The 128,711-nt window shown below is 33.7% G+C and overlaps 2 protein-coding genes, 1 non-coding gene and 1 pseudogene across 3 annotated transcripts; 3 read left to right on the forward strand and 1 right to left on the reverse strand.

Moving 5' to 3' along the window:
- The first annotated feature begins 15,157 nt into the window (after nt 1–15,157).
- On the forward strand, nt 15,158–15,276 carry LOC129230773 (U6 spliceosomal RNA; annotated as a pseudogene).
- Nucleotides 15,277–15,687: 411 nt separating this feature from the next.
- LOC129230786 (U1 spliceosomal RNA) lies at nt 15,688–15,849 on the forward strand. The gene has a single exon (XR_008581188.1). It is a non-coding gene; the product is annotated as a U1 spliceosomal RNA (small nuclear RNA).
- Nucleotides 15,850–27,217: 11,368 nt separating this feature from the next.
- LOC129229785 (protein lethal(2)essential for life-like) lies at nt 27,218–28,149 on the reverse strand. Its single transcript, XM_054864159.1, has one exon. It carries the CDS (start codon nt 28,147–28,149, stop codon nt 27,523–27,525), a length of 627 nt encoding a protein of 208 aa, XP_054720134.1. The 3' UTR covers nt 27,218–27,522.
- A 28,699-nt stretch (nt 28,150–56,848) lies between these two features.
- LOC129229764 (cyclin-dependent kinase 10-like) lies at nt 56,849–115,190 on the forward strand. Its single transcript, XM_054864136.1, has 15 exons — nt 56,849–57,157; nt 57,240–57,312; nt 67,159–67,233; nt 78,569–78,671; nt 82,574–82,652; nt 86,756–86,823; nt 86,923–86,975; nt 89,268–89,333; nt 90,170–90,209; nt 95,884–95,943; nt 99,276–99,399; nt 102,312–102,364; nt 104,523–104,612; nt 109,492–109,544; nt 114,415–115,190. The coding sequence occupies exons 1-15, from the start codon at nt 57,062–57,064 to the stop codon at nt 114,480–114,482; spliced, it is 1,101 nt and encodes a 366-aa protein (XP_054720111.1). The 5' UTR covers nt 56,849–57,061; the 3' UTR covers nt 114,483–115,190.
- The last annotated feature ends 13,521 nt before the right edge of the window (nt 115,191–128,711 follow it).

Raw genomic sequence — 128,711 nt, forward strand, 5'->3', positions numbered from 1 at the left:
TTTCATTTTAGTGTTTATTTTGTAAAGGTTAGAAAGTAAATGTAATCTTAAAATATTATTTAGAAATATTCGGGAATCTGTATTACACATTAAGATAACCTAACTATGAGCAACCAAGATGTACGTTTCAAACATTTTTATTTGTTTATTTATTTATTTATTTTCAGAATAATTATTCAGTTCAGTATATAGAAACCAATGGTAAACTTCAGTTTAAAAATACAAGTAGATTAACAAACATAGCGTTGGGTCGTCGACTCATTTATAAAATTGTATCGTCAATAAAAAACACAGCAAAGTGGAAAAAATACACGGGGCGCTGAAATGAAAGACAAATTAAAATATTACAAAACAAAGTCACATTGGTAGATATAAAATGTTAGATTTTGAAACAAACTTCTGAATACATATTCAGCACCATTTCAGCTTTTTCTAGGCTGACGGGTAAAAATCGAAATAGCACAGACGCCTATTTTTCGACCAAAGAAGTGTATTGTGTCGTGATAACTAGTAACAGGAGAACAGGACATTAGTCCATCTATTGTAGCATTGGGAAATGCCGCTGAGTAGACGGCGATGACTGCGGTAGCGCTAGAAACGTCGGGACTTCAGAATCTTTCTCTGGAACTAGGTGATCGAGGGAAAATTAGGGAAGTCTTGGATCAGTTTGTTGTGTGCTGTTGATTTTGAACCTTTTGTCGTGCTATGAAAGCTTTCCGCAATAAAATGAAATTTGTTATTGGTGCTGGAGTTCTGATGAGATACGTGGCATTGATTTTGATGTTTTTCCTGCTCTTTTGCTGGCTGCATCAAAGGCATCAGGCATTGGAAAAGTAGAAGACTTGAGTTATTATTCTATAAGAGCTATTTTGCTTATTCTGCACTCTGAACTGCCCTCCAAAAAAAGAAGACTAGTTGAAGTTTTGAACTTCATTCGTATGTGAATGAGCAATATTGTGACAAGTAAGGGAAAAACTGAAAGCATTTGATCTTACTTTGAGCTTAAGAAAAAACATTGAAATGCAGCAGAAAAGGTATGATTATTTTAATGTAATATTTTGAAAGCATTAATTTTAAGATTCTCTTTTTTTTATATATCTTCCGTTAAATACTGAAAAATGAAGTTGTAAGTAGGGTGCTGAGATGAAAAATTGGGTATAAATCTGACTATTACACATTCGCAGGGTATTTCAAAATACCAATACACTCTATTGTGATTCTGGTTATTTTTTTTAAAAAAGATAAATACCTCATTATTTATGCATCAGTAATATGCTTAAAATATTTTCTCAATTAAGAGACAGAAATACTGAAGTGTTTTCACCTGCCATAGGATTAACAGTTCACTTAAATTTACGCAGAAAAAGCTTAAAAACATTAAAATATGAAATTTCTGTTTTTTTTTTCAATTGTTTAAATAAATAAGACTTTAAAGTAAGAAAAAACAACGTCGAAAGAGCACAAATGATTTCACTCTGTATTGACATCAGACAGAACTAGACCATTTAGACGCTCTTGACTATCTGCACTACTCCTCTCAACAAAGTTTGAAGTTGTCCCTACAGCTGCTGCCATAGATACTGGGAGAGTGACTTCTGTCAAGAGCAGAACGTTAATATTTCAAATTCATATCGAAAATCGTAATTTTAGGCAATTTTTTGTAATGTCGAAAAAGGTTTTGGGTGCCTCTGGATTTTTTTTTTTTTTTTTTTTTTTTCAAAATTGAAGTCAGTTTTAGACTATCTTTCTGATATTAGGGGTGTCGAGAACTTCTATAGGAAATAGTTCGAAATTGAAGTTTAGTTTTAGACTACCTTTGAATACATAAAGTGAGAGGGGGTGTTTCGGGATTTATCTCGGAAAGATTTTGAAATTGAAATCTTTAAAGCGCATGTTCAGGTCCAGGCTATCTTTGATAGTAACTTTTGGGAAAGCGGAAATTTCGGAATTTTTAAAAATTGAAATCTTAAAAATGCGTTTGAGACTAATTTTTGATCGAGGGATGTCTCCACAGAATCTTTGGTATAGAAATTTCCAAAGCGCAGTTTTAGGTTAAGTGCAAAGACCTAAGAGAAGGGGGAAATTGTTCGAAATTGAAGGCCTTATTACACTTTTAAGCTATGTTTCGTGACGTTAAAGAAAGAGAAAGGGTTCCATGGTTCCTCCCTTCCTGTCGGCCAGTGGTACACCCAGAAGGGGGGGGGGAGGGGAATGATAAGTTAAATGTTTTAAAAAACTATTCTTAATTATTGAAGAGAAGAAAAGACCACAACTTGTGATAACAAAGTGATCTTTATATAAAAAAATGTTAGGAAGAAAATCTTAACTGCTTTTAAAAAGAAATCTTTGAATTAAAAATGTTTAATAGTTACTGCTCATTGTTCAGCTAAGTCTCCCACCACCCACACGCTACTTCTTTCCTTTTTTCATCTTTTTTTCCGTTTCTTCTGTAAATAAGGTCTTTAAAATACTACTCCTCCAAAGTCCCCCACACCACATACAAACACCGAAAGCCTTATGGAGCACCTGTTATTTAGTCTCCATCTCTCCAGTTTCACAAAATTTCTAGGAAAACGCTCCCCAATGCAAACCAATATCGAAAATTGCTTAAGCTACACTTACAAACAACTTTAGTGAAATAACCCCTGAATATAAAATATTGCTTTAGTTTTTAGGATCATAATTTTGAAAAAATTTCCAGGGAAGAGCTCCACAATCTTTTTCACGTAAAATTTTCAAAGTTTGTCAGCAATTACGTTTTTGAAACTTAATTTTAAAAATTTGGAGGGGGAGGAGGAGTTGCTTTAAATCTGTTAAAAAATCGATAGGGGACAGTCCCTGAGCTCCATCCCTCTCCCTAACGTCACCAAAATGGATTGCAATCGTGTATTTTCGGCTTCAATTTCTAGATTTTTCCGCTCAGACCCCTGTATCTTTTTTTCCACTTAACATCAGCAAAGAAAGTCCAAAATTTTGTTATAGCTACAAGTTTAAAAAAAATTCCCGGGGAGAACCCCTGGACCCCCCCCCTCTCCGCCCTTCCTTATCAGTTCTTTTTTTTCAAATGAGCCCCCCCCCCTCCCCCTAAAACTTTTTTCTAGTTCTGCCACTGCTGTTGGTAAAAAGTTTGGAGTCAGTCGGCAAAATCAGTTTCAACACCCCCCCCCCCCAAACGAATGCACCTGGCGACGGCCCTGCCCCGCTGTAAAAATTTTGACGGTTCATACAACTTTCACCCTACACTTTACACTGTAAAAACAATTTAGAAACGTTCGTGGAAAATAATAGGCAGCTGATGAGCCGAATTTCTGCCAGTAACATATCTTGTAAGTAAAAGTCAGAAACTTTTCTAAAATTTTCTTTGAAACTTTCTGAAGAATTGGGAAATCTCTCCTGTTAATGCCCGTCACGTTCCGGAAACCATAAAAAAAAAAAAATTTGATAGGTTTAATGTACACTTCTAGAGCTTTCCTGATTTACCAAAAAAAAAAGCTACAGAAGCAGTAAATCATCCATGGCCAAAACTAAGAGAGAACTTCAAGTAAGTATCGATGATACCCCTTAAGATTCAGCTATCGAGTGTCTATTTCTCTTCCATTAGCCGCGTTCACAATACACCTTTTCTACCTCGTAAACAACCACTCCGGCTCCGAAAAAAAAACCGGTTGAAAAATTCCCTGTTTACATGTGCAAAGAGGTTTCCCATTGTACCAGAGAAAGCGGTTTTTACCCAGCATCCTTAGCGACTATACCCAGCAATTAGACGAACTTGTTTCGCGTAATGCATTCTGGGTAAAAGTCCACTTTTACTCCAAAAGGAAGCAGGAGGAGAAAAATTCCACATATAACCCGTAAATAACCGAAATGCGGTGAAAAGCAGGTTTTTTTCAGGGGTCGAAAGTGCCCATGGAAACGCGCCTATAGCTTAGTCAATTTGGATTCCAAGCTATTCGCCTTTCGAGTTCGACATTTCCCGTCACGTGATCGATGTTGTCAAAAAAATCTCGCGAAGTAATACTCTAATCTGTTGACACCAGGGAGGCTAAAAGCCTCATCTCCTTTGGCAGCGGGGTGAAAAAGTGACCGGATTATTCCATCGCCACTGGTGGCGCTAGTGTTCCATCTCTCGCAGTTCGCTCGACTAATTTAAAGGGAAAGCAGAATTTCGCTTGCTTAGTTCTTTTACTCCAATTAATTTATTCTGCTACTTCGATCAACTTTCTCCCGCCCCTCCCCGCCCCCCCCCCCCCCGCCATAAATTTTGCGTGATATAAGCTCATTTAAAATTAAATATTTCACTGCACCAATATTTAGTTTAGTTTTTGTTTACTTCTGCTGAAAAAGGCTTTTTTTTTTCTTTTTTCTGTTGGATTTATCTATAAAAACGATTACAAAAAAAAAAATTAATACTCTGTATCGTAATTTACGGGTTTTGCTGGGAGAAAATGTTTTCAAAAGTCAGCTAAAATCATTTTTAGTTTCATGGCAAATGAGCAGAACAGCCATATCAAAAACAATATACAAAATAGAACACAAATTGCACAACACATATCAAGAATGAATGCTCGCTAAAGTCGTAGCAGATCAAGTCAAGTTTTAAAAAGATTGCTTCATAAACACAAATTAGACACATCGAATGCAAAATATGCCAAAAACCTAGGGCGGTGTATTCTATGCTTCTCTGAACAGCTTCATGGCAAAAGTAGTTTAATATTTCCAAATATACAGATGATAGTTTTTAAAACACACTTGTTTACAATGTTTCGCTGTGAGCGAAAAGATATGAACAGTGCGAGAGATGGAACTGTAGCGGCCTCTGGCGGAAGTGGAATTTTGTTGCCAAAGCTCTTAGCATCACTGACGCCCACCTGCGGCGGGCGCGCAACCGAATGAAGCAGCGAGCTTGAGGGAGCTGCTTTGCGTGGAGCGGTCTAGGGAATATTTTTGCACTTCAGTTGAGGCCGTAAGATTATCTTCGTATTAGTGTGTGTGATGCAAAATTTCCCTTCAATGATCAACAATGAATTTGTATGATTTTTTCCCACTCAGAATCAACATAAAATAAATGTATGAATGCATCAAATACTTAACAACGTATTATTATTATTAATATTTTAACTTGCGGGGGATGCTGCCGTTACGCAGCTTGTATGGACCAACCGTCTCTGTAATTGCTATTCAACTCTTTTGAAATAACAGATTTGTCGAGAATCTTATGAGCGAATACTCCCTTCCCTAGAAATTCTCTCAGACTTACTATGATATTGGAAGTTTAGTAGTATGCCCTATTTCCTTCAAAATAATATACTCTAGCTAGTTCTTAATAAGTAAACACATTGCTTTAATTGTCTTCGAATTTGATGTGAGCCGAAAAGGTTCGGCAGCGTTTTCTGTTGCTAAAGTCTAGTACCACACAAAAATTTTCAGCGGAATGTAAAAATAAAACCCGACTTCGCAAGCTCATAAGCCATAAAAACGGAATTATATATCATCGTTTGCTTGTAATTCCATTTTTAAAATCAGCAGTTTATTTTAACTATCGAAATTCTTTTCGAAAAAATGCATTTTTTTTTTTTTGGTTTTGTTTTGTTTCCTATTTACGTAAGATTGAACTGGCTTTTATTTGTGCTTCTCTTTACGGCTTTCATGACTGGTTTTTGGGCTTGTTTCCACAGCTGATTGAGCAGTGTTCAGCAGTGGCATCTGACAACAGGTCCGACCAGAGGCCATGACAGCCTAATCGGAAACTAGGGGCCCGGGCCTTGAAGGGGCCCGACGACGCAAAAAAAAGAAAGGAAGAAATAAAAAACGGAGAGGGGGCAATTCCAAATGAGAGAAAACGTAAAGATTAAGTAAAATTTACTCTTGGTTTTTTTTCTGTGGTGGCACTTCAAATAGAGTTAATTGTTTTTCTAATAAGCAGGTTTGATTCCCCCCCCCCCCTTTTTTTTTCTTCTTTTCCCATTTTATTTTCTTCATTTCCCATTTTCTTTACTTTTTCCCTATTTTTTATTCTTCTCCCCTTTTCTTTTCTTTTTTTTTCTTTCTTTGGGAAGGGAGGGGCCCGCCTTGGCTCTCAGCGGCTCTGTCTGACAACATAGCCTATTGTACACTTCTGAATCAGCGTTCTGCAGTTTTTACTACCAGCGTTTTTTAAAGATAGTAACGTATAAAAAGTAGTTCAGGCCTACGTTTGCTGATTATTTGCTTTTACAATAACAACATCAAAAAATATCCTAAGCCCATCCAAGTTGGCGATGATATTATCCCTTACTCCAATACTGTCAAATACCTCGGAGTCCACCTCGACAAAAGCCTCACATTCAAACCTCACATTGATAACGTTATAAAAAAAGCTAACACTAAGATTGGCTATCTCTACGGTTTACTTAACAAAACAAATTCCCTTAGCACAAAAAACCGTCTCTTACTGTATACTACCATCCTCAGACCAGCCCTTGTCTACAGTATACCCGCATGGGGGTATGCTGCCAAATTAACATTGCAAAAATCCAAACAATTCAAAATAAGATTCTTAGGAAAATATTTAAAGCCCCTTGGTACGTTTCCAACGCTACCCTACACAATGACTCTGGAGTCAATCACATTACTGACTTCATCATTGACACCTCTACTCACTTCTTCACTAATCTTGAAAATCACACCAACCCCCTTATTCATGAACAGGTATTATATACCTTTAACTCTGGCGGGAAAAATCTCCCGTCTGACTCAATGTTTATTCATTATGCTCTCTATTAGTCTCCTATACCAGGGCTAGCAACCCTAGTATAGATAGTGACATTGTTCACTTGCTCCCCCTCGTGGGGGTTGCTGCAAACTGCCAGGTATGGTCTGGCAGTTTGCTTTTCTCCAACTCATGACTTCGTTCATGTAAATTTGTATATACTTCATACTTATTCTCAATGTCATGTTATTATTTATCCTAGTATTTCCTATTTATCCGGATTTTCATTATTCTACTATTACACTGTCTCATCTCATGTTGTAAATATGTAAATATGTATATAGTGTGGCCCTGAAACGATTCCTTTTTTTTTTTTCTTTCTTATTTTTCCTCCTCCCCCCCTCCCCTCATGACCTAACTAATGTCAACTCCATCACATCTTATCCTTCATACAGAGTAAAAGAGCTTCGCTCTGACTCAATATATTTATGATCTGTATCTGTATCTGTATCTGTTTGCTGATTACTGTTGAAAATATAATCAAAGTGCGAAAGGCCTTTCCTTTTTATTGAAAGGGCCAAAATGATTTTTTATTAGTAATAAAGCAGTCGTTTTCCGCTAGCGTCTAGGGGCAGGACCAATTCTAAATGTTAACTAGAAGTTCCGTCTATAACTAAACAAGCGTACTTTCTCGTATACTCATGCTACTTTTTTATACCTGATCAATATTCTAAAAAATAGCTAAAATCTCAAATTGTTTCAAACATAATTTTTTAATATTTTAGGCTGCTTTCTAGGAATAAAATATGACTCACTAGTTTCTTTTTCCCCTGATAAAAACAACAAAATGACAACTTAAAAGAAATAATTTTCATTGTTAAAAAAAAAAAAAAATCGTCTGCGCATATCTTTGTGTAGAAACATAAATGACTTCGAGTCTTCGAGTTTATCCGCCGAAAATTGAATACCTAAATTAAAACTTTAGGGTGAAAATAAAAACAAGTCATATTTACAATAATTATTTCACAGTTAAAACCATGGCTGCGGAGTCGGAGTCAATCTCATTTTAAGATAAAGAAGTTGGAGTCGAATATCCAAGAATCGGAGTCAGTCAATTTTCTTCTGGATACGTCAAAAATAAATAAATAAATAAACGAACAAATAATAAGCCATTTAAAAAAAATTCTTTAACCGTTTTCAAAATGAAAAAAATAATAACTAAAATTAATAAGCTTATTAAAATAAATAAATCATATCAAAAAAAAAATCGTTTCTTATTCCCCTGTTGCAAAAAATGACTTTTTAAATGAATCAATACACTTACCAAAATAAATAAAAACAATAAAATGTCAACGTAAAGAAATAATTTTCATTGTCAAAAAAAAAAAAAAAATCTTCTTCGCATATTTTTGTGTAGAAACATAAATGACTTCGAGTTTATCCGCTGAAAACTGAATACCTAAATTTAAACTTTAGAGTGAAAATAAAAACAAGTCATATTAACAATAATTATTTCACAGTTAAAACCATGGATGCAGAGTCAGAGACAATCTCAATTTGGGATAAAGGAGTCGGAGTCGAATATCCAAGAATCGGAGTCAGTCATTTTTCTTCCGTGTGTAAATTTTTGCCAAAGCTACGAAGTCCGAGACGAAAATGGGGAGTCTGAGTCGGAGTCAAGTGCCCCTAAATTCTCGGAGTCGGAGTCTGGAGTTGGTAGTCAAGAGCTATTTCCAACAAAATTTGTTTGAAGTAATTCCGCCTTCAAGTACGGAATCTACATTGACTTTCAGTACCCCGTAGGCGCTAATGTTAGGGGATTTGAACTGTTCAAAATTGAATGGAAAATTGTTCAAATCAAAAAGATATTTTATATACACGTTTTTCATCAAAAGCTTTTTCCTACAAAGTTTGTTTGAAGCAAATTTACCTCACAGTTCGAAATTGCCTTGAATTTCCCCGTAGGCACTAATTTTTTGAACTGTTCAAAATTGAACAAAAAAATAGTTCAAATCAAAAAGTGAAATACCGGACTGAGGTGTCCTAAACGAATTCTTTCGAACAAAAAAAAAATTTGTTCGAATCGGACTATTCGCTCAAAAGTTTTAGGAGGGGGACAGACAGATCGACGACAGACATTTTCCCCCATCTCAATACCCTACTTCCCAGTTTTTAATTTTTCGATATTTATTTAATTCGCAACTCCAACGAACTATAGGGGGCACTGAAGTCACTGTCTAATGGCGGAATTGAAAACTAAAACAAACGCACATGGTAACGAAGAAAATGCTAAAAGTGTTGTGATTTTTGTTCGTACGTATGATTGTTTCGCATTATTCTTTTTAAATTAATTTTCAAAGTCTTGTTGATATTCTGACCCACGTAGAAAGAAATGAGAATTCAAGAAGCATTACTAAACGTCAAACATTAATGCAAAGTACGTAGTTCGTAGTTCTAAGCAGCTATTTCCACGATGTTGAATTCGATATTTATCAATTCTTGATAAAACTAAATAATAATTGTGGTCTGACAAGAATAACAATTAATGCTAGAAAATTCAATATGACATTACAAATTGTTATCGAAAGAAGATGATACTTTTTTGCCTTGCTTGGCTAGCGCTTATTGTTTTCCATTTGTAGCTGAGTTATTTCTCTCGAATTCCTGAATCGGTTAATTTAAAAATTTTCTGTTTCGATTTTTCTAATATCTGAGTTACGATTTAATTGTGTCATGTTATGCAAATCATCAACAAAATTCTCACGGATATATGGTGGTAGTTTTCTTTTCAGTTGATTGACAATTATTTCTTCTTACTTATCGAATTCTGTAATCTTACTACCATTTTATTCCACTCATGATAAAAATTGAAAATGGTTTAACTAAAAACGCGAAATCTCGCCAAGGCTACTTTGCTCGCACAATGCCAAAATTATAACCCTAAACAAATTTGGCGATACCTTTCAGCTGAGAATAAAAGGAATAAAGTAAATTCTTTCTCGGTTATTCATTTTGTTCTACGATAATATATTCAAGAAAATATTTTGCATACTGTCCATTCCAACTAAATGCTGCTGTAAAATATGGTAAGTTTAATTAATTTAAGATTAAAAAAACTCCCATATTCTTACAAATTCATACAAAACAATAAAAAATTTTACCTTGTAGAACGTTATCCAAGTTTGTTAATCCAGAATTTTCGCTTTCACCTATTTTTAAGGAAATAATGAAAACTAACATTATTTTGAGGAGCTCGAGAATACTACTAAGGGACGAATTAATTTCTGTAGCTGAAAGCAAACTAAGACACATCGATTGCGTTAATAAATACTCAGAACAAACTGCCTGTGTTTACGTCAACAGACACACATGGAACGCAACGTGGCAAAGTTTTAGTTGCATTCGCAGTTTTATAAATCACCGCAAGGTAGCGTATTCGAGCGCTGGAGTTCCGAATTACTTTTTTTTGAGCAATCACGATTTCTAATCGTTTTCATTTGACCGTTCTTGATGTCTGGTTCCATTTTCGGATTGGACCATAGGCCTCTGTAGCACCGTCGTCCACCGGCCCATGCAGGAGCTGCTCCTCTGTTCCTGGGCCTCCACTAGCAGCCACTGTCCACCAGAATCCTCTCCTCCTGGGCGGTGGCGTCCATGTCCTACATACACACATACACACACGCACAACTTTAAACACGTACACACACGGAACCGCCCAGGAGAAGGAGCAGGCTTGGGGAGAGGGCTTTTTCTAGAAATAGACCCCAATGAGTAGGGTTCTCTTGCAACTCGTGATTGCGAAAAACATAATTTGAATTCAAAATGTCAGAATTTATATTATAGGGGAGACAGGGGTACTTGATCCCTAGAAATACATTATCCCATAGCAAAAATTGTTTATTTTTCACTTTTTTTTTTTTTTTTGTTTTTTGTAATATTTTCAAGGTGCATTAAGCCTTCTTTCATGCTTTTTTTCTTCTTTCTCTGACTGTTACTGGGAAGGTAGGCTAAAAACTTTGCCGTTTCTTGACTTCACTAGATAGGGAAAAATCTACGGAGTTCACTTTCTACTGTAGGGAGAAAGGGAATATTTGTGTCTGCCGCTGCACAGGAAAAGAAAGAATCGCTTATGGCAATGTGCGTGTGCCATAAGCGTTTTCGTTTCTCTGTGTCATCAGTGGTCGTTAGGATTCAGTACTTCAGACGAAGAACGAACAAGCACAGGAGAAAATGCTACAAATTGATTTCATTGATGAACTTTCAAAAATGCGTCGTGATTTTATTCCGACTTGTTTCCGACTTGTCCGACTTGTCAAGTGAAATACGATTATGATAATGAAAATACGTTCATTTTAAAGAAAATTTACATCAACAGCTTTTAAAAAACGTGAGATTTTCCTTTCACGAAGAAACTTCCCCTCTCGTTATATCGCACTTCTTTTGCATCTAATAGCTTGGCCTGACTGGCAATCAACGCACAGCCAAAACTACTAAGGCTAAAAAACTGAAATTTGGAACATTGGTTTATTTTATAACATAAGCACGTGCTAAGAAAGGATTTTTGAAAATTTCAATTTTAAGGGGGTGAAAAGGGACGGGGAACGTTAGGCACTTATATGCGGAATTCTCAGGAACGGGCTCGAGTTCAGAGTCGAACCAGGTATTTCAAAATTCGAAATTTGACGAGGGTCACAAATATCCCAGCCTCAACCAAGTAGGACGCTAATCAACGGGGACATTAATTAAAAACTCAATTTTTCGTCCACTTGAACATACGTATACGTCAAGAAATGGTGCAATTTGTTCGTTTTTTATACCGTTGGAAAGCCCATAAAAAATAATCATTTCAAAAATATCCGCAAGGATTAAAGCCGCGGACATCGAAAAATGACTACAAAAAAAATTATAAGCGTTTGAAGTAAAAATTTATTTCAAAACTAGCCGCCTGCGGCGACCAGCTGGTCGGCCTTTTTACGCCAAGGTTGCCGCCTTCGGCGGCTGCTTAAATAAATTTCGTGGCGGTATCAATCAATCTATATCTATACTATTATTAATTTGAATAGAATAATTTCTAGACCTTACCGTTTTCCCGGTAAGCGCGCCACACACACACACAATTATCTTATTTCATCATAGCCGCCTGCGACGACCAGCTGGTTCGCCTTCTTACGCCATTCTATGCAGGCAACCATCTACGGCGGCTGTTTGGCTAACTTGTCATTTACCTTTTTACTTCAAGTTTGCCGCCTTCGGCGGCTGTTTAAATAAATTTGAAAGCAGTATTAATCAATCCATCTCTATCTTTTTTTGTGTCATTCACATTTTTAAGCCAAGATAGCCGCCTTCGGCGGCTATCTACCCTTATGATCTATCTCTTAATTTTCTTATCCATATCTATTTATTTTAACCTTCCCCCCCATTTCCTAATAAAAACAAAGATCACTCAAAAAATCGCTTTTTTTTATTCAAGTAGAGCAAAAAAAAAAAATTATCCCCAAAATTTCCCGTTGTGTGCAAAAAGTAGCGTATGACAAAGAAAAAAAATCTCGCTGTTTTTCTTGAAATAAATGCGCACAACTATGAAATGTAGTCTAATATAGATACAGCAAAACGTCCAGTTTGGGGGGGGGATGGAAAAAGAAATAAATGCAATCCCTAAATAAAACAAAAAAAAGGAAAGAAAAAAAGCAAGCACTACCGGAAAAACACGTGGTCATCACTTCATAAAATGTAGGAGTAAACTATATAGGTTAAAAAAAAGATTAACATTTGTTTGCGATTAAGATTCCATCCTAAATATCGAATCGAAATCCAAATAGTGACGTCAGAGACATAAAAGATTGAAGAACGCTTTTTTTCGACCGATGCGTGGAAAGACGTGATGTGTTCAGCATTAAAAAAATTGTAAAAAAAAAACTATTGCGTATTTTTAAGAACTTTTATCTTTTGAAGAGGGCGAAATGTTCTTACTATTACCAACTTAAATTTTAGAAATGAGGCTTTGATACTTCTCGCAGGATGATATTAGAAAAAAATAAAACCCAGGAAAAAATGCAAATTGAAGGTTTTTTCGAAAATTCATAAAAAATACAAAAACTGCTCTATCTTTAAAATGTTTTTGTTCATCATATTTAAAATTAAATTTCCGACACTATAGTACAAAAAATATTCGTCTGGTGCGATTGGTTCGGGATGTCCTTTGGAATATTTTTCAGGGAAGGGGAGGGGAGGTACAAAAGGCATACTCTTCATGCAAATTTTGTCGGAAAATAACAAAAAGCATTTCCACTTTTATGTGAAAGCATTGTTTTTTCAAAGTCGTGGGGGGTGGGGGCTATTGATCCCCCGTTGAAGTTCCTCTATTTCTTACTGTCCTTCTACTGTATCCACCTTCATATTTGTCCACCTTTCTTTCTCTCTATCTATCTATCTATACGATCCAAGCATATCTACCTCTGATAGTAATTAACAATCCTTTATATGTAAAAAAAAAAAACGTTTTTTGCCCACTTAATATCATCTCTCTATCTACCAAACATAACACCAATCCCTACAAAAATCATGCAAAAAAAAAAAAACGCGAGCTTCATTTATTTACTTTAAATTACACGCAAAAAAAAGCTCTATATTCCCTGTAGTGTCCAAAAAGCAGCGCTTGCAAAAGTTAAAAAAAAAATCACCGCTTTTATTGAATTAAGATGCGCAAAAATATTTGACCAAAAATAAATATAGCAAACAGTCCAGAAAAAAAAAAGTTGGAAAAATCAAGATCTGAGAAACCTCTGAACGTTAAAAAAAAAAAGTGAAAAGAAAGCAAACGATTTCAGTTAGGTCACGTGATGAGGAAGTGCGGAACTCAGCCGGCAATGCTTACAGGTCGCGTCGTGTTCTGCATTTAAAAAATTGTAAAAAAAAAACTTTTGCGTATTTTTAAAAACTTTTTTCTTCTGAAGGGGGCGGAATGTTTTTACTATTACCAACTAAAATTTTGGAATTGAGGGCTCAATACTTTTTGCAGGATGCGTTTAGAAAACAATTAAACCCTGAAAAAAATGCAAAATAAAGGTTTTTTCAAAAATTCATAAAAAATACAAAAAGTGCTCTATCTTCAAAATTTTTTTGTTCATCATATTTAAAATTAAATTTCTGACACTATAGTACAAAAAATATTTGTCTGGCGCGATTGGTTCGGGGTCTGTGAGGTTAAAAGTACTAAAAAGTGCTAAAAATCACATAAAACATTAAATAACTTTTTTTCTAATTAAAATATCAAAAATCGAAGCCCGAGGTGCACAACTTCAGCAAAAACTACACCTGTATACCAAATTTCATCTTTCTAGGCCTTACCGTTTTCCCGGGATGCGCGCCACAAACACACACACACACACACACACAAACATCTTATTTTATTATATGTATAGAAGAAATTTTTTCCTCCATTTTTTGAGAGATTAATTTTAGCTTGAAGAAAAGCTAAACAATATTATTTGTTGCCATTTATTCCAGACGAGGATTTTAAAGAGCCGTCGACTCTCTTTGAAAACTGTTACCTTTATCATATAGGAGACATGTTTTTTTTTTTTTTTCGCACATTATTAATCTTGGCGAAAGTTTTTGTTTAGCCTATTGTTAGCGTGTTTAATTAAACCAACGTAGAAACTACTTATTTGGACGAAAAAAAGCGTGTAAAACGTGAATAAATGGCAACAAATAATATTGTTCAGCTTTTCTTCAAGCTAAAATTAATCTTGCGCAAAAAATGGAGAAAGAAATTTATTTTTGAAATAAATCAGTTTTTACTACAAACGCTTATAACTTTTTTTGTAGTCATTTTTCGATGTTCAAAGCTCTAGTCCCTGCGAATATTTTTGAAATGATTATTTTTTATGGGCTTTTCAACGGAACAAAAACCGAATGAATCGGAACATTTCTTGCCATAGACCCATGTTCAAGTTGGGGTAAAAAAAATGAGTTTTTAATTAATATCTCCGTTAATTAGCATCTTTCGTTCGTACGACTCGAATATTCGTAACTCTTGTAAGATTTCGAATTATTTACTACCTACCATGAACTCGAGAATTTTGCATGTGCGTGCGGAACGTTCCCCATCATATTTCACCATCACAAAATTGAAATTTCAAAAAATCCTTTCCTAGCACGCACGGTATAAAATTAACCTACGTTCCAAATTTCAGCTTTTTAGCCTCAGTAGTTTTGGCTGCGCTTTGATTGTTAGTCAGGACAAGTAATTTTATATATACAGATTTAGAAAAAGGAAATGTGCTATTGATTGAGAGTTTAAAATTTGAAGATAATTCTCGTTGCAATCAAAAAAAAAAAAAAAAATCTCGATTTTTATCACAAGTGCATCAATACAATGTTCTGAACTGTTTAAAAGAAAGGTCGTTCACTTTTTAGGAGATCGTCCTGATCCGTTCATTTTGAGGAACCATTCTTTTAGACCCGTTCGTTCATGAACGACACATCCCGAGAACATGTACTCAAATTGGGAGGATACAGTACAGTGAAGATTAGCAGGGCCAATGCGCAAGGATGACACGCAAAATCGTGAAGCGTTCCACATCTTTACCCGTAATCTTGACTCTCGTGACTGTTTAAATTCTTTCAATTATAAATCTTACTCATTTATATAAGTAATAACCTGTTTACCTTAGGGTCACTGATTATAACTATGTTAAAAAAGTTCATCATTATAGGGAAAAGAATTTGGAAAAAGCCTTCTTTTATTTGAACAAAATTTAAAATGTCTCAATTGTGAGAATTAAGAGGGTTCTCAAAATACATGAAATTGATTTTGAAAAATGTAAGAAATAAAAACAAGTTCCGCACTAATGTGTTTTCAAGTTTTGTTATCTATTGGTGTAAAACATTCCACTGCCAACTTTTTTTTTTGCCAACCAAACCACACTAAATCACTTTACTACCAGTTTCTAGAATAGTGTGTAATGATACTAGCAAAAAACGAATTTTCTCCGTTCATACTTACTTGGCGTCGGGAATGCCTTGATCAAGGAGGGGGCTTCCCCGGTCGGAGGCCGTCCATTGCACTACGGGCGGCTGACGGCTGCCACTTCCGCAAATTGCGGTTGGTTGGGGCGCGTAATTTTTGGGTGTCGGGACTGCGTTCGCGCTGCTCCCGGTTTAAAAAGAAGTGCATATCATCTTTAGTCTTCAAAATTGCGATTACCACAATGGCCTCGATTGTGTGTCAAGCTTGTATGAGTTACAAATGAAATAGCTATAACAACTCCGTCGTCAAAAGTCGGAACCATTATAATCTGGAGAGGAACGCGATTTGTGAAAAATAAAAGAGAAAATGGGGTCGTTTCCAAAATTTTAAAAGTATTTTATTCTGAAAGAACTTGCTTAAAAAGATAGGATCTAACCATTTTTTAAGTAATTTGTTTAAGTTTAATATTTTTAAAAGATTACTTAAATCGGTGCTCTTTCATTATTTACATTTCCTGCCGATGACATCACAAATGATGAAATGCCATTCACAGAGCAATATAATTAATTCGCATCTTTACTCACGTGTATTGGCAACGATATGTTTGATAGCAAGCGTAGAGCGCAATTTTAATTCGCTTTTTGATTATCATAACGTGGAAACGCGGCACCAAAGAGCATCATTTGCCTGTTTACAAAATCGGACATTTAAAAAAATTTATTAAAAAATAACTGTTGGAAAAATGAAAGAATTTTCTGGGTCCATGTTATTTTCTTTGCTTGTTCTATCAATTTCAGTGACTAAAAGTACTACTTTTGACTGAAGGAAAAAAAAACCCATTGTCTAATGGCTAAAATGCGCAACATTTTAAAAGATGAGAATTGCATCGTCAAATGCATGTATAAAAAATAAATAGAATGTGTTTGAATGTTACTGGTGGTAGAAAAAAAAAACTAATTCCATAGGAAATGTCATTGCGTTTCTTGAGCCCAAATAGCAACTTTGAACCATTGTTGCAGCTAAGAGCTGAACTAGGGCCTGTGCAGTCAAATTCTTTACCTGCGTTGCAAAGGAAAGAAAAAAAAGCGTTTATTCCTGGGAATAAACCGGAATTCTCAGGAAGCAAATTTTGTAAAATCCCGGGAATTTTCAAGTATTTTAATGAAAAGAAAACTTTGCTAACTTTTTTCCTACACGATTTCAAAATTTTCATGCTTTTTACAGTTTCAAATGCAAATTACGTAACTCTTTTCTAAAAAAATAATGCCAAATAGATTGTTTAGTTGCCCTTGACTATTTTTTTATTGGTATGCAATTAAATACTTAACTGATTGATTTGTGAATGTTTAATACTTTTATTAACATTACAAATCCGTAATTGAACATTTAAATGATTTATTTGTACAAAATCAACTATCAATTTGAAATTCTTGCAAAAAAAAACTGTTCAACAGCATATTTTTAATTTTAATTCAATTACAATTTTAAATACAAAATACTTTGTTCCAATCTGAGAACATAGAAGATTTTTTCAACAGTGATATCATCTTAAAAAATCTCACGCAATCGTGTTTTAAGATCAGAATCAACGTGGAAAAACATAGAGTTGGTTTGCTCTCAAAATTCCAGTTTATGCCCCAAAATTCCTAGGCTTATTCCCGTAGCTCAATGTTTTTTTTTTTTTTTTTTTCATTTCTACCAGGGATCATAACTAGGGTTAATTAGCCTAAGTCCCCTCTTTTCCAGTCCCGTGATTCTCAAGGTTTTGACGTTTGTAGTGAGCTACAGTACATATTTTCAATTTATATAAATGCGATGACCATCAACAGGCTATGGGGTCAAGCTAGGAAGATCCTAGTCAATTTATTAGTCACCGATGAAGCTCAATGACCCTCTTAAAGTTATCCAATTCTTGCTTATTCTTCCGGTAAACTGCTCCAAGTGCCACAAACCTACTAAAGTAGTATTTTTTCCCCTTGTTTCCAGACTAGCCTGAGATTTGGATAGCTGAAAACAATCACCTCTTGTCCTGCTTTCCGTGAAAAAAGTTAAACCATCAACAGCTCTAATTATATCCCCTTTGATCCTCCTTCGCTCGAGGCACATTATACCTTATTTAATGAAGGTTTTTACATTTAAAACGAAATTCAGACCATTTAGACAAAAAAATATATAGTGAGGACTATAGGGCTCCTTCACTTGTTTTAGCAGAAATTTAGCCCTAAGTAATCTGAAAAGTGACACGCAGTTCGTACCGAAAATAAGTTTCAAAAAAATTTTCATAGCTTAATTTTAAGTTTTATTTCTCCTCTTGTCACTGGGGCAGCTAGAATTACCATTTAAAGAGGGGGGGGGGGGGTATCAAAACTGAACACTAACCCTGGGAACAGCAAGTAGTTTTATTTGGACTGCTGTGCTCTTTTGACCTTGGTGTGCTCTTTCATCATATCATTATAATTATAACATACCTAAGAGAGGGGTGGTGGTGCCCAAACGTTTTTTAGTAGAGCCAATCTCGCAAGCCAGAACATATACAAATTTTAAAATTTATTTCAGTTTTCTCTAGATAACACGGAAAACACAAAGAAATGACTGACAAATATTTGTTGTTCAATCATTACTACAGGCATAGACCTCATTAATCCGAACCCTGTTAAACTGGACTTCTCTTTATATGAACAGCCGCTTAGAAGCACATAACTGTATAAATAAAAGGCAAGTTACCGCTATAATGTATTTTTGTTATAGGGGAGAGTGCTATGGGACACTTTTCATATTTTAATTTTTAATGTCAATTATTGAAATCAAATTTAAAATCTAAAAGTCACATCAAAATACCCCCAACATATTTCTCCGCAATACATTTTTTTAAAATTCATACAGTTAGAAAATAAAATATAGCCAGCCATTTACAGTAAGAGTTCCAAACTGTTCCAAAGTACAACACATCCTGTTGTACCATGGGACACTCTTCATGATTCAGGAAACAGCCATATACTTGAACCAATTTTGCACCAAAAAATGAAAAAAATATTTTTTTTTTCATGGTAATGAATAATAAATAATGAATTATTATCTACATATTAAATGTGTTTAAAAGACTATACATCAGATTACAACATTTTTCCATGTTCCTAAACATATCTTAATTATTAAGAATCATGCATATGTTGCACCTTTGGACGTATCCTAAGAGGTACAATATGTTCGGCTGTCCCGAGTATAATCACCACGTGATTTAAGAAAAACCAAAATGGTGGTTAATCTAGATGCAGTTGATTAGCTTTACAAATACAAAGACTGAAAATGAAGTAAAATTGAAGAAAATATTTACTCTATAGAGTCATGATTTTTTTTTCTCTCATAAAATGATCAGTTTAACTCTTTTGATACTGTTTGTTACTATGGCACCATTTAGTGGTCAAGGTTACTATTAGAGATTCCAAAAGACATGGCAGCTAAAAATAGATTTTTAGAAATTTACAGTGTCCCAAGCTACAACATTCTCCCCTATATTTGAGTATTTGAGTCTCCTATGCAGTGACTGTCCTCTTGCATTCTCTTGAATTCAAAATACATTTTTCCCTGTATACAGTAGTTTGTTTGTGTATTTTAGCTCAATTTATAGGTTACTCTAGCTGCATTGCCGGTCGACCTCAAAAATAAATGGTGTCAAGTACTGCATGTTCAGCATTCAGGCTTTTCTAAATATTTCCCATCAATTTTTAGAAAAGAGCAATTTTATGACTCAAAATTTAAATTTAGGCCTCTTTGGATTTCTTTAAAATCCCGAAACTTAGATTATCTTTACGTATCAACAAGGTTGGGTTTTGGACTGTCCAGAACTGGTTTAGGACTGGACAGGTGGTATTTACCGTCCAAAACTGTTTTAAACTGTCCAAAAGGATGTTAATGCTAAAGGGGTGTAATCTAATCAATTTGTATTTACTGCAATATTTGTAATGTAGAAATATAAATATAATTAAACTTTAATGAGCATTTGATAATATTTTTCTCTGAAATGTTAATTCAAAAAATTTTATTAAAAAAAATTGCCAATAACTCTATTACATAAAAACTTCCTCATGTAACAATTGGTTGAATAATAATAAAAAAAAATTCACAACACTACCAAGACAACTAATTTTAGTTCCATTCATAACTCAAAGGAATGTTATTAAATGCGCAATATCTAGGTGCAGCAAAAATATTATTATGCAGAAGAAAAATATATAAATGAATTGAAATTTATAATGAAGAATTCAACTTCTAAGTAACTTGATTAGAACCAGCTGTGTAAATAAGTTACACATATATTTATACAAGAACGTTCACATTGAATAAATATTCAATGCAAAACATAACTTTGACAGGTTTTGTTGTTTTTATATTTCCTTACAAAATGCAAGTTTTTCTAAAAATTTAGTTTTGGACACTTTCGGACAGTTTTGGACACCAGGATTTTGGACAGAACAGTAAAAACCATGGTATTTACCCTGGTTTTTACCGTAGCGTCCAAAACCTTACCAACTCTGCATTGATGACTAAAGTTCTGAAAACTTCATAAAAATCTGTCAAAAATTTCACTAAAAATAATTCTAACACTAACGTATATCTACTTAATATAATTTAGCCTATCTTCTATGTCCCACAAAAGCTATCAAGACTTGCAGAAAGCGCAGGCGATACATTTTAAAAAAAAAGGAACATGAAAACTAAACCAATTACTTTTGTTCGCGAAAATATCATCTGCTATGAATGAGGAATTCAACGTTATTTAATTTCAATTCTGTGACCAGGAACAGCAGACGATAGTTCAAAAATGAAGATAAGCCTCTTAGAACATGGAATTATCTTTAAATGTACAATTTGAATGTTTTCTAATTATCCCTCAAACTCCAGATAAAGTTCACATTATGCAGCTATTTAAGGGCTTTACATGATGCGAAAATAGAACAAAAATGACTTTTCTATGAGATAATTGCAAATTTATATCTTTCTTTAAAATTGAATAAAAATCATGGAATATTTTTATTCTAAACGAAAGGTACCCTATGTTCACCCCGGCACTCATGACAACGTGTACACCAAATTTCATGATGATCGGTTGAGTACTGTGAGTACTGAGAAATTGAGCTCAGACTCTGACAATGTTTATCTCTGTTTCGGTAAATAGAGAGGGGTAATTGGCGCTAAGTTCAGTTGAGAAACTTTCTTAGTAGTTTTTCAAAAATATTCCAACTAAAATCCGAGCCAACAACGTTTCTATTTTTCACTCAACTACCCTAAAATAGGTAAACATATTCAAGGTCACATCTCAACTAACCAGAGCTGCACTATAGTTAAGGCGGGAAATGGTAACAAACAAAAGTCACTTTCGCATTTATTATGTTAGTAAGGATTTTGTATAATGCAGTAAAACCTGTAAAGTAGACCGTTTTTTCAGGTACAGAATCAGTCCTATATGCTATATAATCAACCTCTATTAGTTGACCACTAAAGTAATGCACCCCAAGAGTGGTCAACTTACAGCAGGGTTCGTTCGCTCCTTCAAAACTCCTTCATTTAGGGTTTTTTTTTTTTTTTTTTTTGAAGAGCCCTTCAAACTTTGCTTTGGTTTCCTGAAAAAAAATTAAATACAACCTTCCATAAATACAACTAAAATCCTTTAAAAAAAAAAAAAAAAAGAAAGATAAATCACTAAATAATGATCAAAAGGGGAAATTTATACCTCAAAACAAAAACGAAACAAAATTTTATTTAGTCGCAGCCAAGGAAAAAAAAGTGGCAACCTTCTGAACGCTAATTTAAAATAAGATCACGCAAATGATAATTTTCCGATTTAAAATTTCGGTTCCACTAGGCTTAGCAATGCTTTTTAATTTTTCCCCGTTGATTTTACAACTTTTTTTTTTAGAAATTTGAAGGAAGTGAGTAAACTCTATGGGTGTTTTTCGCGGGCTTTGGAATGGTGACAAATTCAAACTGATAGAATAATTATTTCGGGTAGGAAGAGCTATTTTCATGTCCTAAGATTGAAACTCAAACGGTTCGGTTCTTTTTTGGCGTTTGAAAACCCCAATACATTCCTTCCAACGTAAACTGTGAATTTGTATAGGGAACATACACACACACATCTATTCTTTGTTTTATTTATATAGATTTATGTATGCTATTTTATATTAAAATATTGCTTGAATAGGAACAATCTATATGATTATTTATTATTTTCAAAATTCAAATTTTTAAATAAAAACTTTTAGTTTACTGAAAAAGTGGACAAAATGACATTTTGTCCGGTACAGTTTTTTCCGGGGTGGACAAAATAGGCCAACCCTGTTCAAAACTTCTCCAATACTCCTTCATTTAGGAAATTTTTTTGAAGGGCCCTTCAAACTCCTTCGTTTTGGATTTAATTCCTTCAAAACTCCTTTTTTAGTTCAAGACTACATAATCTACCTCTATGACAGTAACTTAAAATACTTCGATCGACAACTTAACTTCGTCATAAGAACGATTTTAATGTAGTAATTTCGTATATTTATTTTTTTGTCAAAGATTTGATTTACAAAATGATCATAGAAGTCATTAATGTTGAAGGAGAAAATATTATTAGATGAATAAGATAAGACATTTCATAAGTAAATATGCTTAAATGGTGCTCGGCTGTATTTTCAAGCTTTATGATTATTGCTTTTCACTCCACCACACTCTCAACAGCAAAAGTCAGTTGTCTCATTAATATTTAAAAATATACAAGTAGATATACTACATTATGTAATTCTGTTAAAAAACAATTATTTAGTAAGTTGCAGTTATGATATTGTAAAAAGGGTCATCCACAAGTGATGTCATGCCTTGAGGGAGAGACAGATTCATAAAATTGTGACAAAATCAAAATTGTATCAAAAACTCAAAAAAAAACTTGTTTTTTTTATATGCAATATTCTCATTGATATCCTGATAATTTTATCATGGAAAAATAAATAAAAATAAAGGATAGTAAAGAATTTATTAAAACTGAAAAAATAGTATAGTGCAGGGGTTTTCAAACTGGGGGGTGCCGGGAAGTGTTGTGTAATCAACATACAGTAAAATTCCTCTAATGCGGACACTAACGGGTGATGTCATGCCTTGAGGGAGAGACAGATTCATAAAATTGTGACAAAATCAAAATTGTATCAAAAACTCAAAAAAAAAACTTGTTTTTTTTATATGCAATATTCTCATTGATATCCTGATAATTTTATCATGGAAAAATAAATAAAAATAAGGGATAGTAAAGAATTTATTAAAACTGAAAAAATAGTATAGTGCAGGGGTTCTCAAACTGGGGGGTGCCGGGAAGTGTTGTGTAATCAACATACAGTAAAACTCCTCTAATGCGGACACTAACGGGACATTTTTTTTTGTCCTTAGTGGGGTGTCCGCAGGAAAGGGGTTTAATAATGTTATTTGCCTTGGAATCAGGGAATCAAAAATGGTCTGCATAAGAGGGGTGTCCATTAGGAGGGGTTTTAGGAGAGTTTGTCAAGTAAGGTAATTTAGACCAATAAAGCCATCCCAGGTTATCAAACGTATATTAAAAACCTCTTCCAATTAGTTTCATAGCACTTGGGGTGCTTTTGGCTTCGACTCTGCATGAAGTAATCTTTACCCGAGTTTGGCCCACTTTCTTAATAACGCTTTTCTTTACTAAAACTGTTCAGAAATCAAATTGAAGCTTAAATTTTCACCAGGTTTTTTCCCTTCTTTTCTTAAGTTTTTGTGGGCCATCTGTTGAATATGCAAAAGCTTTATTGATATTAGGTTTCGAACCTTAAGGTAGCATCACCCTTACACACTTACCTCAAGTAATGGAGATGGACTAGGGTACGTGAGAAGGTTCTAATTCTTCAAAGGGTGCCACAAGAAGAAAAAGTTTGACAACCACTGGTATAGTAACTGAATATTTATAACTTAAATTTTTTTTTTTAAAGCAAAGTTTTTTTTGACAACTTTGACTAACCAAATTAAACTTTCAAAAAATTAAAGATGCCTATCAAATGAAACAAAGTAATTTTTGCTTTCATGATAAATATTGTTTATTATAAAAGGGTTTTTTTTTTTTTTAAACATATTTGGGCATTGGAGTTTTTAGATTTCTGCTGATTTTTCTGCTATTTTTCTTTGCATGAAATTAATTTTCATTGCTACTTTGGATTTGTTTGACCCTTTCACTGTTTCCTCCTGCATTCTTTTTCTTCTCTAAAGCTTCATGATCATGATCCTACATGCAAAGTACTGAAGTATATCTTATAAAATCCAAACATTTAAGTCTACACAAAGAGCAGCGGTTCCCATCCTTTTCCCCCTTGCGAACCCCTTCAAAACTTCGAAAGAATTTGGCGATCCCCTTGGGTACAATAAGTAACAAGCAAAAAAAAAAGTGGGTACATACACGTATAGACAATAAAATTTGGGAGATTTTTTTTTAGTTTGATGTGCTGCTCCGTACTTCTAATCAAGAACCAAAACACAATTGCAAAATATAGAATTAAATATTGCTATGAACTAAAATGATCGTTAAAAAATGAACACAAAACAAATTCACCAAAAAAATAAACAGTGATTATTCTGTGTTGAGCTTCAATCAACATTGAAAAATTTTGATGGGATATTTGTGGAACAAAGAGACTCAAAGTGTGGCTGAAATTTTTCTGAAACTAGGGTACATTTATCTAATTAATAAATCAAAAGTCTATTTAGGGGTATTATTAAAGGTATTTTAAAGAATAATCTTTAAAATACCTTTCAGGGAACCCTCAGATTAACTAAATGAACATTCTTTCTCGCAGTAAAATGAGAAAGATCTCTAGGTTTAAGTCTCCTTAAAAAGGAATACGAGCCTAGCTGTTTGATAAAGATAGGTATACTGTGTACATTAATCGTTTGATTGCTGAAGAATTTTCTTCCAATCTTAATATATAAAAAATCAATGTCCTGAGATAACATATATATATATATATACATATATATATATATATCAGCGCACAGCCGAAACCGCTGAAGCTTCAGACTTGAAATTTGGCTGGCATGTCCGCATGATTACAAAAGTAACCACTAAGAAAGGAATTTTCGAAGTCTCAATTAGTTCGGGAGAAATTAATTAAAACCAGGGGTGATTGTGAGTTTATCAAAAAATACCTGAAAGTTTCAAAGTGAGAACGGGGAGGGGGGGGGGGGATCTTTGGCCCCTATTACTTAAGTGCACCTATGCCATAGTATTAAATAGTCCGAGTCAAAATAGTGTGTGTACATTGATTAAAATTTTAATGGGTTACAAAGTTACTTTTGAGCTGGTGTTATACAAAATTATCTTGACATTTGTCCATCTTAAGGCTCTTGCAGGTATATTTGATGAGTATTATATAATTTTTAAAAAATTGCGGAGGTAAGTAGATAAAAGCATAACAAAGAAACATAATTCCGGTATTTTCGGACATAAAAATACCGGAAATATGTCCGAAAATACCAGAAATTTGGTAAAACACCGGAGCACAATCACCCCTGTAAAACCACTTAATTTCTGCGAAATTAAAAACCTGTCATTGAAATTCAAATCCCTTATTTTCGAAGGCTTTCCTCCATTCAAATCATTATTCAGTACATCTCAACTTTTGGTCGATAGCGAACTATAAATTTGATATTGTATACAAAGAAGTTCTAGCTTAAACATAGGTATAACAATAAAATGTGGATGACTTGTGTTTGCAAAGATAATCATACTTTAAAAGGATCGTTAATAACAGTTAAAGATCGGTTAAGGACAAAGGCATATATATATAAGGAGTCCAGGGGTCTCAGAATCTTCCCAAAATTTGAAAAAGTTATAGGTAATAAGTAATTATTATAGGGGATTTTCGAAACTAGATGCACCAAGCACTATTAACCCCTGCTAATTCCATTACCCGAGCAATGCCGGGTACGGGAATGCTAGTTATGCTATAAGTTCGGAGTAAAATGCATAATACATTGAACAATAATAGAAATGTCTATTTTCAATATTATGTAATTTATGAGAAGACAAATATTTTTCAGCTCACGTACTACAAGAGAAATTTTCTACAAAAAGATGAATGAATTCCGTTGATCTTTTTACTGTGTAAACCTCACACTACCAAACTTTCACCCACGACAATTTTCTACAGTAATTAATTTTTCATACTTCCTGTAGTATTCTTGGATTGCTAGACACTTTTTCCCTTTTTTGACAATAAAGCTTGAAGTAAAATGTAGTCAATGTAGTGTGAAAATCATAGTAACGAACAACAGCCTGATCTCACTTCTATGCATTTTTGACTCAACACAAGAGGAGCGATAGCTCTTCGGACAAAAATGATAAAGAAACTAAAAATCAAAATATTTTAGACATTCATATATGCTCCATGTAATGTTTTCATCAAGTTGAATCAATCTTTCCGATCAAAAACTTCTGAGGAAACGAAAGCTTTCAAATCCTTTCATCTGAGGACATTGTATTCATAAGTAGAGCTTTTTCAAAACATTACAGTAAAATTCATCTAAACTAATTTATTTCATTGAAAGAATGAACGAAGTTGTTCTTTGAATTCAGTCAGAAATTTTCTAAGACAATTTCAGACTAGAATTTTGTGCAATCTGAAGACGAGTGGAAAAAATAAGCTTCTACCTCAGTTCACAGTCACAAATTACATTGTTTTTAGCAGAAAGCAGAGTTGGAGGACAACTGATCGATGTTTATGGGGTTAAAAAATTGTTAAGAAGGTTCACATGTTTTAATCTTCACACTCAACATGTTGTAGATATACATGCAATATCATATTATCCACAAATATGGATATTTTGTTTTAAGTACGCAAGAGTACTCAGGGAAAATACTCAGGTACATACCCTTTTTGGGTATTTACCCTTAATAGTAAACACGCAGCTATTTTAACATCACTAAAAGTAACATTTCATACTTTATCATAATTTAAAAAGTTCAGAACATTCCCATTATCAAACACCGACAACTTACCTGTTCAATTCAAGCACCAAACTATTTAGTTACTGGAGGAAAAAAAAATTCCTTAAACATCAAATTTTACGCTTCTGCTCATGGCAAAATGTAACTACTCTAACATACCACACCAATGTAGTCAAATTCTCAATGAATTTTTTTTACATTATTAGACTCGTTTTAAAATGGCGAAACTTCATTATGGAACTGTTTACAGAAATAAATTTTATGCTAATAGTCTTAAAAATACTTTCTTACCTCACCTGAGTATTCATTTCACGTAATATGGAAAATATTACACTGAAATTAGTTTTATCACAATATTTTAAATTCACAAGTTACTTAATTTCTTAATATTTAACAACCACGAGGAAATCATAGGTACCATTGCAAGTAAAGACTGCAATATTCTTAATTATTAAATCATTAATGAAAGATTTATTTTATCATAAAAGATTTTGTTCTGAACTAATTTTCTAATCATACATTTTTAGAACACAAATAAAGAGGCTAAGGAAAATTTCAATACATTTATTAGAAACTTGAAATCACAAAGAGGCTGATATTAAATAACTCAAAATGACCGTTTCAAATTAATGAGTTTCAGTACAATGAGAAGATTGAACATCACAAAATGAAAGGAGCACGTTGACAAGTTGAATCAAAATAAAACAGAAGTAGAATTAGAAACTTTGAAAATCACAATAAGATTGATATTTTAAGAACTCTAAACTCAAACGGAATGTTTCAAATTAATGAGTTTAAATACAATGGGAAGATTGAACATCAAAAAAATGAAAGGAACACATTGGTACGTATCAAAATATAGCACAAGTCCTCAACTCACTCCTTGTCCTGGCTTTGGTCCTTTGTTGGTGTTTTCGTGGCGTTCGCCTCCTTCTCTTTATTTTCAAAAGTAATAGGTATATTCCTTGTAGTCGAAGACTCCTGAAGAGCTTTCAAAGGAGCTTCGACGGTCAGCTGTCCATTAGCACTAAGATGAGATGTCACAGTGGCCGGATCCACGTTATCTGGTAAATCGAACGAACGGTACATTTCACTGAACTCGTAGACATCTTTACCTTTGGCTTCGTGTTTAGCGGAGATGGCAATTTTGTCGTTCACAATTTTGACGGTGATTTCCTCCGGTTGGTAGTTGGCAGTGTCCATACTAATCTTGAATTTATTGTCCTTTGAAGACACCAATACTTTCGACTTGGGCTCATACGGTGAAAGAGTCGATTCGGAACGCAGCTTGCGTTTTCTTCCACTTCCACTCCTCTCGTAGTCGTCTTCTAAATCCAGTAAAGCACTCGGCAAGCGTCGGAAAACATGGCCAACTTTCTGGTCGAGTGTGTCTTCCAAACTGTTCAAAATATTGATAAGCAGGGGTCTTCCACGAACACGACGTCGGTGACCATTGTCCCAACTCAACAGAGGAGAGTCGTCGAATAAGCTAGACAACGCCATTACTTGATCAAACACAATATTTCTTGCAAAAAGATTCGGTTTAGAAAAGCAACACAACTGAGAAGCCGCTCACTGAAAAAGCACACCAAGAACACTGCTATTCAAAGCAAGAGGTTTTTGATCTAACCGGCAAAAGTGGAGTGCTCGCTTTTTATACCTTCCGCCAGGTGTCGGGGAACAATCGAGAATCGCGGAGAAATTTCACCGCCTAGAATTTTCTATGTGTTGTGGAACATTCTGTTTACGCCTCCGGCCGTTAATAGATGGCAGCACATCCTACAAAGTGATCAATTATTGACAGTTTCGATTTTAAAAAAAGAAAATAAAAGTAGTTTTTGTTCATCCGGTTGAATTATCCTTTTTCTTTTTTTTTTTTTTTAAAGGTAAATCCACTCTAAGTTGGTACATACAACCACTATATATTTTAAAGAAATTTATTTTTTCAATTATGGGATTGCGAGAAATGCCTTTTATTTTTTCTCTTAGATATTCAATAAATTTAATTCCGTTTTTATTAGTCTGTTTCATTGAGTAGCTCTAAAACTGCAATCAGGCTGAAAACTTAATTTAAAACTAAAGTAGGTACATCCTTTATATGCGGATTTATTGGTTAAAGATAGTGAAGCTTGTACGCATTTTTTACATTGACCATGAATTTAAAAAATGTAATAACTGTAGTTTTACTTTTTTTACCATGCTTTTATTAACTTGGTTTGGTCCTTGGTTGTTCAATCGGAATCTTGTTACACAATTTTCACCCATTTCCTGTGGCCGGATTCTTATGAAATTTCGTAAGTAACCTCACTCGATAGCAATTCAATATTGTATAATCAAATAAATTAATTAATTATTCCAGTTTCATTAGTTTCTTGTCTGTTTTCGGGTGAAATCTTGGAACTCAATTTTTACATACTTCCTATGATCGTATTCTGTTGTATGTAACCTTAGACTCGATGACAATGGAATTTTCTATAATCAAATTAATTAATTTAGCATTAATTATTAGTTTATTCCAATTTTAATCTACATTTTTGCATAAATCCTCTAAAATATGAGGGCGAAAAAATGCTCGCACAAATTAAAATTAAATACCCATAGAAACCCCTAATTTTTCTGTATAAGATTTTTTTTTCCCAACAGAGAAATAAATGTGTGATATTTTTTATCTTTCCACATAACAAATACAGTGGCTCCCAAAAGTCTTCGTACACCTTCGACTTTCAAAGAAACAGGACCCAATCCATTGGTTAGAAATAATATTTCTTAATAGGTGTTTAATTATAAGATCTATGATCAATTTTTAACAAAACTACATGAAAAGTTTTTAAAAAATATAAAAACTTAATTATTTAAAAATCAAAAACCAAAAAGTGCCGGAAATTTTATCTCACAAAAGTCTTCGTACACTTTATAAAATGTCTATATATTATTGAATAATCTAACTTTTGATTAAGTTATTAATTAGTAGAATATCATACAGTATTCATAACACCTTTTAAACGTCTGGGAATAGATTTCATTCTTTTTCTTTGTTTTTTTTTTTTTTTTTTTTGCGTAATTTCAGAGTAAGTGTTCAACCACACTTCGAGTCTTACTGTTTCTAGCTCAATTTTCGTTTTAAAGCCCTATTTTCGTAATCTAGCCTCCAGATATCTCTAAATACGTTACATTAAGTTAAAATCTGAAGATTGAGGGTGTATTTTCTATACTTTAGGACAATTTTCGAGGCACTAGACGCAAATGTTGAAAACGGTGTGCTTCTTATCGTTACCTTGATGAAAAACAAAGTTGTTTCCCATAACCAAATCTTTGGCTAAGAGTTCAAAATTGGTTTTTAAAATATTTAAAGGAACAGCATGATTCATTATTTCATCAAAAATTCCAAACTACCAAGTCCTGATGCTGATATGCACCCTCACACTAGAACACCTCCACCGTCCTGATTAACTGATTCAACTAAGTTCTAAAGATAAAGTTCCTAATTTTTTCTTCGGGGACTTACAATTATACAACAATTTAACCAAAAATGTTGAATTAATTTTTATCTGTAAGTAAGACGTAATTCTAAAACGTTTTGAGCTTATTTATCATTGATTTTGCGACAAAAAGCGTAAGCTTTCTGTTTTTCGCGCGACTGAGAAAATTTCTGCGGGAAGAGGTCCCACTTAATACAGCTAATCAGAGAACTTGACGAACAATTTTAGGTGAAAATTAAATGTAAAATGTTTCACTTAACTCTGCAGAAACTTTTACAGCACTTAAATGCGTATTTTTCATAAATTGTTCAACTTTAAATCTCCGATTACGTTTTGTCAACTTTGCCGGTTGACCTTTTCTTGCCTTGTTTTCGGTCCGATTTCTTTCTTTAAAGCATCTTATCAAGCACTTTACTATACAAGCAAATAAGTTAACTACATTAGAGACATTTCAAACCAATTTACCGCTACTGTGGGAAAAAAATTCAAATTTTGAATGGTGTTTGCTATTTTTTACGAATACCAGCCATTTTATAGTAATAAGCACAATTTTAAGGAAGAAATAAACAAAAAGGTAAAGCCAAACGACTTATAAGGGTCAACACAATGCAAAAATATTAATAAAACGCTATATGATAAATTTAATCATGAATCTATTCGAAAATATTTGAGTGTACGATGACTTTTGTGGCGTGTTATTTCTCTGTCTCTTCGTTTTCTGGCCCATTTAAAAAGAAGAACCGTCAATATTTTGAAAAAAAACCAATGGTTTGTATTTAGAATGACATAGGAAAGATGTGAAAAAATATTGGACTTCATATTCGAATTCAGTTTCGAGTTATTTTGGTTTTACTAAAAAATTTCAAAGTGTACGAACACTTTTGGGAGCCACTGTATTCTACTTGCATTAAACTTATGTTGTACACAGAAATTATATATATATATAATAAAATAAAAAAAAGCTTACTATTTTTCAAAGTTTCAATGTTATTATAGTAGTTTATTGATTAAATTTACTGAATAAATTTACTGAACTCCGTCATCGTCAATTTAACCCTCTTAGTCATTGTCTGATCGAAGTATGTAAAATCGAATTTAAAATTTCAAACGCACTATACTAAAAAGCAGAAAATAATTAATGAAAAAGTTTTAAAGTCTCATGTTTTTAAAATTAAATAAAAAGTAGACAATCATTTCTCGAGGCTTCATGCTGTTTTAAAGTCCTATACAATTTCAGAATTTCCTACAGATTGTTTGGAAAATTTATCTCATAAGTTTTTAATATGTATCAAAATACTTGGGAGATTTAAAAGGAAAAACATGGGGTGCATGTACAATGTGTAAAGAAAATTTATCAAGGAAAAAACTTAAACCTCAGTTTCTACTATTTGCGGAGCGATAAAATTGCTAGTTAAATTATAAATGTATCAATTGTCTTTTGCGTGCGCCCTATATATTTCCTTTTAAGGGGGTCCGGGACACATTTTGAAATTTTTTTTATTATGTACTTTAGAGTTTTGAAGTTTTTTGAACTGATTCATCATTTATTTAATAAGCAAAATCATAACATAAATATGAAAAAAAATTATTTTTTTATTTAAATTTAATTAGTTTTTTTCAAAAAAAGGGGTTGCTTTAAATTGCTATAACTCAAAATATTGTTGGTCAATTTTCAATTTTTTTTCAAAAAAGTATGCACAAATATCTAAGCTTTAATTTTTATTCGGCGATTTTAAAAATATTGATTCAATAAAAAATAAAAAATATTTGAAGAAAAATTTCGAAAAATTCGAAGATACTTTTTTTTAAAAAAATCATAATTTTTGCAGTAAACATTTTTTTCAAATTCGCCGAATAAAAATTAAAGTAAATTGCTTGAAAAAGATATGCTCCAAGTTTCATTACTTTATCTCTATCGGTTCCTGACTTATAAGAGTTTGAATGCAAGAAATCGGGAAAAATTGCATCATGGAGAAAAACGCGTTTAAAGTTTTAAAGTTACGTACACATTCGTTAGATGCTTGCAACAAAAATAACTATAACTTTCGTTCTATTTAAGGTAGAAACAAGATTCAAACGTCCTCTTAAGCAGAAAAAAACGGAGCAATTTTTGAAATTATAAAAAAAAATTGCAAAATTTGAGGATTTTTGTGTCCCGGACCCCCTTAATGCTTACAAATATTTAATAGATAATAAAAACTGACAGTCAAAATTTTTCTAGGCAACCTGTAAGAAATTCTGAAACTGTATGGGGCTTTAAGTCTAACTGAAACTTCGAGACATTATTTTATACTTTTTAGTTCATTTTTAAAAACATGGTACTTAACTTTTTTTATTTTAAAAATAATTCAAGGAAATATAGTGTACTTGTTCTTTCATTTTTCTTCGATGCAGAAAAATTATTTGTGTTTCTTTTATCGCGTGCAATCATCTTGAATTTTAAGCAAGCCTCTGATTGCTTTCTTTGCACAAGATTTTGAAATCACTTCCAGTTCAAGAAAATAAAATGCAGATAATGATTCTGTGGATGAAAGAAGAAAATGTTGTAATATTTTATTTGACGGCAAAATACTTTAAATATTTTTTTATTCTTATTATTTCAACATGAGCTACGAACAAATAAATACATCTTTTGTTTTGATAAGAACACTACAATGTGTAGGTAGCTAGACTAAGTTTGACATTTTAATATGCTTCAATCACAAGCTCCGTTTCAAGCTCTACTATGAAAAAAGTTTTCCTTTCACCAAATATTATTACAATTCAGAATTAAATGGGAAACGCCAAGAAAAATAAATATTATAATGGACGCTTTTTGCTGCTCTTGGACCCATTAAGCAAAATATCTTGCCTCAGTATTGCATAAAGGTTGACATGCAAGAAAAATCATCTTGCATTAATACTGCCTCAATGTTGTTATGTTACTCCCTTTATGCTGTCAGCAGGCTGCCACAATATTGACTGACAAGGTGTATGCAGCATAATATCAGGAAAATATCAAGGTAGGCTGCTTTTGTAACATTGCATACGTATTGATATGACAGGATAATATCAAGATGTTGTCATGACAGCATGAAATCAAGGTCTAGGCAAGATGATCTTGCTTTTGTAATCTTGCATACGTATTGATATGACAGGATAATATCAAGATGTTGTCATGACAGCATGAAATCAAGGTCTAGGCAAGATGATCTTGCTTTTGTAATATTGCATACGTATTGGTATGACAGGAAAATATCAGGATACATTGACATGACAGTATGAAATCAGCACGTTTGCAAGGTGTTTTATCCATTTATTTATTTGTATTATTTTCACTTCAAACTCGAGAATTAAATTTCATTCTTTAATTATTTCTGTTATTCTTCAAGATAGTGTTCTAGTCTGTGAATATTTTCTTAAAGCTGACATCTGATCGGAAATTCATATAAAAATATTAATAGTACTCGCAATTTAATTTAAAAAAATGAAAGTTTCTTCGTTTTGCGTAATACTTGACTTATTTTTTAAATTCTTGCTTCTAATTGTATAATAAAGACATAAAATACCTATTTAGAAATAATTGCGGAAGTTTTTATAGCACATTTAAGAGTAAAGGTAGCAAAACAATAAATAAATACAATAAAGTACATTTTCAAATGGATGTCAGCATTGAAAATATCCCATGGACAAAACATATGAATTTATCTCAAAGAATAACATAAATAACCATTGAATAAAATTAATCTTACTTGTGAGATTAAAGTGATAATACGAAATTCTGGACTTCATGTCCTTTGTTATTTTCGGCCATTTCTAACATTGATCGCACATCGTCTGCGATATGACTTGTTTAGTACTATATTAATAAACAAATGCAAATATCAGTTATTCATAAGTTATTCCTAAAACAATACTATTCCACACTAATAACTAAGCAACCAACTTAACGAAGCCTAAAAAATGCAAAGCCACGTGCAACTCCTCTGAACCGACTGAATCAATGTGCCAGCAATGCGAGGGACGCTGGGTAGAAAGAACTGTGCGCATGCGCAAGTATCAACGAAGGTCCACCTGCTCTATTGTGTACTAATTACCTTGACGGCGACAGCATGAAATCAATATCATCTTGACGGCATCAACATGTATGCAATGTTGTTATTTTAAGGTAATATCAATATTGATATTTTAAGATGAATGCAATGTTGCATACGTGTTGTTATAGTAATATTGCTTTTTAATCTTTATGCAAGCTTTATGCAGTATGAAACACGTCAATATTGACGCCGTCAGTATAATATCAAGATCTGTCAAGGTTGATGCAAGAAATTTTGCTAGTAGGGGATGCTCATGTTGAAATGAAAATTATGCTTTTAGTGTTGTATAAGAAAGCAAAAGATCTACCATGTGATAACTTATTAAACAGGGTCGGATCTACCATTTTAAGAGTGGGTCATGCTAATGAATGACCCCCCCCCCTTGAACGAATCTACGGTTTTTTCCAGGAAACACTTTTAAAACTGCTTGGTTGTCAGTAAAAAACACCAAGTCGGTAAGGAATAGGACACTTAGTGCAGCATAAATATTACTAATTGATTTCATAAACAATAAAAAATAATAATAATAATGTGTGTGTTCCAAATATGCCCCTCTCTTTTTTTAAATAAGCCCCTTTCGACAACGATCCCCTACCTATTGCCATATGACGTTTTAGAATATTTTGAAAAATACAGCACCTCTATCTTAACAACGGGTATAGATCGCTTCGACCAAGTACTGAACATATAGTCCATTATTAGCGCAATAGGATACATATATACTCATGCGTTTCCTCCTATATAACGAACACCCCCATAATCAGGGCACTTTTGTTCGGTCCCATAGGTGTTTAGAATGGAGATACTTCACTACTAGATTGAACCTCATCTGATGCTGATTCTTTTTTTTTTTTTTTTTTTTTTTGATACCAGGGGTCTCCGCCCCCTGCTCGCTGCCGCTCAACAATCCCCTTCGCAATCTTATTTGATTCGCAAAGATTTAAATCGTCAGTTATAGAGAAATAAATTAAAAACGCATTAGGAGTTGCCTTTGGAACAAAAAGCACCCCTTCCCCGGGATTCAAAATAGCATGTACCAACTTGTGCAGAGCCGTAAGGGCTAAGGGGCTTCTGAGCATTGCAAAACTGCAGTTTTGTACGTTTGAAAAGTCGTTTTCTTATTTGTAGCCTCTAGTAATATATTTTGCCCTTTAGCTCGTGGCTGGAATTGAGTTGAGCCTAAGATTTTCCGTCAAAATTGAAACCCTTAAAATTTGAATAAGAAAGAAGAAACAAACGAATCTAAAAGTCGTATCTATGGCAACGCCAAATAAAGCATCAATAATTTGAATGGAAATGAGATGTTTAGAACTTGAATAAAACTGCTTGTAACTGTTTTTCCTATGGAGATAGAACCTTAGTTTTTCAACCATAGGTCGAGTTAGATCTGGAGTAAAAAAAGTTGCTCTTTACAGGGGTATCAAAAAGAAAACTGGGATATGTCCTTCACTTTTTACTGACAGATTTAATGAAGAAGGTAAAGACTAAATTTAGCTAAGCCTTAAAAAAATCGAACTAAAAACGTAAATAACTCCCACCGTAAGTAAATAAGAGCATTGAAATAAATTGCGTTGAACGCGAAAAAAATCCACTCGATATATAATACAGTCGGGTCCCGAATTACGCGAGGGATGCGTTCCAAGATTCCTCGCGTAAGTCGAAATTTCGCGTTGTAGAAAAATATAAGTATACAATTGTTTTAGAAGCTTACCAAATTCTTTTAGACAGTTATAGACACCCCTCACACTGCTTTAAAGCATTCCTCAACTATACACTAGTTTCTTACTTAAAAAAATGAACTTTTATTGTATTTAAAAAATAAAAAACTGTTTTATTCAACATGAAACGCTTTAAGATGCACAAAATAAAGATCAATTGGAAGGAAAGACATAAAATAAAACAACACGGTAAGTACAGTATGTAGTAATAATAAAATGCTGAACTATAATAGTACTGTACGAACAATATTTATGAGTTTAAAAATGAAAATAATGATGATTTATGCTTTATGATCAGATCGTTATTTTTATCTAATACATTTTTTTAAATACTGTTGCTTCATCTTTTCTTTTACAACGTTTCAATTTATAGCAACGCACAGCCCCTCTTCCTCATCTCTTTATTCCACAATATAAGAGCAGCTTCCATTTTCATAATATTTACTTTGCTAGACTACTCTGCAAGCTTCAATTCGCAACTCCAACGAACTATAGGGGGCACTGAAGTCACTGTCTAATGGCGGACTTAAAAACTAAAACAAACGCACATGGTAACGAAGAAAATGCTAAAAGTGTTGTGATTTTTGTTCGTACGTATGATTTTTTCGCTTTATTCTTTTTAAATTAATTTTCAAAGTCTTGTGGATATTCTGGCCCACGTAGAAAGAAATGAGAATTCAAGAAGCATTACTAAACGTCAAAGATTAATGCAAACTACGTAGTTCGTAGTTCTAAGCAGCTATTTCCACGATGTTGAATTCGATATTTATCAATTCTTGATAAAACTAAATAATAATTGTGGCCTGACAAGAATAACAATTAATGCTAGAAAATTCAATATGACATTACAAATTGTTATCGAAAGAAGATGATACTTTTTTGCCTTGCTTGGCTAGCGCTTATTGTTTTCCATTTGTAGCTGAGTTATTTCTCTCGAATTCCCGAATCGGTTAATTAAAAAATTTTCTGTTTCGATTTTTCTAATTTTTGAGTTACGATTTAATTGTGTCATGTTATGCAAATCATCAACAAAATTCTCACGGATATATGGTGGTAGTTTTCTTTTCAGTTAATTGACCATTATTTCTTTTCACTTATCGAATTCTGTAATCTTACTACCATTGTATTCCACTCATGATAAAAATTAAAAATGGTTTTAACTAAAAACGCGAAATCTCGCCAAGGCTACTTTGCTCGCACTATACTAAAACTATAACCCTAAACAAATTTGGCGAAATCTTTCAGCTGAGAATAAAAGGAATAAAGTAAATTCTTTCTCGGTTATTCATTTACGATAATATATTCAAGAAAATATTTTGCATACTGTACATTCCAACTAAATGCTGCTGTAAAATATGGTAAGTTTAATTAATTTAAGATTAAAAAAAAACCCCATATTCTTACAAATTCATACAAAACAATAAAATTTTTTACCTTGTTATCCAAGTTTGTTAATCCAGAATTTTCGCTTTCGCCAATTATTAAGGAAATAATGAAAACTAACATTATTTTGAGAAGCTCGAGAATACTACTAAGGGACGAATTAATTTCTGTAGCTGAAAGCGAACTAAGACACATCGACTGCGTTAATAAATACTCAGAACAAACTGCTTGTGTTTAAGTCAACTGACAAACGTGGAACGCAACGTGGCAATGTTTAAGTTTCATTTGCAGTTTTGTAAATCACCGCAAGGTAGCGTATTCGAGCGCTGGAGTTCCGAATATGGGTGTCTTATCTGGCGAGTAATCGCGTTTGGTGATTGTTCACTGCGAGCGATTATTAGCGGCACGTGGATTGTTTCTTTCTTTCTTTCGGTGCTTAATTGCACAGGTTTATTTTGATAAAGACTACAATCTGAGTGCTTTGCCTCGCTTACGCATGATAGATTTTATTACACATATTAACAACACATGAAAGAATTTACATTATAAAGAGGGGAAAGTACAGCCGGATCGAGGGTGGGAGTCGAGCCCACCGCCTCAAGTGTGCCAATGTCAAGCAGTCACTCAGACCACTCGGCACCACAGTTCAAATTGTTAGTTATTAATTTTATCACATTTAAAGTAATTTTAATGTTTGAGAAGACACTCAGATGTTAAATTTTAATCTTGTTACTTTTTAATATTTCTTTAATCTTCTTCTTCTTTCCGGCGTTTCCACGCAAATAGATAGGCGATATGGAAACAGATTCCTTCCACCCAATTCACACAGTTCGCACAAATTTCGATTAGTCCGCTTTGGCGAGAGAAAAGAGAGGAGTACCAAACATCCCTCCTCCTAAACGCATCTACGGAACATCTTCAACACGACCCTCCCGTACATGCATTAATTTCCATTTGCACACGCACATAAACAAAATGAAATTTTGTATTTGTAATCGCGCATTGCCTTTACAGTTCTTAAGAACTTACCTTATTTGAAAATATTTTGGCAACGAGAATTCAGAAGAAAATTTTTCATTTTTCAGAGAAACAATTTAGTCGCCAAGTGTGCGATAAACCACGCCAAAAAGAAACCTAGCGATATATTTTTCTATAGTTCGTGAAGGCAGTTTAACAACGTCCTAAAAGTATCTTCAAAAGAAAAGGAGGAACTTTAACTTTATTTATAAATTTATTTATTTATTTTCAAATCCGCCTTTTTACTGGCAATACAACAGATATCCGTTTTGCAGTGTTGCGATCTATAACGTTGTTTAAGAACTAAGACAATTTGTATGTTTATCGCTCTTTATTTCGCAAAGCACGCGCCAAGACGCATGCGCATTGACTGGTGAAATTTAAGGATTTACAGAGACTTACAGTGACTACCGTAGATTTTCCCGGTTTAGGAAGATTGGGCGCCGCATATTGGGGGCTGTAAATTGGGCGCCGGGAACTTTGGACGCCGAGTATATTGTGCCAAATATTCCCGGGGCCCAAAATGCTCGGCGCCCAATGTTTCCGGCGTCCAACATGCTAGGCGCCCAAAATTCCCATTTCGTGATTTTCCCTACCCGCTGTTGTTGAGAAATAACTAAGTTTTTAGCATTTAGGATTTATCCTGTCCCTAGACGCATTTCGATTGTTGCGTGCGCAGACACAAAATAGTCTCCTTTCCCCTACGGAAGAGAGTGACTACCGTAGATTTTCCCTACCCGCTGTTGTTGAGAAGCAACTAAGTTTTTACCATTTAGGATTTAACCTGTCTTTAGATGCTAGCGTGGGATGTATATGAAGCCAGATTGTTATCAGCGGCCCTCCTGCAATGTGGAGAGCCGCCGTGCGAGGCTGCTAGTAGATGCGGACTGCATGCACGACGAAATGCAGAAAAAATACTTATATGTACTTCGCCGTTCTTCAGGCTGGGTGGCTAAAGCCACCAGTTTTGATTGCTAGCAAGATTGAAGTACTTTCCTAGATCCAGTGGCGTCCTTAGTATGGATGTCACCGGGGCTAGAATTTGCCATAACATCCCTTCCGCCCAGGGGCGTGCACAGGGGATTAAAGAAGTTGGCCCGGGCCCACGCCTGAAGGGGCCCCAATGTTTTTAAAACTAGGGGTGTAATATAGGGGTAAACAATGTGGAGGGGGCCCGGAAAAGTGATTTGTGAGGGGCCCCAAAATTTCTGTGCAAGCCCCTGCCCCCCTCCCAAAAATATAATTTAAAAAAAACCCTTTTCTGTTTTATGCTTTCACGAGATTCATACATTTTTTTTTCCATATGATGTAACGAAAGTTAATATTAAAAGACAAGAAAAATTAAGAAAGCATTTTATGTAAAATTTGCAATAAACGCATTATCTTACCTCTTGGATAAGGTAAAGCAAATCGAAGAATGCTCCGTTCTTAGTATATAGTTATTTTTTTCTTTCTCTAGCAGGAACATATGTATAAATGACTTGTTCTGGAACGCCTGGAGTCAAAAGCTCCTAATTCCATATGTATAATTCTTAAGTTTTAAAAAATGTTAAACGATAAAGACGGTTAATAAATTTTGAAAAGATTGAAAAAAATAATAGGAAGTGAGTGTGGAAGCCAATTAGAGGAGAGGTTGGCTCGTCCCACCATGGCGGCGAAGTCCTGTATTAGTATTATTTAGGTAATTTCACCGGCAGTGAATGACGCGGAAAGGTAGAGGGGAGAAAATAAATGTGCTTCCTCCTACTTAGAAATGGCAACATTAGTGCACTTTTTTATAAGGCACTGTCGTCGAACAGCTAAGTTCTTTTATTAGTTTTTTTTTTTTTTGAGCAATCACGATTGCTTATTGCTTTCATTTGACTGTTTTTGATGTCCTATCATTTTATTTTCCCACCGCCACCCTCTGCACCATCACCGTGGACAGGCGGGCTACTCACGATACTGCACCTATAGCGAAATCCTCCATCCATGTCCTACACACACGCGCATACATACACAACTACACACACGCGCATACATACACAACTACACGCACACACGCGCACATACACACACACAAACACACACACACACAAACACACACACACACACAAACACACACACACACACACAAAAACACACACACACACAAACACACACACACACAAACACACACACACACAAACACATACACCTACACACACATACACCTACAAACACATACACACACAAACACATACACACACAAACACACACGCATACATACACACACATACACACTACTCACACATTCATGCCTGCACACAGGCACAAACACATATGCCGACATACACATACGCATACATACACACACATACACACAACTACCCACACATTCCTGCCTGCACACAGACACAAACACATATGCCTACACACACATACACATACCCCCCCCCACACACACACATACACATACCCCCCACACACACTTATGCCAGAACACAAACACACATACCCCGTACACACAAACACCCCCCCCCCCCCCCCACACGCACACAAACACACATGCCTACATACACACACTCGTGATTGCGAAAAACATAATTTGAATTCAAGATGTCAAAATTCAAATTAATTTTTTTTTTTTTTTTTTTTTTTTTGAGCAATCATGATTGCTTATTGTTCTCATTTGACCGTTTTTGATGTTCCGTGCCTTTTTCAGCTTGGACCAGAAGCCTTTGCAGCACCACCACCCACCGTCCTCTGCAGGCGGCGCGGCGCGGCTGCTCCGGTCCTGAGCTATCCGCTTCTCCTGGTCGGAGGCGTCCATGTCCTACACACATGCACGCTCACACACTCACACACGTGCGCCTACGTGCATACACACAGGTCTACGCACTTACACACACAACTATGCACACGTAGCCGCCCAGGAGAAGAGGCAGGTTTGGGGGGGGGGGGAGACAGGAGCTGTTTCTAGAAACAATAACTCCAATGAGAAGGGTCCTGTCTCAGTTCGTGATTGCGAAAACATAATTTGAATTCAAAATATCAGAATTCAAATTAATTTGCTTATAATTTTTTTTTTTATTATTATTTATTTAGTTGTAATGGCCCAAGAGGCCTTGAGGGCTAAACTGCGCCTAAAGTTTTTTTAATCTTCATTATTTATATAAATATAAAGTCAGGATATGTTAAAAGTAAACGTGTTTTGACGAAAATTTTTTTATAAAACTCAGTTCATAAGTAGAAAAGAACATGTTATCATTAAAACCACTTAAACTAAGTATGAATTCAGAAAAATCGGATAAAACGATGGGTTGAAATTTTTGGTCAACGATAGGGTTCAACGATTGACGCATTTTAGTACAAATAGCAACATTTGTGTTAAAATAAAGTGGTGGAAAGTAAATTTTGAAAACCTACGATGCGATGTTTTTCATATACTTTTAAGCGATTGTCACTAGTTTTTCTTTTATTACTAGAATTTATATCCTGCTACTTTTAAGAACTAAATGAGACTACTTTCTTGTATACCAAAATCGACTTTCTATTATCTAATTAATATTCTGTAAACTAGCTAAGACTGCAAATTATATCATATATACCCTTTTAACATTGTATGCTGATTTCTCGAAACAAAACATGCCTCATTCATCTTTAGAAATAAATACGTAAAATATAAATAAACGAACAAAACAAGTAATAGTATTAAATTTTAAACAAAGCAACAAATTATTTTTTTTTTCCATTAAAAAAAATCTTTAATCGCTTTCAAATTTAAAAAAAAAAAAATATATATATATATATATATATATATATATATATATATATATATATATATATATATATATATATATATATATATATATATATATATATATATATATATATATATATATATATATATATAAGCTTAATGAAATAAGCATATTACATCAAAAAAAAATGAAAATGCATAATATTTCTAGAGTCTGGGGGAAAGTGGCAATCGTTCCCACCTTTAGGCCTCATTCCCCCCCCCTTCCCCTCATACTGCCGTCTTAGATCATTGACACAATTAGCCGCGTTCATAACGCACTTTTCGACCCGGAAAATCCCCGCTCTGGCTTCACAAAGAACCAATTGAAAAATTCCCTGTTTCCATGTAAAAAGAGGTTCTCCCATTATACCAGAGAAAGCGGTTTTACCCAGCATCCTTAGCGGCTAGTAGACGAACTTGTTTCGCGTAATGCATTCTGGGTAAAAACACCGCTTTCACTCCAGAAGCTAGCAGGAGTAGAAAGATTCCACATAGACCCCGCAAATAACCGGAATGCGGTGAAAAGCAGTTTTTTTTCCGGGATCGAAAGTGTCCATGGAAACGGCCCTATTGAATGTGTGGGTAGTTGTGTGCATGTGTGTGTAGGTGTATGTGTGTGCATGTGTTTGTATGTGTTTGTGTATGTGTGTAGGTGTTTGTTGGTGTATGTGTGTGTGTATGTGTTTGTCTGTGTTTGTGTGTGTAGTTGTGTATGTATGCGTTTGTGTGTAGGACATGGATGTAACCTGGAGACGGCTTTCGCTAGAGGAGCAGCATCGTGAGGAGCCCGTCGACGGTGATGGTGCGGAGGGTGGCGGTGGGAAAAAATCAAAGGAACGTCAAAAACAGTCAAGTGAGAACAATAAGCAATCGTGATTGCTCAAAAAATACACTTTTTTAAAGTTCCATTTATTGTTCCCATTCTGTTGCGGCGTCGTCTCTTTCTTGGACTAGTTGTGTCTTCTGGGCAGGCAGAGCCGGCTATAGTAGTTCTGCCACCCTAGGCGATATTGACAAGTGCCGCCCCCCCCCATTGAATAATTATAAGAATAATATTATAAAATGATGATTTTAAAATAAAATAAAAATAATAAGGTACTTAGAATTAAAGAGAGTTAAATTGTAAAATGGGTTTTGCATATCCAAGCACAGGTCTACTTTAAATTATCTTTTTTAACATTAAAGTAGTGCATCTTATGGCATGAAATATATATTAGTGTTTTCAAAAGAATTTTAAATCACGCAATCTGCAGCTTCTAAAATTAAATTGAATTTCTTGTTAAATTCCGACCAATGTTTTGCTTATCTAAGCACTGTTAGACATTCTAAATTATTATTATTATTATTATTATTTTCTTAGCAATGAAACAGTCAAACTTATGGTGCTGAAAGAAATATACTTAAAAAAAAAGTTTCAATTCCGAAATTTGCAGCCCCTAAAACCTGCCGCCCTAGGCGACTGCCGAGGTCGCCTACCCCAGGAGCCGGGCCTGCTTGTCGGAAAGAAAATGGTATACATGCAATTCAACGGCTCAGTAACGTATCAGACTTAAATTGTAACGTTTTTGCATTATAAAAGATGCCAACTCGACTCCCTGCATATCCCAATTCAGATAAACTTCGGGCAGCTGCTTCGGTTTCTTGAAAAACAAAACAAGTGATCCAGATACAACACTAATGAGTCCTCTTGATTTCATGCTGAGAAAGTTGCATAAATTCACAGACCATAGAAGCAGATGCGTAGATTAGCGAACCAAAATCTCCTCCTAAGGTCTTGGTTTTACATTATTTCCGATCCTAGTACAGTAGTTCATATACAGGATGTCCTGAAAAAGAATGACTGTTTTGAAAAATTTATTACAGGAAATCGGTTAATGATAAAAATATAATTCTTGCAGAAAATTCATGTGATAGGCCGTAATTTTCCCCCCTCCAAAGTAGCGAATTTAGTTCAACAATTTTCCAATAGGCGGATCCAAATAGCGCTTCAGACAGTAAGCCCGTGAATCAAAGAAAGATTGAACACTACATCATAATATTTCGAAAAATTTCTTTAATGAACAAAATTACGTAACCATTCTTCAAAATGTCGACCGTCGGCTACAATCACGTTTCACAATCAAAGGAAAAATCGGTAAAATTTCAATTCTTCGTTTTTGACTTAGAGGTTTACCATCTACAGCGCCATCTATTGAAGAAAATTTTTAACTAAAATTTGGAACTCTGTGGAAAAATTTTTACGGCTCACCAAATTAGTTTACTGCAATTTTTTTTTTTTTCATTAACCGTTTTCCTGTTATAAATTTTTGAAAACAGTCAGTCTTTTTCAGGACACCCTGTACTATACGATAAGAATTTCAATTTGTTCGGTTATTTCACTGAAAATATTTGCGTTACGTAGTCACGAAAATGTACTATTTTCTGTTCAAAAACTAAGTCAGATATATGTACCAGTCAACACTTTTTAATTTCTTACATCTGTATCAATGTGCTTAAAAAGTGCAAAATTTTTATTTTAGATATAGTAGATATAAAATAATTAGTGTGACCAACGTAACATTTTAAAAACGCCTGCTATTATTTAAAACTTATTTAAGTTAATGTACATTTTCATTGACAATTTTGATTAAGTAGACATTCTACATTGATTAAAAATATTTAGGGTGAAAAATACCTCTAGCAATGTTACAATGCTTCTTAAAAAAGGCTTTTTTAAAGGTCTTCTTTTAAAAGAAATATTTCCAATTTAAAGAAGAATTATTATTTTTTAAAAACAAAGGTGGGTAAAGCAAAATGATTACTCTTTTAAATATGCATTCAACACAAGAATTAATAAGAAAGAATTAAGAAAATAGAAAGACAACAAAGGAGAACGATAAATTTGTTTAGGAAATATCTCCACTAAATATTAAAATATAATAATGGCAGCTCGTTGGAAAACATTTGAAGATGTTATGTGATACAGTGACTATAAACTTTGCTATAGCATATTACAGAAAATGCATTAATGATGATTTAGAAAAATAAACATTTGTGATGATATGTGAAATGCTTTTCATATGATGCGTCATATGAAAAGCATTTGAACATTTTTTTTCTCAATATTACATTTTAATTCAGGATGTACAGCACTATTCGTTCGATGAATCAGTAAACCTTGAAGAATAATATGTCGTTGAAAAGTAACGGAGTTTCGTATGACGTAACTAGTATATTGGCAGAAGACTAAAATTTGGTGAAACTATCCACTAATTTAATGTTAACTTTAAGAGATATTTAGGACTTCATTGGCCCAAAAATAAGTAAATAAGTTATTCAGTTAGTAAAAGCATTTTTTTTTCTTTTGGTACATTCGAATTGAGTTAACTAAACTGAATTCTTCCATTCAACTTCTTACACTAATGTAGAAAAAAAAAGTAAAGAAAGAATCATAATGCAACATAAAAAAAAGTTCCTAAAAAGTGTAAAAGTGTACGTCCAGTGTGTCCTAAAATTGACTGTTTTCAAAAATTTAAAGCAGGAAAACGGTCCTAGATGCATACTTCCAATTGCAAAAATGTTCAAAATCAGAATCAGAGTTAAGGTATTGAACGTTTAAGCGAAAATAAAAATGATTCAAAAAAAACATAATTTAACTTTGTATTCGGGCTGTAGGTCCTCTAACTTATGTTTAGAGAAATAATCTCCATTGAATAATAATTCCAGCACCCCCCCCCCCCCCCAAAAGGTTATAGCACATTATTCCCCAAATCCTTGCGGCAGGGTTTTCGTTTATAATTTTGAACAATCGAACTACATGCATTGAAATTTACAATTATTTATTTATATATTTGCTATTAGTAGCAAAAACACCTGGTGGGAGAAAAAAACCTGGAGAGATAAACTTGCATAAATTACAAATATTTAATGCATTTAAATACGATCTTAATTTCTTAAATTCCAAATTTTCTCCTTAATACTTCTTTTAAAACTTGAGAGTATTGTTTGAAAAGGTGACAGTAATGAAATATTGAAAGTTATAATTAGTAGTTGTATTACTATATCGGAAATTATGAACTTTTAGTTGAGTAAGTATGGGATAGATGGAAGCAGTAGATCTCACTATGAGTGGTCGAGTGGTCGCATAACTTGTGAAGCAATTGAATCCCCCCATCCCGTCGATTTTTGAAAAATTAATGTTTTTACACGTAAGTGAGCGTGGCTTTCGTTGTGTTTTCCGATAAAACATTTCAATGAGTCACCACAGGAAAAATTCGAAATGACGGGCTTGCAGCCCCCCCCCCTCCCTCCCTTTTCCATCTTACCTCAAATTGGATATTACGATGAGCAACTGTGCAGACATACAAATACAAATACAAATGTGACGACCAGCAACAGGCTCTGGGCCCAGCTAGGCTGGTCCTAGTCAATTAATTAGTCCCCAATGAAGATCAATGGCCCTCTTAAAGCTATCCACTCCGTTGCTCATTACCGCCTCTTCCGGTAAGCTATTCCAAGTGCCCACGACCCTGCTAAAGTAGTAGTTTTTCCTGATTTCCAAGTTAGCCTGAGATTTAAATAGCTTAAAACAATGACCCCTTGTCCTGCTTTCCCCGCAAAAATTTAATCCATTTACATCTTTCATTTTGATAAATTTAAATAACTGAATCATGTCCCTTCTGACTCTCCTTTGCTCCAGGCTATACATGTTAAGCCTATTAAGTCTGGTATCATAATCTAAATCTGAGAGTCCCCTTACTAATTTAGTTACCCTTCTTTGAACCCTTTCCAATACGAAAATATCTTTCTTCAGATAAGGCGACCAAAACTGAACAGCATACTCCAAATGAGGTCTTACTAAACTCCTATATAAAGGCAGAAGAACTTTCTTAGATTTGTTTGAAATAGATCTCTTGATGAACCCAAGCATTTTGTTGGCTTTGTTACTAGCAATACTGCACTGTTGACTAAACTTGAAGTCCTGATTTATAAGGAAACCCAGATCCATAACATTTTCTGCCTGATTTATGACTGAACCCTGTAAATGATATCTCATACGCTTATTTCCATGACCTAAGTGTAGCACTTGACATTTCCCTACATTAACTGCCATACCCCATTTATCTGCCCACTTAGTAATATGATCTAAATCCTCTTGCAGCTGTTTTACTTGTTCTTCATTTTCGACAATCCCCATAACTTTTACATCGTCAGCAAAACAATTCATGCTTCCAGAAATATTTTCATTGATGTCATTCATAAATATAATAAACAAAAGAGGCCCTAAAACTGATCCCTGAGGAACCCCACTTAAAACATCACTCCAATTAGAATGATTTCCTCTCACAACTACTCTTTGCTTCCTACCAGTAAGCCAATTTCCAACCCAAAGTAAAGTTTTTCCTCCTATTCCAATGTCAGCTAACTTGCTGAGAAGAGCAACACGCGGTACCTTGTCAAAAGCTTTTTGAAAGTCAATATAAACAACATCCACACATTTTTTGTCATCTAAAGCTGAGGTAACCTTGTCGTAGAAATGCAATAAATTAGTAGTACAGGATTTACCTTTCCTGAAACCATACTGCAAACTAGTCAACAGACTATTAGTCTCTAAGAACATCATGATCTTAATTTTGATCAAAGTTTCGAAAATCTTACAAATCACCGAAGTCAAACTTACAGGTCTATAATTCCCAGCACGACCTTTAGACCCCTTCTTGAAGAGTGGCGTTATGTTAGCCAGCTTCCAGTCCTCTGGCACCGTCCCCGAGTTATAAGAAGCATTGAAAATATTCAAAATAACATCCACTAATTCCTCTGCACATTCAACTAAAATTTTTGGATAAATATTATCTGGTCCCGGAGCTTTAGTTGCTTTACTCTTTTTCAAATGAAATAAAACCTCCTCCCTGGAAAATACAAAATCCTCAAGCTGTATAATAGCTTGTGTCTTGTTAGTGTCAACTGTTGAGATACAGTTATCGTTAAACACACTGGAAAAAAAGTTATTCAGAACATTTGCAATATCCCTATCGTTTTGGATTAAATTTCCATACTCATCAACCAAAGGCCCAATTTGACTGTTTCGAGCTTTCCCAGAATTAGCGTAAGCAAAAAACCTCTTAGGGTTCCCATCAATGTCATCTGCCAGCCTTTGCTCCAATTCCCTTTTCTGAATCCGTACCAAATACTTAAAATTTCGCCATGTTCGTCTGTACATAGAAAATTTTGTTTTCTAAGATAAAAATTTAAAAACGCACAAGCAGTATTCTCACAATAGCGTTTTCCGTAGAAAAAACTTTCAATAAACTTGAAACGTTTAATAGTTTTTTTTTATAAAACTTAAAATAAGCAAGCAAGATAAAAAAAATTGAAATCAACAGGTAAAACATTAAGATATCATCAAGAAGTCACCAGAACTTATGGCCCTCATTAAACGTTTTTACGTTTTTAAACAAATAATTTACAGTTATATCTCTCACAAAATGTTTTTAATACAGGGGTGGTCGTCTGGGGGAAGGGGGGGGGGCCGTGGCGCAGACTGCGCCATTAAAATTTTAGGGGTAGTTTGGAGGGGTATATTATTTTGTCCCCTGTTTTAGTAGATGAAATTATGTTTTACCCCTTTCTTTATTTAGAAAATAAATAAAGGTATTAGCTTACACCCTGTTTCAAATAAGTAGACATACCAGTGTATTGAACTTACTAGACAGATAATCCCATCAACATAGCGACGCATTGTCACCTTCATAATGTAACAAAAAATACGGTGAGACTGAATGGAATTGCACTCTGTGACCTTGTACGAACTCATTTATGTTTGGGCTGCTAGTTGAAAAATTATTTTATTGGCACTGCGCAAATAACCGGTACTACGCAAAGGTGCTCGGTTTCCCTCATCCTTGTTTTAACAAACGGAATAGTTTAATCCCACGTACATAGGAATTCATCGGATCAGATATAGATTGTAAACAGCTAGTGCAATCCTGCAGCAAGACTGAACAGAAAAAAAAAAATATTTTTTCACAAATTTAGTACTAATGCACCAATTGGCACAAATTACTCTAAATAGGTATTTATAAACTTATGAGGCCTGTTTAAAAACGAAGCATGCTACGATTTTATGTGAAGTGGGGAACTTAGCGGCACATCAGCAACTTTGCTACAAAAATTAGCTTATAATGCAACATTAAAAAGAAAAAAAAAGTTTCTACTTCATCTGCTAAACAGTTGGGTGTCGTATGAGAAGTTTCCACTGGGTCCACAGCTAATGCGCTAGTACAGATAGCGAGGGTGGTGGAGCAGTCTTAATACATGCAGCTTGTCGGTCCAGAATTTTCTGGAACGATATACCCCTACTTCAACGTCTAACATTCTGTAAATGTGTATTTTTTTTGACGTTTTGAAATTATTTGGAAGATAAAGGTGGAAAGACAATTACATATACAAACATAAAAATTATTAAAGTTTTTAAAAAAAAGTGAAGGCGAACTTGGGTTAAAATTAAAAATTGGGTAACGCTGTCCATCCTCGGCTACACAACTGTCTAATACAGGAGTTCTCAAACTTTTAGACATTACGACCCCTTTTAAGATTTAGTATTTCGGCGCCCCCCCTCCCCAAAGTTTTAACTCTGTCTAAACCTCTGTCTAAACAATAACTAAAAACTACACAAATGTTTAAGTTTTATCCTTTGTAACATAAGTAACTAGTCAAATAAACATGAAATTTTGTCTCTTGAATTATTTTATAATAAGAGACAGTAGTAGATCTTACTAATTTTATGATCTTCCAATAAATAAATTTTCTTTAAACTTTTCTTCCACATCTCGCAAACCGCCAGGACACATTACGCGACCCCCTGGGGGTCGCGACCCACAGTTTGAGAACCGCTGGTCAAATAGAACAGGGGGCACTACTGTCTAATATAACTAATTTAAAGCAAATTTATGGAATTAATTGATTAAATAAAACAGTTGCAATTGCTAGTGATTTCTTAAATAACATTGGTTTCAGAAAATGACGGTCACGGAGGGGGCGGACAGCTGAGCAGTTAGACAGCCCCATCTTTGTCCATTTTCAACTTAAACACCTCCATTCCTAGAGATCACATTGCAACAGAACCACGCTGGTCAGAAATGATGAAAGGGCGTTTTCACTGTAAAGATTTTTCGGTACGTTGGTTTCTATGTGCCGAAGGAAACCGCAGTCTTAGACCATTGAGAGATAGACGAAACACAAGCTATTCCATTCAGTTCGCTGAAGCAGGAGTAAAGGCGACAAGTTTTATGAGTGGGGGAGAAGATCAAATAATTTCGCCGCCTTGTACCACGTGATTCGGCCACTGGTCCTTTGGATGTCGGCGCTTTCTTCCTCTGTCGCTGTTCTACGACAGCGGAACTTTTAGAACCATTTTTAAATCGGCATAACTCAACAACTTACTGTAGAAATTAAAAAAAAAAAAAAAAAAATTAATTTGAATTTTTGGCATCTTGAATTCAAATTATGTTTTTCGTAATCACGAGCGTGTGTGTTTGTGTAGGCGCATGTGTGTGGGTGCGTAAGTGTATGTATGCATGTGTGTGAGTGAGTGTTGTGTACGTGCGTGTAGGTGTTCGTGTGTGTGTGTAGGCGTTCGTGTGTGTGTCTGTGTAGGCGTTCGTGTGTGTGTAGGCGTTCGTGTGTGTGTGTAGGCGTTCGTGTGTGTGTGTGTGTGTGTGTGTGTGTGTGTGTGTGTGTGTGTAGGCGTTCGTGTGTGAGGGACATGGACGCCACCGCTCAGCAAAAGTGGATTCCGGGGGACAGTGCTCAGGACCAGCCGCGCCGCCACCGGTGGACGGTGGTGCTGCAGGCCTGGTTCAAGCTGAAAAAGGCACGGACGCCAAAAACGGTCAAGTGAGAACAATAAGCAATCGTGATTGCTCAAAAAAAACCCCACTCATCCTTGAATCAGGAAACTATGCGCTTGCGGGGGACAGAAATAAAACATTCCAAAACATTTCAGGCAGAAGGTAAATAATTAAAATCGACGACTATTCAAATCCCTATGAGATTTAGTGCAGCTCTCGCAAAACATCTTCCGTGGAAGAAAAAAACGCAGTCACATTTTTCCCCCTCACTTTCCCCGGAAGATTGCTGCGTAAGCAACCACACCCACTTACCGTATTAATAGGGCCGTTTCCATGGACACTTTCGGTCCCGGAAAAAACCTGCTTTTCACCGCATTCCGGTTATTTGCGGGGTCTATGTGGAATCTTTTTACTCCTGCTAGCTTCTGGAGTGAAAGCGGTGTTTTTACCCAGAATGCATTACGCGAAACAAGTTCGTCTACTAGCCGCTAAGGATGCTGGGTAAAACCGCTTTCTCTGGTATAATGGGAGAACCTCTTTTTACATGGAAACGGGGAATTTTTCAATTGGTTCTTTGTGGAGCCAGAGCGGGGATTTTTCGGGTCGAAAAGTACGTTATGAACGCGGCTAATTGTGTCAATGATCTAAGACGGCAGTATGAGGGGAAGGGGGGGGGGGGAATGAGGCCTAAAGATGGGAACGATTGCCACTTTCCCCCAGACTCTAGAAATATTATGCATTTTCATTTTTTTTTTGATGTAATATGCTTATTTCATTAAGCTTATATATTTTTTTATTTTTTTTTTTAAATTTAAAAGCGATTAAAGACTTTTTTTAATGGAAAAAAAATTGTTGCTTTGTTTAAAATTTAATACTATTACTTGTTTTGTTCGTTTATTTATATTTTACGTATTTATTTCTAAAGATGAATGAGGCATGTTTTGTTTCGAGAAATCAGCATACAATGTTAAAAGGGTATATATGATATAATTTGCAGTCTCAGCTATTTTACAGAATATTAATAAGATAATAGAAAGTCGATTTTGGTATACAAGAAAGTAGTCTCATTTAGTTCTTAAAAGTAGCAGAATATAAATTCTAGTAATAAAAGAAAAACTAGTGACAATCGCTTAAAAGTACATGGAAAACATCGCATCGTAGGTTTTCAGAATTTACTTTCCACCACTTTATTTTAACACAAATGTTGCTATTTATACTAAAATGCGTTAATCATGGTATCCTATCGTTGACCAAAAATTTCAACCCATCGTTTTATCCGATTTTTCTGAATTCATACTTAGTTTAAGTGGTTTTAATGATAACATGTTCTTTTCTACTTAATTCAAACTACTGAAGTTTTATAAATTTTTTCGTCAAAACACGTTTACTTTTAATAGATCCTGACTTTATATTTATATAATTAATAAATAATAAAGATTAAAAAAACTTTAGGCGCAGTTTAGCTCTCAAGGCCTCTTGGGCCATTAAAACTAAATAAATAATAATAAAAAAAAAATATATATATATATATGTAAATTAATTTGAATTCAGAAATTTTGAATTCAAATTATGTTTTTCGCAATCACGAACTGAGACAGGACCCTTCTCATTGGAGTTATTGTTTCTAGAAACAGCTCCTGTCCCCCCCCCCTCAAACCTGCCTCTTCTTCTGGGCGGTTACGAGTGCATAGTTGTGTGTGTAAGTGCGTAGACCTGTGTGTATGTACGTAGGCGCACGTGTGTGAGTGTGTGAGCGTGCATGTGTGTAGGACATGGACGCCTCCGACCAGGAGAAGCGGATAGCTCAGGACCGGAGCAGCCGCGCCGCGCCCCCTGCAGAGGACGGTGGGTGGTGGTGCTGCAAAGGGTTCTGGTCCAAGCTGAAAAAGGCACGGAACATCAAAAACGGTCAAATGAGAACTATAAGCAATCGTGATTGCTCAAAAAAAAAAAAAAAAAATTTGAATTTTAACATCTTGAATTCAAATTATGTTTTTCGCAATCACGAGTGTGTGTTTGTAGGCATGTGTGTTTGTGTGTGTGTGGGGGGTGGGTTTGTGTGTACGGGGTATGTGTGTTTGTGTTTGTGTGCTGGCATAAGTGTGTGTGGGGTGGGGGTTATGTGTATGTTTGTGTAGGCATATGTGTTTGTGTCTGTGTGCAGGCATGAATGAGTGGGTAGTTGCGTGTATGTATGCGTGTGTGTTTGTGTGTGTATGTGTTTGTGTGTGTATGTGTTTGTAGGTGTATGTGTGTGTAGGTGTATGTGTGTATGTGTTTGTGTGTGTGTATGTGTGTATGTGTTTGTGTGTGTGTATGTGCGTGTGTGTGTGTGTGTAGTTGTGTATGTATGCGCGTGTGTGTAGGACATGGATGCAACCTGGAGACGGCTTTCGCTATAGGAGCAGCATTGTGAGGAGCCCGCCTGTCCACGGTGATGGTGCAGAGGGTGGCGGTGGGAAAATAAAATGATAGGACATCAAAAACAGTCAAATGAAAGCAATAAGCAATCGTGATTGCGCAAAAAAAAAAAAAAAAAAAAAAAAAAAAAAACTAATAAAAGAACTTAGCTGTTCGACGACAGTGCCTTATAAAAAAGTGCACTAATGTTGCCATTTCTAAGTAGGAGGAAACACATTTATGTTCCCCCCTTTACCTTTCCGCGTCATTCACTGCCGGTGAAATTACCTAAATAATACTAATACAGGACTTCGCCGCCATGGTGGGACGAGCCAACCTCTCCTCTAATTGGCTTTCACACTCACTTCCAATTATTTTTTTCAATCTTTTCAAAATTTATTAACCGTCTTTATCGTTTAACATTTTTTAAAACTTAAGAATTATACATATGGAATTAGGAGCTTTTGGCTCCAGGCGTTCCAGAACAAGTCATTTATACATATGTTCCTGCTAGAGAAAGAAAAAAATAACTATATACTAAGAACGGAGCATTCTTCGATTTGCTTTACCTTATCCAAGAGGTAAGATAATGCGTTTATTGCAAATTTTACATGAAATGCTTTCTTAATTTTTCTTGTCTTTTAATATTAACTTTCGTTACATCACATGGAAAAAAAATGTATGAATCTCGTGAAAGCATAAAACAGAAAAGGTTTTTTTTTAAATTATATTTTTGGGAGGGGGCAGAGGCTTGCACAGAAATTTTGGGGCCCGTCACAAATCACTTTTCCGGGCCCCCTCCACATTGTTTACCCCTATATTACACCCCTGGTTTTAAAAACATTGGGGCCCCTTCAGGCGTGGGCCCGGGCCAACTTCTTTCCTCCCCTGTGCACGCCCCTGGGCGGAAGGGATGTTATGGCAAATTCTAGCCCCGGTGACTGTTAAGAAATAATTACTAATGTTTAGTTGTCTCAGGTTGGCAACACAGTTAAAATATTATATCTTCAGAACGTACTAAATTAGTTCAAGTAAAATGTTTGGTCTGATGTGTTTGTAATGTGCTTGTGTCTTTTATAATAAAATATATTTGGCCATTCCCACTGAGTAATCTCTGCATAAAAGTAAAAACTCTACAGTGACATCCATACTAAGGACGCCACTGGATCTAGGGAAGCACTTCAATCTTGCTAGCAATCAAAACTGGTGGCTTTAGCTGCCAGCCTGAAGAACGGCGAAGTGCATATAATTATTTTTTCTGCGTTTCGTCGTGCATGCAGTCGGCATCTACTAGCAGCCTCGAACGGCGGCTCTCCACATTAGAGGAGGGCAGCTGATACAATATGGCTTCATATACATCCCACGCAAGCACCTTAGGACAGGATAAATCCTAAATGGTAAAAACTTAGATATTTCTCACTACAGCGGGTAGGGAAAATTTACGGTAGTCACTCTCTTCCGTAGGGGAAAGGAGATTGTTTTGTGTCTGCGCGCACAACAATCGAAATGCGTCTAGGGACAGGATAAATCCTAAATGCTAAAAACTTAGCTATTTCTCAACAACAGCGGGTAGGGAAAATCTCGAAATGGGAATTTTGGGCGCCGCATATTGGGCGCCTAGCATGTTGGACGCCGGAAACATTGGGCGCCGAGCATTTTGGGCCCCGGGAATATTTGGCACAATATACTCGGCCCAAAATGCTCGGCGCCCAAAGTTCCCGGCGCCAAAAGTGCTCGGCGCCCAAAGTTCCCGGAGCCGAAAGTGCTCGGCGCCCAAAATTCCCAGTGCCCAAAGTGCTCAGCGCCCAAAATTCCCAGTGCCCAAAGTGCTCGGCGCCCAAAATGCTCGGCGCCCAAAGGGCCCGGCGCCCAATCTTCCTAGACCGGGAAAATCTACGGTAGTCACTCTAAGTCTCTCTAAATCCTTAAATTTCACCACTTAATGCGCATGCGTCTTGGCGAAATAAAGAGCGATTAACATACAAATTGTCTTAGTTCTTAAACAACGTTATAGATCGCAATACTGCAAAACGGATATCTGTTGTATTGCCAGTAAAAAGGCGGATTTGAAAATAAATTTATAAATAAAGTTCCTCCTTTTCTTTTGAAGATACTTTTAGGACGTTGTTAAACTGCCTTCACGAACAACAGAAAAATATCTCGCCAGGTTTTTACTTGGCGTGGTTTATCGCACACTTGGCAACTAAATTGTTTCTCTGAAAAATGAAAAATTTTCTTCTGAATTCTCGTTGCCAAAATATTTTCAAATAAGGTAAGTTCTTAAGAACTGTAAAGGCAATGCGCGATTACAAATACAAAATTTCATTTTGTTTATGTGCGTGTGCAAATGGAAATTAATGCATGTACGGGAGGGTCGTGTTGAAGATGTTCCGTAGATGCGTTTAGGAGGAGGGATGTTTGGTACTCCTCTCTTTTCTCTCGCCAAAGCGGACTAATCGAAATTTGTGCGAACTGTGTGAATTGGGTGGAAGGAATCTGTTTCCATATCGCCTATCTATTTGCGTGGAAACGCCGGAAAGAAGAAGAAGATTAAAGAAATATTAAAAAGTAACAAGATTAAAATTTAACATCAGAGTGTTTTCTCAAACATTAAAATTACTTTAAATGTGATAAAATTAATAACTAACAATTTGAACTGCGGTAGTACCTATATATTGCAACTTTCATTCAATGTTTTAAATAGTATGCCAGAAGTAGTTCACAAATTATGGAACATTTAATTTTGTTTACCATTCGGTTGCCGAATATTTAGGTATTCGGCCGAATCGAGTATTCGATTTGTCTGCCGAATATGCAGTATGCCGTATACCACCAACCGCATTTTACTTTCGGAAACATCGATCTTCCATCGCTGAGCTGCTTCAGGCGACAACAAACAGCAGCTAGCATCACGAAGTCACGTGTTCTCGCCATCCAATCAAATGACACATGCCTAAAAGTAGTTTCCAAGATGCAGTCGCTCCTTTTCCTAGGATGCAGGCGCTCGTGATGGACGCATCAGCTTGTTTAGCCATTTTGGATCGGATTTTTCATTGTTGCCCTGCTAGGGTTACCACAGCAAAGTTTCGGGTTTCGCCAAATTTGCCGAAAATAAAACTTTATTTAATAAACAATCAGGGGCCTCAGTGGCCGAGTGGTCTGAGTGACTGCTTGACATTGGCACACTTGAGGCGGTGGGTTCGACTCCCACCCTCGATCCGGCTGTACCTTCCCCTCTTTATGATGTAAATTCTTTCATGTGTTGTTAATATGTGTAATAAAATATATCATGCGTAAGCGAGGCAAAGCACTCAGATTGTAGTCTTCATCAAAATAAACCTGTGCAATTAAGCATCGAAAGAAAGAAAGAAACAATCCACGTGCCGCTAATAATCGCTCGCAGTGAACAATCACCAAACGCGATTACTCGCTAGACAAGGCACCCATATAGGGCCCTTACCTTCACCCATTTGGGAAACAAGTAAATGCAGTGGCTATCCTCATCAATCTCGTTTTTTCCTATCGAAAAGGAAGGCCCCGATCCGTTATCTCTCATTCTTTCATTGCATTTAGCGCTGAATATAATGTAAGGTAATACAATAATATGGTCGTGGATTTCTTTCAGCGGTATATATGTAAAACCAAAACGTGATATTTTATAAAGTAGTAGGTGAATAAGTTGGTGGAATATTTATATTTAACAAAAAAAAGAAAAAAAACTGTCACGATTACAAGCGAATTAATTTTCTCTATGGCTGCAAAAATACCTGGGCTTGATTTACCTCTCAGCGAAAACGACGGAGCGGGTATAGAATTCGGAAATTTTCACATTCTTCATAAGGATCTAGTAAGACATCATTTTAGAAACTATTCTGATTTTCACGAAATTTCTCACGCTTTTCCTTTTTATTCCTTGTATTTTGTTACAGCATGGACGCTGTCGGGATATCAACCACTTTGAAGATTTCTCAAAAATTAAGGAAGGAGATTTTGGCACTTTTTGTAAGTAATTTTGGCTAATAAGCTCTCAAAATCAATTTTAATTTTATGAGGAAACTTCAGTTCCTTGAAAATGCATGATAAAGAAGTAGGGACATTTTTGTCCACTCTTCTACTTTTCTCATTTTTATCTAAAGCAAAAAATTGCATGAGCAGTTTGGTTTTCTGCCATGGGGTCCATTCAATATTTCTCATCATCCCAGAATTTTTGAAAATTTCAATGCCTTCGCTTTTTTGTATTATGTTTGTTACTGAACTTTATGACTTATGGTTCCTACTCCTTTGATACATTTGTCCACTTAGCTGTAATATAGTTTAGCCTTGAATATTTAATTATTTCATAAAATGTTACTCTTAATATAATTGCAAGTGAACGTGACTTTAGGTTTTTAAAATATTGTCAGAACGACTCAAGATGATATAAATGTTCTAACAAAAAGCTGGTTCCCAAATTCAACTAAAATAAAATGCATATTAAACATCAAGGAGTCTCAATACATTATATGACATTAGCAACCTCTGTTACAGTTTTTATAATAAATACTATCCAATATTGCAACTAATTTACATTGTTTTGTGTTTGGAATAAAAAACAAACAGTTTAAGGTCAATATAATATATTTAACTAAACAAAATATTAAATTGACCTAACTTCTTTTTGTGATATTTTTGCGAGAAAAATTTACATTTTCTCAAGCACCAGCACAACTTGAGTATTTATCATCTTTATTTTGTTGCTAATATATATTGTTTTCTTTTTTTTTTAATAAAAGTTTTTGGTTTTTTGTGAGTTTTCTAAAAGTGAACCAATGTACCTCTTGCTCTTGGTCTGAAAAAATGCTGCACTAATTTGTTTCCTTTACGAAAACAAAGACAAATGATAATGAACTATAATATGCTACTTTTAGGAGAAAAATTCAATTTATTGCTTCATTTTTCATGAAAAACATATTAGATGAATGTTACAGACTTAAGAACCAATGTTTAAAAGTTACTCTGCACTGTCAAAAAAATATTTTCTAAAATTAAATTTGTTCTATATATTATATTACTGTACCATGTGATTTCATTATAGGATTTTGTAGATGCTATTTGTTAATCATAAATTAAAATTTGTTAATCATATCCTCATATAAATAATCACCCAGGATCGAGTTACCCGCTTGTTTCAGCAATGAAACTCATGCCACTGCATGATAATTTGATAACATGTTTTGGTAATGTTTAACATGCAGGGAAAGGCTTTATTGTGACAAGGCTGAACTTGATCTGGTAAATTAACTGTTTTACTGGTAAGACTCATTTCAGGGGAATGAAGAAACGAAAAAATGGTCAGCAATCAAGGCTACCTACTGGAATTTAGGGTTACCATTTCAATTATAAAACTACAGTCAACGCTCGATATAACGACCATCTCCGTCCCAGAGAAAAAGGTCTTTATAACGAGTGGTCGTTATAAGAGGTATAAATTTAAAAAATGTACACCGGCATCATGCATGCCCAAGTAAATGCCCAAATGTTTTTTATCATAGGAATTTTTAGAAAAGTAGTGTGCAAAATATTATGACAGAATATTAAACAAGTTTTAAAGTAGAAAATATAGGGAGGAAAATGTTGCACACTTTCAGATCTGCTACTACTACTACTACTACTACCACAACAATTTCTGAAGATAAAACCAGAAACAGAGGTCTGCCTTTTTAACAGACGTGATTTTTGCAAATCATTATTTTCTGTTTCAGATTTAGGTGATAAATTGTGTTTCTCTTGCTTTCCAAAGAAACATTTAAAAGTCCCCCGAGAACCCCAAATCTTTAAAAATAGTAGATTCAAATACCAAACTACCAATACATCTGTCAACTCCCTTTTCTTAGGAATCTGGAATTTTCTCGATTTTTTCCTTCCATTATTTTTTCTGTGCAGGCTGTGGTGAATGGTAATCCCCCCCCCCCCCACCCTTTCTTAAAGTTGGATTTGACATTGAAAACTTCAGGCAGATGTCCGTAAACAATAATCAATGTCATTTTAAGCTACAAATTTGTTTTATTGGAAAGAACACAAGAAGTAGAGTCCGCTGATTCGGTCGCTGTATTGGATTAGACGATACAGAACGGTCGTTATAACGAAAGCAAATTAACATAGAGTTCATAAGAACAAAGTTGGGACTTCTACCACTGGTCGTTATAATGGGACGGTCTTTATAATGTGTGGTCGTTATAATGAGCGTCGACTGTATCACCAAACAGGCAATGGCTTCGTTCAAATGTGGGAGCAATTTTCACTCTTCATACCTTGACGGGTGACTTTCTAGTTAACTTTAGAAAGACGGAGGGGCCTTTGTTGCCCCTCCCATAGTTTGTTCAAAAACTCGAATGATATCTAATGGAGCTTTAAGTGTCACTTTCTGACTTTTCATTACATGACAATTTGAATGCTTGTTAAATTATTTTGTCATTCGCCTCATAGTACTGTAAATATTGATTCTTGGGAGACGGGAGGGGCTACAGTGCCAGCTAAGTTATTTTCCAGTGAAAAAAAAAAGATAATTTCTTCCTTTCTTCTAACTGTTATAGCATAAAAAATGCTATTCACTCTAGTTTAACCCGTAACTTCCTCTTTATGCTGCCGGTTGAATATCCAAAGGCTAGAATCAGTATACTAATTGCTTACAATCCAAACGGTAGCCATTGTTTTGGAAAAGATTTGCTAGTTCTACATTTTAGCCAGTAAAGATACTAAAACTGAAAATAATTATATACTAAGTTTTTAGAAGGACCATTCCATGGAAAATGATTTCCCCCCCCCCCCCCCCCCCCCCGAAGTGACATCTCATATATTTCATAGAAAATAATAATGAGAAAAATCTTCATTGCTTAACAAATTACAAATGAATGTGTGATTCTCTAAGCAAAAGATTTCAGCATTACTTTTTAAAATAATTACTTGAACCCTCACGTGTGGGCACAAAGGGACTAATTTTTCGTGGAATGGCCCAATACATATTTTTTTTCAATGCTTTAAACTATTGTTTCTCAACAAATGAAATATGTTTCCTTTACATTGGAACCTTAGCTCTCAAAATATACAATTTATTTTAACATTAGTATATTAAAAGTGAAAAAAAAATTAACTAATTCAACTGACTTTAGATGCATGAAAATAAATTTTATGTAACAAAATTATTGAGATAAAAATATCTGTTAGGACTCGACCAATGCATCGGCGCCGATGATTCAACAATTTAGCCATCGGCATCGGCGACCGATGCTAACTTGCAGGAAACATCGGCCCATCAGCCTTAAAAAACATCGAAAAGCCGATGGAATTGGCCGATGTTTCTTTCTTTTTTTTTAAGGACCTTTATTGTTTTACTTTTTAATACAAAGTAAATGGAGTTATTGTTTTCATAATAAAATTGTTAACTTAAACTTCAGTATGAATTTCTATTTTAGTCACCGCTGAAAAAGTTTTTAATATTGCATTCAGGTACCAAACAAGTTAATTATTGCGTTGTTTCTTGCGGCTGGACGTACGTATGTATCTCCCATAAGTCATAACTCAAAAATGGTAAGCTGTAGAAGGCTAAATTTTGGCATGTGGAGTGTGCGTACGTTCCAGTTGTGCACTTCTCTTTTTGTTTTCGATCGGGTGTTCTAAAAAGCCTATTCATTCATTTTTTGTGGCTATTACTTATTTCAATGCAAAACTAATATAGCGTTGCAGACTGACGATCATTTGGTGATATATTGCCGAATTGGAGACTATGGAAACAAATATGAGATGGCGAAACCAGTTTTGTTTCATTTTGTTAGATTCCCGTTGAACCGATGGTAATTTTTCGATAGTTGTAATATGAATCTTCAGTAATGCAGTCTTTTCTGTATCGCTTCTACAAGAACAGAAGCGATACAGAAAAGAGCTCGATAAAAATCTTCCAGGAGTCCTTCTAAAAGCTATTCGAACGTTGGCAGAAGTGCATAATCGTTCAAGGTGACTATTTTGTAGATAGATGTATTTTGGTAATGTGAACTATTCAGGGTAAGGTTTTATACAACTTGTCGTCGAACTTTTAGATCATACTACGTATGTATGAGTTTTCAACTTACTATTTCATAACCTTTTTGAGTGACTCTAGTTTACGCGCATAATGACATCACAAGAGAATTTGCGATAATAAGGTTAAACTAACTAAGGAGTGCTTAACTAAGGAGGCGTTCAAAATGAATATTTCAGTCGTCTTTATGTTCTTAGGTACAATGCATGTACAGATGTGCCGAAAAAACTTGTGAAGTTTAAATTGGGTGATTGTAAAATAGAAATTTAGGTCGAAATCTGATTTTTTTTTTGTGATTACAATGAATCAATGATCCTTTAAATCCTTGACAGTCTTATCAATTTATTTGTGTTAGATTTTTTTTTTTGCCATCGGCCTTCCGCAATCGGCCATTTGGAGGAAAACAATCAGCCATCTTTGAAGCATCGGCCCATCGGCCAAAAAATTTCATTGGTCGAACCCTAATATCTGTGTCAGGATTATCTTAGTATCAAATGTAAAGATTCAAAAATTTGCTTACCCCTGCTTAGTTTAAATGTTAAACAATGACAAAATGTTAGTGAGATTTAAAAGTCTTTTTGTCCCAGACGTGACAGTGGAATGACCCTGAAGTGATTGGGACTGGAGCACAGTTAAAATTTTCGGGGTAGGGGGACTTAACATGACTGTTAAGAGATCGTCTAATTTTTTACACTGCATTTAAACACATGCATGCAGTACATCCTCATTTATCCAGACTAACTGAGACCACAGGCAATCTGGATGCATAGAAATCTAGGTAATAAACAAAACAAATTCTTTAATAAGCATACTTATCTTTATTACAGCTAAAAACAATTTTTTGTAACAAAGTTTCACAGGTTCCTTCGCATACATGTTATCATTTATAGCTCAGCTACAGTGGTGTCAGACTGACACTCCTAGAACACCATGATGTTTGTCAGATTACTATAATTTATTGCATGATCTATTATGCAGGACTTGTACATTTACTGTAGAGTCTCAAAAATCTGAGCCTTGAAAGTTCGATGACTTCGTGTCTCACTTATATTTTACACAAGCTGCCTTGCCCGGCTTTGCCCGGTCTGCCTCAAAAATAACCATTATGCCAAGTGAAGTATATTCAGTAACCAGGCTTAAATGAAAAGAAAAAAAAAACATCATGCAAAATTTTCCCTACAAACAATGACGACAGATATTAAAATAGTTTTAAGAAATTAAAATAAAATGAGAAAGACGGATTTAAAAAGCGTAACCATGGAAACGCAAAATAAAATAAGTTTAAGAATTGAAAATGAGAAAGATGGAAATAGACAATGGATTCAAAAAGGGTTATCGTGGAAACGCAAGGTAAAATGGTGAAAAACTTGAGTAGAGAACAGATTTTTGAACTTCATTTAATTTGCTTGTAACTTTTTTTCTAACTGAGATAGAGGGTTCAACTTACGACCTTGGGTCGAGTTAGATCTGGAGTAAAAAAAGCAGCTCTTTCCAATGGTATCAAAAAGAAAACTGCGGGACAATTCCTTCCCTTTTTATTGACGGATTTAATGAAGAAAGTAGTGCCTAAATTTCAACTAAGCCTAAAAAAATTCGATCTTTAAACATAAATCATTCTTGCCGTAACTCCATTAAAGCATTGAAACAATTTGTGTAGAATGCGGAAAATTCTTCCCTTTCCAATGATATATAATATTAATATGTGCAAGTAATTTTTCACCCCCATATTCGGGAATTTATGTGAAAATTGGGCCTAAATTGGAGGAAAGAAAGAAGCATTCATCGAAATTTTTTTCGAATTGATCTGCAAACCTTTTCAGGACTTGAAGGAACAAATTGTGAAAATTTCAGCGAAATCGGCCGTATAGTTCTTGAGTTTTGCGGGTTCAAACAAACAGACGCTTTTTGGAGACTTTATTTTATACTATGTAGAGATTAAATTTTTTAGTAGCTAAAAAATATATTTTCAATAAAATGTGAGAATATATTTTGCTCCTGTAAAACTTATTAACTACCTATGTAAATAATAAAAAATACATTGAGAGTTTAGTTTCAACAATACCGTGTGGCACAAAATACAAAATGTTCATCAACTATGGATTAAGATATGGATTAAGAGATGCCTCTGAGATAATAACTTGTTACATAAAATGACATTTATATGTCACAAAGAATTTGTTAACATCCAATTTGCTACTAAAAAACGAGGTGCACAACTTAATGCCTCATGAGTTGCATGAATAAAATTTAAACCTTCTACAACTAACTGTTTTTGTGTTATCCATGATACATACATATGAACGCTCGTACATTGATACAGGCGCAGGGCCGGCTCTAGTAGTTCTGCCGCCCTAGGCGATATTGACAATTGCCGCCCCCCCATTGAATAATGATAATAATAATAATAATAATATAAAATAATCATGTATTAATGAAATAAAAATAATAGTAAACTGCTTGAAATTAAAGTGAGTTTCTAGTTAAATTCTGAGTTTTTAGTTTCTAGTTAGCGGGTGACTGTATTGTAGGACTGTAAAACTTGGTGGCAGAGGGTATCATTTTTGCATTATATGTAAATAAACAGCTGCCACTATTAAAGTTCAAACCCTAAAATATATTTTATTTTACAACTAAACAAATTTGATCCGGAGATAACAAGGTTTCTAATATTGATGAAAAATAACTATTAAATGTAATTTTTTAAATGACATTATAGTTATAAACAGCAAGCAGTGTATATTTAGTAAGACTTTATATTAAGAATTTTAATCGTTAGTGTTTCATTAATGATGTTTAGTCGTCCGCTCAGTAATAACTCTATTTTTTGTTCTTTGATTTTAAACTGGAATACATTATGAATAAATAAGCATTTAACAGCATGACTCTACTTTCTCATTCAATCCCTTTTGAATTCAATATCATTTTCAAAGCTAGAATAATTTAGTACTTAAGAAATTAATTAATGAGGGGAGAGGGAAGGTAAAAAATGCAAAAAAAACTTCAGTCCCTTCAATAGAAATGGTTGCCTCCTGTAACCTTGAAGTGATATCATTCCATTTTCAATAAATGAAAGTCTGGAAAATGTTTTCCTGTTAACCCCTTGAGGACCAGCGCATGGAAAACGAAGCGCAGCTACGGGACCGAACGTTCCAAAATGGAACGCCGCCATCGGCCCGAGCATTTACAGCAGTTAAGCCTAACTGAACAAAAATATTCATATAAAATCAGCATCTCAAAATAATGACTTGAAATTTTAAATTTGCTGTAACAATGTACTACTGATTACTAATTATTAATATAAAGACAATTACATTATTAGAAGGGAGTGAAATAAGTAGAATACTAAAACTTTAACTATGTGCACAAAGTTAAATGATATGTGCACAAAAACAAAGTTAGAGTTAGACATCGAGAGTGTGCAATCAAAGAAAAAGAAATGTAGCAAAAAAATATGTTCCTTATGTAAATTTAATTAAAACAACTTAGGTCAACGAATTTAAACTAGTTCAATTCCCAAGCAACAAGTCTCAAAATTGCTTCATAATTCTCTCGAAAACATTCTATTTCACTCACTTCGCTAACCATTTTTATTGCAATGTTCCAGTCTCCAAATGAAAAGGAATAAATAAAGAAGAACAATATCAGAAAGGATTCAAAAATAATCATAAACTTCAGTGCCGCTTGAAATAATTAATGTACTCTCATCGAACGGGGAATCCCAAAAGTCTGGAACACATACGCAAAAATATTTTAACCTTCCTCCCCTCCCCCATAATTTATTCAGCTAGATGTATATCTCTTTCAATTACTCGTCACAAAAAAAGAGAAGCAAAGATATAAACAAGAGCAATTGAGACCTCATAAATCATATGCGCAGAGCAGTGATTCACTGATGTTTACATAAAAAAAAATCTATCCCATTGAGAGGCCCAAATAAAAAACTAAAGCCTGTACATGAAGGTCAAATACCATGTGACTCGAATAAGATCAAAGTTATAGCCATTTAGCGCCATCTATTATCGTTTAAATATTCATTTAATTCGTTCCGTTTCGAGAAAGCGTATATGTGACACTGGGACGTCAGCGTCGATCAGAGCGCGTAGCGGTTACGTGCCGCTGGGCTGATAAGCGAGGAATTGTTGCGTAGCGTCCGCGTGACGCTGGGTGCGAACGGGTTAAAGGAGGCTTCAGTTAAGAGTCTCGTATAAACAAGGTTATATTGTATTTCATTAATTACTATGTCGAATGCTTTTTTGTTACTTTAAAAAGCACCTTCAAGAAAATAGAAACTACATACTCCCTCTGTGTCTAATTAGACACTACAGTTTGGTGGTTGGCACTTATCTGGTGAATGCTGTGACATTTTTTTTTCAACGCACTTGACCCTCTCTCTTCTTTAGCCTCGAAGTTTTACGCTTCCTCTTACCTCCTCCTCACCTCTTGTCACAAACTTCGGATATGAAAATGTGAGGATAATTTTATTTCCATCAGTAAAATTAACTAAGTTTCATAGCTTGAAGAACTCACTTTACAAGGGACCCCTTACCTTGAGGGACTCGATATTGGCAATATTTTGAAATCAGCACAATTACGGGCTTGTCTTGGATGATGTTAAGAGGAAGGGATGGAGTTAGAAACCACCTTTCGGGATTTTTTCGATATTGATGTTTCAAAAAGGCAATTTTAGATGATCTTTGGTTATATAAGGAAGAGGAGCAGTTTGGAGCCTTACCATCGAGCATTTTGTAATCTTTAAGTCACAAAGATGTATTGTGATCTCTTCTCTGTCCTATTCTTAGTTTATTGTTTTTTGAATCGGACAAACTACTTTAACACAAGATCATTTCATTCCCTTTGAGTTTATTTTAATGATGTTCAACTGTATATTGAATACATACTACAAAAAGAATGCTGGAGTTTCATATGGCTACCATTTTTGGAGTATTGATCCTACAGCTCTCCAGCAATGATTGAATGAAAGTGCGAGTTGTATAGTAACAAGTGGCTGCTTCACTGACATCTTAAAGAGCATAAGTAGCCTTTTTGAGGGGACAAAAGAAATTTTATATATTTTTTTTTATAAATTACCCTATTATTTTCCCCCCATTTTTTTAAAAATTACCTTTTGTAATAGCTATGTGACATAATATTCATACATACTAGTACAAATATTTATGTGACATCATGTGTAACATTGCAAAGCATTTTTCCTTTTTGAATTGTTGATTTTTAACCCCCAACACACAAAGGAAGGATGTTATAAGTTTGACATGTCTGTGTATCTATGTATCACTGTATCTATGTTAGTGGCACTCTAGTGCCTAAATGGATGGATCGATTTTGAAAAAAAAAAAATTTTTGTTCTGAAGGAGAGTTGATCGAGAATGTTCTTAGATTACTGAAGATATTAATTATAAACCTCTAAAAGAGGTTTTTCGTGACTTTTTCTGTGAAAACATATTTAAAATTTTACAAATTTAGTACCAAAATAAAGAGTAATTTTTTCTGCGTTTGATAGGTTGTTTAGAATTTCCATGTTGTTACTAAGCAGATTTTAAATATGGCTAAGCCTTTATTAATGCGATTGGTAACAGAATTCATTGTTGGCCAACACGGAAGTTAAACGCAATGATTGAAAATATTTTTCTGCTGCCAGTTTCTATTTGTCAACAAACAAAATTCTTGTAATTGATTTTTAATGATACAAGGCTTTTAAAAAGATTTTCAATTTTCCCTCTTGATTCTACACTTGTGACCCAGTCAGTTTTTAAAAAAAAAATTAATCTCTTTCCCAGATAGCGCTCGTGACAAAGAAAAGAACAAGTGGGTTATCATGAAATCTTATAATTTGGACAAGGATCTAAATTCTGGTAAGTTAGTACTGAAATTCTTTATAAGTAAGTATTTAAGCATTTTCCATTATCTTTTTCTTTTCTATTTCTTTTTTATTGATTTTATTTAGTAAAGTGTCTTTATAATGCCTACATGTAAACTGCACAGCAAGTTTTTGAAGTAAGCAGTTAAAGTTTTGCAGTTATAAATGCCCTCTATTCCTCTTTCCAAATACAACTCTGTGGAAAACTAAATTTTGAAACAATTTTACATCTTTCCGTTTAACTACTTATTGATTTTTGGAGCATACAGGTGCGTTGCATTTTCACGGAATTTTCAATTATGATTTGAGGTGATCAGGTTGCTATTGCTAGTTATTTTTTTTTGTTGCCATTTTTTTATTGCTTCGTTTCTCCGTGTGGCCAGAAGTTTCTGTTTATTTTGTTCTTTATCAGCTTCCAACCTTTATTTTCATGCTTCTACCAACTTCATACACTGTCCAGTCACATTAATGTGACCACCACGTACTTTCCACATCAGAGTTAAATAACCAATCACAGAAGGCAGGTGGCAGCACAGTGCAATTGAGCGTATATAAAGGGTGTGTGAGGGCTTCGGAAAACATTTCAATCGTTGGCGTAATGCAGAAACGAAGCGATTTATCTGACGTCCAAAAGGGCATGATCATTGGCTTTCGGGCCAAGGGTGGAAGCATTTCCGAAACGGCTGAGTTTGTGAACTGTTCGCTTGCCGCCGTGGTAAAAGTGTACCGTGCATGGCAAAATGTGACTGTCCAAAATCAGCGACATGGCAAATGTGGTGCACCACGGGCCATAGATGACAGAGGCGAACAACGGTTGCGGAGATGCGTTCGGGCAGATAGACGGGCTACCGTTGAGCAACTGACCACCAAAATGAACCAAGGGGCTACCAAAAGTGTCTCCCAAACTACTATTCAGCAAACATTGCTGCGTCTGGGCCTCCGAAGCAGACGCCTGGTTCCTGCACCTATGCTGACTGCTGTTCATCGACGACGAAGGCTAGAATTTGCACGCCAGTACAGCAGCTGGACGTCCACTGAGTGGCGACAGGTAGTGTTTTCAGATGAATCACGTTTTATGCTCCATGGGACAGATGGACGTTGACGTATAAGGCGTGAAACCTCTGAAAGGAACCACCCTGCAACCATTGCCGGAACGGTCCAAGCTGGAGGCGGGAGCATTATGGTCTGGGGAATGTTTTCCTGGCATTCTCTGGGTTCACTGATCATTGTGGAAGGCACTATGGATCAATACAAGTACGCATCTGTCCTTGCGGACCATGTCCACCCCTACATGCGCATTGTTTTTCCTCAGGATGATGGCAACTTCCAGCAGGACAATGCGAGGTGCCATACAGCTGCCAGCGCACGTGCGTGGTTCGAAGAGCACCAGGATGAGTTTACCATCCTCCCCTGGCCAGCAAACTCACCTGGCTTAAACCCAATCAAGCATTTGTGGGACCATCTCAATCGAGTTGTTCGCGCCATGGATCCTCAACTGCGTAATCTAGCGCAGCTGGCCACGGTATTAGAGTCGGCATGGCTCAACATCCCAGTGAACACCTTCAGGGACCTAAGGGACTCTCTTCCTGCACGTCTTGCAGCAGTCCGCTCTGCGAAAGGTGGTTTTCTGGCTTTTGACAGATGGTCACATTAATGTGACTGGACTGTCTATTATTGGTTGAAGTGGACTACAAAATTATCTCTTAAAAAGGATCAGAGGAACAATATTGTTTTTTAAGCTGAAATGGAGGCTATAAAACTATCACAGAAAAAGCACATGCAGTGAAGAGCTCCCACCAAGTCACCCCTCCCCCCTTTTTTTTCATTGATCACTTAAAGTCACTTCTGAGTGCCAAAAATCACTTTTTTGGACAATAAAAAACAAAAAAAAAAAAGAAATTCTGAGCAAGTGGCAAATATCCATGAAATATTTCTTATGAACATCAAAAAACGTTGCTGAGTATCAGAACCCCGCAGCAAGAGCTGGAGGAAGAAAGTTCTTTTCCCCTTGGCCGCGCGATCCTATCGAAGGCGACAACGTTTAAATGAAAAAAATGCTTTTAATTTTGAACAACTTTAGTAGAAAATATTTTCTACGATTAGATTAAAAATTTATGTGTTTTTTATGATTGGAACATTCAGGGATCTGTCCAGGAGTTTCCACATGGTCCGTTTTTTGTGAAAAATCAAATAATTTTATGAAGCATCAATTAATTTTGTGAAAAATCAAATAATTGCATTAAAAATCAGTTGCATGTTTTTTTTTTGTAAAAAAATTTAAAATTTTTGAGATGGCGCAAACTACATTACTGAAATTTTTAGTTGGCATGGGCAAGTTTATGGGGGGGCAGAGGGGGGCAATGCCCCCCCCCCCCAGTTTTGGAAGGACTTTAACAACACATCTTCAAAAAATTTAAAAAAAAAATCATAATTTTTCTTTTTTTGACTAGTTCAGAAGGGCATGAGTTGAATTATAGGAGGGGGGGGGGCAATGGCCCCTAGTTTTGTCAGGACTTTAAATAGTAACAACACATCTTCCAAAATCTTGAAACAGAAAAATGATTATTTTTTTTCTTTTTTGAATACATAGTTCAATGAAAATGAAGGGAATAGCGAATGTCTTTTTCTGATGGGAGAAGAGAAAAGAAAAAAAAAACATTAAATACAAATAGTACAGCTGTCACTGGGGTGCTGAAAATATGCCTAAATTCACTATTTTGGACTGAAAACCATTTGGACAAGTATATAAATGAAAATATATAGGCTAAACGAGCTATGCATTTAGCTGCAACACTTAGAATAATTGACGATTATTTTTAAATTGGAACCTAAAACAAAGGGAACCCCTCTCCCCCATTTGCGCTTACAGAACGATCTACTCATTATGATTTGTTTTCTTTCTTTTCAGAATGTTTATTTTCAATTTGCGTGATTTCAAAAACTAGATATTTTGTGTTGTTACAGACGAAAGATTTTAAAGAACCTTCTGGATTCACACGTTCAGATTGGTAAAATTGTAAAAATGCTTTAACCGTAAAAACTGACAAATTTTCAGAAAAATTACAAAAATCTGCAGGCAAGAGGGAATTACACATAGAGCCGGATTTGCCTATAAGATAAACAAGCTATAGCTTCGGGCCACCGCTTTGAAGTAGGTTTGTAACTCGCAAAAATTTGCATGATTTGTTCCTTAAAAAATGGAAAGTGCTCGAAAAAATTAATTTCATTTCAAGTGCTTGAAAACCGTGAATATTTGGAAATGTGTGGCTACAAACCTTAAATTTTAAAATTTCAAACAAATGGTAGGGGGAGGAATGCCAAAATATGTCAAATTCAGCTCCTTGCTGCATCTTGCATCAAAAGTGTAAAAATCATGGTTCTTACGTTTGTAACATATTACTTGAAATAACTTTTTGTGACTCACATGTTTCATATCTTGCTATTTATTTAATCCCGAATGCAGTATTTTGGAAATTCTATTGTATTGATTGCTTTTATCTTGCTTCTACTGCTTATTGTTAATCCGTTTAGCCCAGAAAAAAAATTATACACTACCTCTATTCCTTTTCGTTTTATGCACTGCTTATAATTTAAAAAAAAAAGGAAGTTGTAATGAGAAAATTGTATAGTTTATTTTTTCTTTTAAGCTTAAAATAGCTGTTTTTTTATACAAAGTTTGAATAATACTGTGCAACTGTATAATCTAGTACTCAATTTCAGAGACTGGAAAGTGCAAATGAGGTGCCTTAAATTATGAAATGTTCTAAAATCCTTGAAAATAATTGGCGCAGTAAAACCTGCTAGGGTTCTTGTGCCAAAACACCCAATGTAACCAACCAAACCTTGAAAATATTTAGACAAGTCTTTGAGACTCCTAAGCAAAGTGTGCTTCTATTTTATTTCTTATCAAGTGTATAAATTATGAATTGTTCTAATAAGTAGTATGTTACTCTCATGTTATATATTTTCTAAATCTGTACAGCATTTCTTTTAAGAGTTTTATTTATTCTTTACTAGTTATTTTGTTTGTCGTTTGGCTAAGGGGGATGATCAAAAATTAACTCTACCAAAGGCCGATGTGAGCAAGTGACTTACATCACAAAGCACATTTAAATCATAAAACTTTTTAAAAAAAAATTATTTGTCTATTTTTCCCCCCGAGATTTTTGTCTATCCAATTAACCCTTATAATGCTTCAAAATGCAGAATTTTATATCCATTTTACAAAATTTCCTCCGGGGGAGAAACCCCCCGACCCCCTAAAATTGGAGATATTCTATATCCTACTTAAAAGGGAGCCTTGCGTCACTCTCTTGACATCAGTCACCTCTCTTAAGGTCAATTCAAAAAGGACAGCACGAAAGCACACATAAATGAAAACGACACACACACAAAAGAAGTAAAGCATAGCCTTATGCATAACAGGAAAACAGACAAAAAACATGGGGGAGTTGGGAGCAATTTAAAATGTTGCAGAAAAAAAATCCTGCCCCCCCAGGAACTCAGTCTTAAATCCGCCTATGTTAGTTGGCTGGTTTTTTTTTTTTTTTTTTTTTTTTTGAGGGAGGGGAGGGGAGGCATCACTCTCTGGGCAAAAAGGTAACGGTCAAGTATCAATATCTATATACCCTACTTCACACTATGTTAAATTATTTTGTCTTTGAAATAATTGAAACAAAACATTAAGATTCAGGCCTAGGGGTTCAGTATTTAACTTTTTGACCCGAGGCACTCTTAAAAAACACAAAATTTCGTTTAAAACTTTTAAATTTCATAATTTTAATAAAAAATGAAAAAAAAAAAAACCTTTATTTGTTTACCTCTTAACAAAGTATACTAAGCATCAAAAATTCAAAAAATCAGATTACTGTCGCGGATGCAAAGAGATCTCAGTTTTCAAAGTGAAGGCATCAAAAATATAAAATTTGCGTATAAAAAAAGAAACATTTTTTGTTAAATCATTTTAGAATTGCATTTCAGAGGCCTATGATAAACATATCATTAATATCTATCGACACAGTTGAAGCAAAAGTAACATTAAACCATCAATTCAGAATTTTAATTTTTGACTCGTAAAAGGAAATGGAATTTCATTTAAAAAACTTGAAATAAGCTTTGTAACAGAAATAAAGAGACTTTTCATATATTTGGCTCCTAATAAAGCAAAATTAGCTCGAAAAAAGAATAAAATATGATTCTCATATCGCATGTAAACAGATTGCATTTTTCCAAATAAAGACATCAAAAGTATAAAAATGGTAAATGAAAAAGTTCATTAAAATTAATCATCCTTGTTAGCATCCAAAGTTCAAACCTATATAATTTTGTTTAACGCTAGATGCTAAGTAGTGATAATTTTAATGCTGGTAACCTATATGAAACCATGACATTTCCTCCCACCCAGTAGCGCAGTGAAGGGGGGGGGGGTGAAAACACCCCCCAGAACCATTAGGTTTTACATAAATGCAAATTCTATTGCAGTAGTTTATGCATATGAAAGGGCTGTTTTGATCCAAAAAAAAAAAAAAAAAAAACCCTGCAAAAGGTATTTTTGGTCAAAAAATCCTCTTTAGAAGGCATTTTTGGTCAAAAAAGTCCCTCAAGAAATGTATTTCTGGCTGCACCAGTGCCCTCACCCTTTCTGTCGGTTTGCATTTTTAAGTTCAATTCGCTGATACATATACAGTAACCCCTTGTTATATCCCGCCTTGATGTATCGCTCATTCTGATATATCACTCATTTCTTCTGTCTCCTAAAATATTAAAACCTAAAAAAAAACAACTTTGCTTTAAGATTGAAGCCATTCATGAAAACATATGATATTGCTCAGAAAAGGTGTTTATCTTCTTTATTTCGTCAATGAACAAAATGAAAATGCTCCTATTCTTCTGAATTCGCTGGAAAAGCAGTGGCAACTCCTGCCATCCAAATGTACATACATGCAGTATATTTTAGTTTAAGATATAGTTTGGAAATTACTTGAAGTTTTCTTTTGTATTGATACTAAGACCTTTACAATGAATGAGAGACAGTAGACAGGTGTCATACTGGTCCAATGGTCTAAGGGTCCAAGTAGAGGAGAACATACCCCTCTCTGACTACCTGTTAGCACAGAAAAAATTTGTGCTTGGTTGCACAGATCAGAATTTGCATTGAAAGGAAGAATGCTCTGGACGGGCGAAAGAGTTTTCTATAAAAAATCTGGTTACTTTTATTTTTCATATCCTTCCTACTGCAAATTGAAGGGATTAGAAAGTCTACTGGGAATAAGAGGGTATTAGAATGCTCACTTTTATCACGTTGTGGCTAATGAAGATCATCTTTATTCTACATTTCATATTGACGCTGAAAATTTTCTTAAATTTAAATCTTGTATAAGTTTCAATATGTGTGATTGTAAATTCATGAACTACATCAAAACCATTTGAAAATCATGTCAAAAAGAAGGAATGCTAATTTACTTGTATGTGTTGGATAACTATTTTTAATGACTTTGATTACATCACTCTTTCAGATATATCTCTCTTTTTCTTTGTCCCCCAAAAAGCATGATATAACGAGGGGTTACTGTATTATTTTTGTTTAAATCATGAGCCGTGGGGAAGGGGGAGGGTGGAGAAAAAAAAAGATATTGGAAAGAATAAATGAAGCAATATGTTTCTTTTCAATAATAAATTTAACTGGATATTTATCTGTTAGGAGTTAAGCTATTTAACTTTTATTTAAAAAATGAACTGATCATACAATCCTTTTCAACTTCCAGTACATCAAGACAGTGAAACAAAATATGCATCTTAATAATAAGACAAGAAGTCTTTAAAAAAAAGTCTGCTGTTCAGTCTTTGATGATTTTTATTAAAGATTTAAAAGTCAAAAAGTGTGTTTTTTTTTAATCATGCATTTTATTTTAGGGTTCTTTTTTCAAAAAAAAAAAAAAAATCATTATCAGAGAAAACTAATGCAATATTATATGTTACTTTTATTCTTTATTTCCTCAGTTAATATAATTCTATTTTATTTTAAAATTTACTTCTTTTTATTTTTAAAGAAAAGTGGAAAGATGTTTATTTTGATTGTAAAAAATATGTGGGAAATGGGCTGATCTAGATATGGGACTTTAAATTGTAGTAAGTTTTTGCCAAACTCAAATATGCACCTGCAATTCATGGTTGCAAGTTATGGCTAGAATTATAATATGGCCAACTTTAATTTTTTTCACTATATGAGGGTCAGTCAATAAATAACGAGTTGAGGCTTTTATTCAACATTCTTAATTAAAATTGATTCCTTACAAATTTTCTGCTAGTATGGAAACTATACTTAACTGAATTGCCTTTATAGTGTCACTGTTTCCATTCAAAGCTGATGATAAGCACATGCGATATTGTAGCTGAAGGCAATTCGTGTGCTAACCTCCTTGCCCATGTCATCTAAGTTAAGCACAGGGGCAGATACTGGAGGAAGGTCATGGACCCCTCATGACCCCCCCCCCCTAAACTGCCGACAATATTGTGCTCAAATGCTTGTTAACAAAATGTAAACAGTTGCAGTAATCTTTTGAACTTATTGATTATTTTTTGAAGTAAATATTTAGAAATACTTCCTTTCATTGCTTATGGAATTAATTAGTAACGTTTATGCTCTTCTAGGGGTTTTATACCTGATCAATTTGGTGCTTTTTAGTGACGCCTAAGCAGTTTTAGAAAACTTTTCATCCTCAAAACATTATTTTCTTTAGTATGATCCTCCGTAAGATGGTTTTCTGTATCCACCTCTGGCTAAGCATGACTATATTTCTAGGTATAAAAGTTTTTAAAAAATATGAGTAGAGTTTATAGAGTTTGACAAAATTACTGAAAACTATTATTATCTCAATTTTGAAAATATTTCAGTATGTCTTAATGTACCGCCGTACCACTTTGTGGCACGCGTACCATGGGTGGGCTATACCTGTGCTAACCTAATTAACTTGTTGCTCCTGCCACCTATTCAAATAAAAGTCTGAGTTCCTGAAGTAAAAGATGCAATTTTTGTAAAAGACTGAAGCTAATCTCTTTAAAAACATAATTGATGTCTGAAAACTTTTATTATTTTTATACCTACTTTTATTTACCTGAGCCATTCCATTTCAGATCAGGCAGGGTCTGTCACATGACCATCACCGATTTTTTTGAAAAAATTACAGTAGTTACAACTAAGGGACATATGAAATATACCAAAAGGATTTTGCAAGAAAAATTTTTTTTCTTCAGTTACAGCCTATTAAAATTCTGCACAAAATCCGCCATTTTGGAAAAAACCGGCAAAACACTCCATTTGAAATGGACACTATTTCAAAAGTATTTAAACGATTCGAATAATTCTTTTTTCTAAAAATAAATAAGGACCCATATATCCTCTAGACATCATTTTTGAAAGTTTAGTTAGATTTTTTAATAAAGAAAAAAATTCATTTTTGCCGCGAAAAAACTGCATTTTTACTGAATTCCTGATTTTTTTTCTCCATGAAAAAAAAGTTTTTTTTACTAAACGGAGATGGCAGTCTAAAGCCCTTATATAATAGTTTCATAATATATTTTATTAGAATCCTTGGATGCATACAGCCTCGAAAATAAAATTTGAAATTTTGAAAATTTTCAAAAATTAGCGATTTTTGAAGTGATTTTACTCAAAAAACCCATTTTTTAAAAATCTAAAAATTGGCTCATTTGTACCCCATATAATGCTTAACAAGTGGATAGACACCGCATCCAGTATTTTTTCCCATAAAATGTTTTATGATTTTTTGAAAGTGACCTTATCGCCCATGGCATGCATGTAAAATAAAAATTTCTAATAATTTCAGTCACTGAAAATCTGATCATATTAATGGATTAATGCCTAATAGCTACAATGATGGTGCACTTTATCAGGAACAAATAAAATTTTACTGACTTTTAATAATATAGCAATATCAAACCGCTTTTGATGACCCAGTCAATTCGTCTTTTTGTAAGACTCTGTGTGTAGCCTTTAGATAGAAGAGCCTTTGGTGATTATATTAATGACTAATTCAGTGGCTCCCAAAAGCGTTTGTACACCTTGAAATTTTGTAGTAAAACCAAAATAACGCAAAACTGAATTTGAATATGAAGTCCAAATTTTTTTTTTTTTTCACATCATTCCTATGCCATTCTGAATAAAACCCAGCAGTTTTTTTCAAAATATCTGATGACCCAGTCAATTCGCCTTTTTGTATTTCGTTATATAAATATATTTTTCTGCTGATCAGCGCCTAATTGTTATGTGAGCTGAGCTCCCATACTTCCTTATTTGTTTTACTTGAATTTTTGTATTTTTGACCGAATTCAGGCCACTTAAGCATTAAAACAAGTTCTGAAGACTATAGGGATCCTGCACTTCTTTTGTTAGAAATTGGATCCCTGGCTATAATAGTCACCTTTAGTGAGATCTGTTTGGTTACCTCAACTTACAACCATGTTCAATTGATTACTTCTCTCATAAAACAGGTGGGCTTTTTAAATTCTTAAATTACAAGTGAGTTTTAGGGTTTGAATTTAGTATAAATATTCTTACGTATAAAAGTAATCATAAGAGGTACGATCCAAAAATTATATGACAACATTCGCCAATGACAACCAAAGCACGAAATTAAAATTAATCGTTTTAAATGCATTGTATTGTTCTTCCCTTTGATGATTTCCCCTGTCGTGTAATTGAGTTGAAGAGAATGACTATTGAAAGAGAAAAAATATGATTTGTTGCTGCATATGAAAGTAACGGTGAATGCATAGCTTTGGAGACGAAATCAACTAATATTTATTTAAAAAAAAAGGAAAGATTTTAACTGTTACTGATAAAGTACATCATTATCATAGCTAGTCATTAATATAATCACCAAAGGCTCTTCTACCTGTAAACTACACACAAAGTCTTACAAAAAGACGAATTGACTGGATCATCCAAAGCAGTTTGTTACTGATATATTATTAAAAGTCAGTAAGATTTTAGTTGTTCCTGATAAAGTGCACCGTTTTTGTAGCTATTAGGCATTAATATAATCAGATTTTCAGTGACTGAAATTATTAGACATTTTTATTTTACATGCATGCCATGGGCAATAAGGTCACTTTCAAAAAATCATAAAACATTTTATGGGAAAAAATACCGGATGCGGTGTCTATCCACTAGTTAAGCATTATATGGGGTACAAATGAGCCAATTTTTAGATTTTTAAAAAATGGGTGTTTTGAGTAAAATCACTTCAAAAATCGCTAATTTTTGAAAATTTTCAAAATTTCAAATTTTATTTACGAGGCTGTATGCACTCAATGATTCTTATAAAATATGTTATGAAACTATCATATAAGGGCTTTAGACTGCCATCTCCGTTTAGTAAAAAAAACTTTTTTTTCATGGAGAAAAAAAATCATAAAATTGGTAAAAATGCAGTTTTTTGGCGGCAAAAATGAATTTTTTTCTTTATCAAAAAACCTAACTAAACTTTCAAAAACGATGTCTAGAGGATATATGTGTCCTTATTTATTTTTAGAAAAAAGAATTATTCGAATAGGTTAAATACTTTTGAAATAGTGTCCATTTCAAATGGAGTGTTTTGCCGGTTTTTTCCAAAATGGCGGATTTTGTGCAGAATTTTAATAGGCTGTAACTGAAGAAAAAAAATTTTTCATGCAAAATCCTTTTGGGATAGTTCATATGTACCTTAGTTGTAAGTACTGTATTTTTTTCAAAAAAATCGGTGATGGTCATATGACACTTTTCATACCTGCCTGCCTGATTTGAAATGGAATGACTCACCTATAAAAAGTGATTTTATTTTGCCTATCGATTTAATTAAAGTAGCAAGTTCCCTCTTACCATCAAATTTTCAAACAAGATACTAAATACTAGCAGTTTTGTAAAAGTTTTTTTAAAATGGTTTGTGGCCTTTCAGTATGTCTTGTTGTACAACTCTTGATGTTCCGTCGTACCACTTTGTGGCAAGGCCCTCAATTGTTTCTAAATTCAATAAATGGGTGAGATTTTTCTCATTTCTAGCATGGTGGTTACGGTGGACTGGCAAGGATGCAGAACTAAAAGTTTAGGGTCGGTGCTTAACTGTCCTTGAAGTCCCCTTTGTCGGGGGAACTCCCCGACATCTAAAACAGATAAACCATAAAAGTGGTTGGTGCAGGGGACTTCAGGGTGTTATGTCATGTCATGTGGCATTTCCCTAATTGTGTTTTCTGCATTTTTTCTTTTTCTAAGATAGTCCTAGAAAATATGAATGTGTAGTTATAAGTTATTAATTAATTTTTTTGTTTATTAGACTCTTACACAATGGTCACGACTGAAATTAATGTACTGCAGACTATGGCACATAGAAATTTAGTAACGGTTTTGGAAGTTGTGTCAGGAGAAAGCTGTGAAAGGTATATATGCTTTTCTATGTACATATATAAACAAGACAACACTTGTTTGTTGAGGAAAATTTACTTTAATTCTTTTTTTCTTTTTGAAACTTGCCAACATCGAACATGTGCTTCATGGAAAATTTGTTTCCATTTTTATGATTTCAATCCTTTTGCATTCTCTTAATACTTTGATTACTTTGAAGTTTAAGAGGTATGTTAAAATATACTACTACACTTTATTATATTTCTTATTTCAATAATATATTAATTTTGTAAATGTGTGCATTTCAATGTATACAATGTTTGAGATTTCAAGCATTTAGTATCTTGTAAAGATTTGAACTACAGTTGCCTCTGTGTTTAACAACGCTATATTTAATGACTTTCTCTATTTAACACTAGCTTTTCCTGATCCCAGATGGTCCACTATTGTTGTTGAAAAAAATTTACTTAAATAGTTGTAAAGCCTCTTTTTTCTTTTTGAAACTTGCCGACATTGAACATGTGTTTCGTGGAAAATTTGTTTCCATTTTTGTGATTTCAATCCTTTTGCATTCTGTTAATATTTTAATTACTTTGAAGTGTGAGAGTTATGTTAACATATACTACTACACTTTAATCTATTTCTTATTTTGATAATATATTAATTTTGTAAATGTGTGCATTTCTTTGTATACAATGTTTGAGATTTCAAGCCTTTAATATATCCTATTTCAAGCCTGATGTATCTTGTAAAGATTTGAACTACAGTCGGCTCTCTGTTTAACGATGCTCTATGTAACGACGACTTTTCACGGTCCCAGATGGTCCAATATAGTGTTACAGGCATTCTATTTAAGGACGCTTTCTACTTATGGACAATTTTTTGTGATCCCTTGAAAGTCGTTAAACAGAGAGCCAACTGTATTTTGAAAGTTGGACATCATTTTAACACATGCTTAGAGCTAGTTAAAATTATTGAATTTACTTTTTCGGTCACACCAAATTTAAAGTGAATAAGCTTTAAATTTTTCAACTATTGACTTTGGAACATTTTGTTTTTTTTCCCATTTAGAACCTTAATCAGTCTTTCTTTTCTTTTTTCAATGTATTTTTTGGCAGCAGGGGATTCTTTGTGCATATGCCTGCTTTTGAAATTCACTTAAATTGAAGTAAATTAAGGGTTACATTATTTTTATATCTGTTGATTTTGTAGGAAAGTTATGTCAGATACTAGAAACTAAAGGGTGATATCACTTTTTAAGTTTTAAGTTCTGTTTTAACCCCCCATTTGGTTCTCCTGTTTGTTTCTCTTAGTCTCCTTTTTATTAAATCTTGAGGTTATCAGCTATGAATTCATGAATAAAGTGAAACAGAATGTAAGGTAAATTTGCCAAGTAAATTAACTTGGCAAAATGGCTGTAACACTGTTTGAATTAATATGAAGAACAAAGTCTGATTGACATTCTACGTGGTATTTTAAATTTTACCTCAATAATATGTAGATAAAGGAAATGGGAACACATGAGAGCAATTTTTATTAAGAATACAAGGCATGAAAAATGCTTGTAGAGGGCTACACATAGTTGTGTATGTATGTGTGTAGATATAGATGTGTTACATAATATAGTGGTTTAATTATGTTCCAAATTAAAATTTAAAAATCGGAATTACGTTTTGTGGCATCTGGACTTTCAGAAATTACACTTTGGAAAAACAGGAAGAGTCTGTCTGGAGAGTGGCCACCCTGTATAAGAATTAAATAGTACGAAACATAAACTGGTAGCGAAGACAAACTATTGGTTTTAAAAAATTGTATAAATACATGTATGCATAATTTATAGCCTATGTTACTCAGTACAAATGCACCTTTCATATAGTGAAAGCATTTTTCAAATAGTTGCAATGGTTCTGGAGCAGGGCCGTCGAGAAGGGGGGGGCAAGCCTATGCATTGCATAAGGGCCCGTGAGAGATTGGGGGGCCCGCGAAGCGGGCCTAAGAAAAAGAAAAAATCCCTCCCACCACTTATTTTCTTTCTTTTTTCCTTTTTCTTCCTTTTTTTTTTTATAAAGCTTTTTAGTTTGAAGAAACTTTTTCTCCTAGAGATTACAAGTTTTCAATCTTGCAAGTTCGAAGTGAAAATTTTTTGTTTTGTCCTTATCTTCAGAACCTTCTATCGACTGCAGCGAAAAAAAAAAATAAACGCTTCTTTTTGAAAGATTACCAGAACTTTAGTGAAATGGACAAGGGGTAAAAATTAAAAAAGAAAAAAAAAAAACGCTTGCATTTTTAGCGTCCGAAACTTCAAACATTGGAAAACGGCTCAGTTTGATGAAACATTTTAAATTATGTATTGATTTCAGTTTTAAGTTCAGTGATACAAAATGAAACTAATTCTAGCATTGTTTCAAGAGTAAAGACGGTTGCCTAATTTGGGAAAACATTTTGGACGCAGGCAGAACTTCTCATCAAATGTCTAAAAGGGGCACTGTTATGTCACTCAAGGGTGCCCACCTAGGGAGGTCAGGGCCATTAAATTTATTTTGGGGGAGGGGTTCCCCTGTGTCACTGCATTAATTAGAATCAGTGTTGAATTTTCCTATAAGCTAAACAAGCTACAGCTTGAGGTGAACTTTCTGAATGGTTACAGTGTTGCTTTCTCATTAGTACCTATTTTTTTAATATTTCCATCATTTCTTTTAAATAATTTTATGCATTGTTTAATCTAGATAATTTTTCAATTGATTCAGCGTTGTGTTTGTCGGTGGGTAGAGGGGATAATCAAAACTAATGAGTCGAAAAATAAAATATGTAACCGAAAGTCGATGTGAGCAAGTGATAGACTGTGTGTCATATGGTTTCTTTTCTCTCGCTCTTCCTCTCTGTCGATAAATATCAACGATTTGTTGAACCAAGGGCAATTTTTCTTTTGTATTCCTTTAATTTGCAAAAGAGTGCATAAGTTAAAAAAAAACTCTGTATTTTGTTCTCCTATTTTTGCTGATGTTTTTGTAGTTCGAATTACCTTTTATAAGACCTCAAAATGCAGAATTTTTAATGCATTTTTCAAAAACATTTACGGGGGAGAAACCCCCGGACCCCCTCAAATTTGAGGGATTCTACCCTCAACTCAAAGGAGGTCCTTGTATAACTCTCCTGAAAACCCTCCTCGTCCAAGGTAAAAAAAAAGAAAAAGAAATTATACCAAAATCATTTTTTAAAAACACATTCATGGCTATATGGCTATATGTGCCAGAGAAAAAGACATAGTTGGGAAAATGTTTTAAAAAAAGCCTGATTTGCTACTAATATAATGTTGTCCGAACTACAAAAAAGGTCCCCCATACTTAAAGTAGCCTTGGGCCCTATTAAGTCGAAATCCGGCCAAGTACAAGAATCTCTTTTTAATAACATTACAAAGTTTGAATTAAGAAGAAGCACAGCAAAGCAGTTTTAACTGAGGGAAAAAAAACTTTCAGTCAAAAAAACCCCTTCTTATTAGACCTAGACCCATTGACAATATTTAGGATATTTATGTAAAAGCAGAGCGAAGAAAGAGGAGATTCAAGTAAAAAGTTTGGGGCCTTGAAGAAAGTTGCATAGGGTCCCATAAATCCTGTCGACGGCCCTGTTCTGGAGATTACCAGGAACATATAAACATACAAAAATCCACTCTCTCTTATTATAATACTAGTATAGATAATAAGTTAAATTTTTATTCTGTTTTGTTTTGTTTGCTTGAGCACTCCTGGCAGTTTTACACAGATTGATGTTTTTTTTTAAAAAATAAACATAATTAGGTTTATTGGGTAAAGCACATAATCTTGCGATTGCAAAAAAAAAAAAAAAAACATATTTAAAGTGAAATCTGTATCTGTTTTTGTTGTTGCAATTGTGAAATGTACACTGTGACTTCTAATTATCTGATTTTTTTTTTCAGCATTTGGCTAGTTTTCGAATTCTATCAGCATTCATTAATGGATCTATTAAAGTACCCATCATTTTTGGTACCACATTTGGTAAGTACATTTACTTGTCATTATATATTTGTTTGATATATATATATATATATATATATATATATATATATATATATATATATATATATATATATATATATATATATACTGAAACAAAATAAAAGAAAATTAGAAAAGAATAAAATAAAATAAAGCAAACCACAAGCCCAATGTTGCGCAAAGCCGCCAAAAAAACATAAGGGATTCACAAAATTAAACAAAAAGGGACTATTATTGACAGCCATTGGCTTCTAATAGTCGAGACGAAACCCCAGTATATAGTTTTAGGTCTTAGTTCTGGGAAATCTGTGTTCATTTTTCGCATATGGTGCGTTTAGCCCTATGTATTCTTGAATGCTAGCTCTTTCGAAACTGGACATCCTCGCTTTAGTTTTTAGTTTAAAATTTTGGGTCTCTTGACCTTAGGATGAAGGTTCTACTGCTGAGGAGTTCTGACTTCTACAACTTAGTCTTATTATTAGTTTTAGTATTCATTTCGTATTATTTAGTAGTAGTATATATATATATATATATATATATATATATATATATATATATATATATATATATATATATATATATATATATATATATATTCACACAAACAGTCAAAAAACAAATGAAAAAATCGAGAACATCAAAATGGAAAATGAAAAAGGTGAACCCAGGACCAACACTTTCTCAAGGGGGGGATTGGTCCTAAAGTTCACAAGGCCCTTTCTGTCTAGCAAGAGGGAAGGTCCCAATAGCTTGCTACCCTCCCCTAGAGCCTTAGAAGAGAAAAGAATCAGAGAACATACCTTAAGAGCAGAAGAAAGTTCCGGAGTGCATCCAAACGGAATGAGCACATTGAAATTAAAATTGACAGGTAAAGATGCAGTTAGGACACGGCAGCAGCGGGACATGGAATTGAAAACCATGGAGTTGAAAAAACCTGGAGTATAGTAAAGCCGAGGAGAGAAAAAACAAAAATTGGATTGGGAATTACATCAGAAATATTCAGGATAGCTCCTGGTAGACCTTCATAGCTTAGGTGGCCTTACTGCAATAATACAATTGCGCTATACTTCACTCTGCTAGGCAATTCCTTACTTTTCTAATGTAGCTTAAATAAAAAGATTGAGGGACTTTATTATAGTCTAAAGTGCTTTTCATTAAATTTTTTAGAAACAAAATCATTTCTGTTGCAGATAGTTTTAATTCTGTTAATTTCATTAATCAAGGTATTATGAAAAACTTTAATAGAAATATTTGAATCCCATGAAATCAAAGGATTTCTCTTTATAGTAAATAAAAGTAAGGTTTTTTAAAGAAATTCTGGAAGGAAGTCTGGCGGGCCTGCGTCCAAGAGACCCTTATAGCACCTACAGCCTTGAAATTTTGTACAAAATTATTTCAAGCCCCCATGATCTGCACCTGGGCTTTTGCTTTTTCAAATTCGAATTAGCGTTTTTGTAATTAATTTTTTTAAGCTCATATTTCACGTAAATTGCTTATTATTGGCAATTAAAGGGGTGGTATTATATATCGTTGGAAAGGGTAGAATTTTCCACGTTTTAAGCAATTTGTTTCAATGCTCTAACTTAAATACAGCAGGAGTTATTTGTATTTTTAGCTCTAACTTTTTTAGGCTTAGCTAAAATTTAGGCGCTGCTTTCTTCATTAAATCTATCAGTAAAAAGCGAAGGAATTGTCCCGCAGTGTTCTTTTTGATACCACTGGAAAGAGGGGCTTTTTTTTACATCAGATCTAACTCAACCTGTGGTCGAAAATCTAGGCATCTATCTCCAAAGGGAAAAAGTTACAAGCCGTTAAACATCAAGGTAGAATAATCTCATCTCCATTAAAATTATTGATGTTTTATTTGGCGTTACCATAGTTACATCTTTTTGATTCGCTTTTTTCTTCTATCTTATTCAAAAACTTTAAGGGTTTCGATTTTAACAGAAAATCTTAGGCTCAACTCAATTCAAGCCCTAAACTAAAGAGCAAAATATATTACTAAATACCTCAAATATGAAAGCGACTTTTCAAACGTACAAAGCTGCAGTTTTGCAGTGTTCAGGAGCCCCTTACCCCTTACGGGTCTGAACGTTGGTACAAGGTATTTAGAAATCCAGGGAAGGGGTGCTTTTTGTTCCAAAGGGAGCTCATAATCCGTTTTTTATCTGTTTCTTTCTAATTGACAATTAAAATCTTTGCGAATCAAATAAGATTGTAAGGCAATCTTCGGGGATTGGTGAGCGTCAGTGAGCAAGGGGCAGAACCCCCTAGTAAAATAAAAAATGATAATCTTGCTTTTAATTTTTTTCTATGATAAAAGCAAAAATTATTTAATCTTTTATTTTACAAGTATTTTGAATTTTATGCTAAATTGAATTGGAGAACATAAGATTTGTTATCAATATTCATTATTCTGCTTCAATATTGTTTTTTTTTTTTTTTTTTAAATCTTACATAGCCCAATTAATGAATGGTAAAGAAAACTCTTCTTTTTATATATAAAGTTAAATATAAATATTCACTTATACCATACTATTATTTCAGTTTTAATGAATTCTTCTATACTTCATCTTATTTTTCTTTATTTATTTCCTGTGATGAAACTATCTGGAAATTAACATTCTTATACAACTATCAGCTTTTGCTCATTGTTTGTAATGCTGTAACACAGGGATTTTTTTTTCACCAGAATCAAATGGCAACCAGACTGATTCTTGGGGGAGATTTCTGACTTGATAAAACGGTGTCTTCTTCCAAACTCCCTAATCAAGTAAACATCTCTGGAATTTTAATCAAAACAATGAAATTCCCCCAGAAAGAGATTTTTTAGCTATAAAAATTTCGAGAAAAATCCCTATAGTAAAATAATTGCAAAAACAGAACCTTTTCGTACATTAGTATGAAAATTGTGTATCTCCTGTCATTTTTGAATCATGTTTATATTATTTTCTTTCTTTTATCACTTTTATTTCCCTAAAAATATTGTAAAGCATTTTCTGCAAACTTCTTAAATTTTTTAGAGACTGCAAAAAATGTTTATTTTCACTTATAAGAGGAAAGAAACTTTTAAAAACACTTTCAGGTTTGAGCTATTTCGACCGCATATCTCCCTCCAGACTGGGGTTTTTTGGAGCTATGCATGATTTTTTAAAAAATACTTGGAAGATGTGTATTTTAGTTATTTTTATTGTATTACATGCTTCAAGATGTATTCTTTCGTTATGAAGGAACAATTTGAATGAAATAAGAATTAATTTTCAGTAAGAAGTTACTGAAAAAAGCATATTTGAAACTTAAAAAGAAAGTCCCCCATAGGAAAACATCATTTTCAACCATAAAAGTTTACATCGACTAAATTAAAAACTTACCTAAATCTTGAACAAATGTCTGAAAATAGGTTTTATTTGTAAATAAACAGTATTTAATAAAATTCGTTTTTGTATGGTACATTTCAAAGCACAAACTCTAATTAGAACTCTAATTCTATCACGATTCATGCAGTTATTTTTGCCTGGTACCACCATCTCTATATATTTTTTTGAAAGTGAAAGGTTAGTAGATATATCTAAAAAGGCTAGAAACGTACATAACTTGTACTTTTATTGCTAAGAAAGCAAAAATTTGACCCCGAGAGAATCTTGGGCTTAGTTAATTTCTCAGAAAACGGCAACCTGAGTGATGCTCAGGCATAGACCTCAAAGTGTTAAACCTAAAAGTTCCATTTTTTTAGTCCTCAAAAAGTAAAACTACTAATCTCATTTTCTGATTTTCAATCCAATATAGGCTCAATTTAAGAAATCCCTATTTATATTTAAAAAACCCCTTTTACACCCAACTTTTTTTCGCTATGTTTATTCATACAAAGTGTACCTAATTTTACATATAAGTCTCCCTAATTTTCATCTATTAATGTTGGTAGCTAAAATGAACCATAAGTCTACTTATTTCAAGGATTATTTTGCTTATTACCTGGATTATCAGGATTCTCAATTTGCCGCATTGCCTTTGGCCCAATTAGTCTGGATAAATGAGATTGCACTGTACTTTGAGAAATGCCTGTGTGAAGTGCACAAAATAAAAAAGAACAAATTCATTCACAGGTTAAAAAGATCATGGAAGAAATATTACTTGGTTTGAAATATTTGCATAGTGCTGATTACTGCCATGGGTAAGTTATTCCTGCTAAATTGAATCTTAAAATGATACTCCCTGAAATATTATTCATAGTACCTGATGATGTATTTTCTTTTTCATATTTTAATTTTAGAAACCTTAACCCGGACAACATTTTATTTGACAATTCTGGAGTTTTGAAAATAAGTAATCTTTTTTCATTATTTTTACTTAAAAAAAAAAAAACTTGAATCATTTAAATACAGTTAGATCTCGATAACTCAAAGTTTATAACCCAAATATTCCTTTATCTCAAAGCTTTCATCGGGTCCCAAGCTCTTGAGACTGTTGTGGAAACTTCCCATAGCTCAAACGTTTTAGTCGGTCCCTTGGGACTTTGAGTTATTGAGAGTTGACTGTATTGGCAAAACATAAGATGTAAAAGTCTTTGCATAGAAATAATAAATGAGAAAAACAACCTAACTGAAGTATGGATAACAGTCAAAATGCAGACACTTGTTTTGTTGTAGACACAAGGTGTTAATGCAGAACATCCAGTAAACACCAGCTTAAACATAATTTCAATTGATGTTTTTATAATTTTTTTTAACTTAAGTTACATGATATGTTCAAACCGAACTCAGTGGCACGACAGACCTTGGGGACCAAGGACCCCCAATGTAGCCATCTCAGGGCCTGTTCACATATCGGCCGTCCGTTCTGTCCATTACGTTTTTTCCTCCCGAAACAGGTTTTCTTTGCTGGTTGCCATGACAGCAAGCCATCTTGGACGGGATCGATTTCGATCAGAAGAACCTTGATATCTGACAGCCGTCAAAAGTAGAATGGCATTTCATTGGTTTCCGCCAAGAAGCACGCTCTATTCTCTGGCGGGTGAATTCAGTCACGTGATTGATGTAAGGCGGGATGGACGGGACGGTCGGCCGATTAGTGAACAGCCCTTAAGTCTTCCTGTCAAAGGACTCTGGAATGCTAGGCGGATGTTCTGGTTAGGTGGTGAGCCGAACGCGTAACCCCCAGGGTTTAGTTCCCAAGCACACTTGGTACTCATTTTGTCGACTCACTGAAGGGATGAACGCCTGAGTCGACCATGCTGACCCAGGAATAGAACCCGGGCCTGTGGCGTGGGAGCATGAAGCGCTACCACTGAGCCTCTGGGCTTATATAATATGCTCAGGCATTGGTTTTTGTAATTTGAACGATGTAATGTATTATTTTCATGACAATGTAGAAGTTTTTAAAAAAAGAATACTTTAAAGTGCACTATTTTTATTTCCTATTTAAAGTGGGGATCATGACAGCCAGGAGTGCTGTTTTTTCTAAAATATATATTCAAGATATTTGACTTTAATGCACAAGATGTCACGGCATGATAATTTGATAATATGTTTTGGTAATGTTTAACATGCAGGGAAAGGCTTTATTGTGACAAGGTTGAACTAGATCCAGTAATGGTAAGACTGTCATTTCAGGGGAATGAAGAAACAATCAAGTGGTAAACAATAAACACTATCTACTGGAGTTTAGGGTTTGTTAATCCACTGGGGAGTTATGGTTAAAATTTCAACTATCAAAATATCACCAAACAGGCAATGGTTTCATTCAAATGTAGAAGCAATCTTCATCTGTTATACCTTGACGGGCGATTTTCTAGTTTATTATAATGTTTAAATTCAAGAGCTATGTATAAAGTGTAGCTTTTAACATCAAAACGGCCATTCAGGTTTTTACTCAGGAGGTTACACCCACAGTTCACCTAAGTTGGCAGCATATGCAATCACAAAAATGCGGTGCAGGTGCAGTTCCACAGCTCTTTCTTGGATTGTTCTACTCAAAGGGACTTGCATCTGGCCTACTGTTCTAAAATTTCGAATTTGGGCCATAGGCCACTATATTTTGGTGTGGAGATGTAGCGATGTTTGTTGGCTGCCCAAACCTTCACAGATCTTTCTGAATAATTGATGTATTTTGCTCTAGAGTGAAAAACCTTCATTTCATCTTGTGGTACTTCATTAAGTCTTCCAAAAAGGTTTATTGAGGATGACCAGCATATTTCTCAATGGAGTAGTACAATTTGCATTAACTACTCATGTCTTTATAAACCTTGCTGAATAGTCTGCGAGGGAAGGATTCTTTACAAAATATATACTGCTGTATATAAAGCTTCATCAAGAGCTAGCCTCTTTGTGTTTGTTTTATTTTTTTCTTAAAAATTACTGTAGAAAATAATAATTTATGCTACTAAGTTGTGGCAAACCTTTCTTTTCCTTCAATGGAACCCACTTTGGGAATAGCTGCTCTAACTAATCCTATGCTATAAAGAGCTGCCAAGCAGGTGTGAGTATGGTTTCTCAATTGGCAAATGGCTCTATGCTATGCTGAAAGCATTTTAAAATCTCGTTGCTATATTTTGACAGCAGTCAACATTTTAGTGAAGTTGCTTGTTAACAGTTCATTCATTTGTTCTTACTTTTACAGGTGATTACACTAATCCAAGCATTTACCACGAAACAACTCCGTTGGATGACAGTGATGATATTATAGGTATTACCTTATTTCAGTTAATATTTCAAATAAATATTATTGTGGTTGAATCTCATTGATTCAAAAGCTTAAAACAAGTTACCGCTAAGACTAAATTTGTAGGCCCCTTTGAGTTATACAATACAATATAAATGTGACGACCTGAAACAGGCTCTGGGCCCAGCCAGGCTGGTCCTAGTCAGTTTATTAGTACCTAATGAAGATCGATAGCCCTCTTAAAGCTATCCACCTCCTTGCTCATTACCGCCTCTTCTGGTAAGCTATTTTAAGTACCCACAACTCTACCAAAGTACAAATTTAAGACTTATAATTCTGTCATCATAATCTAAATAGCCTCACTAGCCTAGTAGCCCTTCTTTGAACCCATTCCAATAAAGATATCTTTCTTGAGATAAGGAAACCAAAACTGAGCAGCATACTCCAAATAAGATCTTGCCAAACTTTTATATAAAGGCAGAAGACCCTTATTCATTCATTTTACCGTAGTTTCACTATTTCTACTAACATAAAAAGATATTTTTTGTCTCATATTATTTTTGTAATGCAATTTGTTACTAGTTGAAGTCAAGAAATAAGTAAGCGATTTTCTTCCCATGTGTTTCATTTGGTCTTGTTTGATTTGAAACTGGCCAAAATTCTTGGTCTGATTTCAAAGTAGGCAAGCAAGTCATTCCTTTGTTAAGAAACTTTTCTCACCCTAAAATTTGTGGAGGAGTAGAGGAGGGAGTCATTCCTCATCATGACCCCCCCCCCTCCCGCCCATAAAATGGTAACCTGTATGAACCTCTGTTATAAATAACACTGATTGTTTTTCTAATTGCTATTTTCGTTTTCAGATCCCATTTTGAATATGACACTAGAAACTTGTGTATTAAGGTAAGGTTTTTTTTTTAATGATTTTTACTTTTAATAATTTTTAATTTTTTAATTAGGAATGTTATTAAAAATAAAAAATAATAAAAAAAGATATACTTCAATTTTTGATCTAATAAAAAAATAGTTAGTCAATCCCCCCCCCCTCCCCTATAGTCTATTAGCCATTCATTTGCCTCTCCCAAGAGGAGCGCCTGCATCCGCCACTGCCTGCTGTTGAATCTCCTGTTTTTTTTCTTCGAAAGTTGGAAAGTGTGAGGAATAAATAATCAGGAAATGAGTAAGTTTCCTGATTATTTATTTTTTAAATTGGAAAGTTGAGGTAATTGTAAAAGCCTTTAAATTTTTTAAATTTAATTTGTACTCTGTGATCATATTTAAGAAAAAACTTACTCATTGCCTAATTGCCTATTGATGAAAAAATTATTTTTAAATAATTTCTTAGAATTTTATTTCTTAAAAAATCATAGTTCTGCCTTCACTATGTTGTTAATATCTTCTGTTTTTGAACACTTATGGGACAAATTCAGAAGCGCTGTATTCCATACTTTTATTCAAAAACTAAAATTTGGGACATTCTTTCTATTTGAAAAAATTCAGTCTTGATAACATTTGCAACTTAAATCCCTGTTTGACTGGTCTATGGACTTACTTAGCAAGGTGGCAAATGTTTCACAAAGTTGAGGAAAGGTTTAACTGGCATTGGCATTTATAGTCATACATTTATAATCTGTTCTCTTTACATAGCGAAATGTTGTAGGATCAGGATCATGTGATCATGTTATTTCCTCATGTAACTCATATTCATGGTATTTCCTTGCATAATCATAAGATTGCTTGGAAATTTCTTCATGTTCTCAAACAGATGATGCAATGCTTGGGGTTTTCCAAGGCCAGCTGTCAATATAGTCACGAGACGTCGTGGCACAAGGCAGAATCGAGTAGGACGTTGATAGGTGAAGACAATCGTCAAAAGAATATGTCTTTTGTGTGTGTGGTCTATGTTTTGTGTCATCTATTTTGTTGAATAAACTGTTTATGTTAACTGTGGCTTGGAGTCATTTCCCATATTTTGGGGGCTCAGCCTTTCTCGAAAAAAATCTCCCCTAGCACCCAGCTATTTCTTTACATCAGACTATACTTCTAGCACCAATGTACGTCTAAATGCCTGCAAATATATGTTTTATTAAATTTCTATTTAAAGTGTTTTTTTTTCCTCCTATTTGAAAATTTTCATAGTATTGAGGCTAAATGATTTCTGGAAACAATGAACTAAAACTCTGCTGTTTGCAAAAGAGTAATGTATATTTTAGTTTTCCTATTTTATAAATGCGTTAAAATTTCTTTTTTTGTTGAAATGAGGTCTTTTACTTTCTTTGGCTGTTGAAATGCTTTGTAACAGTTGCTGTAGTCAAACTTTTCTCACCCATTAGGGCTTGACTAACTAGCGAGATATGTAGTTTTTTTTTTTCGTATGGTCAAAAAAAAAAGAAAAGAAAAGAAGGAACAATTTGAAAAAAATGACCAAACTTAGCTATTTAAGATGTGAAACTTTAACAATTATAGCTGCTCCATTTCTGATAAAGAGAACTTTGTTCTGCTATGTAATGATACAGAATAGTTATTTCTAAAATTGTTGACCAATATGTGGTTTTTGTTTCTAAATAAAGTAGTTTTTAAAGTTTACATTTTTGTCGGAATAAGCACAACTTACTGTTTTTTTTTTCTTTTTGACATATGAAACTGAAACCAATGTTATAAAAAAGTAGTCATATTTCACATCCTAATATTGATTGCATTTTAAGCCTGGATTTCCAAATCTAAGGGCCCTATTTCAGGCCAAAAACTTTGGGATTTTGTTGAATTGTTCCTTTCTTAATTCATCAACCTCACAGTTGACACAAAAGGACAGAAAAAACACTGCTTCAATTTTGGCATTTAAAAATATGTATTATCTTGTGCTATGCATGTTTTGATTCCTTTTAATGGGATGCTTTAATCACTTCATATGTATTTGACTTAGTAAAAATGTTACCTAGATTTTTCATTTCACAATATTGATGAACCTTATCTCAAGTGTGATGCTTAGATTTAATTTCTTATTTTAAAACCTTATTCACATCATGAGCACATTATTAATATGAAATTAGCTCATCAATCAATGCAATCAATGGACAACAAAAAGTGAGTGCTTCTTATACACTTTTGAGAAGAACCAGAAAGTAACAAATTACAAATAAAAAATATCTCTGTAATATATTTTGTTATTTGCAAGCAAAAAGTGAAACTGCCTTTCATGCATTTTTTAAAAAAGATAAAGAACCAAAACATTACAAAAAAAAAAAAAAAAAAAAAATGCAGCCATTGGAGCTTACTAAAAGTAATACAAATCGCAAATTAGTAGAAAATATGTGTTTAAATATTTTGTTATTTGCAAAGATGAAAAACCAAAAAAGAGAGACAGAGGAAGAGAGCCTAAGTTTTGGCTTTCTCTCGAACGATATTTAATTCTCGCGGCACATGGATGATTAATTTTCTCAACCCTGCGCATGGTAATTTTTTATTATAGGTGTTACTAATGCATTTATTACTGCATAGCAAAGCGGTAAATTAAATATATTTTGCTACTTTAATAGTTGAATCAATTACCTTAACATTTTATTTACTAATAAATAACTTTATTTAGGCACTAAAATATAAAGTTCTTTATTTAATATTCCAATTTTTAAATATATTTAGTGTTCAATTGAGGGGGAATTGAATACAGAACACCCCTCCCCCACGATTTAATTTATATTCTTTAATAATATACATTATAACTGTGTAAGATTTCTGAAGTTTGACCAATATTCTAGATTTACTATTTCACGATGCCGCCAGTTCAATTTGAAATTAGGGTTATATTAATTAGCAGGCTTAAAAAAAAAGGAGGAGGTTCTGAACTTGTCGGATTTGTTTTTCCTTTGTACAATGTTCCATAAATACTCCAGGGCACCTGTACCCCAGGGGCGTGCACAGGGAGGGGGGGACACCTGTTGGCCCGGGCCGGAGTCTGAAGGGGGCTCAATATTTTTATAACTAAGGGTGAAATATAAGGGTAAACAATATAGAGAGGGGGCCGGAAAAATCATTTGTGATGGGCTCTAAAATTTCTGTGCACGCCCCTGCCTGTAGCGATAAAGAAAATTCTTTTTTTGTTTGAAACTGTATACTTCTTGGCGGTTTAATGGTAATCAAGTTCAGGTTTGATGAAATTGAGGGAACTTTTCAAATATCATACACACATTTAAATCGATTTGTACTTTATTAACTTTGTATATCGTCTCACTTAGTGAACCGGTTTTTATGCTTTTTTTTCTGTTTAGTGGTGGTTTTGTTTAGGGGTGGTGTAACTTAGGTTCCAAATCTTTGATTTACCCTATTTGTTCTTTAGGGAAAAGTTAAGGAGAAAACAATACATTTCATGCAATTTCCCTCACAAACAATTAAATATAAAACCCATTGATAAACAAAGGCCATAAAACAAAGGTATATACTTTCTTTACCTATAGTTAAAGAAAGTACTAAAAAAATATATTATCAAGAGTAATGATAATGAAAATTTTGAATTAAGGATTCTCTGAAGCAAACATAAAATTCATTCTAGTAGAATTTTTAATCTTCATCTATAGTGGGGCCATATGAAGAAACATGCGACTTTTATCAAGAATTGCATCACATGTATTGCGAAACATAAGTTACAATTTACAATATTACAATTCTAAAATTTACAATTATACAAATTTAAACTTAAAGCAATTTCGTTTTTTTTTTTTTTTTAGTGACTCGTGCATTTGCTTTCGGAAAGCAAACTTTGATAAAGTTGAACAAATGATGAAGACAATTTTTTTTTTGTACATAGTTACGCATTTGAAAAAGCCTTTCTTCACAGTCGTCGGAAGTCTTCGAGACGCTGGCTGTGTTATTTACACCATTAAAAAGCAAAAAATAAATTACTTTTAAATAAAAAAAAAACCGCCTTCAAAAAATACCCAGGAACTAAAAAGCAAAAAATAACTGATTACACTTACATTCTATTTCCTACCCAAACATAGAAATGAAATTTATTTTACAATTCCAGTACAAAATTCAACTAAACTAAACACCAAGTTATAAAATAAACACTGATTTAAATTACTATACGATGAATTATTTTAAATACCTAACTAATTATATACGATCTCTTAATTTTTAATAACCTTTTGAAGTCGGGGCCTCCTATAAACTACAACCCTAACGTAAATGGTTTTAATTTCAAAGACTAATTTCGCGTATAGTTAAATTAGTGTTTAATTCAGGATTCGGGGGGTTGTCGGTTATATTATGTAGTTGTTTATAGGAGGCCCCCAACTTCAAAAGGTTATTAAAAATTAAGAGATTGTATATAATTAGTTAGGTATTTAAAATAATTCATCTTATAGTAATTTAAATCAGTGTTTATTTTATAATTCAGTGTTTAGTTTAGTTGATTTTTGTACTGGAATTGTAAAATAAATTTCATTTCTATGTTTGGGTAGGAAATAGAATGTAAGTGTAATCAGTAACTTTTTGCTTTTTAGTTCCTGGGTATTTTTTGAAGGAGTTTTTTTTTTTTATTTAAAAGTAATTTATTTTTATTCTGAAATATATTGCCATTTTTGGATTCAATTTTGAAGTAATAGATTTTATGCTTCAATTCAGTACCTATATCATTAAAGTTATTATTCTTTTCTTCTTAAAAATTTTTGTTGCTTTAAAATTAATAAGTATTGTCTATCCAGAACTTTTTTTTTTTGCCAGTGGGATACTTACAGATGCAGAGTAAAAGTTTTGTTTGTTACAATTATAAAAAATAAAATGTTAAAACTCAATAATTGAATGCATTATAAAATAACTCATGAATTCAGATATTTGATTTTCTCTTTTGAAGAACTTCAGTAAAATTCTGAAGAAAACAAAATGCAAAGGAGTAAAAAAAAAAAATTAAAATATTTTGTATATTTTTGTTTTTGCAATGTACTGTGTTTATGTACCCTTTAAAAAATTATGTAAGATGTAACGTGCTAAATAACGTGAAGAAAACAAATTTAAATGCATGTTGAAAGATATATCACACCTTAGCAAGAAAAGAGACACAACTTGAGGGGGGGGGGGGGAAACAGAATTTGAGAAAATCAAGATTTTACGCAATAGCAGATTTTCATGATTTGGTCTGAAATATTACATAAAAACATTAGAGTGAAAACATTATGATGTTATGTTTACTGGTTAGTTTTTCTTGTCTAAATTAATAATGCATGCTCACAGTTTGAAAATTTTTCTTCTAAATTATGAAAATTAAATGATTTTTCAGTGTTGGTAATATTGATTTTATGCCACTATGAAGCATCAGGTTTGTAAGCCAACTTTCTGCAAGTTTTGTGACAAGAAAGAGCATTAATTTTAGATTTCAAATCAGTTGCTATTACATTTTACTCAGATTTTGAGTTGTGTCACTTTCTTTGCCACAGTGTAATATTATATCTTTAAATGAAAATGATAGAATTATTTTTATGTAACTGAAATTTAGCAGCATTTATCTTAATCCCCACCCTTAAATTCTTTGGAAAGCACATAGCAATTCATTTTCAATTATAAAAAAATTATCCCATATTTTCAGGTATAAACCTCTTGATATCTTAATGGGATGCAAAAAACAACACCCTGCTATGGATATGTGGTAAGAAATATTTTTTTTTTACATAAATATATTTTTCATGTGTCTAATCTTGTTCTACACTAGTGTTCCTTTAGTGTTAGAAGACATTTATGTGCACTCTTTATTATTCTTGCTCTTAACTGCAAGAGCCATGTTATACAGGCGCAGTATGGGGAGGGACATGGGGGTCATGAGCCCTTCCCCCAAATAAATAAATAAATAAACAACGACACTATTGTACAATCCGAAATGCACGCAAACACTTTATGAATAAAATGTAAACTATTACAGTAATCTTTTATTCCATCAAAAAATTTTATAACTTAACATTTGAAATACTACTTCTTTTCATTGCTTATGAAATTAATCCTTATTAGGTAATAAAGTCTTATTAGGTGCATTATTGCTTACCAATTGGTTGCTTTTTATTAACACCAAAGCAGTTTTAGAAATCTCAGAAATTTTTCCTGAACTGAAGTCCTAAAAATGCAGTTGTAGATCCTCTTTCTAGATAATAGGAAAAGGCATAGAGTTCAAAACTCTTCCCCATCAATATGTCAATATTAAAGTTCCAAAAACACTATTTTAGATTTTTTTTGTGGATGCTAGGAGGAGGTGAGATTTTGTAGTCTTCCGGTGGACGTTTTTTGGAATTGAAGTCTTAAAAACATGATTGCAGGATGACTTTCGTAACATTCGATAAAAAAATGCTATTAAAGTAATGAGCAACATTTTTTAAATTGCAGCTCTAAAAATTAAAAATTTTGGCAATCATAGATGACGTGGAAAAGAGGGGAGTTAGGGAACCTCTCCTGAAGAATTTTTGGAATTGAAGTTGTAAAAACACAGTTGTGGATGATTTTTTGTGATGGGGGGGGGGAGATCGAGTGGTCTTCTCTCGGAAATTTTTCAAAATTTCAAATCTTTTAGGGAAAGGGTCAGCCCAGTTGCCTCCTATTGAATCTACCACTCTTTCTGTGGGTAGTTTTATTATAATATAACTAGCTATAGCTAGTTATAATATAACTAGTTATACTATTATAATATAACTAAGCTGCTAATTATAATATAATTAGCTGCATCTGCATGGCACTTTTTAAAACCTGCATACCCCTGCTTCTGCTTGGAGAAAAGCAAGTTGCAAATTTCTCTATTCACATGTGAAAAGCATAGTGTCTCGAAAAGTGGTCTTACCAGGCGCCATAAACAAGTTAGCAAACTGCATTCTAGGTAGTAGTCGGGAAAAACACTTTTGTAGCAGGAGCAAGTATATTTACAATTTACAGACAAAACAAGTTATAAGATGATATGCAGGCTACAAGAGCTCAAGTGAAGGCGGCTACTGTGTTCTGGAATGTCATGTATTATGTCATACCTTCTTATGAAATGAAATAACTGTATATATGAGCCTCTTCTGTTATTAAAGCAGAATAAATTAATCAAACAAATGTTGAAAGTGAAAATCAAAGTGAAAATTTATTTCTCTACCGTACATGGGCACCTATATGCAAAATTGTAAAGGGGGGGGGGGGTTGGGCTCAGATATTTTCCTCATGGAAACCGATTTCAGTACAGATTAGAGTTATTAAATTTTGACGTTTTTAATAACTTATTCATTAATGGCTGGAGAAGAAATGTTCCTACTGTTTTGCAGAGAAAAAAGTATTAAAAGCCAAGAAGTTCGAATTTCTAGGGGGGAAGGGGATTTAGCCCCCCTCCCCCCCCCCATGGGCGCCCGTGCTACCATACAAGTCTTAGTTTTATTTTTCGATTTATCGGTGATTTTGAAATTTGACCTTTATGGAAACTATTATTCATTACATTTAGTCTAGCTAAAGAATTCGACTTCACTCAAACTGTATCTGATATGACTTTCAGCAAATAATATGCAAAAAGAACAATTTTCTCAGTTTTATTATTATTTATAAATCCAGTTAAAAATAGTTCATGAGCAAATTTAAACTGCCTTGGGCAGTAAACAGCAATATCAGCAAATTTTCCCTTTTTTTTTGTTCCCTGTTTTACTTTAGTTTATCATACAAAGTTGCTTATTTGGTTTTTGCAGAAAATAAGACATAGCTATTCTATTTCACTATTGTTAGTATGAAATCCAAAATATGTTTGTTAAATACAGTAAACTCCTGATTATCTGTGAGCGGCTTATCTGCGAAGCAAATTATTCGCGGCCTCTCACACCAAAAAAAATCTCTTTTTTTTCTGCTATGATAAACTGAATGTCTATATTCAGTTTATCATTGCATAAATGCTCGCATTTTAACTTAACAAGTGCAAAATCTATTTTTAGCCATTCCTATTTCTTTTTTCCCCTTCCCTTCCAATGACATCAAACCTTTCAAGATCACCGAAACCTGATTAGTTGAAACCTGATTTTTAGATCTACACTACTCACTGCTTAAGATCTAAACTATTTATTGATTCTTAGATCTGCTCTAGTTAATGCTTTTTAGCTCTAGATTAAGGTGCGTAAACGAGCAACCGGATCAGTCTTGAAAAATACCTCTGTCCTATATATTTTTGGTGTAACCTAGCTTGATCTGTTGCAGTAATCTGCTTGCTCAATTTGCTTGAGTGCGTGTGTAATCCGTTTGCAATAATGAGTGATTCTTTTTGGGCTTTTACATGCATTTATATGTACCCTGTTATTGTTTTAGCTACAGTTAACATGTATGCTAGCGTTATTGATCTTTATAAGCTATAGCATGCACTAGTATTGCTTTTACCTAGTGTGCAGATTATCCGCTGTTAGCCTGTCACTCTATTCCTTGGATATTCAGAAGTCTACGGTGTCTGAAAGAACTCATTTCTGTAGATAATGAACCTCTATCTTTGGTAGAATTGCTCTTTCAATCATTTCACTGTTTTGCCACTGTTTGGGGTCCTGAAAAAGTCTTGTTCTGAACTGCTCAAGCGCTGCAATTGCAACAAATTTTTCTATGCCTTTTCTCCGGTTATCTATATATATTTTTTTTTTAGTTTGAAGTGCTTTCAGTCAATGCCTGTAGTTTCTCAGTGAAATTTTTATGTGAAAACTACTGTAAAAGATTTTCATGACTAGGTAGACGGCGCTAAATAAAAAATGCTGTAGTTAAAATAAACATATATTACGAAATACAATACTTAAAAGATTTCGAACTGCAGATTTAAGTTTGTTATTTATCGGAAATGGGCTTTTTTTTGGGCACAATATGACTAAGAAACAAAACAGTAAAGTGGGTTGTTTCAAAACATTGTTATTCATTATTTAATTTTTTGTACATCCTTTAAAATACTGTAATATAAAACTTGAAAATTGTTTTATTTTATGTAAAAAGTTCTCTCAAAATATTTTGCAGGGCAGTTGGGTGCATTTTTGCTGAATTGTTGCTCAAAAAGCCATTGTTTCCTCATTCAAGTGTAAAAGATCTCTGTGCAGACATAATTAATTTACTTGGATATCCTAATGATTTACGTTTGCCTGTAAGTTTTTATCTTTGTTTCTTGCATTGGGTATATATTTGGTCAGTGGAGGATCGTTAAAGGACACACTTTAGCTAATTTATCAATTCAGTAAAGCGATTTGCTTGAAAATTGAGAGGTGGAATGACGAAATCACAAACAGTTTCATTAGTAAGAGTTTGGGCCTTCAAGATTGTTCAGTAGCCTAATTTCTGCAGAGAGAATTGTGTATTGTTAATTTTGGTAAACAGCAGGTTATCTGGATTACCATAAAAGCAGTTTTTTTTTATGTAACAGGCTCAACTATTAATTTCATATCATTGCTGAGATAGCTTCCCTAAGATACTGTGCACCAGCTGCATGAAGGCTCAGTTTTATAGAGAAACCAAACTTTTGCATTCACTTTTACTATGTATTCAACAATAATTTAGTATCTATTTCTTGTGATGGCTATTATGTACCAACATATAAGCTAGATACTCTATCAACTGTTGTTAGCTATTTCGCATGAGACACAGTTGATTCTCTGTTTAACGACGCTCTAATTAACGACTTTCTGTATTCAAAATCAACTTTCCACGGTCCCAGATGTCCCACTTAAATTTTAGTTGCATTCTACTTAAGCACGATTTCAGTGGCGTAGCTAGACCCGACTTTCGGGGGGGGGGGGGTTACTTCTTATATATATATATATATATATATATATATATATATATATATATATATGTATATATACATATATATATATGTATAATCGCTTGGAATTTTTTCCTTTTCTTCTTCTTTTTTTTTCTTTCTCTTCTCTCTTCTTTTTCTCTTTTTTTTTTGAGACTAACTTTTCGGGGGGGGGGGGTTGTCCCCAAACCCCCCCCCCCCCCTAGCTACGCCCCTGCACGATTTTTTGTAGTTCCTTGAAAGTCGTTAAATAGAAGGCCAACTGTTTACCAGGTGATTTGGTAGACAATGATTTTTGACTGTTTCCAAAGCATATTTCATAAACCCAGAATTTCTATTTGGTTCAAATTTGCTTGACTAAATAATAAGAACAGGCCCATTTCTGAGACAGGTGGGGGGAGATGGATATAGGGCACCACAAAAAACATGTCCCTAAACCTTGTGGGTTCCAGACCTATAAGAACAACTACTGTAATTCAAACGAGAGGTGGCCGAAAAACATGTTCTTCGGTTTGCTTACCTCACTTCCTATTTTTTCTGCTCAGAGTAATTTGAAATTGTATCTTTATTTCAATTTTATTTCAAGGAAGCCAAAATGGATGCCTGAACTGCTGATCAGTACAATACATTAATCATATTTATCTATAAATAAATTTGTTTTCGATCAATATGCTTTGTATTGTATACTAATCTATATATATGAAAATGAACCTGTGTTTATTTGTTCCTTATACAAATTCATAGCTTACGTCAGATGTTTGGCAAATTGGCACAGATTGGCACATTTGATGCTCAGAAATTCACATTGTAGAGGGTTCTCCTAATAGAAATTTAGTTTATGTTGTATCTTTTCCAAATTTAACTCAGAGGTCATGGATGCTCAGGAATTCATGACGGAGGGGGGGGGGGGGTCTTGCCCCCTCAGGGGATTTGCATGAAAATCTGTGAAACAGAACCCCCATTAATAACAATGAATAAAATTTGGAGTTCTAAAAAATCCAAAGAGGATCTAAATTTTGAGTCATAAAGTTACTTTTTTCTACTTGTTGATGGGAAATTTTACGCTATCTTCCACCTACTCCTATCCTGATTGTTGAATATGCGTCAATTGACACAACTTTTATTTTCGAGATAGACCGTGCAACACCAACGCAGCTAGTGAGAAAATTTTTTAAAATATTGTGAAGCGAAAGTGGATGCTAAAAGATAGCTGCACATTTACAGCAAAGTTCTAATATTATGTATAAAAAGTGGCATCAATGAAACATAAAAAGGAGCTGTAAATAATATTTTTTCAACAAATAGGCAATTGTTCGCAATTTTAAGCATTTAAAATTTTTTTTTAAATGAAGATATATTTTTTGGGGAAAAATTTAACTTTTTTGTTCAAAAAGTTTCAGGTTTCATATGTTTCAGCTTTTGGAATTTCAAAAAATGGGTCTCATATTGTGTGACAAAAATTTGTGGTGCCATGGCGCGATCTGGTTAGGGAGCTTGTAATAAATGTGGGATCCTTGCCGAAAAACAGTATGCAAAACCATTGAATCACACACAATGCAAATGATGAATTGATATTAAATCAAAATGTACAAAAACCAAAAGCAATACAAGTCTGAGTTCTTCTTAACCCCAAAAATTACATGTTTGAAATCAGTTGTATAAGTTAGCGATGCACAATAACGTCTTCATCTCTTGCTCATAACACTGAATAGTAGATCCTGCCATGGGAAGGTCAAGGGTGTCTCGAAATTTTTCATTTTTAGTATATTGTATTATTGTCATCTATTGTACTTCTGCTTTAATGTACAAGTTTGCTTATTTGGTTTCTGCTGAAAACAAAGCACGAAAAAAAAGCTTAAGTTCCAGCATTTCCATACTGTTAGCATGGAATCCAAAATGTGTTTCTTCAAATATCTCACAGCCTTTTTCTGCAGATACTGTACTTTATCTTCCCATGGCAGAGATGTTCATTGTATGTTAAAATAAAAAGTTACATCTTGAAATACTGCACAATCAGCAAGAAGTAGTAAAATTTCATCATAAAGTAATTGCAACAATGATATTAATTATTGTGACTGGCATATATTTTATATAGTTTATACAAAGATAGACATTTTCAAAGGAATTATATAACTTGGGAAGGTATTTGTTTTCTTTTTTTTATGCAGTTGAATTTGTGAATTTAAAAAGAAAAAAATATAGTTTGAAACTTTTTTAGTTGTTTGATTGATTGATTTTCATTTTCTTCCTTGCACCAGGGCTTTTCTGAATTACTTCAACGAAATAATACTCAAGTCGTAGACTACCGTAGGTGAGTAATTTCATTTGATTGTTTATTTTTAATTGCTTGAAATCAAATTTGTTTAACTCCACTGTGGTGTTTCTGGAAATAAGAGAGCAGACTTTGTTGATAAGAAAAGGGCTTTTATCCTACAAACATAAAAAGGCTGTCCCTTTTAACAATGCAAAATAATTCACAAAAGACCTGATTTAATACCCTGTATAACCATACCCAAATGGCCTATAATCCAGTCATAATCTACACAAACAGGATTAAAATCTCAAAGTACAATGTAGGTCTGATTTTTCAATAATGAAATCATAAAAAATCAAGTTGGTGCATTCCCAGAAATTTTAATTTATGCTACTTTATAAGCATACCTTAATTCATTTTTAGTCCTTATATCTGGAAATGTAAGTTAAACAATGTGAGAAAGTTCTTCACTGAAGATCTGCGATGCGACTCTAATTTTGCAGAATGGTATGCTTCCAATATTTTCATTAATTCTTTTTTATTAAGTGAAAACATTGTAACAAAAACTCCTAGAGAAAAAAAAGCTTGGTTTTGATGATTTAAAAAATATTTTATTGGGAATACCCTGATGAGTCTCCTGACTTGCTCCAAATGTTCATGCTTTAGAATTTTGTACTTTTCTAGCCACTCAGAAGAGTGTTAAGGTCTAATGCAATGCTCCATTTCCCTCCAAATAAAAATAATCGTTATGTAACTCAAAAAGTGAGAAACAATATTGATGGGCACCATTCCCTAAAAGTGGAACCTGATGGGGAAAAATTGTGTTCATATTTAGATTCAAGGAGTCATTTACATATGACTTAACAAGAATTTTGTCAGAAGCATTTTGATGATATTTTTTTGCTGCGCAGTGATCACTGATCAGTACAAAAATATCCAAATGCAGTAACTAATGTGAAAAACATTTTCAACCTAAATATATTGTCTAATTTGGGGCGGAGAAAGTATTTTCTTCTTCTTTTTTATCTAGGGATTTATTTGTTTTTGCAGAGTTTGTGTTTTATAATCAGGACCAAATTTAAGGGGTGGGTTTTTAGGGCTCAAACACCTTCCAAAAATTTTCAATACTATTCCTAAAATTAAATGAATGCATTATTAACGTTTTAATGCACAAAAATTGCAAATTACTGCAGACACATGTGATTTCATTTATTGGACAATATGCATTGTTTATTGAATTTCTTGGGAATTTATTATTTAACAGTTTTTTCCTGATGGAGTTATGTAATAAATTTCAGCTCTAGAGGTCATTTTGTCTTGTTTGTTTTGTTAATTTCCATTTTGTTCAATTTATACCGTCTTTTGTTCCACGGGGTTGCTTTTCTCAGATGACTTTTCATCCAAAAGCACACAATTCTTTGTGTTGAAAAAGGGGTTTCTTGTAACCCCCAAAATTCGTGTCTGCAGCAACTTGCCATTTTTATGCATTAAAACATTGGTAATTCATTCATTTAATTTTCAAGCACAACAGTATTTATTGGTTATTCCTAAAATAGCTTTTTATAATCCTTTTTTTTTTTGCTACCAAATTGTTTGTATTTATTTATTTTTTTCAGCTTCATTTGAAAAGATGATATTACTTTTGAAGAATTGTACAAATTCAATGCTTTATGTGCAGTATTTATTTCTATAGCAGTTATTGCAAGCATCATTTCTTCATTTTCAAAAACACCCAGAGTTTTACTTTAGATTTTAAAAACATTAAAATTCTTTAAATTTAAAAATGCCTAGCTGTATATTTAACATATTTTTTAAGTGTAAAAAAATATGAATTTCAGATGTATTACTTCAAATGCAAGGAGGACAATCAAGAATATATTCTTTTGAATTATTAAAAAAAACATCAAATATTTAACAGGGGTGAAGTAAAATAGAGTACACCTCAGATTTTCCTCCTTCATTTAATAGATACATCTTTTTTTTTTTTTTTTTTGCTTATATTAATGTCTGTTAAGTCCCCTTCCCCCTTCATAACAAAAATGAATAGATGAGTGAAATCAAATGTTATTGATCATACAGATATCTGGAGAAATATGTTTGGTAAATACCTCTTCGAAACAAAAAACTAGTTACGGCCGTGTTTATAATATACTTAAAATTTTGTAAGAAAAGGTTTGTTTGACTTTAGTGTCCTAAACTGCTCTTTTTTTCCTAGAGGTACAAAATTGCAGAAGAGATTCATTGAACAAGGTACTACTTGTACGCATTTACTTGCTGCTCTCCTTGTTTATAACCCACGTGTTAGGTAACTATTTTTATATTTCTTGTGTGTCTATTTTATAGTAATTAGCTAGTGGCACCATAAATTCATTTATCAAGTATTTAAATCAATTAAAATATTGTATATACTCACGTACAAGTCGAGACATTTAGTGCAAAGAAAATGATGTTAAAAGTTGGGTGGTCAACTTACATGTGGGACCGGTTTTCCAATAATTTTCTCTGTACAATTCTTGGAAAAAAACTTAAAAACATGAACATTTTCCCGGTTTTTGAGCAACCCTTTTTAACAAATGCTAAAGAAGTAAATACTCCTGCAATCTGATGTATTTTTTAAAAACCCAAATACGAAATGAAAATTAAATAATTACAGTAAAAAACCAACTAATCCAAAAATGTAGGTTCTGCCAAATTCGTGAATTTCCCTGGCAGTTGGCCTTGTGGAAACTGCGTTCATTAACAAAATAAACATAACAAAGAAATTTATTGACCATAGTTGAAATAAATGCAAGAATTAACAAAAATTGTAATAGCTAAAACAAACCCTTTACAAAAATCGTGATTGTAGAGATGAATCCTATTTGCAGAAAAGTATAAAGATTGCGAACTGTGATCGTAAGCATGTTCATTACATTTCATTATTTCTTCTTTTTAAAAGTTTATTTTCAAAAAATGTGGCTAAAACTTCCCGATTTTTTCCGTAAAGTAAGGCTGGACCAGTGGCGTACCTATGGGTTCCAGCGCCCCTGGCGAACTTAAGGAACTACGCCCCTCCCCTCCAAGGTAGCCTCAATGGTAAGTCACCTGAGGTCATTGTGATATCCCCCCCCCCCATTTTTCGGGGCAGAGTGAGTTTGACTAATTAATTCCTACAAATTTAGAGACACAATTGCAACTTTAATGCTCTTATTTTCAATGATGCCCAATGTTCTTTCACTGTAGATGTTATGTAAATGTGTGCATGATCAAATTGTATTAATTGTTAAAAATGGGATTTTATTTGAAAAATTGAGAATTTTCTTCTTCCCAAAAATTTTAATTATCCCTAAATTAAACCACCATTCAATACTAATTTAATTAAACCACCATTTCATATAAATTCAATAAAACCAATAATATTTATAATTCGTTTATGCATATAAATAATGTACGTTTTCGAACCAAATGAGAATGAATATTTTCCAGCTGCATTTATATAGCAATGTTTTTATCATAATTATTTTCAAGCAGCTTTAACTTTAAATAGAATTTGTTTCAAAACATAATTTACACATTGACTAAATGAAAGAAAAAAAACTTAAAAAAAAAAAAAAATCAAATTATTTAAGAATTCTATTATAATTAGGAAAGCAAAGTACAAAAAGCATTGTGAATCTGAAATTGGCTTATAACACACAACCATTCCCATTCAAGCAAAATTCAAGTATTTACTATACATTCGCCAGATAAGGAATCCCAATACTTTGTTCAAATAAGGCTTTTTATGCTCTTATGAGAATATATACTTGTCGTAAAAAAAACTAAGAATGACAATATGTGTCAACATTTCTACCCCCCCCCCCCTCCCCAAAAAAAGGATTCATCCAGTATAGAATGCCCTACACCACCGCTCCCTGGCAAACAAATTGTGTATAGAAGTCTTTAGCTAACTCAGTGAATCAGAATAAAATTTAACGCGACGGATAAAATCCCCCTCCCCTCCAATGAAATTTAACGCGACGGATAACCCCCCCCCCCTCCGTTTTTTTTTAAGAATTAAGGATTGTTTGATTTTTCCCTGTAGCTCTTTTTCTTGCAAGCTTTGTTTTTAAAGATTTTTTTTTTTTTTTTTTTGCTTATATGATCAATTAAAGAAAAAAATTCAATCAGTCGAAATGCCGCCCCTCTGGCTGCTGTACCCCTGGCAAGAGCCACTCCTGCCAATGTGTAGGCCCGCCACTGGGCTCGACTCATACTAGGGTTTTCAGTTCCCCCCCCCCCCCCGATTCTCTCCCTAAAAGTAGAGGAATCGACTTATACGAGAGTATATACGGTAAGAGTATTAATAACTATTGTATTTGAACTTGTTTTTATATTTCAATACAGTGTTAAATAATAGTAATTTCTTCATATTACTTTAGTCTATAATTTAATAATTAAAAATGGTCTGATTTTTAAATTTTTATATCTAAAGCTTCATAGCAACTTAATGCAAATAGTAATTTGATATATTATTCACTTGAGGGGAAACTGTTGGAAAAAGTTACCGCATTACCCCGCATTAGCTGACATGCCCCATAAGTGGGGGGTCATCAGATTTTCAATAACACTTACCTGGTTCTTTCTGGCATGCCAGAAAAATCGAGTTTTCGAAAAAAAATTAGTACTATAAAAGATATACGTTCAAGCTTAAAAAATAATACAAGGTCTATACATATCTTATTATTATTAATAAATAATTTAATTTTGTAAAAATGTTGACCAACAATGTCATTTGTTATTTTAGCAAGAAAAATATTATTCAATAATAAATAATTTCATAAAAAAAAAATTCTAACTAAGCAAACATTTAAGTAGTAAATTACCGCCCCTAAGTCAGTGTTAAAGAATTTACCATAGCTATTCAAAAATAAAAATTAAACTTACTTCTCTAAAAGGAACCAAAAACAATTTATTTAAAAAATTAGGAACGAATAAGAGTAGCAATGTTTTGCTTTCTGATTGGAACTGAACGAGAAAATTTACTTTAGTTTTGTTGTAAAATAAACCTCAAATTATCCGGCATGCCGTAAAATTCTAATTTTCCCGGCATACTAGCAAACCTCGCTTTTTCCCAGCATGCCAGTTAATGCAGGGTAATACGGTATATTAAAACCTGAGTGGATTAATTGCTTTTTAAAAGTTTTTATTTATACAAATGCCAGACTCTTAACACTTTAGTCATTTGGCCTTTGGGATTCCCAATACCTCTGGACAGTACAATTAAAATTCTTAATTGCAGAGCATGTGACAACGGCCAACTCTCCCAATTCATTCAAGAGACTCCCAAAGTTTGATACCTCTTTCAAAATTCCCTAATAAAGTAAATATTTACCAAATTTTCAGAAAAAAACAATAAAGTTGAAATTTTCTAAAAACAGGATTTTTCAGTGATTAGAATTTCGGAAAAAAATCCCTACTGTTAAACTCTCGCAATAGCAAAAGCAAAACCCTTTCGTACCTGAGTATAAAAAAGTCATTTTTGATAAAAAAAAAAAGTCATTTTTGATACATGTTTAGTCCACCCACAAATGATATGGAATATCCAATGCAGGGCCCAATGCAGGCTGATTTTGCTACCGTTTTTCGGTACCTTCACAAAAATCCTGTTTTGAAATCGTTACTTTCACAAAAATCAAGTAATAAAATCAGTAGCTTCACAAAAACATCGATAATTTCACAAAAATTCGCATTTTAAAATATAAAATTTGTTTCTCTGTTTAAAACAAAATATACTCATAAAATAAAATTATAAGCAGGTTTATATGAACAATCGCTTAAATAGAAACCTTTTGTAGTATTTTAACTAATTTTTAGCTGTTTCTCACCAAAGTGTATTTATGCAATATTATCGCAATCTCTAAACATCTGTTTTGAGGAACTGTTTTTCTCATAATTTCCTATATTGTACACAGTACATAGACCATTAAGCTGAAATTACGATTGTATTTTTGTACTTCTTAGGTTTTTAGCCCCCCCCCCCCAAAAAAAAAAACCTGCTAAATATATTACTAGATGACATTTACACTTTTCGAACTAAAATTTCACTTGTTCCACTACTTCTTTTACAAAAATTAGGATGCGTCTAAAATTTCACAAAAACAATGCTGATAAAAAAAATCTTTCACAAAAATAAAATGATGCAATACTTTCACAAAAATAGGTATCGAGAAAAAAATCCTGGATTGGCCCCTGCAATGAAAATGATCCAATGAAAATGAGTCTATCTGCTTGAGGGGAAAAAGTAATTAATTTGATACACATGTTCCGCTCATTTGAATGTGACTCTGCTTAATTTGGAAGCTAACATCTGCAAAAGGTTACATCCCGGAAAAGTAATGAATGTGCCCATTTCAGCCTGTAAACCAGCTGTTTGCCTTTCCATCTAATCAGTGGTCAGACTGTATTTCATTTTGCATTTCAAAAAAAAAAAAATATGGTAAAGGGTTCTTGATTTTCTCTGGACCTGCTGCGCGTGGACACATTTGCTGCTGTGCAGATGCATTTGCTGCAAATATGTACTTCGCTCAACATTTTTAAATTAATATCGATATTAAACAATGGTTATCTTGAAAATTTGTAGATAAATTAATGAAATTAATCTCTTGCTTTCATGGATACATTATTGAAAGCAAAATAAGCATTGCATTACTAAAAACTTTATGTACCCACTGTAAATTGTTTTAAATACTTGCAGATTTGAGTTATGTAGGCAGATACTTTATATTCTTTTCTTACTATGCTGCACAGAATGTTTGTTATCACTACTTAGAGGAAGTAAACTTATGCTTCTTTTTATTTATATTTTTTTTAACCTAATGACTAATGAACACAAGTTCTCGTAGGGTAAAACATGCAAACCCGTCACAAAATTCGTAAATTTTCACAAAACCAATACTTTCTTCTATATATTTGATATAGAAGAAAGTAAAAGTGTAAAAATTCACTAGGACTTTGCTTTGGCTACAATTTGGGAATATTTTCCCACTAAAGTGGTAGTTATTTTTTATCCAAGAAGTAACCTGTATTTAAAGATTGTTTTCAGTTATTGCTCAACAGAATATACCAGAAATAAATGAATAAATAAATATATTTATAAAATAAATGAATTATTACAATTTTCAAATTAAAGTGCTTTCTTTTATTATTGATATTTTAAATTTTAGATGTACCGCAGAAGAATGTTTAGCGCATCAATATTTCAGAGAAGAACCTACAGGTAAGTACTTTCATTGTATCCATCCATGCAATTTCAAAACTAATATTTCTGTAATTTCTTGCAGATTATAAGAAAATATGTTTTAGTTAGATCAGAGGTCTAAAATCCTCCGAAGGAGCAATACAACCGATAATTATCCAACAGAAACAGATGTTAATTTAAAATACAGTGAAGCACCATTTATATGTTTCTCTTTTATAAGTTTTTTATCAATTATATGTTTTTTAAATTGGTCCCTGCAGAGTCCAATACATATTTAACCTAAATCTATTATGTGTTTTTTCATTTGTAGTTTTTTCATAGAGTCCCTTCAAAAACATATAAACGGTGCTTCACTGTATGTTAGTTTTAAAATTGAGATAAGGTCAGTTGGGGTAAGTGTGGTCGTGGGGCAAGTGCGGCTTAGGTTAATAATCAGAAACCGGGAATATCTGCAAGGCTGCTGTCATCTGGGTAGCTTGGTAACCGTTATTACTTTGCACTGCATGCGTTAGATCGCGCTACTTGAATGGTAACTCTACTCCTTCCCTGGTTTCCTAACTTTTCTCATTCCCACTACAGTGCCATGTTGTTATGGTTCGAGAAATCATCGTTTTTTCTGTTGTTGTTCTCACTTTTTCGTGCTTCCAAAACGTAAGTACAACTATTTCATGTCTGCTTTTCGTATTTTTGAAGCTGAGATTTATTATTTTTTGCATTCAAATCAATTAATTTTAGGGCTGCACTTGCCCCAAAAATTATACGAATGGGAAAGTGCAGCCCGAAAAAAAGGGGCAAGTGCAGCCTCGCATTTTTTGGGGCTGCACTTTCCTATTAATCTGGCAATGTTATTTTATGACAGATATAATTTGTTCGCAACGATTTAATGAAGCAATGTAATTCATTTGTAATTCTTCCGAAATTACGAGGAGGAAGAAAGTGACGATAATGAAAATATGAGTTTAAGGGAAGATTTACATGATGAAATGACAATCGAAGAAATGATTGCCACAGAGCAAAAACAGCAAGAAGATATCATTCAGTGGGGAAGGCATCCAACGGAGAGAAAGGTAGGCGACTGGGTTCTTGTGAGATTTTCTACAAAAAAGATGACTAAACATTTTGTAGGACAAATTACTAATATAAATGATGATAATTTCCCTGAAATTAAATTTTTAAAGTTAAAAGCGGCTGGTAATTATAGCACTGTGTTTAGTTATCCTTCAAGAGACGCCGTTAGCGAGATCCAAAACGACGACATTGCATCAATCCTTCCAAATCCCTCTTCAGATCGTAGAGGAAATTTGATATTCCAAGTACCGTTTTCAGAATATAATATCAATTAAATTGTTAATTACTATACTTATTTATTGTTAATTACTATACTAAGTGTACTTATACAAGAAAATATGTTCAAGTTTGCCAAAGACATGTTACCTTTTGTCAGTTGTATAGTTACCTTTTGTATTATTAAGTTAATATTTTATAAGTTCGTTGATATTCAAGTTTTAAAGATTATTCCTTGGTATGCAAGTTTTTTTTTGTTTTTTTTTAAGCTTATTAGCATAATAAAAGTGATCTTTCATGTTCCTTATTTAATTTAAAATAAAAACTTCATAATTTTGCTTAATAATCCATTGTTTCTTGAACGTTCTTCATTTTACATTGACAGGTTTCGTTAGGAAAAATGTAATAACTTCCCAATGAATAGGTGAAAATTAAAATAAAAAAATCGTTTTTAATCAGGAAAAAATACTCTATCGATTGCACTTGCCCCTTATTTTCTCAAACGGTTTAAAAAAAAATTCAGATAGGTGATGCTCTTGCCCCACTTTTTATTGAGAAAGTGCGGCCCTAGAGCACAATAGTTTAAAATGTTTTTTTCAACGTTTTTACCTGCAATGATTTTAACAGGCTCATGTCTCGGGAAACACACTAAAACAGGAAACATATGAAATAAAAATTAAAAAATTTGTATCAAGTCTTGTAATGTCTAGGCCTTAATAAAGTCGAACTGTATAATTTAAGGGCTGCACTTCCCCCAACTCACCTTACTTATTTATTTATTTATTGAGAGAAATGTGTTACATTTCAAAATAGTAAATAGCTTTTGGGGTTGGAATTAAATAATGACATTACTAGACAAGAGACTTTGGCACTGCCAAAAAGTACTGTACACAAAAATTAACTTGGAAAATTTTAAAATGTAATGACTCAGCAGAAGTTCCCATTTCTAAAAATGACTCTCTTAGAAAAGTAATGTCTGAAGTAGAGAAGTTATTTCAATAAATTTTCTGCTTATCATTTAAATAACTGCTTATTACAAGTTAATCAAAAACCTTTTTTTAGTCCCAGTAATCCTTTATTATATCGCACTTTTTGGGGGACAAAGGAAAAACGAGATATACCCGAGGTCCTTAGAAATAGTCATCCATCCAACATACAAGTAAATTAATGTTTGTTCTTTTTGATATGATTTTCAAATGATTTTGATGTAGTTCACAAATATACTAAATTTAAACAAGACTAACATTAAAGTAAATTTCCGCATCAGAAAGGTACAAACATCAAATGACGAATGGAGATGATATTTCTTAGCTACCACTAGACAAGAGTGAGCATTAAAATACCCTCTTATTCCCAATATAATTGACTTTCTAATCCTTTAAATTTGCCGTAGAAAGGATGTGAGAAATAAAAGCAATCAGATTGTTTCCTGAAAACTCTTTCACCCATCCAGGTCATTTTTCCTTTCTTTGATGCAAATCCAGATTTGTGCAATCAAGCATGAATCTTTTCTGTACAAAAAGCCAGCCAGAGAAGGGCATATGTTTTCTTCTACCGTATTTTCCTGCTCATTATCCGCAGGTTCTAAAATTGGCTTGAAGAAAAAAATGCTTCGCAGATAATGCAATGTAAAAAAATAAAGATTGAATTTAACATACCATTTGAGCAACTAAACTAAAAACGTGAAAAGGTAATTACTTTAAAGGCATAATCAAAATTAATCTGAAATATAATGATTTTTTTTGAAATCTTGATTACAGTACGCTAATTACTTCAAAAACAAAGAGTCAAAACAATGGAGCAAACGGTCTAATCTTGTGCAAATGGCTTCCTATTTCACTGTATTCTTGGTTATTTCACATGGCCTGAATCGCATAAGAGGAACATTCAAGCAACGTAAAATAACCAACATGCAGGCAGGCAGCGAGAAACTAGTATGTTGTGGCCATCATGAAACTTTCTTCTATATTTTTCTTTTTTTTTTCTGAACCCTCCCCATGCTTGACAATATGCAATATTCCCAACAAAAACAAAATTACACATGCAAAAACTAGACGACCATCCCAATGTCTGAATTATTGCAAAAGCAAAGCAAAGAGCGAAAATTGAAAGTTATTTTAAAAGCCTTGCTTGAATTAATTATAAATATTTTATTTGTTAACAAACATAAGATGGCAACAGTTAAAAATTTTAAATCATTGAGATAATATTTCCGATCATTTCCATACAATTAAAATCACGAGAAATACGCAGACGACAATCTATTACGATTTATCTTTCTTATTGTTGCATTAATAAAGCTATTTTTATTTAAAAAAAAAAAAAAATCAACACCTCTTGGAGTGATTGGCGTCAAAATTGAAGCAAAGCCTGTTTACATATGGATTAACATATATTCCAAATTTCAACCAGAACGTAGTATTACTTCTTGAGATAGGGCGCTCACAATGAAAAAAAAGAACGGGCGATTGCGCTACCCCCTTTTTAGCTGTTGACACCAAAATAAAATCAGCTCTTATACCCACTAAGGGCTACTTGCCGATAAATTTTTGTTTGATTCCGTTCATTATTTCTTGAGATACAGCAGTCACAATTGGCGACAAAAAACATTCTATATCTCAACCCCCGTTTGAGTTATTGACACCAAAATTCGATCAGCACCTGTTCCTGTTGATGGCAACATATGGACCAAATTTTATTTGATTCCGCCTGTTACTTCCTGAGGAATAGCAAGCACGCGTAACTCAAAAAACGTCCCATTGCTCCACCCCCCCTGGAGGAATTCGCGCCAAAAACCAATGAGCGCAAGTTCACATAGGGGCACATATGTGTACCAAATTTTGTTCGATTTCATGCGGTAGTTTTTGCTGTAGAGCGGCCACAAAAAACTGGTCACACACAGACGTGACACACACACATACACACAGACAGACAGACATTTTCCAAAAATAGTCGAAATGGACTCGGCACACCTCAAAACGTTCGAATCCGTCGAAATTCGAAAATTTGCACAAATCCAATACTTTCTTCTATATATTAGATATAGAAGAAAGTAAAAACATGCAAGCTTTGTAAAATAAGCAACATGCACCTGATAAATTTTGCCTTTTTTAACAGATAATCCGCAGATTATACGAAGGAAAATACAGTACTTGGGATAATATGACATCTGCCTGCTGTCTCTCACTCATTGTAATGACAGTATCAATACAAAAGAAAATGTGAAGTAGTTTACAAACTATCTTAAACTGAAATAGTCTGTGCGGATGTACAGGAATTGTCGCTGCTTCTCCAGCGAATTCAAAAAAATAGAAGCATTTTCCTTCTGTTTATTGGTGAAATAAAGAAGACAGAGACTTTTTTCGAATGCAATACCAATATTTTTTCATAAATGGTTTTAAACTTAAAGCAAGGATTTTTTTTTTCTCTTCTGACTTAGTATTTCAAGAGACAAAAGAAAAGAGCGTTATATCCAAATGAGCAATATAACGAGGAGTTACTGTATTTAAATAACTTAAATGTTAAGTTCTGCCGAATATCGTGTTTTATTATTATTATTATTATTGGTACAACTGTTAAACCAACCATTGTTGTTATATTTCAGCTGGCTCCAATGAAAATGTGGCCCATCTTCTTAAAGCTGTGCAGGAGATGACACTGCAAATAAAGTGATGTTTTATGTAACAGAAAACTTTTTATATCAAACCCATTAAATTTCAACCCTAAATACATATGCAGGTAATGGCATACACAGATAATGAAGTAACCTTCCACTTTCATAATATACTTCCTTTATTATCAGTGCAAATTATACTGTTTTTTTAAAATGTTTTTCAATGCTGTGATATTCATCTTTTCTTATTGTATCACTTTCCTTGTGCGTATTTGTATGTAACAGTAGAGTTTCGCCTATGTGATATTATGTGATATTCACTGCTTGCAAAGACAGTGGATAAGCTAAAATCTGCTAATATTTAGTTAGAGACGGTCGATTAATTGTCAAACTACTTAACTTTTTGCACAGTTGGGATTTAATAATCATATTTTAAACAAGATGGGGCCAAAAAAAAAAACTGAAATCTTTTGATAATTTAAAGAAGTTTTGATTGTAGCTGCAGTTTTTGTTGCCAATGGATGTTTTATAGTTAACCCTTTACCAGTGCAGCCTGACCCCTATTTACATGTAAATTGCCTGCATTGGGTTTAGCAAATGCAGGCAATGGGTTAAATGAGACTTAACTGAATTCATGTGTTCAGCATTTATTAAATGTTTTTACATCTGTAAGAAAATTACTGATATGTGTTTACAGAAAAACTTTTTTGTGTGCAATTATTTTATACCAGATTTACTGTACCATTTGTGCATTGAAGTATATAAAGTTTCATATACTTATTACAAATGTTTTTTTTTTCTTCTTAACTTAAGTATATTAGATAGTGAAAATAAAATCAAAAATGTTAAAAAGCGATAAATGAACGCTGGGCTTTCCTATTTTAATGAGTAAAATAGGAAAGCCCAGTGTGGAAAATAAGTATTTCATTTTAAGAAGCAATACTGCTCTTCAAATTCTGATATTGAGGAGCAGTTCTGTAAAACTGAGGAGCAGTTTTACCACATTTTCATTACATTTAACAAACAAATTTGTAACATTTAATGTATGCATTTAAAAAGTTTTGAATAATAATTTCAATTACAAACTTTTATCAATTATCTTTTACAAAATAGAAGAACTGGTGCAAATGGGTTGTTCTACAAATTCAAAAATATTAAGGGTGTGAAAATTCCAAAAAATTAAAATTTTTACCATTAAGAAAAATAAACCATGTGCACCCTGGTCATCTAAAATCATTAAGGACACTGCATCAACATCTAGTTTTGAGTAGTTAGTTAAGAGGTGCGGAGATATTTAATTTCAAAGTCTGTTGAATTTTTGGAAAAATGAGTACTCCCCCCCCCCTTTTTTTTTTTTTTTTGTCCTGGTCTTTGTGAAAGGTATCCACATCACTTTTCGTTTTAGCTTGAACTCTGGATCAACATTCATGAACTTTGAAATTAAAATCTCTGCGCCTATAGCAGCCACAGTAAAAATATCTTTTCAAAGATAATTTTATGCTCTATACGTTAATAATTAGGTTTACCTGCAATATAAATAGTTTTTGCAATATGACTCGAAAACTGAAAAAAAAAACGCACCCAGAATCCTAGATGGTGGAGCAAGTTCCACCTACGTCTGGCTATATTCTGACAAACAACACTGCAAAAACACATTCATCTTATCATAATAATGTGTAAAAACTGTGTTTTGTTCAAAAATCAGAGTAAAATTTGCAGAGGAATTTTGTCTTTTAGGGCTGTGAGACGCTTACTAGTCCTTTTTTTCACAATCACTGATTTTCATTTTTCTAACAAAAGCCTTAATTTCTGTTGAACTTGAACCCCAGTATGATTCACTGTGTTATCATTTAAAAGCTAGCGAGGTGGATTAGTTTTTGGTAGATTTATCTGATTGTAGATCAAACAATTATTTTTGAAAATGGCATTTACGGATTTTGGCAGAGTTTTTTTAAGCTTATTTTCTTTCTATTTAACGTAACTAGGTTACGGTTATGAATTGGACAGGATAATGGGTGGTTCTATGCTCTACTTGGTCTCTTCTTTCACCCCCTTTCATTTGGCAGATTTTGTGAAATTCACAGAGTCAAAAATCTGCACAACTTGGGAGAAGTGGTTGTTTTTGTTTGGATTTTGCGCATTTAAGGCCTTAAAGAAACTAAATGTAAGCTGTATCTTAAAATTGAAAAAAATAAAACAACAATAAAATCTTCAAAATATTCATAAATTAATTCATAAGATAATTGAATATTTTTAAAAAACTAATTCTTTCAGCTGTTATTTAAAAAACCTTTAAATCCAAAAGAAATATTTGTCCTTGAAGTAACCATGAGGAAACAGAAACCAATAGACGGTGCCATTTTGAAAAAAAAAAATATTATTTATTTTCTGTAGTTAAGGCATTTGTTTTCCATTTAAGTCATTCACATTTGACTTTTATATGCCAAATTATTTGTATATTTGGCTCATTTTTGTTTTTCTTTGATGTCACATGTCACACTAGCGTTTTACTGTAACTCTGCAGCAATCGTTTAGCACCTGGGCCATTTCACAGTATTTTATCCAAATGGTAGAGTCCGCAACATGACAGTTTGTTTAGCCATAACTATTTAATTTACTGTTTGATCAGGACAAAATTTTATTCTGAGTTAATCGTACCAACACAAACTCATAATAAAACAAGGTGCTAATTAAACAGCAAATGAAATTGTCATGGCAAAATATGTGTCATGTTGCTCTCTACATTTGGACAAAATACTGTGAAATGACCCGTCTGATTTCAGTTTGCAATATTTCTCATTATTTCTTCAATAGCAGACAATATATTGCATGTTGAGCAAAAATACAGACGTATTTTTAAGAATTAAAGTTTTTTTGTTTGATGGCATACGTATATGCATAACATTGAGGCAGGGGTGGCATTTCAGCATTTCGTTTGGGGGGGCGAGTTTCTTTAACATGAATTTCTTCAGTACGATATAAATTAAATATTGGTTAACAGGTAGGAATAATAAAATAGCTTTAATGTTAAGAATAATTAGGTTTGTTAAGAACTATTAAATTTTTGCAACCAAAGCTTTAAATTTTTTTTGTAACAAGTTCTCAAAAAATATCTTGGTACAAGTTTTTATTTTTTAGTAAAGTTTTAGTCTGCTATTCTTGGAGTCAGGAAGAAAAAAAAATTTGTAACTATATTTAATCAATATTCAGTGTTTTGCTTTATTTCCAGTATAGCTAAAGATGAAGGTCTCGCTTGCCACATTGCGCTTCGAAAGTATTTCTCTAACCTCCTGAGACACAAAGGTCATTTTTAAAATGACTGATCAGATTGAAACAGACAAAAAACCAATGGAAGCAAGAAAGTTATGTTAAAAGACACACTTCCTTCAGATTTCTGTCTTTAAAATAATCAAGAAACCTTTTTAAATTGGGCTAGTATTTATTTTGCGTCATGAAAAAGTACAGTCGAAATTCGCAAAACAATTGCTGTTCCCTCATGCTATAAATTTTTCTTATAAGTGCAGTGGCGCAGCCAGGAGGGGTGGAAACACCCCCTTGAGCCATTGGTTTTAACATAAGCACAAATTCTAATGCAGTAATTTATGCATATGAAGGGGCTGTTTTGATCAAAAGATCCCTTCCAGAAGGGATTTTTGATCAAAGAACCACTCCAGAAGGTATTTTTGATCAGAAAACTCCCTTCATAAGGAATTTCTGGCTGCGCTAGTGTATAAGTGTAATATTTTCTTTTTCGGTTTCTATTACCAACAAACCAACCTACATAATTGAACTTAAGACCGAGAAGAAATGTATCTCATCAAATCCTGCCTCAATTTCTTGAGAAACTGAGTTGATTTTTTTATTCAAAATATTAATTCAATATTTTGACTACAACTTCATATGGGTTTTATCACCTCTTCTACATTGGCATACAGTAAAAACTGTTATAGAAAGTTCTGTCACGAAGTTCCACACTTGGTTCAAGTATGCCTTAGTGCGAAAATTACTAAGAGTTTCAATTGTTAATCCAATTGAGATTGAAGTTTTTATGATTCAGTGTAGCATTGTTCAGAAAACGCTCCGCAGGAAATAAAGTAAACAAAAATTCAAACAAAGTCATACATATTAAAATAACATTAGATTTTCTATCATTGAGAAGGTCGCTTTCCAGTAATTCTTCCACGGAGTTTTTATAGGTTTAACTCTTGAATACCATTTGTGTCACTCAGAGATTGTCAAGTAAAGAGCCTCAAGATATATTTGTTGATATGAAAGTAACTTTTGATGTGGGAAGTTTTTCAAAAATAGCATATCTTTACAAAAAATTTCTATGAAAGCATATAATACCTATATCGAGTTGCTAAAATGTGTTTCCAGTACAGGGAATCAATGAACACTTACTAGCTAAATATTAAGTTATAATGTGAGCATTAAATTTATGTAAAATGACATGGAGTTGAAGTGTAAAAATTGCGCAGTCTCAACACTGTAGGGACATCTCATACAAGATGCACCATCAAAACATAGATTACACAATTTTGAAATATTTAATCCATGTGAAGTAATTACTCCTTTAGTTAAGGCAAACCATTATTCTCCATCAGTTTTTCCTGTTCTGAAAATGCAGGCAAATGATTTTCTATATTTAAATTGAATTTATCCATTTTTTATTTTTCTCAGTGAAAAATTTGGGGGTGCAACCGCCCCCTCTTGACCCCCCTATTTGCCGCCCCTGCATTGAGGCTAAATGTATTATCTGCGAATTATGTATATTAAAAATAATTGGCAAATGGTCACAAATAAAATAATTTGGATAAAAGACCAAAAGAAATATGTCTAGAAAGTAAATTCGTAGTGCAAATTTTAAAAAGTTTAAAAAAAAGGGGGGGGGATCAATGCAGATTTTAGGTCGGTACATTAGTGGCACTCCACGGTATATTCTGGATCATTGCCAAAGCAACATCGAAGTTCAATGAAAGCCTGTTACAACGAACTTTCAAGGGATTTTAAATGTTGTGCTCTGTTATGGAATTTAAGCAGTGTGGATAAATATGAACATGGGGTAATTCCGAATAAACACCATTAGCGCTTCTATGAGCAGTGTAGGAACCAAAAAGTATTAAAACAGTGATGGTTCATCACTCGATCAAAAACTAACAGCTATTTCCGCCAGTTTGACAACACTAATTACGCCATTCCAGTTGTTATAAGAGATCATTTTGTTCTGTTTTCAATTTTGTGACTACTTCATCACAGGAAATTCAGGTAAGATGTTGTTCTCAAACATTTCACAATTAGTAATAAATGCCCCATCAGGATTTCGATTAATTTTTGCTGGATCTCGTTCTCACTGATTCACAGAAGAGTTCTTATTTCCCATATTTTATAATGTTCCCATATTTTTTTTCTTTTGATACGAGGTAATTATGAACATTTGTTTCAGAGCATTTTCTGAGGCACTTATTATGGTCAAAATTGTAATTATTATTTTAATCATGAAAATGAGCCAACAAACATTACCTTTATTGGTTTACATTTACCTTTATTGGTTCAAATGACAAAATGCCTCGCACCCATGTCAAAAAAAAAAAAGCCAGCCCTGAGTTACTCTAGAGAAGACTTAATGAACGCAGTGCAGGAATTTTGAATGGCCACAAAACCTATAGAGATGCAGTGGCTACCTTATGGAGGGGGGAGGGGTATTGTACAACAGAGTCACAGACAAATCTGAGGTTGATAAAATTGGAGCAATTCGCTCAACAAACATTCTTATTGATATGAAGCAAACTCTGGTGAAATGCCTAATTGCCAGGACTCAAATGAGGTTTCCCTGTGACAAAGAAGAAACGAAAACAATCGTCCAACAGTATGTTGTAGCTAATGGATTGCACGACCCTTTCAAAGATGGTAAGTCAGGAGAGAAAAGGAATATTGGCTTTATGAAGCGACACTCCAGCATTTCACTGAAAAAACCAGAAGTTCTGCAAAAGGCAAGGAAAAAAGCAAGAGATCCCTTCGTCGTTTAGTATTTTTATGGTACAGTAAAGGAAGTTTAGGATAATCATTCTGTGGATGATTTGAATCAGTGTTCACATTTACCCCATACACACCGGGGTATATATGAACATATAGGGTAATTATGAACAGGGTCACATTTTAAGGTCACTAACTCTGCATTTTAAAAAGAAAAAAAAACCTCACAAAAAGAAGTAGGGCAATGAAACATTCGTTTTTGGTAAGATTCCAGAATTTCTGCATGTATGAAACACTTCTGGTAGCTGTTTAATTTGAAACTTAGAAAATTTGTTCATAATTACCCCAACTGCCCTAATGGAAATTAATTTTGCTGTAGGGGGAGTCTAGGACTGTTCGTTCATTTTTCTACTTTTTATTTTTATCTTGTAAAAATAATTAAATGAACAGTTTCATTTTCTACCCTGAGTTTCATTTAATATTTCCATTATCCAGACTTTATTTTAATCACTTTATTCCCTACATTAATTTTTTGACAACTTTGTGAAGTGGACCCATGTGCCCGTGCTATGTTGGTCCGCATTAAAAAAGTTTCTGTTAAAATTTTAACAATAAATATAACCTAATTATAGCAACTAACTAATGTTGTTTTGTGTTTAGAATTAAGAAACTAAGTTTAAAGACCAATATAACGTATTGAATTAAACAAAATCTTATATTGGCCAACTTCTACTTTTGTTCTTTTTATGTCAAAATCATCTATAATCCCTCAAGAATCAGCACAACCTGAGTCTTCATCAACTTCGCTGTCACAATTACTAGAAAATTACTTTTCTAATTCTTTGAAAGTTTTCAGTTTTATGGGTTTTCTAAAAGTGGACCAACATACCTGGGGTTCTTGGTCTGAGAAATGCTGTCATATTATTTTTTCTTTACCACAAAGGATAAAGATAATATGAATAATTATGAACTAAAAAAACTTACTTTAGGAGAGGAGCTCAATTCATTGCTCCATTCTTCATGAAAACCATTTAAAAAGTTGCAGACTTATGAAAGGTTCTTAGCAGTGCCAAAGCAAACATAAAACAGATTTCTGAAATGAAATTTCTTTTATATAACTTGTTCCATGTGATTTAATTATAGTATTTGTAGGACAGCTATAAGTGCTATTTGCTAGTTATTATGTGAATTAAAATATTAATAGTAGTTTATCAAGACAGTACAACTTGCCCTGTGGTCCAATGAGATCCCCCCGCCCCATTTGTATTTGTTGTCAAAAGAGTTCATTGTACAATATAAAATCTTCAAATACTAAAAAAAAAGAAACCTATTAAAATCATCAAGTAAGAAATATTATGCTCAACAAAAGAGATGGAGAACCGAGTTCTGAAACTGAGAAAAACTCAAAGGAAATATGTCTAGAAACCCAGAAAAACTTTTATTCAAAATGCCAAAACTGTTAAAGAAAGACAGGTTAAAGAAATGAGGAATCTGTTCGTAAACACATAATTCTCAATTTGTTGTAATGAAATTTTAATTTGATCGAATGATAAAATATCAGCCTGCAAATTTTATCGGGCAGGAAATGTTCTTGATCTGGGTGTCTTAATAAATCAGAATGTCCAGTTTAATCAACATTGCAAGTAACAAATCCCACAAAATAGTTTGATTTATCCACAGATCTATTTCAAATAAATCTAAGAAGGTTCTTCTGCCTTTATATAGGATTTTGGTAAGAACTTATTTGGAGTATGCTGTTCAGTTTTGGCCACCATAACTCAGGAAAGAAATTTCTTTATTGGAAAGAGTTCAAAGAAGGATAACTAGATTAGTAAGGGGAACTTTAAAATTCAATCATGATACCAGACATAAAATGCTTAAAATGTTTTGCTTGGAGCAAAGGAGGGTCAGAGGAAACATTATTCAGTTGTTTAAATTTTATTACAATGAAGTATGGTGGAGGGATTAGTGGGTTAAATTTTTGCGCGGACAACAGGACGGGGCGTCATTGTTTTAAGCTATTCAAATCTCAAGCTAACTTGGAAATTGGGAGAAAAAAAATCGTACTTTAGTAGGGTCCTGTGTACTTGGAACAGCTTAACAGAAGAGGTGGTAATGAGAAAGGGGGTGGATAGCTTTAAGAGAGCAATTGACCTTCATTGGGGACTAATAAACTGACTAGACCAGCCTAGTTGAACCCAGAGCCTGTTCCTGGTTGTCACATTTATATTTGTTGGATTTATATAAATATTCTTATGATGAAAAGAACCGTTAGACACCATTGAGAAACATTTTTTAAGATTTTTATAAAGGAAAAGAACCTCAAGCAAGATTAAGTGAATAAAGAGGGTGAATATTAAGTGAATAAGGTCATAGTGACCTTCCATCTGGGAACCTCAGAGACACTCTGAGTTGACTGATTAAGTATGTTTATAGTCATATAAATCTAGGTGATTCTTAAGAATTATGGTTAAGTTGTGGGATAAAATAAATACAAATGTGATGACCAGCAACAGGCTCTAGGCCCAGCTAGGCTGGTCGTAGTCAATTTATTAGTTCCCAATGTAGATCAATGGGCCTCTTAAAGCTATCCACCCCCTTGCTCATTACCACCTCTTCCGGTAAGCTGTTCCAAGTGTCCACAAACCTACTAAAGTAGTAGTTTTTCCTTATTTCCAGGTTAGCCTAAGATTTGAATAGCTTAAAACAATGACCCCTTGTCCTGCTTTCGGTGCAAAAATTTAATCCATTAACATCATTCATTTTGATAAATTTAAATAACTGAATCATGTCCCCTCTAATCCTTTGCTTCAGGCTATACTTATTAAGTCTGGTATCATAATCTAAATCTGAAAGTCCCCTTACTAGTCTAGTTACCCTTCTTTGAACCCTTTCCAATACACAAATATCGTTCCTCAGGTATGGCGACCAAAACTGCACAGCATACTCCAAATGAGGTCTTACTAAACTCCTAAGAACATTGAAAGAAAATATTTATGAGGTAAAAAAACACAAAAGGCTGAAATTTGTTGCATAGAAAACAACCTTTATTCCCTTTCAAATCCCATGAGGATCTCCTCAGTACAAAATATTGAGAGGATCTTCTTCAGTACACAATGTTGAAATTGCGCTGCTCTGACTAACACAGAGGAAGGTTTTAGCCCCCCTTCCTGGTATTAGCTAATCCAATTTGTATGCATAATTATGAAAACTTTTCAACAGAAGCCATTTAATGAATAACAGGGCTGCCACTGGCGACTAATACAGCAAATATTGCTACTATTTTGAAGCAAAAGTGGTTCTTTTAGCCAAATTGACTATTTTGCAATGAATTGTAAAAATGTTTTAGGAAAACGGACTAAAATACATGAAAACTCTTTTTTTTTCAAGGATGAAAAATTATTTAAAAAAAAACTCACTCAAGAGTTTACATCTTACTTTCTGGGGGAAAAAAAGTAGAAATATAAAATGTACTAAACATATTCATGATTCAGATCTTGTAAAGGGTTAGTTTTTGCAATCACAATTTTAGCAAAAATTTAGTTTACACTACTATTATTTTTATTCACTGTTTGTATTCTGAATGACTCAATAAAATTTCCAAAAATGAATGTAATAAAGCTGCAAATTTTTTAAAATTTTTTGCAGCTTTATTACATTCATTTTTGGAAAACCAGCGCTAATTTTCACGCGATTGAAAATATCCTGAATGCAGTGTTTCTATTCCTTTTTACCCAGTTAGTCTTTAATTTTGTTTTAATTTGCAATCAGACAATGAAAAATTATACAAGAAGGTGCCGGTATTAACTTCTTTAGGGTTCCTTTCAAAACGTTGTACTGAAGTCTGAAAATGTTCATTTAACTTTCTTTTTGTCAAGGGTTGCTTAGCGAAAAATTTTCCCCAGCTGTGAGTAGACCCGGCTTAGATACCAAGCAACCCAAATATGTCTATTTATTGAAGTATCGTTGCATTGATAGAATGGTGAATGAATCTACGGACCATGCATTGTATTATTTTGTTCAGTATTACCAATTGAAAACCCAAGAGTAAAACTACATGCAAAACACTACACAGTCTGATCCAGAGACCACAGTTTTGTTCTTATTAGAACTCTTCAGTCTGGAATAGTGAATGTAGATGTCGAGCTGAAGGTAGATGTCGTTTCATTGAAGCTGAGAGCGGCAACAAACTGGTAGATAAAAAAATTTCAACTCAACTTCAATGTGATGGCTTCTGCCTCCAACTCAGTTATTCACTATTTCAAGCTGAAGAAATCTAATGAGAACAAAACTGCAGTTTCTGAATGTGATACTCAGGCTGTCTGGTCATTTGCATGTAGTTCTGCTTTAGGGGCTTTAACATATTGTTGATTACCCAAGAGTCTATGTTTAAAATCGAAAGCCACCAATGTCACAAATTTGTAGTCGAATATTTAGAAATTGGTTTCTGGAAATTAAATGCAATTATAAATAAGCATCAATTGAGGGCCTGGATGCAAGAACCAGGTAAGTCTAGACTCTCACATTTTCAGTAAGACCAAAAAATAACATCAAAGCCAATAGAAACTGTATTATCTTTTCCACATTATTTACTACAAAGCAGAAGTCCGATCTTATATTTGTGCCTTGTTGTTGCACCAATTGGAATATCTATATTGTCCACACGCAAAAATGAATTAAAATGAGAAAATGGGGCTTACTTGGTTCTTGCATCGAGGCCCTCAATTTTTGGTTGGTAATTTTCTTTCCTTTCCTGTGTTATTATGAAATTTTATGTGATCTGGTCCGTGAGAATCACTTTAAGACTGTGGCCCTCGGGTAAAAAGAAGTTGAGCACCATTCCATTAATATGACTTAAATGCATCTTTTATGTTTGAATTATAGAAGGGGTCATTTTGACTATTAAGCAAACATTTTTGGGTAATTGCTCCACCTTATTTGCATAAAAAGCTTTATATTTCCTTGACTTCTTCTAAATCATTCTGCTGTATAACAAAATAAGGTTTTCAAAAAAAAAAAAAAAAAAGAAAATGTAGAGTTTTAAAACCCAAACTAAAGGAACATACCTAAAAGTGTTGGCAGGTGATATTTTGACTCCTTTGATTAAAAAAAAAAAAAAAAAAAAATACAATGACATTGACTGATGCGAAAACAAGGCAAAAATTCAAAAAATGTTTCTTGGCTCATATATTATTGCAACAACTTAAAGCATTTATAATGTTTTTGTTCATAAAAGGGAGAATCAGCTGATTTCTGAAATGAAACTGAAATGACGCTGGTTATTTTAAGGGTATTTAAAATTTAAAAAAATATACTTCATTATATATCTTTAAAATTTTTGCATCCTTTAAATAAACTTTATTTAGTGTAGATATAGTTGATTTTAAAGTAATTTTCACAAATACATAACATTATGTAGAGAAGTATGCGGATTACTTCTTAGAGGGTCAAAATGACCTGCGCAGTAATTCTAGTTATAAGAAGACCTCCATAATTATAGTGTTAAAAAAATGGGAGACTATTTTATAAACTATTTTCTACATCTGGCAACTGTTTTGAGACTACTTTATTTCAGAACACTAAAGCAACTATTTTTACTAGCAGAACTCAGTGCCAGTCCTGGAATAACAATTATTAAAAATTCCTTAAATTGAAAATTTTAACAATTTTCTCTTGCTACAATGGAAGAAAATTCAGAATTGTGACCAGAATTCCGCTTTCAGAATTGTGACAACATATTTTCGACGACAGATTTATCTTTTAATGAAAATCTGACTCCGCTTTACATTGGGTATTAAAAGCATAATGCTCTTGGACGGAGGTGGATATAGACTACCATTTTAGGTGGGGTCATATTAGACTCCCACTACGAACAAACCTAGTTTTTTTGGAGGTTTGAAACATTTCTGAAACTGTTTGAGTGAAAAAAGCATCAAATCTACCAAAAATAATGCACCTGACATTTTATTGTCAAATTATTTTCATAAGCATTGAAAAGAAGTATTTCAAATATTTACTTTATAAAGCTAATTAATGAATTATAAATAGCACTGCAATCGTTTACATTTTATTCATAGTCATAGGGGACGTCATGACTTCTTCACCTGTTTCTGCCCTTAGGCGCCACTAATAATCCTAAAACATGTTTAATATAATGATCCTCATTAAAATAAGAGGACAACATTTCCTGAAAATACCTATTATTATAAGGACAACAGCTCAAAAAAGTTTTTATCGGAATCAGGTGGGAAAGTTAGTAAGAAATAGTTGAAAAAAAAAACTTGAGAACGGAAACTACCCACAAAGGGATCAAGTAGAACTTTCCAAGAGGTAAAACAAGTACCAGGATTAAATCATTGTTCGGTAACAAAAAGAAATAAAAAACCATGAAATTCAAAGGCGTTATCGATAATTGTTAGTAGGATTATAAACTTGGAGCTCGACTTAAAATATGCACTGGCTGTTACAACAACTAATAAACAAATTGTTATTACTCAACAATATCAGCCATCTCATTGCTGACTACTACTTGGTTTTAGAACAAATTGCAAAGAAACGGATGTTTCTTCACTGGATGATCAAAATTCATGCTAAAAAATTATTCATTTTTGTAATTAAAAAAAAAAATCCATAAAAAGGTTGGGACCCACTCCCTTAGCCCCATCTTTAAAACTACACATAGAGCATCTATGCTGATGAAGTACAACAAAATAGTTTTAAAGAAAATTAATTTCAGTGTTTACACCTTGATTTAAATTATATTTTTCACAATCACGGATTGTGATAGGACCCCACTCACAGACAGACTAGGTCCCCCAAGAGGGTGCCAACCTTGACTAACTCAGGTTTGGAAGCATAGAAGAAACTAGTATGTTGTGGCCATCACGAAACTTTCTTCTATATTTTTCCTTTTTCTGATCCCTCCCCATACTTGACGAGGAAGCAATATTCCTAACAAAAACAAAATTACACATGCAAAAACTTGACGACCATCCCAATGTCTGAATTATTGCAAAAGCAAAGCAAAGAGCGAAAATTGAAAGTTATTTTAAAAGCCTTGCTTGAATTAATTACACATATTTTATTTGTTAACAAACATAAGATGGCAACAGTTAAAAATTTTAAATCATTGAGATAATATTTCCTATCATTTCCATACAATTAAAATCACGAGAAATATGCAGACGACAATCTATTACGATTTATCTTTCTCATTGTTGCATTAATAAAGCTATTTTTATTCACTAAAAAAATAATGATAATAAAAATAAATCAGCACCTCTTGGCGCGATTGGCGCCAAAATTGAACTAAAGCCTGTTTACATATGGATTCACATATATTCCAAATTTCAACCAGAACGTAGCATTACTTCTTGAGATAGGGCACTCACAATGGAAAAAAAGAACGGGTGATTGCGCTACCCCCCCTTTTTAGCTGTTGACACCAAAATAAAATCAGCTTTTATACCCACTAAGGGCTACTTGCCGATAAATATTTCTTTCATTCCGTTCATTATTTCTTGAGATACAGCAGTCACAATTGACGACAAAAAAGGTTCTATAGCTCAACCCCCGTTTGAGTTATTGACACCAAAATTGAATCAGTTCCTGTTACTGGCAACATATGGACCAAATTTTGTTTGATTCCGTCAGTTACTTCATGAGGAATAGCAATCACGCGTAACTCAAAAAACGTCCCATTGCGCCACCCCCCTTGGATGAATTCGCGCCAAAAACCAATGGCACAAGTTCACATAGGGGCACATATGTGTACCAAATTTCGTTCGATTTCATGCGGTAGTTTTTGCTGTAGAGCGGCCACAAAAAACTGGTCACACACAGACGTGACATACACACAGACAGACAGACATTTTCCAAAAATAGTCGAAATGGACTCAGCACACCTCAAAACGTTCGAATCCGTCAAAATTCGAAAATTTGCACGAATCCAATACTTTTTTCTATATATTAGATATAGAAGAAAGTAAAAAATGAGAGTGAATAGGTTCAAGGTAGCAAAAAAAAAGAAAAAAAAAACTTGAAAGGGCACAGGTTGAGAGCAAAAAAAGAAAGTTTGAAGGTGCACCAGTTCAAGGAAACAAATAAAAATAACAGGTTGGAGGGCATCAAAAAACTGAAGGCAAACTTATTCGAGGGCGCAGAAAAAACTCGAAGGCACACAGGTTGGAGTGCGAAAAAAAAAAGTGCAAGGGCGCCCGGAAGGGAGGGTGCACTGACCGATGGTCAGTCTGCCCCTGGCCCTACTTGTTGGGCTTATTGTTTCTAAAAACTGCTTCTGAGCTTCGAAGCTGACT

Source organism: Uloborus diversus, chromosome 9 (genome assembly GCF_026930045.1).
Source record: "Uloborus diversus isolate 005 chromosome 9, Udiv.v.3.1, whole genome shotgun sequence".
In the NCBI taxonomy this organism is placed as follows: domain Eukaryota; kingdom Metazoa; phylum Arthropoda; class Arachnida; order Araneae; family Uloboridae; genus Uloborus; species Uloborus diversus.

Coding starts and splice junctions, on each gene's coding strand:
- LOC129229785 (XM_054864159.1), bottom strand. CDS start 28,149: ATGGCGTTGTCTAGCTTATTCGACGACTCTCCTCTGTTGAGTTGGGAC.
- LOC129229764 (XM_054864136.1), top strand. CDS start 57,062: ATGGCTGCAAAAATACCTGGGCTTGATTTACCTCTCAGCGAAAACGAC. Junction 82,653..86,755: donor CATTTTTGGTACCACATTTG/GTAAGTACATTT, acceptor ATTCATTCACAG/GTTAAAAAGATCATGGAAGA. Junction 89,334..90,169: donor TGACAGTGATGATATTATAG/GTATTACCTTAT, acceptor TTTCGTTTTCAG/ATCCCATTTTGAATATGACA.